Consider the following 144,179-nt stretch of genomic DNA (forward strand, 5'->3'; position numbering starts at 1 on the left):
TACATTTACTACTACATTGTAGTTAGCTGAAGTCATACTGGATTAGAGTGGACTGGTGTTCCTTCAGTGACTCTTGTCCACATAAGAAGGCCATGTGAAGATAGGGAGACACAAGGGAGAAGGATATTAAAGGTGGAAGCAGAATCTGCAGTGATGCAACTACAAGACAAAGAACACCGAGGATTGCAGGGAATGACTAGAAGCTAGGAAAAAGTAAGAAAGAATTCTTCTCTATGGACTTTAGAGGGAGCATGTCTCTGCTGCCATCTTGGTTTCTGATTTTCAGTCTCCATAACTGTACTCTGTGGTCCTTTATTATGGCAACCTTAGCAAAGTAATATAGTTGGGAGTGTCTCTAAAATAGTTAAGCCAACTCACACATCTTCATGAACACCATAAATTTCACCAATGAGGGTCCATTTCTAATATCCATGATATTAACAAACCACTAATGAGTGATAGCTCATTTCTGACCTTCATTATGTTGATTATCAAAGCATCTGGTGTTAACTGAGATAGGGTAACGGAAGTGCTTATACAGGAGCGTCCTCCAGAGTGTGAGCTTCCTGTCAGCATACTACTGCATTTTCGCTAAGCACACGTGTTGTGCTGCATTTTCTATGCTGAAGTTTTCTTGTTATAAAATTTATTTATTTATTTTGAGAGATGCAGAGAAAGTCCAAGTAGGGGAAGGGGAGAGAGAGAGAGAGAGAGGGAGAGAGAATCTTAAGCAGGTACTGCATTGTCAGTGCAGAGCCTGACATGGGGCTCGAACTCATGAAACTGTGAGATCAGGACCTGAACTGAAATCAACAGTTGGACATTTAATGGACCGAACCACCCAGGCACCCCTATACTGGAGTATTTTAAGTTGCAGAAACCACTGGCAAAGGAGATCTGTATTCTAGAATGAGCAAGGTGTGGGCTTAGAGAGGAAATTTCAGGGGTGGAAAGACCTTCAGGGTTCAGAAGAAACTGACAGCAGTAACTGGTATCACCCTCAAACTTTTCCAATTAGTGGAATCACCAGGAGCCTCTTAATGTGTCTTTCTTTTTTTCACTTTTGCTGGAAAATCATCTTCCTTTTCCCTTTTCAATTCAGTTACACATTCTAAAAGATCATAGCCACAACTGATATAATATATGGAGTCAAATTATCCCAGTTTGCCTGGACCTTTCCCAGATTTAGCACTGAAATTCCCACATCTTGGGAACCTCCCCAGTCCCAGGCTAATCAGGACAGTTGGTCGCTATTTCCGTATTTGCTTGAACAGAATTCCCTGCCTCTTTTCTGTCCTACTTTCCATATTTTTAAATTAATAAATAAGATCTTATTAGTTCCTGTCTCCTGAACCAGGGCAGTTTAGTGGTGTTGGGCCCAGGAGAAGTAAGGGTGGGAAGGGGGAGAGTTACCATGTGAGGACATACTGGCAACTAGACAGCCATGATTCTGTCCTGTGGTTTGCTGTTGCATGTAAGTAACAGGTGAGCTTTTGAAAACGTCCCAAAGTCATAGCAGGATGGGGGCCATTGATCGGTTTAATCAGTTTGCTGAATTCCTTACTCTTAGGTCTAAGTTAAAGGACACTGGTTAGAAATTCTTACAATCTGTAATATAGATACATTGATCTATAAACAGATAGGTACCAGGTGAATATAAAAAATTTGCATGTTAGAGTTTTGTTTTCCCTTGGCAGGTATCTTCTCTTGCCCCTGAGTGTTTCAAGAGCAGAGAGGTAATTTATTTCTTCCTTCCTTCCTTCCTTCCTGCCTCCCTCCCTCCCTCCCTCCCTTCCCTTCCTCCCTCCCTCCCTCTCTTTCTTTCTTTCTTTCTTTCTTTCTTGTATTTATTTATTTTTGAGAGAGAGAGAGAGAGAGAGAAAGAAAGAGAAAGAGAGACAGAGAGAGACAGAGTGCGAGCAGGGTAGGGGCAGAGAGAGAGGGAGACACAGAATCTGAAGCAGGTTCCAGGCTCTGAGCTGTCAGCACAGAGCCCAACGTGGGGCTCTAACCCACGAACTATGAGATCATGACCTGAGCCAAAGTTGGATGCTTAACCGATTAAGCCACGCAGGCACCCCGGTAATTTCTAATTTGTATTGAATTTAGCTACTTGGAAAGCAATTGATGACCAGGCAGTAGGACAAAAGACTTTCGAGCAGCCAAAGAGGAGACACCCATTAAATATAGTAAATTCATGGAACTTAAGTGATTGAAGAACGCTTTAGGCCCTCATTCTTTGTCTATAGATTGTTGTTTTACACAAAATTTAAAGATACATGTTATCTCTTTTTAGGCTCTCAGAGATTTGGAAGTGGGCAGCGTGGATGCTGCTAGAAGGCAGTCAGTGGAAGGTAGAGGTGCCCACACCACCCAAGAGCACAAAGGAGACAGAAAAATTGTTATGCACAGTCACAGAATACACAGTGGTTTGGAGGCACATAATGCTATACCGCTTGATACTGAGAGTGTCATGGTGGTAACAATAAGGACGATATTGATCATACAGAAATACAGCACTGACAAGGAGATTCTCATTGAGAAGCAGAAGGCCAGGCCCTGACAAGCTCATGCTGTGAGGTGTCTCCGAGTCAGCTAACTGGTCTTCCCCTGATGGTGCTCTGCCTCCGTGCCTTTTCCCCCTCAAACTTCAGTGGCACCTCCAAATGAACTGATGTGAGTATTGGAGAAGATAGGAGTGGAGCAACTGAGAAAATGGAGTAAAACAATCTCTTAAGTAATTTAGGTACCGACTGTGATCTATAGCAACTAAACCATAGAGGAGAACAAGAATGGCAGGACAACATTAATGCTTTCCAATTTGGAATGTAATAATTTGTGGGTTTTATGACATTTGGAAGCAAGGATGCAGCTGTATCACCAAACTTATTTGGGCAGGAGCATGTGTGACATGATTTGGCCAAGAGCCCTAGGCAAACTACAATAACAGTTTAGAGATATGGATTAAACTGTGGATCTCACTATGTGCAATAATTTCCCCAAAGCCTGATGTCTCATCTGATGGCACTCAACGGGGGCTTTAGAAATCCATGGAGTTGTCGAATGAGGTGGGCACAACTCCAGGCTTTTGGGAGTTTCTCACCAGTTCCCAACCTTTGAACCCTTTCATATCTTCATGATTTTTCCACTTTTGATCCCTCCTCTGTGATATCTTCCTCCACTTTCCATCTGGAAAAGTCTTACTCAACATTAGGACACAGTTCCCATGTCTCTTCTAAGCCTTTTCCAAGTTGGCTTGTAATTTATCTGTGTGCATATCTGTCCCTTTCACTAGATCAGGGTCCGACACATTTTTTTTTTTTTTTTTTTTTGGAAAGCGACAGATAGTAAATATTTTAGCTTTTTGGTTTATCTGGTCTCTGTTGCACCTACTCCACTGTGCCATTGTAGTGCATAAGCAGCTGTAGAGAATACATAGATGAATGGGTGTGGATGTTTTCCAATAAAACTGTATTTATGGACACTGAAGTTTGAATTTCATGTAATTTTCATACATCACAAAATATACTTTTAGAATTTCTTTTAATGTTTATTTATTTTTGAGGGAGGGAGGGAGGGAGAGAGAGAGAGAGAGAGAGAGAGAATCTGAAGCAGACTCCAGGCTCTGAGCTGTCAGCACAGAGCCCGACAAGGGGCTTGAACTCACCAATGGTGAGATCATGACCTGAGCTGAAGTCGGACACCCAACTGACTGAGCCACCCAGGCCCCCCCCCCCCACTTTTTTATATATTTTTAAAAATCACTTAAAAATGTAAAAATCATTCTTAACCTGCAGGGCATCCAAAAACAGGCAGCAGAGGTTTTGGCGAACAAGTTCTGGTTTGCTGTGCTAGTTTTCTATTGCCGTGTAACAAGTACTACAACCTTAGCAGCTGAAAACCATACACATTTATTGTTTCAGTTTGTGTGGGTCAGGAGGTTAGGTACAACTTAGCTGGATCCTCTACTCGGAGTCTTAAAAGGTTACAGTCAATGTTTTGGCAAGGCTGTGTTTTTCATGTGGGGACTTGATTACTTCTGGGCCCATTTAGGTTATTGGCTGAATTCTTTTCCTATGGCTGTATGACTGGGATCCTCGACTTTTTTCCTGACAATCAGCTGTAGTTCCTTGCTATGTGGGCTTCCTGAACATGGCTCTGTAATTCCTCAAATGAGCAAGATGGTGTCTTATAAAATGTAACCTAATTATAGGGAGTGACACCCCAACACCTTTGCCTATTGTATTGATTAGAAGCAAGTCACGGGTCTTGCCTGCACTCAGGCAGGAGATTGTACAAGGTCATGAATATCAGAAGGTGGGAATCATGGGCACTATCACCTTAGGGTATGGCTATTACACCAACCCCTACACTAGATGATGAGTTTTGGAGACAGCAACTGTGGAGGTGACTATAAATCATTTTGATATCCTCAGCATTAGCCCAAGGTCCAGCACATAATGGGTGTCAGTAAATGTTTATTGCAAGAATGAATGGATGGTTGCTTATACACAACCAAAATGGTAGCATAGAATTCTTGTAATTCAAGGCTGTTGATAACACTAAGACATGTTTATGAGAAATAGGGTTTTAAGCAGAAAGCTCAATTTGGCTGACATTCTTGGATTTGGATTTATAGTTAGATCAGGTTCATCAGGTATCAAAAGAACTTTCCATGTGATGAGTAATTAGTTATTCAAACCACATTCCAGTCAATCAGCATAAAAAGAAGACTGAAATAGAGGAATCATTTTAAAGCTCTAAGCATGGTGCTGGTATAATGAAAAATTTCCAGAAACATTTTTCCAAGACCTAGCAAAGGTAGCTTCTCTGGTGTTTATTTCCCTGAATAAATGTAGCTAAAAATAAGGTGAATTTTTATTTAAACAAAGGCTACATACTTTAAGCAATAATAGGAAGTAAGTAAGAGGTAGAATGTGAAGTCAAAAGGCACCCCCCCAAAAGATATATATATATATATATATATATATATATATACACACACTCAAGTAGGTTTCTATGGAGTGAACTTGACTGTGGGCAAAAGCCTCCAAACTGCAAAACTTTCCCCAAAGCCACAGTTACTGAAGATTTTTTAATTGAAACACATGGCATCGCAATCTTCACACCTGTTTCATCTGCCAACTTTTATCAAACACCTATGTCTATTGCCATCTATTGCGATTTCTGTTGCATTATCTATCTAATTACCTATCTATCTCTTCAACTTCTGTTTTATGGTTCACCTGATTATTTCCTTTCCCATTCGGAGAAGGATTTGGGGTAAAAGTTCCTTTTTATGTGGTTTATTTTGCGTCCTGAATGGAACAGATGGTTTCTCTAAATGCACATCTGGTCATGGACTATAAAAGAGCTCAAACTGGGCTTTGCCAATGGAAAGCAAGACTTGGCTTCCCTTTGCTTTTGGGGAAATATCCTCTTTTACTGTGATTAAGAAAAATCTTCTTGGGGCGCCTGGGTGGCTCATCAGTTGGGTGTCCGACTTTGGCTCAGGTCATGATCTCACAGCTCCCCACTTGGGTTCTGTGTTGACAGCTCAGAGCCTGGAACCTGCTTCAGATTCTGTGTCTCCCTCTCTCTCTGCCCCTCCCCTGCTCATGCTCTGTCTCTCTCTCTCCTTCAAAAATAAATAAACATTAAAAACACTAACAAAGAAAGAAAAAGAAAAATCTTCTCTTGATAACCAAGTCATAAAAGTCAGAGCCTCACTGTTTAGATTCAAATAGCCCAATGACTTTCTGTTAGCTTTGACACAAGTTGCTTTGTGTCGCAATGTTGCCAATTCTGCCCTTAGCATCACCTTCCCAACCCACCCAGTGCCAAGGAGGGAGGGTTAGAGATCTGGGTTACAGCTTGGCTTCTGATCTTGGCCACTTCATTTCTCTAGGCCTGTCCCCACATCTGTTGAGATGACTGAACTAGGTCATCTTTAAATCTTCTTCAAACTCAAACTCTAGAATTCAAGGGTTATCATCAAAATTTATACACAAATTTGCTGAGTGTTGATAATGTCTAGATTTGGCTTTGTTCATTTTGGAAAATTAATCGATTATTTTTGCCTTAATAAAATGTATGTGCAACTAAATTATGACTTTATTAATGAAATTCATACAGGGAAAATACCTTTGTTATTATACACCTCTAACTCTTCATCTCCTAACCAAGCACACCAAAACAAGTGTGTTTTTAAGGAAGTTTTTGATAAAATAATGTTGCTTGGAGAATCTCATTGTTATATAATAGTAAACCAGATTGTCCCATGTTGGGCACTGGGCATACAAATGTGGATAAAACATGCACTCTTCCTAACTTAAATCCATCCTCCACATGGCTTTTGATGTGGATGAAACAGGTAAGATGCTTCGTGTCACTTTGAAACTCTTCAATGTTGTCCTTGGTTTTATCTATTTACTCAACAGACATTTATTGTGTGTTTACCATATACCAGACATTGGGCTTGACACGGGGCTACAGAATGAACAAGACAGACATGGTGCTTACATTTCTAGAGGGAGAATTCAGGTAATAAATAAGCAAAGAGCAATAAACTAGATTTTTTTTTCAGATTGCTGTAAGTGCTTGAAAGGAATAGAGTAATTAATATGTGAGATAGCTAATCTTGGTCCAGCTTTACCAATGTGATCAGGACATCCTTACTGGAAAGGTGCCATTTAAACTGACCATTGAGGGGCACCTGGGTGGCTCACTGGGTTAAGTGTCTGACTTCCACTCAGGTCATGATCTCTCAGTTCGTGGGTTTGAGCCCTGTGGGCTCTGTGCTGACAGCTCAGAGCCTGGAACCTGCTTCGGATTCTGTGTCTCCCTCTTTCTTTGCCCCTCCTCCACTCATACTCTGTCTTTCTCTGTCTCTCAAAACTGAATAAATATTATACAATTTTTTTTAACTGACCACTGAATGATGAGAAGGAGGAGACAGAGGATATGCTTAGGCTTTTAGATGTAAAAAGGTCAAAGTGAGAAATCCCTAGATATGTTTAAAGGGGAAAAAAATAGAGAAAGCAACAGAAGCCAATTTCTAAAGCATGGTGAGCAAGAAGGAGAGTAATGTGAGAAAAGTCGGACAGGTAGGCAGGGGCCAGATCATGTAAGGACTTATAGACTGAGGTACTTTCCCCCTAAATGTGATGGGAAGCCATTGTAAGGCTTAAGTGGGTAATGGCACAGCCTACACTGTTCTGAAGGATTATTCTGGCAGCTCTTAGGGTCATAGTTGTATATACACATTGGCTGGAGTAGGGACAAGGGACAGGTTAGGAAGCATGGAAGCAGGGAGAGATGGCTGAGGTAGAACAGGAAGAGATTTTGGTGGTTTGGATTTAGGGTGTGGAGGTAGATAGGCATGGGTAGATTTGATATATCTTTTGTAAATAGAGTTGACAGGACTTGTTGATGTAATGGACGAAGGAACTGAAAGAAAAGAAAAACAATCGAGGACAATTCCAAGTGTGTAGTTTGAAGAATGGTAGATATTGGTATCATTTACAGAGCTGGAGAAGACCAGGGAGAATAGAGGTTTAGGAGACTAAGAGGAATCAAAGAATTCTGGTGGACATGATACATTTGAGATCTCTTTAGCCAATGCAAATGAAGATGTGAAGTTAGTGGTTGGATATATAAGAGAAGAAGATAAATCTGGGGCTTGGGAGAACAGAAATGGTATTATTATCTGGGGGCTGGTTGATGATCATTTAAGAAGAAAGAGAAGATAAATAAGAGGAGAAGGGCCTTGGACAGAGACCTGGAACACACAAACATTTTTGGTCCCAAGTGGCAGAAAACAAGTTAAAACAGCTTGAGCAAATAAGGAAAAAAGGGAATTTATCAGAAAGATTCCAGAGATATTTTAAGCAATGGGAAATAAGAACTGGAAAGGAGCTTCCGTGGATTCCAGACATCTCTTTTTTTCCCCAGCTGATTCTTTGCTGGGCCCATTTGCTTTATTCTTTTCATCCCAAGGACAGCTCTTTAGGCTTCTCTCTGTGCATGGCCACCACATAGCTTTTACATTCAAATCTTTATTCAAGAGAACAATTTGGATTTATCGGTGGATTCTTATATCAAGTCCAAATTTACCAGACAGGATCTGATTGGCCCAACTTTGCTCACATGGGCACCATACTCCGATCAACTATGCCCAGGAGGGTCATGTGATAGAAACATGACTGCTAGAAGCTTAATCCTTTGGGTGAAGGCCACTTTTCACAGAAAGGAGGTTCCTGTCATTTGGGTATTTACTTCATCACCACCTGGGCCATACCTTCTTGCTTATTTCAATTTTGTACATGTATCACTTGCAGTTCTAGTAGCTTCCCTCATACTCTGTGCTGATTCATGCTTCTCATCATTACTTTGAGCTGTTGCCTCTGACAGAAATGCCAAGGCCTATCTTTCTTTGTCTGTTTGTCTTAGTCTGCTGAGGCTACCATAACAAAATGGCATAGACTGGGTGGCTTAAACTACAGAACTGTATCTCTCACAGTTCTAGAGGCTGGAAAATCCAAGGTCAGGGTGCTGGCATAGTTGGTTTCTGGTGAAGACTCTCTTCCTGGTTTTCAGACAGCCTCCTTCTCACTGAATCCTCATATTGTGGGGACAGAGAGCGAGAAAGCTCCGGTGTCTCTTCCTATAAGGGCACTAATCCCACTGTAAGGGCCCCACCCTCATGACCTCATGTAATCCTAACTATCCCAAATCCCCATCCACAAATATCATCACACTGGGGGTTAGGGTTTCAACATATGAATTTGGGGTGGGGGACATAATTCAGTCCATAGCACTGCCTAACTTTTCCCCGTTCAGATTCCCTGATACTTCCTCTAGGAAATGTTTCTAGATTCTCCATGAGGCCAAGGGCTCAGCTACTGTTCTTTCAGATTGAAAGTGCCTGGGACACATATGGATCTGAACATTTACATTATTATGTTCAAGCCCCTTGTTTACAACCTGCCTCTCCTCAGGCAGGATCTGTGTTGGATTTGTTACTAAGTTTCCAGCTTCTGGCACACAGTAGGCTTTTATAGGGCTGGTAGAGCTTGAGAAAAAACTAGTTGAGGAGACAAGACAAAACCAATGGATAGATGATAATACAGTCTGACCAGTGCAATGGTAGGTTCAAGGTGCACAGAGGAAAGATTATTAATTCCAGCACCTGGGGAGGGGAAAGATAATTTTGCAGGGGCTGTGACTTCAGAGCTGGAATTTGGAGGGTGTTTAGGAATTGGTCCGTAAGACATTGGTGTGAGTGTATGTGTGTGTGTGTGGGGGGATGCTGTGATGAGGATAGGAAAGCCATTTTAGTACTTCGTGTGGTATTGAAACCTAAAGAGGGATATGTCACTATCCCTGCCATTGAGAGGTGCATTTTAATTAGGTAGGTGGGAGTGAACTGAATCAAAAAGCAGGGCTGCTAGATCTAAGTGCAGAATTCTTTGCCATTTGCTGATAAGAAAGCCAGCCGGTAATGCCTCCAGTGATTTGTAACAGAGAAACAAATGCATCTGTAAAACGTTCAGTAAGAGGACTCCCTCGGCCTCTTCCCCCTGCCTGCGTGAGAAGGCCTAGGAAGGCCTGGGCAGAGAAAGGGAGGGTCAGCCAGAGAAGGGTAGACTAAAAAGAGAAGAATCTATGGACAGGAAATGCCTGTTCTTATATTTTTTTGACCATTGTGTGCCATCTGGTAATAGTACTTTATTTATAAAATACTGGTGGTGATAACATCCCTGACCAACATTGTTATAACTGGGCTTATGATTTATACCACAGGCCATGTAGAGCACATCATACCTATTGTGGCACATAATCTTCAGAATACCTAACTGTATGTGGTGGGCACTACCTAGAGAAAATCCTCATTTTCCACCTGAGGAAAATGAGGCACAGCTAAGGACAAAGGAATTGTGATTCTATTCACCACTAGGGCTGGGTGGCTTCTGCTTATCTTTCAGGGTCTCTGTTCACAAGTGATTCCTCAGAGGGGCCTACTGTCACCACTTAGTCTTAAGTCATTGCCCTCAGGGCTCTCTCAGAGCAACCTTTGCGCTAGGGCTTTGTATTAGTTCTCTATTGTTGTGTAACAAAGTGCCAGCAAACTTGCTTAGGGCAACACACATTTATTATCTCGTAGTTTCTGTAGGTCAGAGCCAGTTGCCCAATGGAGCCTACTATTTAGTAGGTGCTCAGTAAATGTGTGCTGAGGGAATGAAAGGTTTGTTCAGGGTCACACTGCTAGTCAGCAAGGCATCCTATCTTTCCACTATAGCCATTCCTGCCCAAGAGCATAAAAGGAAGAAGATGAAATATTGTGTAGGAAGGAACCATTTTGCTGCTTGATCAAAGTTATTGGAGACTATTTTTACCAAGATTGTTAAGTTAAAATGTGACCTACTTGGCAGAACTTTGTTACCTGGAGTGTGGGGTGTTGACTTTGATATCCACTAACTGATGTAATGACTTGTCTTCAGCTTCATTTTCTGTTTGTCACCATCATAATTGAAAGAGCTCAAACAGTCCCTTCTAGGATTCGAAAAAAAAAATGGAGGAAAATGCTATTGTTTTCATCCTCATATAAACTTTTAGCCTTGAAAGATATGAAAGCCAGTTAGACTTTGATAAAGAAATACCTACCATGGTCTAGTGGAAAATGTCAGATGGAGTAGACTTGACCGCTAGTTTTAACCATAGCTCTGTGAACTTAGGAAAAGTTCTTAACCTCTCTGGACCTTAATGTGCTCATTTAAAATTCATCCTACAAGGCAGGGTTGTCATGAGTTTTAAGGGAGGTTATGTGGGTGAACTTGCTGATGTTTTCTAGGCTCTAAAAAAATGTTTACCTTCCTTTCTCATTGTAGACTGTGGAAGAATAAAATAACTTTAAAATAATGAGACCGTGAGATGTGCAGAGAGAGCAGGAGCTGTTAACTGCCACTTCCCAGTCCTGGGTTAAGGAGAAATGTGCCCTCCAGTTCTGCTTTAGGCATGGAGAGGAAAGGATGGCCTGAGAAATATCTACCCTCCAAACACGGGGAGTGGGTTACCACTGAGAGGACAGCAGTCCTCCGTTTAGCCAAATTGCCATAGTTGTTCTCTGAGGCATTCTGGAAGCAAGTAGGAAGATCACTCTGTAGCAGAGACCACGGGACCACAGCAGGCTGAACGAGGATGCCCCACTTTTACTACTTCTTCTCTGTTGAACAGCTTGGAGGAGGGTGCCTGCCTGGCAGGATCCAGGTTGAAAGATGAGCTTCTGTTTTGTTCTCTTTGTTTTCTCTTTCTGTTTCAAGCAGGTAATTGAGACTTCACTTTCTCTTGCTCCCAGGGAAAAGTGCTTTGAAGTTGACTGAAGGAAGCATGTTATTTCGGCTTTGGCTTTCAGTGATCTCACCAGGAAACAGGGAGAGAAGTGAGTGCCTTTGGGAGCAGGGAGGCCGAAACTCTAAGAGGAGAGGAGAAGTTGGCCCAGGACGAGGAAGGGACAGGCGTTGGTGATTTTTGTAAACAGGGAGGACCCATGTCTTCACAGTCCCTGGAGTTGGCAGGACCCCAGAGGAGGGAGACCATGAGGGACACAAAGGTTAGATTTGAGGTCCCAGAGCTTCCAGGTCCAACCAATCTCAATGACCAAACCTGGCATGAGAAGCAGATGCTCTTGGTGTTCTGCCCGCATCTCCAGACCTCATCCCTTCTGTGTGTTCCTGTGGATTTTCAACTTCGAGTATGTATACCTCTTTGCCATAGATGTTCCTCAAACGTGCCAGGGAATTAACACCTGTGGGAGGATCTCTCTTCCAGTGACTCCAGGGAGCTGAAGTATAAATGCCTCAGCTCCCTCGCCCCTTAGGATAACTTTGAAGAATGTATTTCGTGATGTTTTCCATAATTTCCCCCATGGAATCAAGCTGCCATTGCCCAATCATCGAATTGCTGTCTTTCCTTCCCTGCCTCACCTCCTCCCTCTCATATCAGTTGTGCCTGCACCTCCCAAACAAACTGCTTGCTCTCAAGTCCTTATCTCAAAGTCAGCTTCTGGAGAACCCCAAATAAAGCATCAAGGAAGCAATAGAGGGCCCCTCCCCTCATGGAACCATGGCAAAGACATTGAACGCACCAGCAGTGACCAGTATAGATCAGAGACCAGAGGAGTCTTCCTGAATTTTCTGCTGTGACACAGATCTCAGCACCTTTAAATGTCTCAGGGGTGAGTAGCGTATAGCAGTCAGGGGTCCCCCACCTGAGTGACTGCTAGAAGAAGCTGTGAAAGACCAAAATGGGTGAAGATGATAGAGTGTGCTGTCTAAACCTACTTATCTTACTATCTGCTTATCTTTATCTTTTGTTGTCTCTGACCTATTTTACAACTTTGTAAGTGGCAGAAAACTGATGCTAGGGAAAGGACTATTGTCTATAGGAATGCAAATTAGTCATGTCTGGTGGGATGCCATTGCTTATTGCTATATGGACAGATCTGTTTTGAATTTTTTTTTAAATTTTTTTTAACGTTTATTTATTTTTGAGACAGAGAGAGACAGAGCATGAACGGGGGAGGGGCAGAGAGAGAGGGAGACACAGAATCGGAAACAGGCTCCAGGCTCTGAGCTGTCAGCACAGAGCCCGACGCGGGGCTCGAACTCACGGACCGCGAGATCATGACCTGAGCTGAAGTCAGCCGCTTAACCGACTGAGCCACCCAGGCGCCCCTGGACAGATCTGTTTTGTGTCCATTTGCAAATTCACTTCGGCATTCCTTACCTGCCTAAATAGGTGTGGTTCTTTGAACTCCTCTAACATTTTCCAGGTTCTCTCATTCTTGAGTGAGTCATATAAAATTTTTGACACATGTTCATGTTATATTTGTATGAAAGTCATGATTGTACCTTTTGAAAAAGTTATCCTTTAGCATGACTAAGGTGAAAGCTGCCCCCAGCCTGGTGAGATGGGGGCAGAGTCAGATTTAAGGAGGCCTCTGGCAGGATGCACAGGAGCTCAGTAACATTGGTTGTTGCCTTCAGGGAGGGAAACTCTGTGATTCAGGAGTGAGGTGGAGGGGGAATTTTTGTTCCTTTTGAATTTGGAATTATTACGTATTCAAATGAGTAAAAAGTATGAAGAAAAAGCTAAATAATTAAAATTAAATTGAATTACAATGAAACTTTAAAAATTAAATTAATAAAAAACCTTACCAAGACCTAAAAAAAGTTTAGTGTCTCCAGTGGCCCCTCTGGGTCATGAGTTTGGCGTGGAGGGAGAGTGGATAAGTCTTTACTTACATTGGCTGTTAAGGTTTCTTTTGTGGAAACTTTTTGGGGGTATTACAAGTGTTGAAAGAAAGAGAGGAAAAAAATAAAAGAGAGAGAGAGAGATTAATCCACATATCTGGACAAAGATAATCTCTGCTGTTGTGCATGTGTGTAGCCGATTGGAATTCTCCACGAATTCAGGTGTGCCCCAAACAGTTATGTTGGTTTTTCTAAATCATTTTTCCATGTTCATTTTTCTAAGAAGTAACACATAAAAATGGCGCAAAATTCAAAAAGCACACAAGTTATAAAGTGAAAAGGAAGGCATTTCAGTATGTAACAGTTTTTTATTTAAAAAAAATCATGCAATTTTGTTTGATTCCTAGTGTGACTGTGCTTGTTTTAGAATAACCATAATGTTCATCTCCTCATGTGGCTAGAAAAGTGGCTTCTCTGGGGAGTGCCACTGTGCCCATCTTGTATTCTCACCCCTCCTGGCCCAGAGCCCCACAGATCAGAGGCTCTGTCCCTTCTCCATCTGCTGAGCATGGTCTGACCTCTTCTCTGAATGTTTATTATTTTACCTTTGCAGGGAACTAAGTGAAATAGTGACAGTCATGTAGGCCTTGTGAGCTGAGTGGAAAGAAAAAAAAAGTGTTAATTTTATTGCAGTTGAACCAAATAACAATATATATATATATTTTTTTTGGTCAAGGTTTAATAGTTGAATAGCTTATGCAGTAGTAGGTTTACATCCATGTTCTGACGATAAAACCAAATCTAATTCTAGGTTCAACTAATTACTTGTCGAATGCTTTAGAAATGTAATGTGCTTATACAAAAGCTTAACAACATAGTGTGGTGTTATTTTGGAGTTTGTTGTCTTATGGGTAGGGATTCCAATTATCCTTTTGACTAATTGGATAAAATAAAGTAATAACATTGATTTTTATTATAGGATGTTAAATGCCAGCTGAAAACGGCATGATACTTCAACTAAAATGGCACACATAGGTTGGATTTTTCTCAATTCTTATTGACATGGAAAGGCAGTTGAAGTGTTTACCAGATTCTGGGGCTTGAGTTTTAATCTAGAATACTCATAATTCGCCTTTGTTTCTAAGTTTTTTATCCAAATAGCTACACCTGAAATTGTAGAGTTCTCTGTAATTGCATCTATAGTTCTTACCTCTGGGTAACAGCATCAGTTTTAAGTGTTTTTGAAAAATAATTTATTCATCGAAACAGGTAGCTAAAGTTATACCTGTAGTTAGACTTCATACATACACATATATTTATTTCGTTTAACATTTTGTGTAAGTCTTCACAGATTCAGAAATTATAACAAACCTGTGTCTAAGTCCCCATTTATCTGGAAAATTGGGATATTGCTAGCTGCCTCAAAGATTAGTTGAAAGGATGAGATGACATATCTATGTAATATGCTTAGAATATTGCCTGGCAAAAAATAAGTGCTTCATGAATGTGATAATAATAATAGTAATTATTAGTGGTAGCAGTATAATTTTAGTTGTACTGGTTGAAAGATCAGGGCAACAGAAGACTTTTAGAAGAAGCTGATATGGAAGTTGAATTTTTTTTTAAAGTTTATTTATTTTAGAGAGAGAATAAGAGTGAGTTGGGGAGGGCCAGAGAGAGAGGGAGAGAATCCCAAGCAGGCTCCCCACTGCCAGCTCAGAGCCTGATGTGGGGCTTGAACTCAGGAATCGTGAGATCATGACCTGAGCTGAAATCAAGAGTCAAACTCTTAAACAACTGAGCCATCCAGACACCCTGGAAGCTAAATTTTGAAGCCGGAGAAAGAAGAGAAAAGGGGTAAATGAAGAAGAAAAAAGGCACAGAAGGGCAAAAACCAGCAGCAAGTTCCAGTGGTATATGTGGGGAATTGGAAAATGGAAGGAGCAGAGGCAGGTAAGACCAAGAATGGGCTCAGCTAATGCATTTGAAACTTATTCTACAAATAAAAATTTATCCCGAAAACCAAGCCATTAGCAATAAATGAGATAATCAGGTATTCATTAGCAGTTATCCTGAAGAAGTAATAAAGCAGGTGCCCAAAGATATGCTTTCAAGAATGATTAAATAAAGTGCTACCGATATATCAAAAATTTAGAAACCACCTAAACATTCAGCAATGGAGAATATATATATTAATATATATATTAAATAGTTTGTGCCAGGGGCACCTGGGTGGCTCAGTTGGTTAAGCCTCTGACTGTTGGTTTCTGCTCAGGTCATGATCTCACAGGTTTGTGAGTTACAGCCTCGCATTGGCTCTGGGCTGTCAGCATGGAGTTTGCTTGGGATTCTCTCTCTCCTTCTCTCTCTCCCTCTGCCCCTCCCCTACTCTTGCTGTCTCTGTCTCTCTCAAATAAATAAATAAACTTAAAAAAAAGCTGTGCCAACGTCACAATGATGTTTATGTGCTTTTATCTGTTAGCCTGGCAAGTTGTGCATATCCTGTCGAGTAAAAAAACCAAACAGGCTTTAAAATAGCTATGGTATTGTTTTATAAAAATACACACATATAGAAGTGTTGGTATGCTGGGAAGAATCTGGAAGGATATACATGGGAATGTTAATAGTAGTTATCGCTACGTTGTGGAATTCTGGGTGATTTAGAGGTTTCATGATTTTAATTTTTCTTATCTATTTTTCCCAGTCATTTTATAATGAATACGAATTAATGACTTGATTGAAATAGCAAAAGGGAAGGAAAGTGGTTATATTGTGTCATACTAATGTTGTTCATAAATTAAGGGCAGAACTCTTTTGTGCAAGAGAGAACAATTTCATAAGTGGTGCTGGAGAAAGCAGATTGCAGGGAGTGGGAGGCGAGGAAACGCAGAGTCAGCATAACTGCCTGGAACTGAAGAAATGAAAGGAAACTCCATAGTATCTAGAGGAAGTCGTGGTTAAGGGAGGATTTTGAGAAGGTGAGGCAGAGCCCTGACCTGCGTACATTTATTCCCAGAACCCACTCGCTTCCCTTCCTTCCTTCCTTCCTTCCTTCCTTCCTTTTTCTTTCTTTCTTTCTTTCTTTCTTTCTTTCTTTCTTTCTTTCTTTCTAGTTTATTTATGTTGAGAGAGAGAGTAAGAACACGAGCAGGGGAGGGGTAGAGAAAGAAGGAGAGAGGGAGAGAATCCCAAGCAGGCTCTGAGCTGTCAGCATGGAGCCCCACATGGGGCTTGAACCCACAAACCGCGAGATCATGACATGAGCTGAAATCAAGTCGGATGCCCAACCGACTGAGCCACCCAGGTGCCCCATCGCCGTTTCCCTTTCTTGACAAATCTCCTTATCGAGACAGCACTCCTCAGGTGGTCTGCCACAGATTTTGCACTTTCTGGGAGACGGCCAAATTTTGGTCGAAGTGTCAATCCGTATTTTTGCTATAAGTGCATATATCATGGGAAGGTCTATCAGGTAGGAGTGGCGGTGACATTCCAACCTAAACAAATCCCAGTCTTGTGTTACCTCTGAATTTTTTATATTGACCGCAACAGCACTGCAAACACTAGCCTTGAATCGAGAGAATGGGTTCTGTTTGTGTCACTTATGAGCTTTATTTTAACATTGGGCGAATCCTGAAACTAAAAGAAACTATGGTTTCAGTTACAGGGAAACGAGTGAGTACAAGTGAAAATGTCTATCGTGAAAGGTAGTATGAGGTTTAAAAGCCACCATGTACGTGAAGGTGCTTAGGAAACACCAAATCTAATAACGTTTACAGAACACTGATACATATTAAGTGCTCCATGGTAAAATTCAAGTGACCTCCAGGAGCAGTGATTGTATGTGGTCCACTGGGCGTTACTGTTGCTAACCAGTATCTCCCCCTACCACACTATACAATAAGATTGCATGCATATGGCTTGTGTCTATTCATGTGTTTTGAGGTTTAAGTCATTGACTTGTCGATACGGGTCACAATTTATAGATCGATTAGACATTGGGTTCCAGGAACTGATTCAATGAGAGCTCGGGAGTGAATTTTACAGTGATTTTTCAGAAACTGAGGATTTTTTGTATCGCTGGCGTGTGGTTTTTTATGAGCTAGACTTTTTTTATGTTTACCCTTAAGAAGGGGGTGTTAGTGAATGATGATGTGTAGATTGGTTGTGACCATTGAAGGGTTAATGCTCATGCGGTGCTTCATATCCTGGAAAATGCTGTTTATTCCGTTACAACACATGGTTCCAGTCACCACCATCCCCAGGAGTGGTAAAGTGGTAGCCCTTTCTGATGCTTTGGGGTGACAGAAAGCAGGGAACGCCGTTATGACTTAGTGATTTCGGCAAGGGATATTTTGAAGTGCCCTGAAAGCAAATTTCCAGGCTCTTGTTAGAAAATTAAGAGAAAGCTTATGGAAAAGGCTCATTCCACAGTGCACCAGCGTCTTTGGATAACAGCCTTGACTTTTCCAGTGCTTTCATGTAATAAAACTACCACTTACATAAGCACTAACTATATGGCAAACACCATTTGAAATGCTTCACGTATATTAACCAACTTAATCTTTACAACAACCTTCTGACTTAGGATCTTTGCTTTGCCCTGTTTCAAATAATGTCACATACCAAATAGGGGACAGAGATGGGGCTTGAACCCAGTCAGTCTGGCTCTTGAGCCCGGACTTTTAATCATGATGCTGAGTTGTCTCTTAAATTTCATCTTCACAATTGACCCTTGAAATAGTCAAGACAGATTTTATTATCGTCATGTTTTGGGGTAAGAAACTCAAGTTTTGGTGATCGTAAGGGACACAACTCAATTAAAATCAGTATTCCAGGGTCTGCACTGGACCCTGATTAATTCTTTTGGTTGCCGGGAGACAGAAGCAAGTCAAAGAGCTTTATGCACACAATTCTAGGCTATACTATTCAGTTATTACCTCTTGTTGTAATCTTCCTGTGTCAAACGTTTCTGAGTCCCAGTGCTGCTCAGTGCAAGGGTGGGGGGCTGGTGACTGGGGAGAGGAACTTCAGTGGGATCTTGCTGAAGCCTATAGCTAAGGCCTTAGAGAGACTGGCCCTACAAGAGTAGGGAATATATAGCTGCTTTTAAAGGTTTTCTCTAGGGGCACCTGTGTGGCTCAGTTGGTTGAGTGTCTGCCTCTTGATTTCAGCCCACTTCGTGATCCAGGGTTGTGGGACTGAGCCCTGCATCAGGCTCTGCATTGACAGCACGGATCCTGATTGAGATTCTCTCTCTCTTTCTCTCTGTGTGCCCTCTCCCCCGCTTTCACACATACTCTCTGAAATGAAAAAAATAAAAATAAAGTTATTTCTTAGGATCATAAATTGTGAGCCCATGTTGGTGTCTGACTGGAACCTACATTTTGTCTTTCTGAGGATATATGCATGCAAGCCAGATTTCTAAACAAAGAGGCTTTTTAGCTAGGAAATTTGCAGATGTCATTTGCTTTCCTCTCTCACTGCAGATGTGAGGTCTATCTTTTAGGAGTGGACACGGGGCCCTTAGCATTCCCTGATGTCAAGGTCAATGGCACCTTTCTAGCAAGTCCTTTTGTGCCTAGGAGAAGAGAAATCACAGTGGTCTTATACCCCATTGTGGGTCTTTGGAGGATTTTCCATAACAGTCACAAGACTAGTAATTAATGGAGTCAGAACTGGTGCCCAGGGCTTTGGACCTCTCATCTGTTGTTGCTTCCAGGACCCCATAGTACCTCTATTAAACCTTTTGAAATGTATTTATTTAAAAACTTTACTGTTTCACCTTTCACATAGACTTTTTAAAAAATTTTTTAAAATATTTATTTATTTTTGAGAGAGAGAGAAAGACAGAGCATGAGCAGGGGAGGGGCAGAGAGAGGGGGAGACACAGAATCCGAAGCAGGCTCCAGGCTCTCAGCTGTCAGCACAGAGCCCGACGCGGGGCTCCAACTCACAAACCATGAGATCATGACCTGAGCCGAAGTCGGACGCTTAACTGACTGAGCCACACAGGTGCCTGGACTTTTTTTTTTTTTCAAGATTTATTTTTGAGAGAGAGAGCGCAAGTGGGGAAAAGGCAGAGAGAGAGGGGGATAGAAAATCCTAAGCAGGCTCCAGGCTCTGCACTGACAGCAGCAAACCTGATGCGGGGCTTGAACTCATAAGCCATGAGATCATGACCTGAGCCGAAGCTGGCTGCTCAACTGACTGAGCCAGCCAGGTGCCCCTTACTTTTTTTTTGTTTTTTTGTTTAAGTGGAATGACATTTTTTAAACTGACGTGCAGTACAATATTATATTAGTTTCAGGTGCACAACATAGTGATACAACATTCTATATACATTGCAAAGTGATCACCACAATAAATCTAATGATGAGAGAGAAAACTCTCTCAAAGCCTGAGATACAGGGGAAGGCATTTTAGATTTCTTTCTAAGTCAGCGTGACTATACATTAACTTTGTTCAAACCAAAAGCCTCATTCCTAGCCCACCGAGCATACATTGTGCACTTGCTTTGTGAATTAGTAGCCTGAAGGAAACCCATCTTGTCCTTAAGACATCCATCAATGCTCCTACTTTCCTGCGTTCTTTGACATTAAAACTTGTGCTTCCTGCTTATGTGCTAATCTATAATCTTTTGAGCTTTTACAAGGTTTAAGAAAGTATATAACCCTGTAAAAGCTGTTCATTCTCCGGAGCACATTTTACCCTGTGAAGTGTGTTTCCCGGGGCAGTGGTCCTAACTTGGGTTTGAATAAAACTCTCCTTCTTGCTTTTAGAGATTCTAAAAGGACACAAGCCATCATCTGTCACCATATAAAGTTGTTAAATGCAATTAACCATGCCATACATTGTATCCATATGTTTTGTTTATTTTATAGCTGGAAGTTTATACCTTTTCATCCCCTTCCCCTAAGTTGCCCATCTTCTTACGTCTGTTTCCTCTGGCAAGCATCAGATCGTTCTTTGTATTTATTTGTTTTGTTTTGTTTGTTCATTTGTTTTGTTTTTGAGATACTATATGTAAAGTGAAATCATACGGTATTTGTCTTTCCCCACCTGACCTATTTCACCTAACATAATACCTTCTAGGTTCATCCATGTGGTTGCAAATGGCAAGATTTCATTTTTCTTTATGGTCGAGGAATATATACCACCTTGAGAGAAATTGAAACATAGCTGACACACAATGTTATATTAGTTTCAGGTGCAGAACGTGGTGATTCAGGCATACAACATAGGGATCCAAACAACTCTATACATGATGCTGTGCTCACCTCAAGTGTAGCTACCCTCTGTCCCCATACAATGCTATTACAGTGCCATTGACTGTATTTCCTATGCTTTACCTTTTATCCCTATGACTTGTTCATTCCATAATCTCCCTACTCCTCCTCACTCATTTTGTCCATCTCCCCATCCCCTGAGAATAATTTTAGTTTAATTGCCGACAGTTCGTCTGTGCAATAGAGTCACCTCAGCTGTTTTGTCACCCTATAGCTTCTTGGTGTGTGGATTTGCTACTCTCAATAATTCCTCCCTCCCTCCCCCCACCAAGTTTCCTTGTAAAATAAAACCTATCTCATGAGGTTACTGTGAAGACTAATGAGTTATTACCTACAAAGCATAGTAAATGCTCAGTAAATACGAGCTCTTATTGTTGTTGGGATGGGGAAGAGAACGGGTATCTTTTGAGTATCTGCTGATATGGACTGGGCTGGGGGGCAATCAGCATTTGTTACACCACTGACTAGTCAGGACAGTCTTTTGAATTTGACACAACTGATATCTTTTAATTGGAACTGAGGAATCTGAAGCTTTGTCAGGTGATAGGTATTTACAGATGTCATGAAGGAAATCAAAATTTGTTACCCCAAAATATCCTTTTTGGCATAAGGATTATGTTAGGATGATTATTTTTGAGAAACAGAAGACACAAGAGAAGCTCTGAAAGCCAAGTAGAAGTTATCCTTTTGTAAGAGGCATCTACATTTTTAAGAAAAAATCTCCATCTTTAAAGGCGTCTTTGTTTTTGTACCAGGAAGAGAAGGGTGACTAAACCTGTAAAAACTTTTATCAATGGAGAAGGCAAGGATTTATTTTTATTTTTATTTTTTTAATTAAAAATTTTTTTGAGAATGAGGTTAGAGTGGGAGAGAGCCAAAGCATAAGAGACTTTTAAAAACTGAGAACAAACTGAGGGTTGATGGGGGTGGTGGGGGGGAGGGAAGGGTAGGTGATGGGCACTGAAGAGGGCATCTTTTGGGATGAGCTCTGGGTGTTGTATGGAAACCAATTTGACAATAAATTTCATATATTAAAATAATAATAATAAAAAAATAAAAAAAATTTTTGAGTTTATTTACTTCTGAGAGAGAGAAAGAGACAGAGCACGAGTAGGGGAGGGGCAGAGAGAGATAGAGAGAGGGAAACCTAGAATCTGAGAAGCAGGCTCCAGGCTCTGAGCTGTCAGCACAGAGCCTGATGTGGGGCTCAGACCCACAAACCGTGAGATCATGATGTGAGCCGAAGTCAGACACTTAACCAAATGAGTCCAGGCGCCCAGAAGGTAAGGATTTAAATCTGCCCAACAACAACCTTACCCTTGTTTGCTGTGTTTTTCTTGGTAACTTCTCATAAGTGTCTTCCCAGTTTGTGTTTAGCTACAAATGGTATTTAAGGTGGTGGCTTGGGCCATTTCAGTTACTCAGTTTTCCTGTGTCTCTCTCATGCAGACAGGAGGTATATATGTTATTATATTTGTTTGTATTTCTCCTGTTAATCTGGCTTTTAATTACAGAGGGGTCTCAGCCAAGAGCCTAGAAGGTTAGATGGGAAATTATTTTCCCCACCGACACAGTGTGCCTTGCCTGCTAGGGTTGTGATTTCCACTGCTCCCTGCCTTCCTTAGACGTACAAAGTTGGAAGGTGGGAACGAGAAGGGTTTTAGTAGGTATCCAGATTATGATCCAGTTTTCCAAGACTTAACTTAAAAAAAGTGGTTCAAGAGTTTGAAGGCAGATATTGATTCTGAAGGCATGGAAGGCAGTACACACATTGACAGGCTATGCAATAAGAAAGACGTTGTGGGATTTGGAAATGTTTTTTAAAGGCCCATTTCAGATGGAAAGTGTTTTGAATTATGACGTGTTGAGGTTTGACAACTGAGAAAAGCTGTTATTTGGGGGTGTGACGGAGGTAAAGATGGTGTGAAACAAAGCAGGAGAGCGGATGGTCTGAGGGGAGGTGGCTATAAAATCCCCTCACTGGGACTTCACTCTAGATTTTCATTTCCACACCTTCTCTCATTTCAGGGCTGCCATCATTCTTGGCTGTGAGAGACCTGTTCTTTGTTGTGGGTCTGCAGTAACACGTGCATGTGAACTTGGTTTGCGGGAGCAGCTCTGAGCAGTGTCCTGAGAAAGTGCTGGATCCACAGAGAAGAACAGACTAGGTTCCACCTAGTCTGGCTTCTGCCAAAGCCAGCTTCTGCAGGGTCCATTTGTCCAGTGACCAGTGTCCTTCAACCCCCTTGCCCACTCTCTCCAAATCAAAAAAAAAATTTGTTAAATGTTTATTAACTTTTGAGAGAGAGAGAGAGAGAGAGAGGCAGAGCATGAACAGAGAGAGAGGGAGACAGAATCCAAAGCAAGCTGCAGGCTCTAAGCTGTCAGCACAGAGCCTGATGCGGGACTCGAACTCACAAACTTCGAGATCGTGACCTGAGTCTTAAGTGACTGAGTCACCCAAGCGCCCCTCTCCAACTTTTTATTTAAAAAAATGTCATCCCTTCCATTCACATTTTTGTCCTTCACTGTGTCATTTGGGGAAAAGTTGCAGATACTGTGACAGCTTAGACTAATATTTGGGTAGGGGTGTCCTGAGAACAGGGACATCCTACGACTCAAACAAAATATCGTCAGCATACCGGGTTTTGTTGTTGTAGTTATTAACATTTTTGCCTCCTTTTGAGAAATTATTTTTTGGTCCTTTCAGGATTTAAAAATCAGTAACAATAAAACAAATGAAAGTAACTAAATAGTTTAAATTATAACCAAATCTGAAGTGTTCCAAAGTAAACAAAAGAGAGCACAACATGCCTAATAAACAACAAAACAATCCCTTCATTTATGAAATGCTGTGACTTGGCACTGAGAGAGATGATCTGGAAATTCAGATGGCTTTGGTGTGGTTAGAGCTCAGGTGCATTTGCTGTCAGAGGAAGGGTGAGCCCAGGGGGCTGTGGGGGGGGGGGGGTCAAGGGGACGCTTGGATGTCCTGCCAGGCAGTTCAGATTTTATCCCCAAGGCGATGGTGAAAGGAACGTTTTAAACAGATCATGACATGTTTAGATACAAACTTTGGGAAGACGGTTTCCTATCTCGGACGGATGGATTGACAGGCTGTGGGAAGGGGCAGGAGGGATGGGCAGGCAAGAGGTTTCAGAAATAGCAGCAGGGAAGAGAACAGGGCCCTGGACCAGGCGCGGGGACTGGCTAGGAAGGACGTTACTGTTGTGAATCAGAGGAAACCAACCATCTGCTTCATGCCCTCTGACCTTCTGGAAAATTACTGAATTGTGTCAAAATTGCAAAAATAAACCCTGGAGTTCTTAACAGTGCCTTTCCTGCATCATGGGGAGAACTGTTAATGTTGCTTCTTGGAGTGTACTTTATTTTCACATAGACACATTCCTAATGATAAAAAGCTCCTGCAGTGATCCAGGAATGTGGAATTCTTCATTTGGTTTGACTTCACTGTATTATTTAAATCTAATTTTTAGGGGGAAGGGGGTTTGGGGACTGGCTGAGTTCAGAAGTAGGAATATTACCTATCTGTGTACAATTAGCAAATAAATTATGGTGAGATTAGATACTGACTTTTGCAAACCACATATGACAAAAGGTACCTTTGTGGAGGTCAGCACACCTTCAGATTTGTTCCAATAACTCTTGAGTTTTGATTGAATTAGCAAATATGAAAATGCTTCAAAGACCAACGGCATCCTTAAAGATAACATGTATGATTTTGAACCTGAAAATGTGTTATAGGTAGACAGGCAAAGACCCTCCTTCTTTAATTAATGCCGCTGTAAATTAGCAATTACCTCCATTATTATTGTTTTGATTGTGCATAGAAAATGTGGGAAATGTGTTTGCTCATCACACGTGCACAGATTCTGTGTTCTGGAGTCTGTACTGTGTGGGGCCCATACTGTAGACAGTGGCAAAGTCAGGGTCCTGACGGGGTGACCTTGACACTTGGGAGAGGCGTGTAGCTGAGAGAAGAAAGCTGGAATGGAAGACTGGGGTAAGAGCTGTCACCGGTGCAGGGATTCCCGAGGTCACAGAGTCCACTGCACTCCACGGCGGGGAGTGGGATGTAACACAGTAGAAGGGAGGTGGGAGAAACAGGGCAGTCAAGAAAACAAATGTGCTTATTTCTACCATCATGGATGGTAGACCCAGCTGGGGAAGGGGGTGCCGAGAAATTAAAGCAGATTAGACATTTATGGAAATTTCCAAAATCAAAGCAGGCACTTTTTTTTTTTTTTTTTTGCTCAAGCATATAGGCATCATACATTTGTTCATATTCCATTTCACAGTAATCCCTTGTATTAGTTTCCTAGAACTGCTGTAACTAATTACCACAAATGCGGTAGCTTAACACAACAGAGGTTAATTCTCTCGCAATTCTGGAAGCTGTTAAGTCCAAAATCAATGGATTGGCTCTGCTCCCTCTGAAGGGTCTGAGGGAGAATCCCTCCTTGTCTCTTCCTACCTTTTGGGAGTTCCCAGCCATCTTTGGTATTCCTTGGCTTTTAGACACATCACTTTAATCTCTGCTCTGGCATCATATGGCCTCTCCTGCCTGCCTATCTCTGTATGTCCTCTCCTCTTCTTATAAAGACACCACTGGATTTAGGATTTTTACCCAAATCCAGGATGATCTCATCCAGAGATCCTTTCATTACATCTGCAAAGATCCTGTTTCCAAATAAAGTCACGTTCATGGAGATAAGGGTGAGCACTTGGACATATCTTTTTGGGTCCCCTATTTAACCCACTAAGGTGCGAAGAGTAAGAATAAGTGGCCTTTCTAGAACATGAATCTAATCCTATCTCTTGTGTTTGTGCTCCACCCCATGGCCTCTGCCCTCTCTCTACTCCCACTTCCCAGCGTTTCTGCTGATACAGCTTGTGATCCAGACACCCCTGACCTCACCCTGTCCTGGGAGAGAGGCCTGTCCCTTTGCATATATATGCCTGTTGCCCATTCCACTGCTGCTGCCAAGGCTCTCCATTCATCTCTAGGACCAGTTCAACTGTCCCCTCCTGCAGGAAGCTGTGCTCTGTCGATGCCATTGTCATCATCTTTGTGCTAGTCACCCCATAGGATGTGTCATCATCACATCTACAGCGTGCTATTGCAACGGTCTATTAATGGTCCATCTCACCCACTGGACAGTGGGCCGCCAGAGGGCCTGACTCCCTTTCCCTCACCTCATCATCCCTGGCCAAACGCCTGACTGAGGATGATGGCTCAGTGAGCAATAAATGAATAAAGAGTGAATACTCACTGTCTAAACAGCGGCCTTTACAATCCCAACTTTACAATATACTACATGAGAATGTCCCAGTCTAAAGCACTCTGGGAGAGACCTCTACTCTCCTGGCATTGTGTTTTTGATGTTAATTTTTCTGTAGCTAGCATCTAGAGCTCTGTTGTCCCTTTCAGGAGCCATGAGTCATGTGCGGCTATTGAGTCCTTGAAATGTGGTCTGAAATAAAGCTAGTGCTCTCAGTGTAAAATACACCCTACATTTTGTTTGAAGACTAGTACTACAGAGAGAATATATAATATCTTACAAATACTGTTTATATTGGGTTCACATTCAAATGATAATATTTTGGTACATTGGGTTAAATAAAATGTATTATTAAAATTAATTTCATCTGGTTTTTTTGCATTTTTAAAATATGGCTGCTAGAAAATTTATTATTTTTTAATGTTTTTATTTATTTTTGATAGAGAGAGACAGTGTGAGTGGGGGAGGGTGGAGAGAGAGACAGAATCTGAAGCAGGCTCCAGGCTCTGAGCTGTCAGCACAGAGCCCAACGGAGGGCTCAAACTTGTGAACTTTGAGATCATGATCTGAGCCGAAGTCAGATGCTCAATGGACTGAACCACCCAGGGGTCCCAAGAAAATTTAAAATTATACATGTATCTTGGTTTCTATTCTGTTGAACATCACCGGTATTCAGCCTGCTCTGGTAAGAGCAAAGATTTAAATTGTTACAGTGACATTTTTTTTAACTTGATATAAATGTTTTTGTATATTATAAAGCAGTTTGAAAGTATAACGATTGAAAATAGGAATCTTCAGAGGTGCCTGGGTGGCTCAGTTGATTGAATGTCTGACTCTTGATTTTAGCTCAGGTCATAATCCCAGGGTTGTGAGATCAAGCAGGGATGGAGCGTGTTTGGGATTCTCTCTCTCTCTCTCTCTCTCTCTCTCTCCCTCTGTCTTTTCCCCCTGCTTGTGCTCTCTGTCTCTCTCTCTCTCTCTAAAATAAAATATAAAAAAAAAGAGAAACCTTTAGTGGTGTCGTCTCTGTGATAAGTAGATAACACATTTTGGGGGTGTTTTCTTCTGTTTTCCTTCTGTATATAAAATAAAACTGAAACCCTACTACATACCTTCTTGAGCACCAAGCTTTGTTCACTTATAATTATGTGTATTTTAACATGTTGTTAAATATTGTTAGAAAAAAATGATTTTGATGGGCTCAGAGTATTCTGGTATGGGTTCAGGATGCCACACATCTCCCCTCTTCTCTGAGTTTCTGACTGGTGAAATATACACATAGGGATCAATACCAATAATGAATGAAGAACTGTTTTATTAAAGGATGCCCATGGAAGCTCCCAAGCACCCATATGAGTGTGAATCTTGAGACCTGTATGGTGTGTGTGTGTGTGTGTGTGTGTGTGTGTGTGAGAGAGAGAGAGAGAGAGAGAGAGAGAGAGAGAAAGCCAAATGACCTTCCCCAAACTTCCACATATGAGAGGATGAAGTACCTTTCCCTGTGGTCTACAATGCAGTAGAGAAGCATAATATTCTACTCCCAACAATCCCAGATAATATTAGTTCAAGCTGAACTGTGCAAATTGTCTGAAGTCAATTTGAAATTTTTTTAATGTTTGTTATATTTGAGAGAGAGATAGAGAGGGTGACAGAGTGCAATCAGGGGAGGGACAGAGAGAGAGGGAGACACAGAATGTGAAGCAGTTTCCAGGCTCTGAGCTGTCAGCACAGAGCCTGACATGAGACTCGAACTCATGAGCCGGGAGATCATGACCTGAGCCTAAGTCAGACGCTTAACCAACTGAGCCACCCAGGCGCCCCATGTCCAAAGTCGGTTTGGCTGATCAGAGTTATGTTGTTTTGGTGGATATTGGTTGCCTCTAAGGATCATAGGTAAGTAAGGGTCATGGTCCCCTCCCCCATGACCTTGCTACCTACCAGGGGATAGGTTACCATGAAGTTTCTATGAATTCTGCCTGTGCAAACATTTATCAGAAGCAGTCAGAGGTCTGATCTTGTACTCTTGGTGAAGCTCTGGCTCTCTACTCTTTGATACTCTTAAAAGCACCTTGCAAGAAGGGTTTACTGCAGGCAGTATTGGGTTTACTGCAGGCAGATGGAGCAGGATTCTAACTAAAGGTAGAACTAGCCAGCTTTCCAATTGGTTCAGGGAACAGAACTCTGTCAAGTCATGCAAAATAGTATTGCCAAGAGACCAAGCTACAATATCCCGCTGAAGTAGACTGTTGGGCTCCTCACATTTTTATTCTCCATTAATGCTGTAGTAGAGATACCTATGTGGTATTTTAGCCAATCTGCATGTTTGAACACTGTTTATTTCAACAGTGAGAAATTATTTCTGAAATATTCCTTATGTTAAATGGATGACCTCTGTATTTTAGATGAAGAATTTGGTATTTGAAGTGATTGTCATGGAGTTTCTGGAGTTGGGACTTCTAATTAGGATCTTTCAAATGTTAATTAACACTCCTGGGGTGCGTATTTCTGATAAGGGTTCTTCAGATGTTAACTAACCTACCCTGTGGGGTAGATTGAAACTAATTTAGACACACACACACACACACACACACACTCACATGCCCCCATTACACTTCCTATACTGTTGCACTTTAAAGTAAATTATAGATATTATAACATGAAAAGTCTGAAAATTTTGGAGGATTGTACAATCCTGAACACACTTTTTAAAGCCTTTAAAATTGAAAAATTGGTCTAGAAACATCATAAGGACAGGTTTATTAACGAGTTTCTTGGTTCCAAACTGGATTTGTTGTCAAAATAAAATAAGTTGAGCTGGAATAGGTTGATGTATGAACTATTTTTTCTAGTATTTCTTTCCCTAGCTCATTTTAGTTTTAGTTTTGTTTTGTTTTAAGTGTCAGATATTTGTGTGTGTGTGTGCGCGTGGGGAGGGGGGCTAAGTTACTCAAAAAATTACACTAAAAGCACAAAACACAACAGAAACATCCCACAAAGAAAAGATGAATTAATAGTGGTAGGAATATGAAAAATAAAGCCTGTAGGTTCTCTTTCCGGATGAATTCACTTTGCTGTTTATAGCTGCCATTGTTCAGACTCTGTGTGTCTTTTTGAAGACACACAAGGAGAGCTCACTGCTGTGTGTTTCTGCTAACACAGCTCGATCCAGGATTCCCGGGGTTAGAGTGGGCATATTCTTTTATGAACTGAGTAATTAGCCCATCTGGTTATAGCCTCAGAAAGGTGCTGGGACTGGAGAATTAACCTCAATACTTACTTCATACGGCTGTTACAGGAGGTAAGAGATAATGTTATGAGAGTGCTTTGTAAACTCTAAAGGGGTATTTATTTACCATTATTATGATGGCAATAACTTCACAAACCCTTTCTCTACACAATCTGGTGTCTGGTGAGCATTTTATTAACAGGTGATATGTATCTGTAGATCATATATTTAAGGTTTGTGTTTCAGTCAATCAATAAATAAGGTTTATGTTTCAATCGGTCAATCAAGCAATCACTTAATCAATAAGTATTGAACACCCGTTAGCAGCTATGGACTCAGTACAAGCACCAGCTATGGCTTTTGCCCTTTCGCCCTCCAAACCATTCATACGATTGGGAACAAGGCACGTGCTGACACATTTAGAGAACAAGGCAGCATATGCTTAGGCGTCAATTTGCTACTTGGTTTAAGAAAGGAGAGAAAGTAAATTCTGGAGGCCAGACTAGTGGGCGACATATTGCAAGGGGTTCATTTTCATTTTAAATATTTTTAGGAAAGCTGGAAGATGCTCTATTCTATTTTGCCTTCCTGTTCCTTGGGAGTTGGAAGTGGACATCTGGGATATATTTGGGGCTAGTTCCATTTTCATTTTCTTGGATTTTCTCTGAAACTTTTCCATGGGCCTGAGAGCCATTGTGGGGGGGGGGCGATGTTGTGTCCTTGATTTATGTCTGTTCTCTTGCTTCCTCCAGCAAGCCCCTCGGCTCATCTGACACTCTGCTCAAACAGCGATTCCTTAGAACTGAACGTCCTGCCTTAATCTGTTACAATCAGCTTCAAACCATTTTCCTCTCTTGTTTGGTGCTTGATGAGTTTTGTGGAGACGGAGTGACAGCTTTTGTTGAAATCCTGTTGAAATCCCTATTTATGTCCAGAAAAAAGTGCTTTGTGACTTGCAGAAAGGTTGGAAAATGTTCTGAATGGATGTTCACAGGGCATCATGGATGATCTGGGAAGGGGGATGGGTGTGAGTATGAGTGTGTGTGTGTGTGTGTGTGTGTGTGTGTGTGTGTGTGAGTGTGTGTTACAATGTGGTGTTGGGAAAGCAGAAGTGAGTGTGAAGTTCTGTGTACTCTTTGGGTTCTCATTGTATCCTGTCTCAGCTTTCTTAAATCTGGTGTACATATGATGTGCTCCCAGGACCTCAGACTCTGAGGTATTTACTGATGAAACTCAATAAAGATAAACCATTATGGCCACTAGTGATTTTAAAGCTTTTGCTATTCTTTTTTAAACATTTTTAAAAATGTTTATTTATTTTTGAGAGAGAGAGAGAGAGAACGGGGGAGGGACAGAGAGAGGAAGACACAGAATCCCTAGCAGGCTCCAAGCTCTGGGCTGTCAGCACAGAGCCCAATGCAGCACTCGAACCCACAAACCATGAGATCATGACCTGAGCCAAAGTCAGATGCTTAACTGACTGAGCCACCCAGGTGCCCCATAAAGCTTTTGTTATTCTTTTGGTAAAGCAACAACGACACACATGAGAAGTTAGCAGCACGCTACCTACAGCCTATCGGTAGGAGTCTCCTTTTTGGCAAGGACATTGAAATAGAAAAAGTCCCTTCACATCCCTCTTCTGGTCTCTCTCCTCTAACCCACACTGCTTGCCAGGGGAGGGAGGGAATATTACTGGGAAGTGGGAGGCAGCTGGCATTGCCTAGTGTGCACGCGTCTGCCTTTCGAAGTATCCTGCAGCTAGCTCTCTTTCTGGGAGTTCTTGGCCAATGCTAACATTCACTGGTAATACACGAGCCCTGGAGATGCTGGGCTTTTCCAGATGTCTTGACATTAACGTGCATCCTTGATATTGCCCCAGGCCTTTGTCATTGCCATCACAGTTCTGAAGAATAACCCTCTCAGGTAGCTGCCCACACACTCCTAGCATGGCTTTATCAGACCTGATAGTCTTCTTGTTCATATGCTTATTTATTATCTGTCCATCTCCTGGAGAGTAGGGACCTTGTTTCTTGTATTCTGCTCTAATAGGGCCTGGCACAGAGCGGACACTCAATAAATACCAGTGGAATCAATTCCAAATTTACATGGATCCTGCCTTTCAACCAGGAGGAAGGAATAAAGCATTCCAAGAGGAACAGGGAATGTGGGTTTCACTGGGTTGCTCTAGTTAATGATAAAGAATTGAGAACATGTACTAGCATGTTGACAAATGTGACTCTGAGGGGCCCCTTGAAGGGTTAACCGTTGGCTAGGTCATGCTTGTGGATCCCAGATGGACAAGCAGAAGACAGGGCAGAGGTGAGGCGGGTGGAGAGGAAGACACCAAAATAGAGGAGCAAGGTGGGGCAGAGCAGAAGTAAGGAGGGTGAGCCTCAGAAAATGCAGCAGCGTTTTAGGCTACAGGCTCAATATCTTGAAAAAATATATTTTATTTTCAGATTAAACATTAAAGCAACATCACTGTAAAACTAAAGCAAAATGTAAGTAGAAAAGAAATCAACATTAATCTTACCACTTAGTCATGGTCATAACCACTGTGAACATTCTGGTGGGTGAACATTTCTTTCTATCTTTTTTCTTCATATACTCACACTTCTCTTATTTTGATTTTAAATATTTGGTCACATAATGTGCACCTGTTTTGCACTCTGCTTTTTTTTTCACTTAATGCCATTTAAAATGCTTTTTTTTTTTCATTTGGTGTCATTAAAAATGGTTTGAAAACATCAGTTTTCTATGGTTACATAGTCATCCAATCTTCTGGTTACATCATAAACCCTACTGTTGCATAATTTGCTTCTGTTTTGTTTTGTTTTTTGTTTTTTTGTAGTTGAACATAAGCTAGTGACAATTATCTTTACGTACACATTGCTGCCTGAACTGTTTCATGATTTCCTTCAGGTGGACTGCTAGAAGGAGAATTCCTGGACCAAAGAGTAGAAATCTTTCCCAGACCTTGAAGCATGTGGCCACATGGTTTCCGTGAGGAGCTGGAACAGCATACATAGAGCGTTTTAAAGCCGAGACCCTTTCTGGAGCAGAGCAGGGTTTACCAGCTCTAGAGAGAATCACTTCTGATAAGATTTGGATCAGACTTTCATGTTCTGTAAATCAGACTGATTTTAGGCTTCTCCCACACTCTGCGTGACTTCACCTCTATTCTTCTGCAGTAATTTTAGGAGCAGCACTGGGGGAGATTCCAGACCGTCTCCATGGTGCTCAGAGCAGATAGAAAAGGGGATTCTGTCCACACATGGGACAGAGACGCCAAGAGGTGGGCAGCGTCCTTCTGGGGGGTCCAGCTTCCTGATGGCAGGAGGAGGCCAAGTGAGACACCTCAAGGGAAAGGTGTCATATGGTGGAAGAGTAGAAACTTGCCCTGGAGCAAACCCTTAGAAATTCTAGTTTTTGTTTTAAGGAGAATGGGATTTCCTGGTGTTCGTTACAACAGTACCCATGTTCTCTTTGATTTACTTTCTTATAGACATTTTTGTCTGTTTTATGTATCGGGGGTTCATTTTGTTTGAAAGTGGGCTCTTCTAAGGGCTCTTTCCAATATCAACATTTTCTGATTCTACAGGCAGACATTATTACCCCATTTGATGGACGGATGAATTGAAACATGTATAAAGTGATGCAGGGAGTTGCTTTTGCGATGTGGTGGCTAACTGATCTTGGGCAAGTCAGTTAGTCTCCCTGAGCTTTGGTTTTCTCGTTTCTAAAATGGGAATGATAATGCCCACTCGACAGTGTTTGTGCAAGTGAGAGCCAAACTCAAGGCCCAGCCTTTGGGAATAAGCATCTAACCTGCATTTGCCAAATGCTGACATCCTTCTTCTCTCCCATGCTGGCCCCACCACGATTCACTTTAACGCATCCTCTTCGGTGGAGGCATAGAAGAGGAAAGAAGTGTGTACCTTAAGGGAACCTTCGGATCTGTTAGAACATGCAGCCTCATTATAGTGATTCTTCTGTAAGAACAATGTTTCTTTTATGGTTTGGGGAAAGATTTTCTTCTTCCATCATGGAACTAAAATCTGGCTGTGTAGAATCTCTTGGAGCCATTGCTTGTACTGCTTCTTTGCTTGACCCTAACATGCTGTGTGATTTTGGGGTTCCATCTTCACCTCTCTGGATCTGGGATTTCTGTAAAATGAGATGGTCAGGAGAGGTGACATTAATGGTCCTTCCAGCTCTGCAGTTTAAACAATTTTTTAAATGTTTATTTATTTTTGAGAGAGAGACAGACAGAGCATGAACAGGGTGGGAGGGGAGGGCAGAAAGAGAGAGAGAGGGAGACGCAGAGTCCGAAGCAGGCTCCAGGCTCCGAGCTGTCAGCACAGAGTCCAAGCCTCGAACCCATGAACTGTGACATCGTGATCTGAGCTAAAGTCAGACGCTTAACCGACTGAACCACCCAGGCGCCCCATTTAAACAATTTATTTTTCAATCCAGCTCTGCAGTTTTTAAACGCTACAAAGATTTGGGAATAAAAAAATCCTTGAAGTATGTTTCTTTTCTGTAGGGAAAAGGATCCAACAAAACCCCCCAAAACTGTCATTTTAAATTGGCCACTTGGGGTCGCCAGCGATCTAAAAGACTGGCTAGGGAAGGAAGGCCCAAACTGTGTGGAGCTTCAGCTAACGGATTCTGGGGGTGGTTTACAAAATTTTCTTTTTGTCTCTCCCTTTAGCTCCAAAATTCACCTGAAGACTTGATTGCATCATTAATATTGAGTGGACCGCAAGCGCGTGCCAGAGACAGTGTTCCCAGCTGGGCCACAGCATCCCGCCCCAAAGGAAAAGACAAAGAAAAAGAAGAAACAGTAATTCTGGAGCTCTGCTGCCTCTCCGTTTGGACTCTAATTCAAGCTGCTACATATCGTGGCTTTGCAATTCCCAGACTTGAAAAGTTAGTTCCACAAAGTGAAACTGCATGGCATAAAACATGCCTTAGGTGATGGAATAAACCTTTGGCTCAAAAATTCTGGGGCACAGAAATATTCTCACTGAAGAGCTTATGAGTGTCTCTGTTGGCAGTTCTCTTGGTGGGCTTTGCTGATGGTCGAGGTGGGGGAAGAGCAGGCTTGGAGGTCCCTGTAGAAATCGGGGAGGGACCACTGAGCAAGAAATAAATGAAATAAAACAAGAATCTAAACAGCTCAGTGTTTGCCCACACCCGGAACAGGGTCCTGGCAGCAGGCTCAGCACAGGCCAGACCCCTCCGTGGAAAGTTGGCTGAACCTTGCCCTCTGGGAGCAAGGAAAAGCGTCTCTCCTGCCAGGAATGCTGTATAAACATCCTTTTCCTACAGGATCCTGTGGCTTGGGGGTCCAGCGGAACGCCGGGAAAGTATCCTAATGGAGACAGATTTCGAACTCCTGCTGTCTTTTTTCAGATCATAAATTACTGTTAATTCTGTTTATACTCTCCCCCTCTCTTCTCTTAATAGTTTTAGAAAAGTAGTTGACGACAAAGTGGAGCCCGCAAAGGGTTTAAGGGAGCCTTGCTCCCCTGGCTGAGAAGCAGCCAAGTATTTCCTCATCCTGCACTTTGCTGCAACAAAAGTTAAATATTTATGGACCACAGGTGCCCTTCCTTGCCTCCTGCATACCCTCTAGTGGCTTAGCTGTTCAGGAGCAGGGCGAGGGCTTTCGGTGCTACCTCACAGGGAAGGGTAAGGTTTGCTTGCTTGCTTTCCTCTCCTCTTCCAAATCCAGGAGGGGTGTGTAAGCCCTGTGTGGGCTTTGGGGGTTGGGGAGGAAGTCGCTCAGAAGAAGACCCCGGGATCTGGTAGTTTCTCCTTGCTCTGGCATCATCTTGCTTCATAGTGCACAGCCCCTGGGGGCATTTGCTGCAGTCAGTTCCAGCGTAAGTGCCCCAGATCAGAATTGGTGGGGTTTGGGTTTAAATCCTACTGAGCCGTTGACTTAATCTCTTAGAGTCTCAGTGTCTCCATTTGTATTTCCCAAGAGGGTGGTGAGGAAAGTTAGATAATGTGTGAAAAGTGACTGCGACCTGGTAAGACCCAGTCCATGCCGGTTCTTTCTTCCCTCTTGACTCTGCCGTCCAAGATGGTAGCCATCAGCTGCGTGTGGCTCTTGAGTGTTTGAAATATGGTTACTTGCAAATGGTAAGTGCTGTAAACGTAAAATACACATCAGATTTCCAAGACTTTTTCTAAGAAAAAATAATTAAAAATATCTTGTTAATAATTTCTTATACTGATTACATGTTGAAATAAGACATTAAATAAATGCTAACTAAATACTCTGTAAAGTTAATTTCACCTACTTCTTTTTCTTTTTAAAAGATGTGGCTGTTATAAAATTAAAAGTTACACACGTGGCTTGTATTCGTGGCTCATATTATATTTCCATCAGACTGCCCTGACCTCGTTCCTAATCCCCCCATCTCTCTGTTCATATTCTTTCCTTTGTTCAAGGCCTTGCTCAAGCTTTATTGTTCTCATGAGGCTTTTTCGTTCGTCTCTTCCTTCTCTGAAATCTCCTGGAGGTTTTGTCATTGGAGAAAGTCATGTAACCTAGGTTTGTAGGCTGACTTGAGCAGGAAAAGCATGTGAAGTGTTTAGCCCAGTGCCTGGCACATTGTAAACACGTGGATACTATGATTGATATTTTTCTTGTTAGTATCACTGGTGTCTGGCCCCCTAGTTCAGCACTGGTTATATGTTATCTTGATGCTTCTTAATTATTTTCTTATGTGTTTAGTCTTGTGTGTTTATATCCTCTAAGATATAGTGTCTTAGAGGATAGAGACCACATCTTCTATTTCTCCTGGGTCTATCCGTAACCTATAGGACAGTGCTGGGCCCTGTCTCCCTCATGACCATTCAGGGACAGAGGCAGAGCCTGCTGACTGACTGACCTGGCATCTTCTTTCTTTTATTCTTTCTGGAATGTCTTCTCTACCTCTCCTTCAATGAGCTCTTTTTTTTTTTTAAATTTAATGTTTATTTGTTTTTGAGTGAGAGAGAGAGAGCAGGGGAGGGGCAAAGAGAGGGAGACAGAGGATCTGAAGTGGGCTCTGCATTGACAGCAGGGAGCCTGATGCCGGGCTTGAACACATGAACAATGAGATCATGACCTGAACTGAACTTGGACACTTAACTGACTGAGCTACCCAGGTGCCCCTTCATTGAGCTAACTTACATCCTGAAAAGTGATAATAATGGTCAACACACGTGCTCATCCTGTTCTAAATAGTTGACATATACTAACTGATTTAACTCCCACAACTATCTTGTAAGGTATTGTCATTACTCTCATTTTACAGATGAGGAAACTGAGGGCACAGAGAGATTAAGTAACTCATCCAAGTCACACAGTTAATAAGTGGTGGGGGTGGGATTCAAACCCAGGCAGTTTGGTCCCAGAAATCTTGATGCTCTGAATCATCAGGGTCAATGTCGCCTTCATCAGAAGCCCTTCCAAAGCCCTTTTCTGCAGTCTTCTATGTATTATCCCTTTACCTCCTCCATTATACAATGGCCCTAGGTAAATATCTTTGTCATTGCCCTTGTAACCATGATTGGAATCCCTGGCTTACTTGTTGGTTCTCCTCACTGGCCTGAAATCTCCCTGAGGGTCTCGGTGTCTGATGCCTAGCAAGCCCTCCATGAGTGTCCCAAGGAAGAACGAATGGGGCTTCAGGTTGCAGGTGACAGATTTCTCCAAGGATCCAAAGAGGTGGGACTAAAAGAAGATTTTCCTTTTCTATGCCATCATCCTGTTAATTATGTCATACCATTTATAACAATCTATAACCGTCTTGTTGGCTTTTCTTTACCTGTATAAAAAAAAAACCCTTTCCTCTTCCCAAGAATAAAGGTGAGGAGCTTTTGTGTCTTATTCTCTGTTCTACTCCACTGCCTGCCATTGAATGTATATTCACTAAATATTTGTTGAGTGAATGAATGAATGAATGTATTGAGTGCCTACTAAGTGTTTCAGGCACTGTATATATGTCATGGTTCTTACCTTCACAGGGTTTCTAAGTTTATGGTGTGATGATGGTGATAAGGAACACAGGGCAAGGACAATGGCAATATAGAGGTAGGGAAAGGATAGGATGTTTGGAGAAGAAAAGGAAAGAGACTCAGTGTGTGGGATGGGGGAGAGTCCAGAAAGGGTTTTTGCAGGAAGAAACTCAAAGCACAAAGCTGAAGGAGAGTCAAGAGAGGAGTGATGGGGGAGATGGAGGGGACTCTAGGCAGAGGGAAGGAGGTGTGGAACAGGCAAGGTGATCTGGTGATTTGTGAGCCCACTGGGTGCAGAGCGGAAGGAAGATCTCTGAGAAATGTGACAGGACACTTGTTGTCTGAGCTCTGCCGTTGCTGTACCTTCTCTTCGCAGATTCCTGTCTCTGCCCTCCAGCTACTCTTGTCCTCCTTTTCATCCTTGTTTCTTTCTGGCTCAAATAGTACGTAAAGTCCTTTCATCTACCAGCATTTTGTCCCTTGGTTGGGAGACTGCCACACTCCCAGCGAATTATGCGATCATAGCTCTTTATGTTTATCTCATGATCTGTGCCTTTGTATCTATTTCTGGAGGAGTCGTCATCTTGGACCCTCATGGTAACTGTCTGAGTTCTCTCGGTTCTCAGTCTAGACCAAAACCTATCAATTATCAGTCCCTTACCTTCATCTTACCACGTGTATTTCCTCTTCTTTGCTCATCCCTACACAGGTGCTTGATCTGCCAATGAATTTCCATCTCTCTCTCTATGTCATTCATTTAAGAACCCCCCCACCCCCCCCAGGCCAAAAGTATCCCATCTGATGAATACTTAAAGGGCAGTAGGATGTAATATTTATACTCAGATCTGTACTGAGAGGCCAAGGGTATTTGGTCTTAGATTTTATACTTTGTGTTTCCTTTGTTGTTGGGACCATCTATTCTGTCTTTGGACAGCTTGAATCATTTGGAAATTTCTTCTCAGGGAGTTTTGATGTGCCTATGCACGGAGTCCATCCATTGGTTCTGGCTCTACAGTTAGGTTCCATGGGGGCCCAATAGCAGAGTAGCTAAGGGCGTCTGAACCTTGGCTGTGCTGCGCACATTGCTGGCTTTGGGACCCTGTGCAGGTTACCTCGCTGTCTGTGCCTGTGTTTCTCCTCTGCAAAATGGGGCTAATGATAGTGTGAGAACGTCCTAAATGTTAGCTGTTATTATATTTTTACTCTTTGTGGTTAGAGTGAGCAAGAGAAGAGTGGGCTTCCAGTGGCCCCATGAAGTGTAATTTGAACTCACACTTTATAAAATGCCACTTTTGACTCATCTCTCAGAAAAAGGAAAGATACGCTTTTAAGTCAAATGCACACTCCTCCAACTTATTTCTCTAAAGAGATTTGATAGTGTCATTCTGACAGTCAAACTTTAATTTATGTGGCATAGTTTCTTTAAGAAGTTACAACTTTCCTCACACTGTTGAAAGTTCTAAGAAATAAGTGGTAATAGTTGTATTTTTTGCAGAGAGGAAGGGATACCAGCCTAGAGCATTATGCCCTGGGCATATCCAGATATAGTCCAGGCTTCCATCTGGATAATGGCCCTGACTGGGAACTGGCCCCTCACCTGTGAGCCATCACTGACACCCAACTGTGAGACCAATGCCACATCCGCCCGTATCAAAGTGTTATTCTTTGGGAAGAACAAAGTGGAGAGGCAGAGGAAGTGGGACCTTTGCCACCAAGAGAATTTAGGGGGGTTGTAATACCCAAGTCACACAACTCTTCCCCTCCCCCAAGTACCATCATTGGGATCCCTTGGAAAGACAGTGGTCAAGCTGGGCTGGGGCACTCAGAAATAGGGAGGTTCTCCTGGAGGGGAAGCCTAGGGGCATCCTGGAGCCTAAGAGACAGGGTCCCACAGCTCCCTAGACTCCTCAACATATGAACTGGGGCGCAGCATAAACATTTTATTGAAATCTGAACCCAGTGCTTTTGTGCCTAACCATTTTGGAACTCAAAGGGGAAACAAATAAAAAGAAGGAAATGAGCGAGAAAAAGGATGGAATTTGCCTCCGTTTCCCAGCAGGACAGACATCTCAAAGCACCCAAATTGAAACAAATGAGTTAATTACATGTCCTTTAAACTATGTTTATTTACACTTGCTGCCTTCTGAATTTGGGCATTGCAGTCTCCTAAGACTCCTTTGTTCTGGAAGGAATCTGAATTCAAGAGGACAGCTGATTTGTGGGGCTTTAGCCAGAGGAAGTTAGGCTGGGCAAGCAAACCTGGGTGCTGCTGCACTATTTGTTAAAAAATTATATTCTGATTCCTGTTTCTATTTGGCTGTTGGGCAAAACAAATGCATAATTAAGAACTTCACCTTTGACTGTTTAGCTCTCCTTAATTTTTTCTTTTAACACCAATAGGAAATTTCCATTTTCATATAGTAGCATCAAGATACCCTGCTCTATTGAATCAAACAGTAGGTTTTGAAAATAAGCATAACAAGCCATATAAAAAATAAGAAAATCCACTTTTAGGGTTTTAGATTCATGCCGTTTAATTGTTCGTCTATTTCCATGATAAGGTGAGACTGGTCCTGTGTCACCGGAGGGACTGTATCCTGCTGTTTTTTCCCATCCTCATTTACAATGATTATGTTATCAGGCTAGCCAGGCAAAAGGGTGGAGCGACTATAATTTCAAAGCAGGATTAGGTTGAAATAACGAGGTCACCAAGTTGTGGTTACCAAGGCAACGTCACATCTAAGAATATGGGATGCTTCTAGGAGATGAGGCAAAGCCTGGAGCCTTTTTTCCCCCCTCTGCACAAAAATCGCTCACTTCCTAGATAAAAATTCCTTGTTAATTGCTTTTAAACACATTTATTCTTTATTTTTAGGAATCAGTTTTTAAAAAAATAAGCTTGATTTAAAAGTTTGTAGTTTTTATTTTTATTTAACTGATAATGAATCTCACAATAGTCGATTGGACCATTGTTTTCCCCTCCCTTTGGGAACTCGTATTTACTTTCTTCTTTCAGTTTTTTTCCTTTCTCTGCATGACCCCTGCCCCCCCCTCCCCCCCCCCCCCCCCCGCCTCCCTCTTTCCCTTTCTCTTTTAATATTGCAGGGAAAAGACATGGAACAAAATGAAAAAATTGAAAGTTAAGTGTTCTGGTCAGATTTTGAGATTACAAAATTGTAATAGGTGCTGAAAACTGTAACCTACAGCCAGAATATTCATGCCTCCCTCCTTCAGAAAAATGCTGAGCTCAAGTGAGAAAACCTTGGTCTTCATTGTCTCCTAAAATTTCAATCCACCTTTAAAATTGTGGACTATGGAGGTAAAGCAACTAAGAGGGAGAAGATCCAGCAGTCAGTGCTTCTGATCAATATCAGCTATCAGTCCGAACAATTCCCACCAATTAACCTCTTTTTCCTCCGAATTCATTTCTGTCCTCTGAGTTTTCAGATAATGGCTTCAAGTTTCTTCATCTTATAAAAAAGCAGGCTTATTTTAATATGGGTTCGTGTTTGTGAAGCACGGATTTTACTTAGGTCTTTTCTTAAAAGAACATTTCTGACCCAGCGTGAATCACTGGACATCGTGCCGTGTGATTGGAACCATCAGATTCCTTCGCGTTACAACACGACTGCTCTTCAGGACATGTTGGCTGTTCACCTTTTGCCCTGGCTTTGCATAAGGAATATGAAGTGTGCTTGCAAACAGAACCTTGTTAGTGGGCAATAGTTTCTTCCTCCTGGAAACCCATGTCAAAGGATTCTCATTCTCATCATTTTGTTTTCAGTTTTGAGCCTGGGGTGATGGAAAGCTTCTGGATTCCAGAGTCTGCAGGGTATGGGTTTGAAGATCTGCTGCGTGATCATGGACAGGTAAAGTCGCCACTCTGAATTTCTTCACATGGCTCTATGAGGACTGAATGAGATATCATGGAAACGGCACTTAGCTCAATGTCTGACATTCAAAATAAACCTCACATTTCCAAAATAATAAAGATGCATATGAAATTAATCTGTCTTCCCAGTCTTGCCCCCTCCCTGTCCCCTAATACCTTCAGGATAGTTTTCCTAAAATTCAAATCAGATTATATCATTTCCTTGCTGCACTAGGTTGGATAGTGTCCTCCCCAAATTCATGTCCACGTGGAGTCTGTGAACGTGGCCTTATTTGGAAATAGAGTCTTGGCAGTTGTGATCAAGTTAAGATAAAGTCAATCTGGATTGAGGTGGACCCTAAATTTAATATGAACAGTGTCCTTATCAGAAGAGTGACATTGGGACACAGGGACACAGGGATACAGACACACAGAGACACAAAGAGGAGAATGCCATGGGACAACAGAAGCAGAGATTGGAGTGATGCGTCTATAAGCTGAGAAACACCAAAGGCTACTGGCAACCACCTGACATTAGGAAGAGGTCTGGAAGGGTCCTTCTTTGGAGCATGCAGAGGGAGCATGGCCCTGTGGACACCCGGGGTTCAGACTTTTGGCCTCCAGTACTATGAGAGAGTACATTTCCAGAACTATGAGAGAATTGTTTTCTTGAGCCGCTTGACTTGTGGTAATTGGTTACAGCAGCCCTGGGAAACTAACACACCCGCTTCAAACCTTGCGGTGGTTCTCATCATCTGAGTGAGGTCCGAGGTCCCACGACCTGCTCCCTGATGGTCTCTGCAGCCTTACTGCTCCTGTCCTTTCTTCTGATGTCTCATCTGCTCTAGATGTCTTTCAGTCTCTCAATGCAGCGCTCTCCTGTGCCCCAGAGCCATGTCCTCCCAGAGACCATCTGCCCATCTCTTCTTAGAACAGCCTTTCTCTCCCCGGTCACCTAGTTAACTCCCACATATCTTTTTTTTTTATATATATGAAATTTATTGACAAATTGGTTTCCATACAACACCCAGTGCTCATCCCAAAAGGTGCCCTCCTCAATACCCATCACCCACCCTCCCCTCCCTCCCACCCCCCATCAACCTTCAGTTTGTTCTCAGTTTTTAAGAGTCTCTTATGCTTTGGCTCTCTCCCACTCTAACCTCTTTTTTTTTTTTTTCTTCCCCTCCCCCATGGGTTCCTGTTAAGTTTCTTAGGATCCACATAAGAGTGAAACCATATGGTATCTGTCTTTCTCTGTATGGCTTATTTCACTTAGCATCACACTCTCCAGTTCCATCCACGTTGCTACAAAAGGCCATATTTCATTTTTTCTCATTGCCACGTAGTATTCCATTGTGTATATAAACCACAATTTCTTTATCCATTCATCAGTTGATGGACATTTAGGCATTCTTCTCGAAACTAGAACAAGCAATCCTAAAATTCATATGGAACCACAAAAGGCCCCGAATAGCCAAAGGAATTTTGAAGAAGACCAAAGCAGGAGGCATCACAATCCCAGACTTTAGCCTCTACTACAAAGCTGTAATCATCAAGACAGCATGGTATTGGCACAAAAACAGACACACAGACCAATGGAATAGAATAGAAACCCCAGAACTAGACCCACAAACGTATGGCCAACTCATCTTTGACAAAGCAGGAAAGAACATCCAATGGAAAAAAGACAGCCTCTTTCACAAATGGTGCTGGGAGAACTGGACAGCAACATGCAGAAGGTTGAAACTAGACCACTTTCTCACACCATTCACAAAAATAAACTCAAAATGGATAAAGGACCTAAATGTGAGACAGGAAACCATCAAAACCCTAGAGGAGAAAGCAGGAAAAGACCTCTCTGACCTCAGCCGTAGCAATCTCTTACTCGACACAACTCCCACATATCTTAAAGGTATCGCCTTAAACATCCTTCCTTAGGGGTCTTCTCAGATGCCTAGACTGGAAGCCCTTTCAAGTGCTCCCCCAGCATCATCCTCATTTCTCCAGTTATTTTCATGGCAGACCATAAGCTCAGAGAGGTCAGGACCTGTCTCTGTTCTTGCTCACTGCTGGGTTTCTGCATCCTGGGATGGGGCCTGGGAGAGCACAGGCCCAATCAGCACAGATGGAATGATTCAGTGAATGAATGACTGAGTACATGATTGTTTGGCATGCGGTTAAAATCTTAGTAAGATCTGGTGAGAGGTAGAAATGCTGCTGATCAGAGATAAATTAGCAGCTAATCTACAATTTGGATTGATTACCATTGGTCCAAATTTATAGGATTTTGATTGTTTTCATGAAATATAGGCCCAAAGTTCCTCCTCCCCTCCATCTGATGTCTACTTTTAACTAAAAACTAATATATGTTCATGGTAAAAAATGAAAACATTTCAATGAAACATAAGCTTTTCTTCCATCTCAAAACCACATCCTACCTGCTTTCCCTAGAAACAGCAATTATTATGAGTTTCTTATTATTATGAATAATCCAGTAGAAATAATCCAAACATACAAAACACACAATATGCACAATGTTTTGCTGTTTATTCACTTAAAATATGTCTTACAATGAATTTTGTATTGGCACATATAGTTATATCTCATTCTTTTTTTTATTGGTTTCAATTTATTTAACTGTCCTCCTAATGTTGAAGATTTACATGTTTCCTGATTTTTGATATTACAGATTATACAATAAACTTTCTTGTACACGAATCTTTGTGAGGTTATAATGGTAGGATATATTTCTTTTTTTTTTTTTTTTTAATTTTTTTTTTTCAACGTTTATTTTTTGGGACAGAGAGAGACAGAGCATGAACGGGGGAGGGGCAGAGAGAGAGGGAGACACAGAATCGGAAACAGGCTCCAGGCTCTGAGCCATCAGCCCAGAGCCCGACGCGGGGCTCGAACTCACGGACCGCGAGATCATGACCTGGCTGAAGTCGGACGCCTAACCTAGACTGCGCCACCCAGGCGCCCCATGGTAGGATATATTTCTAAAGGTAGCATTGTTGTGCCCTAAGCCAACCACAAATACATTAGGCCAAGGGATCAATTGGAGAAAGAGAATAATTTTGATTTAAAAAACCCTTTAAAGTTTTGATACGATATAGATAGAAGACGAAATGGCTATTGAGAAGGTTATTCCAGGTTAATTTTTTTTTTCTTAAAGATGCATTTTCTTTTTCTAATTTAGGTCAACAGAGTCCAAAAAAAATGACTCCTTGAACAATTCTGAAATTATTGTTCTAATTTTTTTTGTGTGTTGTCAGCCATATGGCTAATTACCATATAGGCTATATTTTTAATAACATATAATAAAAAGGAAAATCAAAGTAGGTTGAAAAAAGGAGTACGGGCTAAAAATAACTGTACATTTAAAAAAACTAAACACAAACAAAATCTTACTTGAATGTCAGAAAGATTTAGGTAATCATTGTGAATTTATTATGCTAGTTACAAGTAGGTATGTTAAGATCCTTTAAAAAACAAGTTTTTAACAGAATTGGAAATTTCACACAACCAAGATTCTTGTAAAATACACAACATGATTTTGAAGACTTGAGATATTTATAAGTCAGGGAATGGGGGGACTTATGATCTAAAAAATCAAGACATATTGCAGTCTTCTTAGAAATACAGGGGGAAAAAGTCCATATAAAAATAGCTAGTTTTGAGCACCAGAAGTGCTAGGAATTTAATTCCACAGTCATTTATTAAGGACTTATGGTGTGTGTAGTTTCAAAGAATAGAAGGGAGATGACTTTTACCCAGAAGGAACTGGAATTTGTAATCCAAGACAACCATTTCTAAGAATGCTGCTGCTTTATTCTTTAGAATTTTCTACTGAAAAAAAGTGGGAACATAAATTACTAGAAATAATTTCACCTTAAATGTGTGTTTAACCTTTTATCCAGTCATTCCGGTTTTGGAAATATATTCTAAAAGAGACAATCATCTCTATCTCTATCTATCTATCAACTATCTGTCATCTATCTATCTATCTATCTATCGAGAGAATGCCAAAGGTTTGTTTTCAGAGGTTTTTTTTTTTTCAACCCAAATGTGAGCAGCCTTCTTGACCTTGCCCTTTGGAGAGCAGGGTGAAATTGGGAGATGTTCCGACTGTCTGCCTCCTGCTTCCTGCTTCTTTCACACAGCTTCTTTTATTACATGTCAATCCAGACATGAAATCCAAGCCCTTTGTTAGTTCTGGGGAAAAATCCTCAACAAAAACATTGTTTAAAAGTTAAGATTCATGGGGACAGGTAGACTGCAAACTATGTTCTGTTCTCTAGGGTTTGTTTGGCCACCTTATGATCAGGGACCCTCTCATGGCCTGTCCCCAGTCAGTACCCACCATTAAATCATGGCTCTCCTCTTTTCTCACTTTTACTTTTCCCCTCTAGAACAACAAGAAAAGTCATCTCCCTGTTTTAGAAGAGCAGTTAATTCCCCTTCTTTGAAGTTTTGGGGACCAGTTGCCATATACTTCCTAAAATATCAATCTACCCCAAACTTTAAAAAAAGTATTTATTTTTTGGGGGATATAATTGACACCCAATATTATGTTACTTTTAGGCATACAACATAATGATTCAATATTTTGTGAAATGATCACCATAGTAAGTCTAGTTAACATCCATCACCATACACAGTTACAGACCCCCAAACTCAAATCAAGGATTTTCCCCGAAGAAAGCTTCCCCCTAAGAGAAATTTCAGATGTTTGAATAATATTTTATTTCATTTTTACACCTTCCTCTCTATCTTTACTGTAATAGTAAACATTTGAAAACAATCTAAATGAAAAAAATAAGAGAATGGCTGGATGAATTATAATCATGACCTATACTGGCTTTTATACTGTCCTAAAATTATGTTTACAAAGGTATTGTTCATTCATTCATTTATTCATTTATTCATTCACTAAGTATTTACTGAGGGCCTGTTATGACTTGGGAGCTGTGCTAAGCATTGGGGATATAGTGAGGTAAACAGAGGACACAAAATCTCTGTTACAATCTAACAGGAGGGACAGATATGAAACAAATATTTTCACATTCACTAATGAAGTACATTTGTGGCAAGTGCTATAAAACAGCAGCACTGGGTCCTGGGAAATTGCAAAAGGGGAACCAGAACTGATTTGGAAGAGGTAAATTTTGGAGGTCATATGTGAAGACCTGTTAACTAGGCAGGTGGAGAGGCAGTGATGGTGGGAGAGTTCCAGGCAGAGGGAACAACATGTGTAAAGGTCCTGGAGTGGAAGGAAACAGGCTGAGTTTGAAGAACAGGAAGGGTTAATGAGGCTGAAGTATAGAGAACAAAGCCAGGATGATGTGAAATGCACCTGGAATGAATGCTGGGGTCAGAACATGTAGAACTTTAGGGGCTGTGTTAACAAATTTGGAATTTTGCCTTAAAAATAAGGGGAAGCCATTGAACATGTTAAGCAGCAGGATGACATGAGATTTGGGTTTTTAAAGATACTGACTGCAGTGTAGAATGGATTGTTAGAGGCCAGGAGTAAATATAAAGGGACCCATTAAGGAGTTATTGAAAGTGTTCTGCTAAAGTGTTCTGAAAGAGATGATGGTGGTTTAAGCCAAAGGGGATTTTCCCTCTTAGGATACTTTTGGCAATGCATGGGACATTTTCATCTGAAATTAACTATGGTAGTTTTCTTTCGATTAACGTTAGCATGGTATATCTTTCTGTACCCCTTTGCTTTTAACCTATGTCTTTATACTTAAAGTGGATGTCTTATAAACAACATGTAGTTGGGTTTTTAAATCCACTCTTATAATCTCTGCCGTTCAATCGGTGTATTTAGACCATTCATATTTAAAGTGAATATTGATATAGATGGGTTGATACATACCATGTTTGACACTGGTTTTTCTTTGTTACACTTGTTCTAGAAATAGAAGTTCCAAGAGCACATAGTTTATGTTTTTCACTCTCTCTGCAGACTTGTCAAACTTCCTAAACATTTCAGGAATTAAGTAAGTCATAAGGACCCACTACTGACAATATTTACTAACCAGACTGATATTTCCCACTCTCTATTGGGCATCGGTGTTTGACTTACCTTTGGCATCTCAAAGTCTGTGCAAACCTGATTCCTCTTGATTAATGATGTCAATTTCCATCCAACCATTCAAGATTAAAATCTTGACGTCATCCATTTCTCCTCTCCTTCTTTATTTCTCCTATTTAATTGGACAATGTGTCCTACAATTCTAAATCAGAAATGTCTTTCTGATTTGCTTCTGTTTCTTCCTGCTGTTAATACTTCAAATCAGGCCAGCATCATCTCCTACTTAGAAAATTACAAAAGCTTCAATAAGTGTTTTCCCCTTTCTTGCATCCTCTACATAGCCCCCAGCAATGCAATCTCATTTTATTACTCCCCTTATTTAAAATTTCCATTGCCTTTCCACTTCATCCCTAGGATAGCTCCATACTCTTTACCATGGTAAATAAGATTTTGGGAACCTGTCTTCTACTTTTCTGGTTTCGTCTTCTATTTGTGCTCCCATACTGCTTGCTGTTCAGAGATATGGAGTGCACATTCTGCACTTGAATGTCTCAATGCCTTTGTGATGCTGTTTCTTTACGCTAAAATGCTCTTTCCTTGCTTCTCCAAATGACCAGTTCCTGCTTGTCATTTACAACCCAAGTTGAATGACACCTTTTCATGAAGACTTCCATGACTTCTGTATAGAGGTTTGGATCCCTTTTTCATGTCACATAGCACTTTTCATTTATCTGAGAGGAACACTCAGTATACCTAATTACTTGCTTCCAGATCTTCCTTCCCCATTAAGCTGTGTGCGGTCTTCTTATTCTTTTAGGGAGGCACTTATTCTAGTGCCTTTATATAGATCTTACATACAATTCTTTATTGTCCTTATTGGTGAGGGATGAATACATTCTTTTGGTTTGATATTATTGGTGAGAAGAAAGAAAGATGCTCACTCTGTGGATTTCTCTTAAGGCTTTCTAGTTGCTGGGCATATTTCAGAGCCATGGACAAAGACAGTTCAGTTCTTCAATGCTTTCCTCTGCTCTCAGAAGCAGAATCAGACTTGTGTCCCCTACCAACAAGCACAAGACTGAGAAAGGCTTGACTAGAGTGTTCCAGATAGCTACACCCCCAGAATGACAGAAGCTTCAGGCGGCAGTCAGAAATCTTTGATGTACAGTTTCCATGCACCTGTTGTAACTTTCTTTGGTACAAGAAGTAAGGTGGTCACAAAGGAAATTATATATTCTGGGCTTCTTCCTTCCTCCATAGTTTTTTAATTCCTTCTAAAAGTAGGGTTTCCTGCAGTTATTTGATCATCCACCCCTTAGTAAAAAAGTCTATTTTACATATTAATATATCTCGTTTGCCAAGTGTTGACTATGCATGGCTTGGATAATTCAGACATGGAATGATATCTCAACTGAAAAATAAACACACACACACACACACACACACACAGGTTAGAAGATTATTTCACTTAGATGAGCCTAGTTTATTTTTATTTTTATTTTTTTAATTTTTTTTTCAACGTTTATTTATTTTGGGGACAGAGAAAGACAGAGCATGAATGGGGGAGGGGCAGAGAGAGGGAGACACAGAATCGGAAACAGGCTCCAGGCTCTGAGCCATCAGCCCAGAGCCTGACACGGGGCTCGAACTCACAGACCGCAAGATCGTGACCTGGCTGAAGTTGGACGCTTAACCGACTGCGCCACTCAGGCGCCCCAGATGAGCCTAGTTTAGAATTTCTTGGGCTATTAAGTGAGAACAGTTCATCACCTAGACTAATGGCTGAACTTCTGTGTTGGTTCATGATGATTTTCCTTTCAAATCAGTTTACACATGAATATAACACAGACAATCCAGTTTGATCTTGTATCCAAATTCCATTGCTCAAATCAGAAGTGTAGTCATGGCCCAAGACTCCAGCCTACCTCCCCAGTTGGGGATTCACTAGGAAATGCTGGTGTTGCCTCTTCTGTATACATTACTGTCTGTTGCTTCTCTAATCAAATTGATTTTTCCTCAGGATGAATCTTTCCCTGGTACTCACTCAGGATCTTGTTGATGGAACATGGAGGAAAAATACATTATGCATTTCATGTGGAAAAAAGCTCTAACCAGGTGAAGTTTCATTAAAAAATATACAACTGTTTTTGATAGAATTTTAAGATAGAAAAGGTGTTGTCCTTTGCGATTGAGCCTCCAAAAGCATTCAGTCGGCTCTGGTGGTTATCTCTCCTAAAGGCAGCCGAGTCCTCTGTCCTTCTTCCCTTTCTTCCATTTCCTCCTCGCTTGTCCAGATTTTCCAGGGTCTGTGTCTCAGCTCAGCTCCAGAAGCAAGGTGGATCGAGTGGAGGATATAAACCTAGGGACAAACACGCTCAGCAAAGTGTCAGCAAGAAATACAGTATCAATAGCTGTTAAAAATATACCAGTAATATGCTATATAAATATATATTCTTTATAGTTATGTCTATAGTAGGAAAACAAAGTCTTATTTAGTAAGAAGATATTTTATCAGTTTCTCTAGACCTAATTTAAAAAAAAAAAACAACCAGCAGTATAGCTGAGGAATATGTAAAATTTTTACATTAATGGCTAGTCTCTGGGTACTTTAAATAATTCCAAAGATAAGTGTAGACCCTTTCTTTATGAACTTTTGTGACATGACATTATTATGTTACTGCAGAATAGATTAAAAACAGCACCTAATTTCTGTTCAGCCACAATTAGAGGTGAGGTTCCAACCTGGTTCATTAATCTTTCAGATAAGAAATAAACTTGTTTTTCCTAAACTGTTAGGAGATTGATACTCTCCCTTCCGTGGCGTTTTGTTTACTTGGCATGTAAACTGTCTGGGCTTGTGGGCACTGTACTTGATTTGTCACCTCAGGACAAGATAATTTGGGATCTTTCACATTTCCAAATCATGTCGTGCCTAAGCAGTTGAACCAGCTGACAAATGAGATGTGCCTGCAGTGCGGCTCCGGGGGTTGGGGGTGGGGGCGCTGGGCGGGGGGCTGACGAGTGTGAGCGGCATGTTGGTTTATTAACAGACACATTTGATTCCAGAGGTTAATGTTTTTGTGCACAAGACAGATTACACAGTGCATGATCTGCATCCCAGAGAGATACAGAGCTGCAGCCATGGGTTGGGCCACCATCCCTTTGGTCCCTGAGCTGTTGTAGCTGCAAGGTTCCTTCGTGAGAAGTGGCCTGGTCATGGTTCTTGGAAGGCCAGGCTCCTGGTTTCCTGCAGTTGATTCTTTCTAACTGTTGTGATTTTTTTCCCATTTCTCTGTTGTTTATTCAAGTTCAACTTTTTTTTTTTCTCTGCTAGGAATTTGGGAGCACTGGTGGCCTGTGCTACCTGTTGCGTGTTCACTAACCCAGCATTAAGTCATGTCATTGTGTCAGTTAATGAACAATTGTATGTCAGACAATAATAGTAAGGATAACTGCCATTCGTTGAGTGATTGTCTTATGCCAGACACTGTTTCAAAGCTTCTCATGAATTAACTTATATCATCCTCACCTCAGGGTGAGGAGAGGACTGGTACTCTTGCCATTTTATAGAGGAGGAAATGGAAGCCCAGAGTCACTTGCCCAAGGTCATTACTAGAGACAGAACCTCAACAGGTGTCCTTTCAACTCAAATAAAGGCAGCTACAGAGCGGCATGGGGTGTTGGCGTCACTTTGAGTTGTGGTGATGTGGCGCTCACCCAGGTAGGGATAACCTCATTCAGGGATCACTTGGATTTCTTTGTTTGTCTTACTGGGCCCTAGAGTCTGGCATTCAACATGATCACCTGTTGAGAGAGGCTCATTTGACCGTACAAGAAATGGTTCCCCGACCCAGAGCAGAAAGGAGTGTGCTCTGAATTGAGGTTTTCATACCAGTGGTTGAGTTCTTCATCTCTTTCTCTGCAATGGCTCCAAACATCCTTACTTGCTGAATTCTATAGCTCTGGGTTCCTCTGATAGCTATTACGTAGGTCCGTGTGGTGAGACAGCAATGAGATCCCTTCCCTGCCCCTTCCCCTCCTGCCCTTCTCCTCCTCCCCTTTCTTCTCCTTCAGGATGCTTTCTGTTAAAGGACAAGTCACTTCTGAATTAGGTTCTTGGACCGAATTTCCACATGTGTACGTGTGTAGGGGGCCTTTCCATACAACACCAAGCACTTCTTGGATGCCAGCTGGTGTCCTACAATGCAACTCAATTATCTACCCAGATACAGCATCAGATTCCACAGGTTAAGGGTTCAGTCCTACAAGACTGCCCCCAGCCCCCTGCCAACTTCAGATGCAAATTGCAAGCCCAGGTTCTTACCTGTGCTTCTGACCGACTGCTACAATTTGGAGTTTCCCATGACCTCCTTTTTTGGACTTCAGACACTAGTTGCAAGCCCAAGTTGTTACCTGTACTTCTGCCGACTGGCTAGAAATCAGAGGTTCCTATGACCCACTCCTCAGGTTCAGTTAATTTGCCAGAGTGGCTCACAGAACTCAAAGAAACATTTTACTTACTAAATCACTGGTTTATTATAGAAGGATGTAATGCAGGAATAGCTAGATGGAAAGGATGCATAAGGCAGGGTACGGGGCAAGGAGTTCCCATGACCTCTCTGAGTATGCCACTCTTTCCACATCTCCATGTGTTCACCAACCTGGAAGTTCTCTGAATCTGTCCTCTTGGGTTTTTATGGAGGCTCTACTACATACTCATTGGTGATTAAATCAATGGCCATTGGCGATTGATTCAAAGTCTGGGTCTTCTCCAACAGAGGTGAGGTGTGAGGGATGGGGAGGTGGGACTGAAAGTTAACCCTCTAGTCACATGGTTGGCTCCCTTGGCAACCAGGGTGGGGTCCAAAAGTCATCTTATGAACACAACAAGAGTCACCTTTATCACTGTCCACACCGAGGAAATTCCGAGGGTTTTGGAACTGTGAGTCTATGAAACTGTAGACAAAGACGAAATATATATGACAAATGTGTTTGGGTCATCTGAATGACCACATGTATATTTTTCTTTTAAATCACAATGCCGCAGCCTCTGAGCAGTGTCTTATGGATTTTGCCCTTCACTTGGTCCATGCTTTTTGCTGTGAAGCCAGGAGTCCACCAATGCTTTTCCTGAGGGAAGATGGCTGCCAACTTGATTACAATCTGAGAAAGATTGCCACCTGCCCCCAAGTTGCTGAATCTACGATATTCTCTGTTATAAAGAAACATCTCCCTGTCCTTATTTGTTTCTTTTCCTCCCTCAAGTTATCTTCACCACCCCAAAGTTTTGCTATTAACCATTTTCTGTCTGCACTGTGTGGGTGACTCCATAGGAGAGCAAAGCCACTACAATTTCTCGATTCTGAAGTGCACGTCCCCCCCCCCCATTTTAATATCTTTGAAATTGAGTGGTATCTTCCAATCAATGGCACACAAGGCTTAAATGGTAGCATTTTCCCCCTTAGAGATACATAAACTAGTACTGTATAATTGATGGACACTTAGATTCAATGAAATGCAATATTATGTATTAGGAGACCAGGGGAAAAATCTCTTTTCTAATAAGTATTTGTCAAATACCTGCTAGATGCCAGGCTTTTGCCAAATGTTGGGGATACATACATGAAGAAGGCATAGCTCCTATGCCGAAGGAGAGCATAACCTCCAATTTGATGAAAGTTTAAGAAGTGAGGGCTGGGATGCATTCATATAACCAAAAGGGCTTGTGAAGTCTAAAACAATTGATTGGTATAAGGTATTATTATGATTTCCTGAGTTTTATAATATTAAAAATGTCTTCAGAATTTTACAGTCAGGACTATCACTCTTGAAGGCTGTCAGTGTGCTTCCTTGAAGGAACATTTTTCTGACAGGAATCTGACAGAAGTCAATGTGTCCTCAGAGCTTTTACTCTTAGAGTTTCTCTCATCCTAACGAGGAATCCTTTATCTTAATTAGGTTTAAACATATCTTCTTTTGACCCTAATCAACCTCTAGTGGAGAGCTGTGAATTTCTTAGACTATTTTTTGGTCCTCTTTTGATTGGTTTTTCTTAGCAACTTCTTTCAAAAATGCATAAGTGGTAGGGTAGAGGAGAGAGAGAAAAACAAACTTGCATGGAATGTGCTTTGCATTAGCCATTCTCCTCAGTGTCTTAAATTCTTGCTACTCTCAAGTGTGGTCCAGGGACCAGCAGCTTCAGCATTGCCTGGGAGCTTTGTCGAAATGCTGCATCTCAGGCCCTGCCCTGGACTTACCGAGGCAGAAGCTGCATTGGAACAAGAATCCCAAGGAAATTCACATACACATTTAAGCTTGAAAATCACAACCCTACATCATTATTATGTTTAATTTGAACAGCTACCTGATGATGGAGATTTTGCTATTCCAGTTTTGGGCTGAGGAAACAGATGCTTGGAAAGGTTAAGTGACTTGTTTAACATACAAAGTTGAAAAGTAGAGGAGGCAGGATTCATATTCTAGTTTTTTCGGACCCACATTATGTCTTTCTACACTGATTCTTCTGTGTCCCCTAGTTCGATGAACAGCAAGTGATATATTATTATCTTTACCTTTTTATAAGTTTTGTACACCCCCAGACATAACAAAGAGCTTATTAAACTCAAATAGTAAAGATAAGCATTTATATCCTGATGATTGCCTTAAAGCACCATATCTCATGTGCTCAAAGGTCCAGAGGGCTCAGGATTATTCCAGAAACTGGACTGGGATGAAGCATGTCAGTTAGGTGGACAAGACCTAATTATGACCGTGATTGTCAAAACAGCTCTGTTTAGAGCTTTGAACTTCATGTTCTGCCCTTCCAATTGTAGGAGGTGATAAAGAGGATGGAAAGGACTGAATGGGAAGGGGGAGGAGGCCAGGAAGAGAGACATTCCCATGCTGGCTGGCCAGCTGGTGAGTGCACTGGAGAGAATTGTGATGGAGAGAAGGGAAAATTTAGTATTATGACAATATTATTTATTATTAATCTACAGTCTTAATTCTAATTTCACCTATTGTCTCCCAAATTATTCATGTGGAATTTTTAAAGATTCCAATCAAGATCTATACAATGCATGCATTACATTAGGTTTCTGTGTCTCTTTCATCTGCATTCACATGCAACATTTCCTCAGCCTTTTTCTGCTTCTCTGGGCATTGATATGTTTGAAGAGCACAGGTTCCTTATTTGGTGGAACACACATCAATTTTGGTTTGTCTGATGTTACCTCACGGTTTGATTTAGGATATGCATTTTTGGCAGGAACGCCATAGCAGTGATTCTGGGTCCTTCTCAATGCAGCAGTTTCTTTTCAAATACCGACCCTCATGAAGAGGAGTGAGGCCTCCTTAGAGAAAGTCTGATTCTAAGGAAGATTCAGATGATCCTGGAGCATGTTGTTGCCCAGAAAACAAGGAAATGCTTACAAGGTTTCAGGATCCAGCTCTGAAAGCTACCTCTGGTCAAACATGGGACAAGGTGATCATTAAAAGTCAAGGATAGTGATCAACTGGTCACCTGTTGAATGACATCAATATCAATTATCAATGGGAGAATGGTTACAGTAAAATCCCCATAAATATATAGAGAAAGCAACAAGGAAGAAATTACATATCCCAACTTATAGATATAGAAGAAGGAAATAAATGCCAACTAATAAAAATGTAGAAGTTAGAAAACCACCATTTTGCAACCATGAGTATGATCACTGTTTCAGACAAGGCTCATCCACATGGATGCGAAATCATCCACGTGGATGATAAATCATCCACATGGATGATAAAAAGGTTAATGAGGAACAGGTATTTACATAATCTCAAAGTATCTCCCCACATTGTTTATTGTAACCAAATATGTTTTTTATTAGAAATGACTTTAAGACTAAAATGTGCTAGCTAAAAATGAATATTTCAAGACTGCCATGCCAGACTCAGACTCATCAAATCAGAATGTCTGCTGGGATTAGATCCTGAGAATCAGCTTTTTTTTTTTTTTTTTTTTTTAAGTGGGCTTCACACACAGCACAGAGCCCAGCCTGGGGCCTGAACTCAGGACCCTGAGATCAGGACCTGCGCTGAGATCAAGAGTTGGACACGTAACTGAGCCACCCAGACACCCTAGAGAACCAGCTTTTTAATAAGCCCATTTAAATGTTGTCACCACTGACTAAGGACTTCCAATCTCTGCGTTGATGGAAATTCCACTCTTTTCCTCTTATTCCGTCCTGGTGGCTTGAAGGGTGATGACAGGTAGCAGAATCACCCATCTCATTTCCTTTTGATTCTGATTTTGATCTGATCGTTTCAGACCAGAGTGAAACGCTCTTTATTGACTCAGAGCCCTTGTGTCCACTGCAAAGCATCGTCTTCCTTTTTTTTGCCAATCCAGCAACAAAGAATTCACATTACTAAACATACAGTGCTCTTTTTGTTATCCATGTGGTTTTAATTAAGTTTTAACTAATTTCCTTTATCTTGTCATAATTATTATGATCTTCCAAGTCATGTCACATTAATATGTGAAAACAGCTCCCTGGCATGTCTGGCCAAGGAACAAAGCCATTATGACCTGTCTTACTAAATTAAAGTGGGGAGACCAATCAACTTGCATTTTGTTGCTTTCTTTGATAATTTATGTTAAACGTAAGTGAAGGTTCAAAGGAGACAACACATTGTAGCCTATCGTCCCCATCACATATACAGCAAATAAAAGTATTGCAGACTTTAAAAATGTACATACATCACCAGAGAAATGAAAAACAAGACAGCATATATCAAGGAAGCTACTGGTAGTGATCAAATTGATCTGTTGCAACCCAGACTTTCAGGTTTATAGAAGTCTCTGTAATGACCATATTTTTGCTAATATCAAGTTGGCAACATATCATTAGACAATGGATTTTATTTTTCTGATTCATGAATTTGTTTAAAAGGAAGGTTTGCAAAGGCAAATGCATGCAATCCCATTTATCAGAATGCTATTTATTGAAAAGAATGAAATGGAAACTCATCTGGGAAAATCTGGGAATAGAGTCACTGCAGGTGGAAACTACATTTTGGGTAAAACAAGACAAGGTAGGTTGGAAAGGATAGTACCTGTTCCCTCTGCTGGTGCAAACAGATGCTGACTACTCTGGGTGTGTTTAATGCAAGCACTTTTGAAGGCTCTTGCTGTGAAAACTCTCAAGTTACTGCACAGGACAGGACTGCTAAGCCTCATTAAATCTTTTTGCTGATAGATATTTTGGCACTTACTCACCAAGTGGCCTGTGTGTGTGCAGTTTAAGAGATCCTTATTTTTTTAAATACAATTCTCATTGATTAATCTTTATATAGCTATCATTTCTTGAGCACCTGCCATAGGCCATGTACCATTCTGAGTCCTATTCCCCACACTAATTTAATTCAAATAGTAGGCCTGGAAGGTAAGCATTACTGTCCCTATACACGTCTAAGGCGCTGAGCTCCCCAAGGTTAAGTAACTTGCTCAGCTTGTCTGTTAATAGAACCAGATTTGAACCCAGGAATCTGACCTCCAAACCCATAGTGTCTGACTGGCCCTCTCTAGTGCACTTATGAGATGCTTGCAGGAATGATGAGTTCTGGTCATGCTCTCAACCTATCTGTTCTGGGTTCCTGCTAGTTTGCCTTTTTGCTCTGTGAGCAGGACTTTATTTTCTGGTCCCCAGACTAGGTCAGCCATGGTTCTTCCCTGTTATGTTCCCATGGCCCATTTATTGTCTTTATCATAACAAAGAAACATCACACCTTTTTCTACTACACATTTAATGTTTCTATTCGCCACTAGATTGTAAGCTCCATGAGGGCAGGAACCGAGTCTCTGTTGGTCACGACTATATCTAGCATATCTCATGGCACATGATGGGTGCCCAGAGAATATTGAAAATACAAGTGAGTGAGTGTTGTACTAAAATCATCACAGCGGAGTCTTTTCTCCTTCGGACCTGAGATTGCTCCCTTATATTCATTACACCTTTTCCTTCTCTTTTACCTTTTTGTCTCATCAGAATATGTAGCAAGTGGAGCAGCCAAGGCCCAGATGTGGGTCTTTCTTATTTCCTTCACCTTATACCACATTTAAAAGTGGAAAGGAGGCTTCTGGCTGCGGGTCCTATCAAACCACCAGCCGATTCTTCTTTTGTTTCTTATTTGCTATCCCTAACACTAATTTTTAACTGGCTGAAGCATCAGAGCCAGAAAGCGCCACCCTTGAATGTCTTGCTTGCTCAGCTGAAAGCAGCAGCTGTTCCAATAAGCAATTTGAGGTTCGGCACCTGAGATTGGCTCCCTCTTTTAAGCAAGACTGCAAGCTCAACAGAATGTAGGAAAGCATGAAAAAGTTTCCTAGCCTGTTTCTCTTAATGTAGCAAGGAAAGCAGCACAGGTTGAGGAAGGATATTTGCATTCTGGACAAGGAGAACTGGCTCCAACATGTACAATTTCAGCTGAACTTCTTTTGATGGGGTCCTGGGAATCACGAATGATTTGTTCATCAAGGGTTATGAAGAAATGACTGTCTGAAAGATGGTTTTGTTATTATCCCTATTGTGTGTCCTAAGTGGTGTACTGGTAAACGTGGCTTTCCCTTCAGCAAAGCCCTGACGTGTGGTGTTTGCCAATTTCTATAGTGTAAATAGTCCCTTTGTGGCTATTTCAAACTAGTAACACGATGTCATTAAATGTATAATAGAGAGGTACTGTACATGACCTGTTCGCATATAGTGCTCTAAGTAGATCTAGCACACCCCTGTCTTAATCCCATCAGCTCCTACTTGGAAACAGAATGGTGGTTTAGGGCCTGAGCCCACCATGGGAGACAATGATGGGTGGTGAGGCAAAGGGCCAAGCTGGTGCTTGAAGCTGACAGACAAGGCCCATGAGCTAGAGAGGACACAGGCAAACATCCCATCTGGTGGGTAGGGGTGAGGGCGTAGAGAGAGTCAAGGTGAGGGTATCAAACCCAAAAGTTTAGCACCAGAGGCTGATAGATTTAGAGTGGAAACATCGATGACATCAGTGACATCTGGTTGACCTTGATTATGTTGCTGAAAGTCTCCACGCTTCAGTTTCTTTAGCTATAAAATAGGGATATATAATAATAGTTCTCATCTTAAAGAGTTTTTGCTGGATGACGGATTATTATAATAGATGTAAAGTGCTTAGCATGGTGCCTGGTGCAGAACAAGGGCTCAATGCATAGTTGCTACTACAGGTAGGCAGGAATGCATGTGAGCAGGTGGGGCTTCCAGAGAAATGGAACACGAGGAGGAACATTTAAGGAACCTTAAACACGAGGAGGTGTTTGCTGCTTATCTTCATGGGCTGGCGGTAGGTTGGCGTGGGTTAGCTGTCCTATAGGGTCAGGCCGGAGGTGGGTTGCTCAGCCTAACTGTTGGTGAGACAAAGAATCAAAACCCTCTTAAAATTTTTTTTTTTTACTGTTTATTTTTGAGAGCGAGAGAGACAGAACGCAAGTGGGGGAAGGGCAGAGAGAAAGGGAGACACAGAATTTGAAGAAAGCTCGAGGCTCCGAGCTGTCAGCACAAAGCCCAATGCAGAGACTGAGCTCACAAACTGTGAGATCATGACCTGAGCTGAAGTTGGATGGAGTTGGAGCCAAAGTCTGACTGAGCCATCCACACTCCCCAAAAGCCTCTTTGATAATTGGTGGTGTGTGTGTGTGTGTTTTAATTAATTAATTTTTTTGTGCCTGTTTTCTAAACCGTTGAAAGAAAAATCTCATTCTTCTCTTTGTGGCAGGTTGTGCAAAAAATCCTTACATTGAATTTTGGCTCACAAAGAACCCAAGAGTGCATTCTCACATTGGAATCCTGTCAAAGAAGAGATCGGGAGCTCTATGTATAGAGAGGCAGAAGAGGTGAGAGAATTATTGTTCCTGGAACACATGCTTCCCAGTGGGTAAGAAGGAAATATGTGGACATATATGGATGGAACGTGTTACATAGCCCTCACCACACATGGCAGCTCCTTATGAGAATGCTGTCCTCTCTGTTCTGCTGTTGTTGCTGTTTTTGTTGCTAAATTCCAATAGATTGCCACATGAAGTACCCATGGCCGTCAGTCTTTCTGATTTTCCAAAGCCTGTAAACTTGAGAAAATCAACCACTGGGAATGTATTGTGCCTTTTCTAAGAAGTGCATCATGCCCTTCTAACAGGACTGGACTTTGACTTCTGCTCTCATTCTTTCTCCAAACAGCAGCAAAAGTGATCTTAACATGTACGTTGGAACGCTTTGGGAGTTGAACCAAACTCTATGGTGGACTACCTCGAACAGTCTGATTCCAACATCAACTCCAGGCTCTGCCCTGCTTCTGTTGTCTTAGTTCAGCTGCTTCTTCTTTTCTGCCTTTTGCACATGACCTTCCCTTGGCCTGGGTTGATCTCTCCCCCTCTTTCCAGAGATGGCTCCTTCTCTCACTACCCGTTGCTTCCTCAGCCTTCCCAGGTGGCAATTTCTAAAGCAGATTTCATCCCTGTTTGTCTCTCTCTCAGTTTCTTTTTTTGCTTCTCTAACTGGCATTGGAACAAGCTATATTTGGTAAGATAAGATGAGGAAATAACTTTATTTTTCACCTACCACAGTTTCAAACCTGCTTGGGAAGGATTTGCCAAGGATGATATTACAAGCAAATCCCATGGCTTTTATGGTGAATTTTGAGTATTAAGATCATCTTGTTTTTAGATATGAAATAGTCCAGTCCAATTTAATGTCAAAACTTCAGTTCCTTGTCCAGTTTAAGGTGTCTTCCATTCTTTGAGGCTGAAGTTTGACTTAAGGCCCTGTTGACCAGTGTCCCAGTGACCAGAGGCCAGAAGAAAAAGTAGTCAGGGTCTTAATCTTCCATTTTTCACCTTCTTCTACTCCACACTGGACTCCCACTACCATTTTCAGAGTCAGACCGAGAGAGGAATGACAGGCACAAGAAGATCTTTTTAGGTAGCTGGTACCATTTGTAGTTCTTCCTTGATGGTTAAGGGTCTGATGTCAAGGTGGATAAGCAGCTGTTGTTTCTTTCTTGGGACAAGACTCCACTGGTGGCCTCCCTCCTGCCATCCTTACCCCAGAGGATGTTCTCCCGTTCCCCTTTCAGGAATTCCCATCCCTTCAGTCCCTTCTCAGCGATTTACCTCACACCACCTCTGCCTGCTGGGGTGGGCACTCCTCTGGGCTGTCCTCTCGAGACAACTTGGACCAGGAGGCTTTCCATGGTGTCCACTCTGCCCACCAGAAGCATTAGGCACCTTGCCCTGTGGCACTCCAGAAGTCCAGGCCACCCCCAAGGCAGCCAGCCTCTCCTTTTGCACTTTTTCCCTGGTCTTTGGGCACTGGGATACTTGAGAGCTCCCCCCACACTCTGTTATCATGCTCTGTTCTGGTGCCACGGCAGCTCTGGGGACCAGACAGCTCCCTCACTACCTACCTGCAGCTCTATTCCTTAATCTCTAGGTTTCCCTCATACACCCAGTTTGGGGAAAACAAGTGGACTGTGGGTCACAGGACCAAAGACTGGTTTTAGCTTCCTTTTAGAAAATCCTGAATGGCTGGTCTATACCTTTATACCATTCAGTAGAATTTGCTGGGGGAGTGGAGTGGGTTTTCTTTATCATCCATTGTTCACAGTTTGGCACTTTGGCCGAAATCCTGAGAAAACACCAAAAATTCTATCTGATATTTTATTATATTCTATGTAATTATTTTATTTATTTATTTTTGTCAGGAGCTCAGCCTAAGGAGGGAGTGCTAAACTGCCACATATAGGAGCAGCTGATTAAAGAATCAAAGAACCAAAATGAAAGCAACAGTGAAGCCTTAGAGATGACATCTGCAAGAGGCTAAGCCAGAGCAGGTGCTGCCCCCCTTAATCCACTCCCCCCCATGGAATGGCGTCCTGGTGGAGGGTCGGCTGAATCGGCACTGATGGGGAGGTGGTCTGGTCCTGGAGGGAGCCCTTAACAAAAAAGGTTCTTGCAGTTTTATGAATGCTGGTGGAAGAAGAGGGATGCTGAGGGGGAGGGGGAGGAGTAGAAAACTCCTGGGTACTCCGTCAGAGTAGAAAAACTTGTTTTCAGGCTTTTCCCTTTTCTCCCCACCATGAGGAAGGCGTGGCAGAAGTACTTGAAGACCTTGGATAAAGAGACCTAGGAATGAAGATGCATAGCTAGGAAAGTAAATATACGGAGTATGGCCAGAACAGCCAGAGTCCTTGACTATGTCTCCTTTCAGAGGCTGCCCGGTGGCGTTGGCTGTACCCAGGCAGGTGTGGGGAGGACAGCTTTCCTCCATGAGGCCTGCCAGGTAGGGCTGTTGTAATTGCCTGTGGTTGGTTCTGAAAAATCACAGACACTTTTTTAGCCAGGAGCCAGACTCCTCAATTTTATTTATATAGTTATTATCTTTTTTCTCTAGAACGATGCTGGTTTCCCTAGTGCAAAACACAGTGCCTAGCACACGGTACGTATTGATAAGTGCCGGATGAGTAAGTGGAGGAATGAAGGGTCTGTGGCCTACAGAGAGAAGACCCCTGGTGGTCTTCTGGGCGTGACACCTGTCAAAGTCACAGTGCCTCACCGGGCAGCCCATTCTTAACCTCCAAGAGTCATTGATTATTATTAGAGGAAAGGAAGATGGCAGTGATGGGGGCCCGGGGAGGGGGGCTTCAAAGGTGGGACATGGCTTGAGTTACTGGGTCTGTTATGGATGGGATTTGGAGAGGGGGAACTCGGAAAACGCCATTTGGCTCATAAACTTGACGTCAGACTCGCCCACACTTACTAGAGCCATCTGTCTCGATATCTCCCACTTCCCCAGCGGAACACTTAGAGCATGCAAATATCTGCTGGCAGCACACTGCTCCCCACCAGCACCAAACAGGGAGGGAAGCGGGAGGGTGGTATTTCGGGACCCAAATCCTGAATCTCATTTAGTCCACTCCTTTTTCTGGCGTGGACATTTCATTTCCTTGGGCTGTAGATCAGTGCTTGTATATTTTTTTCCCCCTCTAAATCATTTTTACTCTCTTTCATCCTCTGTCATTGCTTCATGCTTCTACTGGATTTTAAGCTTGTGTTTATTGAATGGGGATGAGCATATATTTGGGTTTGTACAAATGCACAAAGAAAGGAGATTTGCAAATGCGTGACAGTCATCATTGTGTTCTAGGAAACTTTGATCCACACAACCTCTGAACTCTAGCCTTCCTGTCCTTGACTGTGGGGGTGGCTAGTGCTCCTTGTTTCTTAAGCATTTAGCCATTTGAAAAGAAATCAAGTAAAGCCACAGAATTATAGAATCCTGGCTGCAAAGAACCTTTAAAGTCTACCACATGTTAAAGGCAAAATTTATCTCTTGGGTAGAAAGGATGATGCCTTTGTGGGCCTTTCAGTTGAAGAAGGCAAGCCCCCTCCTACAGCTCCCCCCACCCCACCCCACCCCCACCCTAGGCAGGCACTGGATGGCTAAGGATGAGGTCAGTAGACACGGGAACATACTTGTATAGTAAAATAAGACAGCATTTTGATTATCCAATTGCAGACAAGATAAGAAGTTGTCAGGGACCCAAGAAACTCGTGCGGGGGCAGGGAGAAGCCTGAGTGACTCTGTAGACTGCTGAACCACAGGGAGGAGCCCCAAAGTCAGGAGGCATTCTCTGTGGCAGGGAAAGGAAAATTTATTTCTAGGGTTTAGTGCCTGATTTATAATTTGAAGTTGTTTTCTGCTCTACAAAATGCAGAGCAGAGTTCTGTGAGCCAGAGGGTCCAGGGGGTGCAGGCGACAATTCAGGCTTTAGGGTGAAGAGACTCAGAGGCAGATGCGAATGGAGAAGAAAACCACAGTGATGCTTCATCTTTAGGAGGAAGGTGGCATTCAAAGGAGTAAGACGAACCTGATTTTGAGTTCACCTTACCTGTGAAGTCCATCTTCAAAACACCCATACACTTGATGAGATGCTTTCTTGATTGTCATCCAAATCATTGATACAGAGCAGCAACAGGCCTGAAGAGGCTGGTGTTGCCTGGGGTTACGACATCAAAGGCAGACTTGGGAGACCTCCAGCCATGTGCCAATCAGAACTCTTAGGGTCTTGGCAATCACCTAGCTACAAACTGCCCGAGCTGTGCCTTCACCAGGCCACACTTGTCCAGTTTCCCCAGAGGGACATTTTGATGTCTTTTTTCAGATGTACCTGGAAGCCAGAAAGTCCAGGTCTGATGAGTTTCCTCTACTTTCTCAATTAGGAACCTCATTTGAAATGAAATAGATCAATCAGATATGACCGATTTCTCGTCAACATGTTATGTCCCTTTGGCTGTATTTGGTGTTCTAAATGATCACAAACCTGATATCTAATAGACTTCTCATCTGTCAGGGCTGGAAGTGAGTGCGATGATGGATTGTCTAATCCCACAGCCTCATTTTGTAGAATGCCCTGAACTTCGACTTGGCTAAGGTCACACAGCTGGTAAAAAGTAGGGGATTGAACTGAGATTGTAATAAACATGTTCTTCCCCAGTTTTCTACTACCTGCTTTTTTGAGGGAGAAGATATGCATGTACTTTGCAGCTCAACTGAAATATTTTTATTTTAGCTTTTGAAATGTGCATGTGCTGTTAAACCAATTGGAGAGTAAATTTGTCTAAGGACAGGTACTTCTACTGTTCGTACCAGAGGCTGGGGGTGCTGCTGACCATCCCATAATGCACAGGGTTGGGCCCCAAAGCAAAGAGTTATCCAGCCCCAAACTCCTCGAAGAACAGATCTCTTATCATTTGTATCATGTTCCTTCTTTGTGAGCCTGTACTAGAGAACTTTGAAGAGAACATTCAGTTCTATGTATCTATATTCAACTGAAATTATTTAAGATTTTGCTTCCAACTGATTATAATTCTTCAGATCTACAGTGATGAAATAAGTCATTTTAGACACGCTGTTCGGGCTGAGAACTAGAAAAGCAAACAAATACCTGTAAAAAGGTCCTGGAGGAGCTCTCAGGGAGGGAGAAAGTGTGGGTCCAGGGTTTGTGAGAGGAGGGCCAGGAGAGGTAAGAGACCTGTTGAGAGCAGCTTTCTTCCTCATCCCAGAGAGGCAACAAACGGGCAGAGAAGTGAGTGGACTTTGAAAGTCTCAGGGGCTGGGACTTTTGGTGGGGATCCTGTAGGGTTACATCCTAGGACAATGGCTTTCAGTGGGGGCACTTTTGCTCCTTCAGGGGGCATTAGACTATGTTTAGAGACGTTTTTGGTTGTCACGACTGAAAGAATGCTACTTGCTTCTAGTGGGTAGAATCCCACAATAAAGAAAGATCTGGTCTAAAATAGTGCTGAGGTGGGGAAGCCCCAGGAAGAAGCCCTTGCTAGAAGTAAAGAAGAACTAGAAACAAACCAGTCCTCATAAAGACTGAAGACTGAGCACAGCTGGACCTCTGAGAATCTCTGGTTGGATTTTCAGCCTAGGTTCCTGATGGAAGCCAATATGAATCCTCCCTGGAGGAGGACAACGCTACCCAGAGCTTCAAATACACACCAATAACTGAACATAAGGTGTGTGTGGGGGGGTGGGGGGGACAGGAACCAAGGTAAAAGGGGTTTACGTTCCTGGTATTGTCCACTGGTGACATGTTCATTTAGTTAGACTTCAACAAGTTAGGGATGTGTGCGGTAGTCTTTAGAGTAACCCCTGAAAGAATGGTGCTATGTATGCTAGAAATTTTATGCGTATGATATAGATTATAAATTATGTATACAAATTAGATATATTTAAAAGATATATTATAAATCATGTATGTAAAAATACATTTAATAAAGAAGGAAATTGAGTACTTACAATATCCAAAAAAGAGGCAGGAATTCAAAAGAAATAGAAAAAAAGTAACAATAGGTAGGATCAAGCCCAACTGTATCAGTAGTATATTAAGTAATATCTACTATTCCCAGTAGAATGTAAAGATAATCAAACGGAGTAAAGGAAATAAAAGACTGCGATGTTTTTCAAGCTTCCTGACTCTGAACAGCAAATTGTCATGGAAGAATAATATTTATAATGGCTAACATCATACGGAGTAATTTCTGTTTAAACGCTTTACATGTCATCTAACCCTTGGGGTTGGTTCCATTATTTTCATCTTTTTATAGTAGAGGAAACCGTGGCACATTTGCTCAGTGTCACATGGCCAGTATGTGGCAGAATGAGGATTTAAATCAGGCTCTCTGGACTCATGTTCTTATCAACGCTGCTAAATCAATTGAGATGTTAGTTAGGACTATCCTGTATTTTATGGCATTTCTGGGAGAGTTTCAACTGATGGTATTTTGTCCCATAAGTAATTAAATGGTATTTTTCATAACATATTCCCTTATTATTTTGTTCAGATAATATGACACCTCTCACCATCTCTATTTTTTTTTAAACACAGTAATATTGCATGTATTTTTCTCACAAGTCTACAGGCCACCTGGGTCGTCCTGCTGCTATGGGAGGGACCTAGTTGATCTTGGCTGGACTCACTCCTTGGATCTGCAGTCACAGGAAGTTTAGCCAGGGGTTGTTTGGTCTAGCATGGCGTCAGGATATGTCTTGTCTGATTCATGTAGTTCTCCAATCGAACAGACAATCCTAGATGTGTTCTTGTAGAGCAGACTGGGATTCAAGAGAGTTGAGTAGAAGCACCCAAGGCCTTGGGGCCCAGGCTCAGAATGGCCACATATTAATTTGTTTTTTTAAATGTGTATTTATTTATTTTGAGAGACAGATAGGGCATGAGTGGGTGGAGGGACAGAGAGAGACAGAGAGAGGGAGAGAGAGAAACCCAAGCAGGCCCCACATTGTCAGCACAGAGCCTGACACAGGGTTCAGACTCACCAACATGAGGTCATGACCTGAGCCCAAATCAGGAGTTGGGCACTTAACTGACTGAGCCACCCAGATGTCCCCATCTTCATTTCTGCTGCATTTTATCGGCCAAAGCAAGTCTCAAGGCCAGCCTAATTCAAGCATGGGGAAATAGACTCTCTCTCCTTAGAGGAGGTGCTAAAATGTCACATTGCCAGTGGCATGCTTACATGGAAGTGTGAAAAATCAAGGCCTTTAGGACAACCAATTTACTGTATCAGTGTCCTGGCATAAGAGACTGGTTCTGAGACTAAATTAAAGGAACTTGGTGAACAAGGGTGTGGTATCCTGGGAGGACAGCAATGCTCACTAAGTGATAGCTGGCCAGTTGGCAGATTTTTCCCTGTATCCTGGTTCCTATGCTCTTTTTGGCCACATTTTCATAGGGGGTTCTTTGGCTGCAAACAGCAGAAATGGATTCTTCTTGCTTGAAGCAAAAAGTAAATTTGCTGAAAGGGCACGGGGTCATGCCCTTCTAGTCCTAGCATTGACTAGAAGTTTGGAGAAGGGGGTTGAGGTATAGAAGTGGCAAGAACAACAGAAAAAGTCTTATTTGGAAATTGCACTGTGATGCGTGAGTTTCAACCTTTTTCATTTTTTTTCCCCCACTTTAGTCAAGGTTCAAATTTCAGCAAGGCAGCATCTGATTGGCCTAACTTGGGTCAGATTCCCTCCTCATGGTTAGGGGCAAACAGGACATTCCAAGTGACATTCCCACCAGGTATAGTCAGTGGAAAAGTAATACCCAAAAGATATGGGCACAGTTATCAAAGGAAGGCAAAACAGATGTTCGGCAGCCAAAAATAGCATCCATCTACTACATCCTTTTAAAAAGAATTGCAAGTAGCTGTACTCTGATAGTTCTTCAGGAAAGAAATTTAAAAATGGAAGAGTACATATGTAGGGACAAAAGGACTGGGAAGAATTATAAAAAGATATAAATAATTTTCTGTGAGTTGTGGGACTAAGGTTAGTTCCTCTTTTCTTTTGTTTTTTGTTCCAGTACAGTGTGTATTTATTACTTAATTTTTTTAAAGTTTATTTATTTATTTTGAGAGAGGAAAGCACACGGGAGGGGCAGAGAGAGAGGGAGAGGGAGAGAGAGGGAAAATCCCAGGCAGACTCCACTCTGTCATAGTGTGGAGCCTGACGTGGGGCTTAAACTCACAAACTGTGAAATCATGACCTGAGCCGAAATCAAAAGTCAGTCGCTTAACTGACTGAGCCACCCAGGCACCCCTTATTACTTTTTAAATAAAAAAGAAACTTTATTTTTTAAGATAAATGGAATGAAGAAGGGGAGTCCCTTTTGATGGTCTGAGGACACAATCACTAGCTACTCTATATTAATAATAGGACCATACGTCTCACATAAAATGCAACAACCAACTTATATTAAACTCTAAACAGAAACAAAAAGACAAAAACGAAACAAAACAAAACACCCAAAAAGCTCAACACCAAAAGAGCACCCAATTTGGAAAAGACTTTGCGTGTGGGTCAGGTACAGAAGGAAGAGATTTCCCTCCATTTCCTGCCTGAGCAGTCCTTTTGCACTTTGATATTTGTTTTGCCAATAAGGTGTTTCATTATTCCTCCTACCCAAAAGCCCGTGCTGTTATGAGATGCTGTTGAAGCCTCTGGTTTGCCCAGACGCGTCTCAGTGAATGGGACCTCTGGGGAGACAGGATCCTTTCTCAGGGTTGGAAAAGAGAACAAAAAAGTACAGCCTTTGCCCTGCGGGGATGTTAGAACACACTCTTTCCTAATCAGAGGGGCACTCACCTCGGTGCTGTGTTGGGGAGAATCATCATCTAATTCCAAGCCTAAGGCTGGGTCATCAGACACACTGTCTTCTCCCGGCCCGTCTTCTAGCTTCCTGCACCAGTTTTCGTGATCCAATTTCTCTGCTCCCTCAGACAGGCTGAGAAGGAAGTTATGAGCTCTCTCCATCATTTGCCACTCTCCTAGGCCCTTCCTCCTTGGCGGTTTTCCCAGTTGGGGTCTTTTTTCTCTTCTTCTCACTGTTTCTCCTCCTCTCCCCACAACCTCTGTATCTCTGGGGGGGGAGTCCTGTCTGTGCCTCTGGGCCTTTCTCTTTCTATTTAGTTCTCAGAACCCATTCTGGGATTCTATTTTAGTCCATCCATCCATCCAACTGATCAGGGTTGAAACCAGAAGTGCAATCAGTCCAAGCCGCTGGAGGCACCGGCTGCGGTTCTGCCCCATGTTGCCTTGTTTGTGGGCTATTTTCTGTTTCCCGTCATGCTCTAGGAGAACTGCCTGTCAGAGCGAGGTTGTGCTTTTTTCTCCTCCTGCCAGTGGGCCCTGCCTCTGAAACCCAGATTAGAAAAGATGGGACATTAAAAAAAAAAAAAAAGGATTCTGCCCGATCTTGGCATTTCCTTTTTCAATAGCAGATTTCTTATGCTTTGATAATTCCAGAGTGAGAACACAAATTGGTAAGTGGGCTGTGGGGGGAGGGTTCTAGTCAGAGATAAAGTTTTCTCCTTTGGGCCTCTTCCTGTGCTCTGAATCCCGTTCCTGGCTTTTTTCACTTAGTACTCATATGGTGCATGTATACACCACCTTCTACCTCCAGCCAGGGAGGTCCTGGAGGCCAGGGACTCTGTCTCCCAGGCTTTTGTGCCCAGTAGGTGATCAGCCCCAATATGGATTAAAGAAATTTTTCTCCTCCTGGAGATTTTCTTCAAGCCAGCCACCCATCGAATATGTCCTGATATCCTGGGTGGTTGCAACTGAGTCCAGCTGAGAAGACAATGATGGAGGGGCAGGGAGGGAAGAAGAGGTGCAGGCTAGAAGGAGGAGAGCAATGCAGGGCCCCAGAGGTCAGGGCCTGAGTTAACGCTGCTGAAGCAGAAAGAGTAAAAGAGACCATTGGTCCTCTCATCTCAGAGGACCTGACCCATTCCTTCAAATCTCACCACATTCAGGGACAATGAAAAGGAAATAATACTGTTAATAGTCGCTCATAATTGATGCTAATACCACCATGCAGGGCCTGTTCTAAAGGCTTTACATTTACTTCTTTTTGTCCTCATCACAATCCTAAAATGTGTGTTCTGTTCTTGCCATCTCCACTGCACACGAGGCAACAGAGACCGAGAAGTTTGCCCGCGGTCACATGGTTGGCACATGTAGGATGGAAATCGTGAGTCCAGGCAGGTGCTCCAGAGCTCAGTCTTGGTAACCATCAAACCTCTAGTGATTCCCAAGTGTTCATCTCCAGAACCGGCTTGTCTCCTGAGGGTCCACTGACTGCAGCCTTCCTGGGATGACTGTAGACCTGGACACTTGGTCCTATCTCTGTGCTCCCCATGGTCATCTAGAACTGCCCAGGGAGGAACTTGAAGAAGGGTCTGGTGAGCCCGCAGGAGGGAAAGAAGGAATAGGGAGGCCCCACACATGAGCCTATTTCTTCTCCTTCCCACCTGCCCCAACAGCACTTCATTCCAAACAACCTGGAACCCAAAGACCCTATGAATTTCCTTGTGCTTCTGTCTCCTGTGCTCTCACTTCCTCTGTTACCATAACTTGCTCCTCAATCTCAGGCTCCACACTCAGCATGGAGCCCAACGCGGGGCTTGAACTCACCACCCTGAGATCATGACCTCAGCCGAGATCAAGAGTCGGATGCTCAACTGACTGAGCCACCCAGGCACCCTGGTCCTCTGGCTTCTTAATGCTGTTCATGTCCTCCTCTAGCAGGGACGACCACTGCCCAAATTTCTGGTCCCTTCCTCACTTTCTGGGCCCACTGAGGCAGTGTCCTTTGGGTGTCTCCATCAACTAGAGCAGTATCTAACCCACGCTAGATAAAACACAGACTGCTGGGCCCCTGCCCAGATTCTGACTCACTGGGCCTGGAGCAGGGACTGGGAACGTGCCTAATGCCACGGCACAGTGTCTGCATCACTTACCTCACTTCATCTCATCACATGGGCATTTGTTATCTCAAATCATCAGCATCAGCATCATCGGAATGGTGAGTAAGGTACAATGTGGTATTTTGAGGGAGACAGAGACCTCATTCATCTAAGTTATGTTACAGTATATTGTTATAATTGTTCTATTTATTATTGGTTATTGTTATTCATCTCTTACTGTTCCTTATTATAAATTAAGCATTACCATTGGTGTGTATGCATAGGAAAAAACATAGTATGCATAGAATTTGGTACTATTCATGATTTCAAGCATCCCTGGGGATCCTGGAACGTGTCCCCTTCAGATTAGCAGGGGGACAGCTGTATGTGGTAGCATTGTTATTGTAGGGTCAGCACTGATGTCTGCAGGGGTCCTCTTGGGGGCAAGGTCTGACTTTTCTTTAGGTTACAGCCTTGAGAGCCTGTGCAGGGCCTGGCTGCTGCGAGTCCCTCCCACGAACAGAGCTTGCTCCTTGGTCTCATCCTCCCTCTTGCCCAGGCTGGGCCAGCCTCTCTCTTTCCCTCTGGATCTAGCTTCTTTAGAAGTGCATGGGGCCATCTGAGACATGAAACACCAGTGTCATACTGGGCAGCTTCTTTCATGGACTCCCACTAACAATGCTGTTGATCCAACAGTAATCTTGGCTAGACAGGATCTGTGTCTCTCGTCCCTGCAGCTTGTGTCCCGGTGCCTTCTAGGGGGACACTTCCTGCTAGTTGCCCAAATAATTATTACTGTCACTGTCTGTGTGCTTTTTTTTCCTGCCAAACCAGTAGGAGAAGGGAGTGCAGAACTGTGAGAAAGAACTCACGGTGCATTCAAAGAAACTGCAGTTGCAGAATTGTTTCCTGACTTGCTCTTATCTGAATATTCAGGTAAATATTCCACACTTTCGAATGGAATTCAAGTTTCCGAAGAAGCCTGCATGTGGTCACTGATTAAATCCCCCACCACCACTGTAAGCTAGTGGACAAGTCCTTGGGTGTCCCCTGAGGCTCCTGCTCCCTCTTCCATGGAATAAGAACTTTAGAGTACATGAACTCTGAGGATTTGTCCTTAGAAGTCCTGAATCCTGTCATTATGGGAATTTTGGCTGTTCCTAATTAACCTTGACCTTGTTCTTTCTGTAGCCTCAGGCTAAGCCTGCCTGCAAGAGAGCTGAAAAAACCTCAGGATACATTACTGCTGGGTAAGAGGGAGAGGAGTCAGCTCTTAGGAAAATCAATTTGGATTCAGCAAATATTTGTTGAGCTTCCTACTCTTATGCCATTTCCTGTGCTAGATTTACCTGCAGATACACAGAGTCTTCAGGAAGGCCTGTCTTGCATCAAGATGGCCCTGTAAATAAGTAAATAAGTAAAGCGACCAGATAGACAACTAGACTCCATTTGTCCACGTGACCATCTGTGACCAGTTGCTTTCTTTGCTGTATTTAGATTGAATTTGCATGTTTGATTTAGTTTCTTGAGCCTTTGGTTTCCTCTGATCTCGCAATTTAAACATTTGCTTTTAGATTGAAGACATTTCACAAAATGGTCTCTTATTTAAGTATCTTGATATGACGTAGGGAAGAGGCCCAAATAACAGAAAATCCAGACTCTACCCGCAGAGCCTCAGCTCAAGTCCATTGTAAAGCCAGTTGTATGCAGGACTTTCTGCAGCACAGTAGGGCTCCCTGGGGAAGAAAGGAGATCCTGTAGTCTTTGGTGGATCATTGCTGGGCAGAAGGTCAATGCTCTGTAAAGTCTGTTGAATTTAGGGTCTTTCTTTTCCACCCAGAGCATCTCTTGGAGAATATAACACTGAGGGGTGAGGTGTTCCCCCACCTCACTTCTCAGAGCACCAGGTTCCTCCCTCCCTCCCTCCCCATCCTATACAGCAGCCTTGCTGTCCTTCCCACTGTGGGTTTGGTGGGGCAACTGCCCTTGTTATTGGCCCTCTGTTTTGTGTGCCAAGCACCTGTTCAATGTCTCTAGCTTTTAAAACATAGACGATTAGGGCTTGAAGAAAGATCATAAACTTGGAATTCTTGATTGCGACTTTTGGATTCTGATGGTAGTCAACCATAGGAATTTAGGAGTGAATTGTTTAGTAGAATTTAACCTTGACAGAGGATAGCTGTTTGGGCTGTTATTTAATGTTATTAATATGGCCCCAATTCAACAGAGGAGCCTCTTTTCCCAACCTTATCTTATTATCACTCTCAATGTCCTCTAGGGAGGGTAAATGGAAAAGTGGGTTTATAATGAACATGATATTTTATATTACAGTTCATGGTACATAGTAGGCACTTAACAAATGTTAGTTCTCTTGTCTAGCTAAAATGGCATTATCCTGAAATACGGTCTTTCTATAGAGTTTCTGAAACTGAGGTTCCAACCTTTGTTCATGAGTGTGGATGAAAAAGAACAGCACTATTATTTTCACTTATTGCTAACTGAAATTCAGGATGTCTTTTGGTGATGAATGTGAATAACAAACCATAGTAGTATCAGCTTTCATATTCTACTACAGTTGTGGAAGATATGCTGAAATATAATTTGTGCTTATTTGTTATTATTATACTATTTATTATGACTTATTTATTATTAGGCCCACCACTTACTATTTCAGGCATCAATAAAGAAGCAGACATATCACTTATTCTCGAATTTGTGTGCTTTAACATTTTGTTAGCTTTATTTCAATATAATTTGTTTCTTTTGTAAGCATATGCATTTATTTTGTATACTCAGAACTTTATTCTGAGAAGGGCTCCAGAGGACTCACCAGATGGCCTTAATATTGGCACAAAGATCAAGGACTTGTTTTCTTACGATATTCTCCTGGTCTTTATATGGCTTATATGTTTCTTGTTCCATCCCTTCCTCTTTAATGTTGCTTAGGATACTTAAATACCTCCTTCTTTTTCCTGATTACCCCCTCCTTCTCTTTCTTGGTAGAAATAATACATGTACTTTAAAGTTTCAGGGAATAGAGAAAAATGACCATTACCTAACTATATTCACTGTCAACATCTTGGTAAATTCTGAGAAATATTTATTTTTTTAACGTATTTGTAATTAAATGGTTAATCCCAATTTTGCAATATGCTTCATCTATTTAAAAAAAAAAACTAGTGAAATACCCTGTGTCATTTTAGTTTGTGCTTGCCCCCTACACCCCCGCCCTGTTAACAAGGTTAAGGATTATACTGTTGCTTATTTTTTCTGAGTTATAGATGGCTCTTCTTTGCTTTTTGAAAGTAGGTAGGTATGCTGTCCTCGGAATGTATTTGGCCTCCTTTGGATCAATCTATTCTTGGTTTACATGTATTTTTGGATCTTGCATATTTAACACCACTTTTAGTAATGTCTTCATCATTCTAATGGGATAGACTTTGGGAGAATTATAGTGGGAAATTTAAATACCTAACAGTTTAATTGGTGGAGTCAATAGTTTTTTAAATATGCTATCTGATGCCTTCTCTCAGATAACCAGGCTCCAGGGTTCTGATATTGTGGGAATTTATATCAGCCATTGGGGGGATATGAGGCATCTCCCTCCTGAAGCTGCACTACACAGAGCTTAGGGATAGAGGTGGAAGACAGCATTTGAGGGAGATGGCAAATCAAAACCAGATAAACTGCTGGCATGAAAGGCCAGTCCCCAAGAAGCTAGGCCAAGAGGGGGTAGGGGTGGAAAACTCACATACTTTTGAACCCAAAGACTTTCACTTAAATCCATTCACTCACATAGTGACCCTGAGAGAGCCAAAGATTATGGAGCTCAATTTTTCCATCTGTAAAAATAGAGCAATGTTAACACCCATATTTCAGAGCTGGTTGTGTGGATCAAATGGAATAGTATACATACTAGTAATGTGTTGGTGTTATTTTATGACTATTCCTGGTTGATATACCAAAAGAATGTGATGGTATTTGGATGAGATATTACAGACTATTCAAATAACTCCCCTTTCCATGAAGACTTTCAAATCCCCCCAGTGGTTAGTTGTTCCTTGTCTTTGTCCTCAAACTACTTTGTTCATGTCACTGTAGTAGTACTTGCCACTGTATTGTCATATCTGATCCGTGTCTTTCTCTCCCTCCACCAGACTCTGGGGATAGACATCTGTGTCATTTATTATTCTGACCTTAGCACCTAGCACAGTACCTGGCACATAAAGGTCCTCAATAAGTCCATGAGTATGGGCACCTGGTGGCTCAGTCAGTTGAGCATCTGACTCTTGATTTCAGTCAGGTCATGATCCCAGAGTCATGGGTTTGAGCCCCACATCGGGCCCCACACTGAGTGTGGAATCTGCTTAAGAATCTCTCTCTCTCTCCTTCTGCTCCTCTCCCCTGCTCTCACCCTCTCTCTCTCTCTCTCTCAAAAAAATAAGCCAATGAGTGAAGAGACATCAGTGTATAAACTGGCAGAAGAGAGAAGTTGTACACAGATGCCTATCCAGGAAAGTGAAGGACACTTAGGGAGACCGATTGCATAACAAGGCTGCACAAAGAGACTGGTTAGTATTGTAGGAAGAGTTCAGGGAAGACTTCTTGGGGAAGGCAGATTTTGGGCTAAAACATGAATGTCATTTGCATATCAACTGTGCTATAACAGATAGATATATAGATATAATTTGTATATATTTTCATAAGAGCCTCAAAATGCATCTAAATTCAATGTGCATGAAATTCAACATGTGTGCCTTTGCCTGGTTAAGTGAGTCCCAAGGGAGCACTGTTAGGATTACTATATGGTATTAAGAGAAAACACACATTCTGGAAGTTCCTTGTTGCTTTACACATCCAATGATTTGAAAACCCAGCTCTACACATTTGATGTGGAAAACAAAGAAACAAGCCCGAAATCTGTTAATTGGGATAATGGCTAACCTGCTGTAACAAAGATACCCTCAATACCATGACTTAAGGAAGAAGAGTTTATTGTACTCTCATGAAACATCCCTGAGGTGAATAATAAGGGTTGATGTGCTGCTCTACTTCATGTGGCCATTCATGGACCCAGTTTCCTTTCTTTCATGTTATTGGTGTGCATTCCTTAAGGCTTTGTCCTCATTTGCATGGTCCCCCTGTGATGCTGTTCATGGTAAAGGAATTAGAAACTCTCTAGAACCAGTGACTTGGCGATGGTGCAGAAGGTCCAGATGTCACTGCCATTCACATCCCATTGGTCTAAACTTAGTCGTGCACTTAGCATGCATAGCTAGCTGTAAGGAGGTCTGGGAAATGTGGGCATAACCTAGAAATGCCCATGCTTAAATTTTATTCCTATGGAAGAAAGAATACATGGATTCTGGTGGATAGCCACTAGTGTTTGCCAAAGGAGGACTACAAACAAAATGATCAGCCCTTTATGAGCATATACAGGGAATTTGGGCAAACATTTAGATCAGTCTTTTATTGCAGGCCTAAGCAATACAAATATTCTAAACCATCCAGAATCCACAGGGGGGTAGATGTTCTGATGGTTTCTCTAGTCCAATTCTAGATGGGGGATTTAGTTGGAGTCTCTTAGGACACACCCAGAACTTCTTCCTTTCCCTCTCTTCCCACACGAAACTTTGCCCGTTTTCATCCATTACTCTTTTCTTAAATCTGCCTGCTTCCAGTGTCTTACCTTAAACTTGTGTCATTCCCTGCTCCACATGGTCCCACTGCTGGGAAGGGGCATGGGGCAGACTGAGGATTTCACATGTTGCCATTAAAAGGAAGGGAAAAGGTAGAGAAGTCCTCACCAAGGTCTGGCTTCAAGACCTTAAAGACATTTAACCTCTTACACTTTAAGGGTCGACTTCTGGTAGGTGATACTCTCAAAGAGTCTGTGAGTCTTTCTCCTCTCTGAGTTCAAGGCACAGTCCTTTCTTGTAGGCAGTAGCAGAGAGCAGGTGATGGAAAGAGGAGAGCAATGCCCACTCTACCACAATGGAAAGAACTGATGAATGAATGAGTGAGTGAGTGGATGAACAAATGGGATTCCTGCCTTGCCTCTGATTCCTCACTGTGTAGGGATATAGCAGGATGCAAGTGAGAGGTGGTCCCCTCTCCCATGGGGGTTCAGTCTGGAGGTGAAGAGAGCCCTGAATGAGTCATTCAGAGTGTCCTGAATTTTACAAGGGGATTTGACACCCATAATTGGGTGACCTTGGTTGGCATATAAGGTAAGGACAGACTCATCCTCAAGGCGAGATTCAGACTAAGATTTAAATGGCCTGAAAGAGTTAACCAGATGAGGAATGAGTGAGTGAGTGAGTGGGGTGGAGGATGGGCAGGAGAGAAGAACATTCCAGGAACAGAGAAAAATATCATGAGAACCCTGAGGCAAGGGTGAGTGTGGCCCCTTAATGGAACCAAGAGACGTTCACTCTGGCTGGAGAGCAGGAAATGATGGGGTGAGGGCACCCTGGCTGTGTAATTCTCTCCAAGGAGTTTGAACTGATTCTGAGGGCAAGAGGAAACGACTGGAGAATTTTAAGTAGGCAAGTGATATGAATAGATTTGCACTTTAAAAGAAATCCATCTGGAATCCGAGTGGAGAATAAATTGGTGGAGGGAAGGGAGAAGGGCAAAGCAGAAGGCCATTGCCATGAACTCAGAATGAGAGGGTGACCAGGAAAGATGGTGGAGAGATTGGAGGGAGGGAGGTTCAAGAGTCTTTGGGTTCTAGCCAGAGGATGCATTGGAAACCAGGGAGAGGACAGAGGATTTGCCCCAGGGAATCTCGTTCATGGGCAGGGGAGCCCCAAGACCCTAAGCTTTAACTGCACTGTCCCTGTCAACCAGTGGCTGGTGAGAACAAGTCTTCTGACCAAGTGGCAATGGGTGGTTATTGATGAGGAAACCGAGGCTGTGAACGGCTACCTAATTAGCCTAACATCAAATAGGCAGAAGTGGTTGATCGGGACTTAAACCCACACAGGTGGACTCACAAAGCCCATGTCCTTCTCCATTGTAGCTGCATCTGGGGAGAAACCCCAGTGCTGCTCTGCTTCTGAGTCTGCTTTCTCTGCACACATCCTCTCTTGCACCATGAATATTAACTCCTGCCATGTGTTATACTCAACAACATTGTGGCTCCTTCTGAGTTATAGAGCACAGTACTCTCTTACAGCTTTAGTCTCCTAAGGTAGCAGAAAAAGAGTGATGGAAAGAGGAGAGATGTGACCACTTCACCAAAATTGAAACTGTGGCCATCCTGGGGTTTGGGAGTGGAGAAAGAAATTAGAAATAGAGGGAATGTAACAAAAGAGCTAAGAGTGGGAGAAATCTCACCCTGAGTCTAGAGAACCATGATCTTTCTCATTTCCTAATCTTCCCCATGATCCAACCACATGGCAGCATAGAAAGTGCAGGGCTTTGGATTCAGGCAGTCTGGGATATGAGTCTGGTTTTACTTATTAGTGGCTCTGAGGTTTTCAGCCATTTGTATCAACTTACAGAGCTTCAATTCCTTTATCTGGACAATGGGGATAATAACATTCATATTAAGGGTTCTGAGGTAGATTGAAAAAGAACATGCATGGAGAATGGCTGATCCAGGCATCTGGTGCATGGTCAGTACTGAAAACACTAAGTTCCCTCATTCCTGGGTGACCGTTTAACTTATCATCCAATGGGGACCCTTGTAAGGAAAAAAGGGGATGCTATAATAATTTCACTAGGACAATAGACAAAAACGGAACTGTCCCAGCAAACTGGGAAATATGGGCAGCCTGTTCACATCTAACTCTGTCACCAGGAGCCATAAAATCACTGCTATACCAATTCTTCCTGGGTCCAGATTTCTGCTCTGGGGTTGCTGGAACTCTTCATTCCTTCAGATCATTCATTCATACATTCAGCAAAATAATGCTGAGTAAAAAGGAGGCAGTAGCCAACAAGATCCACTGCACGATACATCTCTTGCAGCAGCTCAGAGTTTCATGGAGGAGCCAGGCAGTGACACCACACTATGATCATTGCAAGCTTATGTGTGATGGCAGTGTGTCTGGAGGTGGGGCATGGATGCATGGAATTCAGTCTTGGAAGAGTCCCTTGAGACTTAGTGCATTTCTTTCATTTTACAATTAAAGATACAAGGCCCAGAGAGGTAAACTGACTTGATTAAAATCACCCAGCTAATTAGTATCCACATGGCTGACTAGAGCCCACAAGGTTTATTTTAATGCATGATACCCAGGATATTGGTGACACAACAGCTCTGGCCAGCCAGACATCCTCTCTGGGCTCTGCCCAGCATCTGTCCTATCTTATCCCCCATTGGGCTCATCTCTGGACCATCTCTTCTCTGCTCACTCCCTCTCTTCCTTTTCTCTCTTCTATGTATTCAGCTAGATATTGTGGGAGATGCAGACGTGAACGAATGAGGTTGTAGCCCTTTGGGAGATAAATGAATGAAAAGTAAATGAAAAAAATTGTTCACTGGAGATAAAAGTGATGTGCACTGGTAATTTAAGATGATTAATTCTGGTGGTGGGATTGGAGAAAGCTTCTTTTGAAAGGTGGCATTGACACTGAGTTGGACATTTATTAGGAACTTTTTCCATAGGTAGAGAGATGGGAAAGGCAGACTGAGACCAATGTGATCAGGAGCATGAAAATGGAAACACATTTCCTATTTATGTGATTGTTGATAGGGGCCCAGGAAGACATTAAGTTTGAGGAACAATAAAGTAAATAGGTCATAAGGAATCTGAAATGCCTTTTGAAGTTTTTTTTTGAAATGACAATAACAAGTAACACCACCACCACCACCAATAATAATTCAGTGACTGCCAAAGGCAGCCATGCTCGTGACTGTATTTAGATGTATACCTCATGGCAAATACTTGCATTGGATGTTGTAGCCCCATTGTACAGATGAGGAAATATAAGCTCACAGAAGCTCCCTGTTCCTCTGAGTTCATGGGGTTGGTAAATGACAAATAGATGAGCTATTTGAATGCAGGCCCCGTTGGAATAGGCAGAGGCCTCAGAGATATGTGGAGTGAGGTGTGGGGATGGGCTTTGCCACCAAAGTGACCTGGGTTTGAATCTTGCTGATGCTACTTCCCAACCATGTGGCCTTGGCTGTGTCACCTTACTTCTCTCAGCCTCACCTTTCCCATCTCGTAGGCAGGCATAATTATAGTGTGCATTCCAGGAGTGATACTAAAAGTATATAGGAACTGGTTGGCATGAATGGCACTGACCCATCAGGATGGATACAATTCATATATGAGCACCAGCTCCGCCCACTTCATCAGGCTGTTGTGGAAATTAAGTGATTTTAAATCATTGGGAACAGTACTTAGCACATTGTGAGCACTCAAATCTTGGCAAGTTAGAGAGCTTAGGGTAGAAAGAGCAGAGTTTGGAAAGGAGAGGTCGGATGGGGAGACACTGTGGAGTGGATTCTGAAGGACCCGCACTGGGACATATCTCTATACAGGAACAAGAGGTTAGGAGTTAGGCTTTAACAAAGCCAAGTTTGAATTTCTGCTTCTTGCTTGGTAACTAATTTGTGATATGACTCTAGGCATATCACTTAACTGCTTTGAGCTGAAGAGTCCTCACATATAAACAAGATGAAAACAACCTTCCTTATAGAGTGATTGCAAAGACCACATGTTATGGACTGAGTATATGTGTCTGCTCCAAATTCACATGTTAAAATCCTAACTGGATGGGATAGTATTAAGAAGCGGGGTCTTTGGGAGGTGCTAGATCTGTGAGTGGTGTCCTCATGGATGAGAATTTGGTCTCTTTCTCTCTGCTCTCTGCTCTATGAGGCTACCCCAGAATATGACTATCTGCAAACCAGGGAGAGGGCTGTCATCAGACACAGGACCTGCCAGCACCCTGATCTTGGACTTACCAATCTCCACAACTGTGAGAAATAAACGTTGTTGTTTAAGCCAGCCACTCTGTGGTAATTTGTTACAGCAGCCTGAGCTAAGATACCATGTTAATGAAACCTGGAAAGGGCTGACTTCATGGCTTTACACATAGTCACAGAAGGTGACTTCTCTCACTATGCAGTAGCCCATCACTCATTGGCAAGGGGGGTGTTCACTTTCTCTTCCCTGCCATGGGAGGAAATATTTCCCAAATGGTGGTTGAATATATCTTGATGTATCATAGTAACGTAGGTCATTGTGATATTAATTTTTTTTTCTTGTTTTACTGGGTTCAAGATGTTGAATGTTCGGTTCAGTTGGCATTTTCCATATGTTATTATAAATTGACACAGATGAGAAGTTTAGGTGGAGGCAATGCATGGGGTGGCTACTTATTTGTTTGTGACTTAAAATTGCACCAAGAAGTAGAAAGAACAAAGGCCAATTGGCAGAATGAAGCTTGAGCTTCTTCTTTTTTCCCAGAGCTGCTGGTTGCCTAGCAAGGTGTGGGTGGGATGCGTGGATGCTGGGCTCCCAGGATAGTTAAAAGTCAAGAAGACAGATTCTAGTGGGGGAGGCAAGGGGATGTGGGAAGCTTGATCTTGGCTGAGTGGAGACTTTGAAATGATAGAGATTTCAGTTTGAATCCAGGCTCTGAAACATGGATGCCCTTGGGCAGGTGGCTTTGTATGTGTCAGTAACTAAGCATAAACATAGCACAGGGTGGGAGGGAAAGAATGAGGCAGTGTGGGATAAAACATGCTGCCTCAACATGCAGAAGTCATGTCTGCATCCCAACGTCATGTTTCAACATCCCGGAGGAAAGAGTCCTTTGTGCCTTCTAAGAAGATGTTTGAATTGGCTTAATCAGCTAGGGTTTGAAACTGAGTCTTTCAGTTTGCAAAGCCCAAGTTCTGGGTTTCATTTTCTGAACTATTTTGTGCTTTATCATTTTGGCATGTTTATTCATGAGTTCCCTTTCTAGGGATGCCTTCATCTTTGCAAGTCTAAATCTTACCAATATTTCAAAACCAGCTCAAATGCTACCTTCTCAAAAAAAAAAAAAACTTATCTTTTTCTCTCTTTAAGTACTTGTATATTTTTACATTTTGTTAGATTACAGGAATTAGCTCCCCTGATACACTATAAACTCCCAGATAAGCTCAGCTCTGGATCTTACATAGCACCTAGGACAGTGTAATGTCCATGATAGGTGTTTTATGCTTGTTTGTTGTATTGCTGAATATTTCCAGAGAGACAGGCTATTTGTTGAAAGGACTCAGGAAGCAAAGAAATGCAAGACATAGGAAGGCAGTGGAATTCTGGAAAAGTAGGTTTTATGGTGCTTCCCATCCAAATATTTGCCCATTAAGGCTTCTTAGATTTCTCATTCTCGTAATGTTTGAAAGGGAGATCATGCTTCTGCACAAGGATTCTATTTGTCTCAATATTTGTTTTTCTCACTGCCAAGGCAAAGTAGATCTCCATTAGATGTATTTCCTCATAACAAGCTCCTACACTGTTATTGGCTTCTTATTGTGGTAATCAGAAATTCTCTATACTTGAATAATTTGAAATGAAACAAGAAGGAAAGGAGAATAGGACCAGTGTTAGAGATATTTGCCATGAATTTCTGAAGCTTTTTTTCTTGATTTGTTAGAGTGATTAAAATTCTTAGCTAAAACAAAGGCCAGAATTAAGAATTAAAGAAAGCAGATTTGGATCGAAACCAACCTTATGAGATGGATATTGAAAGTAAAACTACAACCAAAAGAAGAGATATGTTGTATATTGTAGATGATGAGAATATTCAAGATGCATTGCTGGAGGCAGCCATTAACTCATGAGTTTAATGAAAACACTTTTGGTTTTGCAAATAGTCTTCTGGTTTGTACACACATACGCATTGCTAAAAAACATGTATGTGTTAACCTTAAATGTGTGAAAGATACAGACATTCGTGTCGTGGTGAGAGCCCCATTCCAGAGAGCTTGAAATATCATAAAATCCCTAATTACATCTTTAGTTTTAGTCATAATCTTCAACAATACATTGTTGATGATATTTTGTACGTTAATCTTTCACTTCTTTCCCTTCACAATTAATCACATGTCTGGTTGGCCCATGATACGTTCATTAAACATTGAGTTGAAATGAAGCTCGGCTGCTCTGGGTGATCTTAAAGATTTCCATCTTAATTTTGATTGTAATATGTTTATGAGGCTTATGTTTTCTCTCACTTGTGTCAAGACCGTTTTCCAATTTCCCATTTTTATTAAGAAAAGGACAAAATGTAATAACACAGTGGTTTGGTGGAAAAACACAAGCAAACAAACAATGGAATTCTCTTCAGATAAAGTCTTCCCAGGATCCCAGTCTGCAAAACATACAGAAATGGAGTGATCTCGATTGGAAAGGGGAGAAGAACACAGGATCTCAGAGGCCCCCCTGGGGGCTCTCCAGAACCCGTTTGAAGATATTTGCAATATTGTACTCATATTTATGCATAAAACACTACTGTACAGCCCAAGGTGGTGACATTGTTAGAATGGACCTTGGCAAGTGCTAGTATTAAATAGTTCAAAGTGTTCATTTGTCAGCTCATGGAGGAAAGTCTTTCCTGGGTAGATCAAAGGCAGTTATGTTGTTGGTGTGTGCTGTATGAACAGGAAGGTTGTCTGAAAATACAACTTTTAGAAGTGGATGACTGTCTGCATTTCACTGGTCTAGAACCACCTGTCTAGCTGTAGTCCTGGACAGCTCTGCCCTCTTCTCTCCTCTGATGGGTGAGCCCTTGCCCTGAGCTCCATCCTTGTACTCACCTGTCCTTCAACCCAAGACCATGTCCCTCTGCTCTGTACTCTCTGGGCAACCATGCTGCTTCACAGGTATAGAATGAGGAGGCTGACTTTTCAAGGCTTTGAAGTTCTTAAGGCCTGTGCAGTATGTGGCCAGTTTGACCTTCGACACCAACCCTACACAATTTTTTGTGTTGGAATTGCTGTGATGTCAGGTGTTTCCCTAAGTCTTCACTCTGCTCATTTGGAAAATTAGTTCTTTGTTCACGTGTGTTAGCTTTTTATTCAACACACATTTGCTAGTGCCCGATGTAGGTAAAGCACTGTGCTAAACATTGTGGGTCCCCTTCCTCTTTCAAAAGCCTATGCAGACAGCACCTCCTCTGTGAACTTTTCCCATCTTCAGTCTGTAAAATTAGTGTTCCTGGCTCTGGATGGTGCTTTGTATATAACTACATGCAGACATTTATTACAAGCTACAATTTAGCCATTCACAAGACTGTGTTTTCCACTTGTATATGACCTTCTTGAGGATAGGGGCTTGCCTTAATCGTTTTTGTTTCACTCATCATGGTGTGATTTATACATATCAGGCCATCTACATATTGAAGGAAGGAGGGAAGCCTACGTACAGTGGACATGCCCAAAGGGGGCCCCCAATGAATACACCTTTGTATATCCCCTCCCCTGGAGTGTGGGTGGCACCTGTGACTTCTTCAGACAACAGAATATGGTAAAGCTGGTATATGCAGAATATGGTAATCATTTCCACCATTGTGTTAAGTTATATAAAACTCTGAGCAGATTGGAGTGAGAGATACTTCTGCTGGTTTTGAAGAAGCGATCTGCAGTTTGTGGGAGGGCCTATAGAGGACCCATGTGGCAAGGAACTGAGGGTGGCTGAGGACTAGTCCCGGCCTCTGGATGACAGAAAGCAAGAAAACATGGACCTGAATCATACACCTGCAAGGAAATGAATTTTTGTGAAAACTTGAGTAGGTTTGCAAGGAGATTCTTCCCCAGTCAAGCCTCCAGATACAATAGAGCTGAGCTGATGGCTTTATTGTAGCCTTCTGAAAGCCTGAGTGGAGGTCCAAGATAAACTGTGTCCGGACTCCTGACCCATGGAAACTGTGAGATGGTGGATGTATGTTATTTCAAGCCTAGGATTTGTAACAATCTGTTATGCAGTAGTAGAAGATTTATACTGTGGGAGAGGATATTGAGCAGGACTTCATCCTGTGGCTGTAGAAGAACTACCTCAAGTCCAGAGTAGAGGGCAAAGAGGCAGCGGTTCCATCAACCTAAAAAGAGCTGCTAGCACTCCTCACAGGGGACAAGACAGACCTCACCAAAACCCCTCCCTGGTTCCTCACCCAGACTATAAAGGAGAGGATGGGGAGGTAGAAGGGAGAGAGCCTATGAGTTGTGCTGATGGAGAGTGTTCAGGTGAGAAGTGACTATCCCCACCTTCCCCCTCAAAGTCAAATGATAGGAATCACCAGAGTCCCTTGTAGGATTGGAGCTAGCCATAAGAAGTGGTAATGGTCATCTTGGTCCTTAGTTAGATCTGTTCTTTGGTAGTGGGTCTGCCTCTTGAGTAGAAGAAAAAGGAATGGGAATGAGTTGGCAAGGCTTAGGAAAGGCTGACAACCAGGCAATCAGCACTCTCATCATTGGCATGCCCCATGTTGTAGTTTTCCTGGAGATTGAGAAGATGCTGCACAGCAAGCTGGGATGGATCAACTCAGGCTGTTTACTGATAGGGAGACTGCAACACCAGTGGGAGCTGAGTGGGGGGCCAGAGAGGCAATCCATGTTTCCCATGGAAGAGATCTCTGCTTCACAGAAGGGGAGACTTCACAGGGCCCTGGAGGGAGCCACTTAGGAGAGTCAGCACATAAACACCCACCACATAAAGGGTGGTTTTCTGGTTAAAAGCAGCAAATCAAATGAGAGGATTCAACCATGTTAGTTGAGTAAGGAAACCTTTACCCCTTTCCTGTTCCCCCCGTCTCTTCTCTAGTCCCAACTATTGAAGAGCTAAGGGTCTGTCTTGAGGGAGAAGAGAGAGGAAGTGAAAAATTAGATCAAACACCCTCTCCCTCAATTTCTTTCAAACCGTGTGTCCATCCCCTAGGACGGAGGAGGGTAGTTTTGTATCCAAGATGAAAATGAAATTTTAAAATAGAAAGGACTTTTAATTACTGAAAGTAACCACGAAGTGATGTATTCTACCCAATCGTCATCAAGGGATGGAAGACAGGGCTTCAACAGAGTATGGCTGAAAGCAGTGATTGGAAAAGAGAATGATCATTTCATGTATGTGACCCCAATGAGTTAAGACTCCCTAATACACTTAGGCTTTGCCTTCAGTGAGCTCACAGGTGAGTAGGGGAGATTTAATAAAGTTAGAAATAATTTAACACGTACTAGAGAGGATGAGAATGAATGTACCATATCAAGTGTTCTGGGAATTCAGAGGATAGATGGAATTTTCTGATTGGGAGACCAAAGGAGGTATCACATGTTGTCCATAAATTTTCTTTTAACATCATCTCAATAATTATGATATATGTTTGAAAGCAAAAAGTTCTCCATGGCTAACATCCCCAAATCATAAAAGATGTTGGACTCTCTTTGTTTCATTTATTTTATATATTGATGGATTTTTTACAGGATTGGACTCTGCACAATTGGCTGAGTATCAAGCTAAAAAACCCTGAGCTATGTTCTACCTTTTCTTCCACTGCTAAGAAATGGCCAATTAAAGTAACAGCTTAAACTGTCTTTTCTTCCTCCTTGTCCTCTCAAATGTAACCTTAGTGAGGATCGAAAAAGCAGAAATGAAGTATGTTCTTGATATTATGGTAATTCAAAATGATAATGAACTCAATCCCTTTCTGATAGCTGTGTTTTAATGCTGAGTCCTGGAAAATAAGGAAATAGGAGTCAAAGCATCATATAAAGTTGAGTTGGCAAGGATATTAGAGTTTATTTCACATGACCTAACTGAGAGAGTGACAGTGAGAATTGAGAGGAGGGATGGATTTTCAAGTTCTTCAGGGCTTGGTTGTTGGATGTGGGGGTGGATAAGGGAGAAGGAGAAATGGGGAAGATACCAAAGATTCTTCCTTGGGCTTCTGGATGGGGAATGGTATCATCATGGAATCAGAAAATCCTGGAGAAAGTGAAAAATGTAGGAGAAATATGTTGCACCCTGTTTTGAGTTCCTGTGAAGGTTTGTTGAAATCAGGAAAGACGGGTTCTATGAGCTCAGTGACCATCTCCCAAGGTCATGGTTATCAAAGTGCTTTAGTTTTAGTGGGTTTTTCTGATTGTCAAGTTGAATACCAAACTACCACAAAGGGTACAAAAGCAGAACAGGTACGTACATGGGTACATTCATACATGAGCTCATTCAATAATATTCTTTGTGTGCCACTATGTGTCAGGCATTTTTTTGGTGCCAGGAATAGCCTTGTGAGGCAATGGTCAACACCTTTGTCCTCCTGCAGCTTACATTTGCATGGGTGTATCAGATAATAAATGAATAAGTGGACAAGAGAAATATGAGATTGAACTCAGTTCCATATAGAAATGAAAAGCTTCCTTGTGCTAAAGAGTGAGTGCCTGGGGCTATGTAACATTGGATGTTATAGTCACTACTGAATGTCCTTTATTTATTTATTTATTTATTTATTTATTTATTTATATTTTTAAATTAATTAATTAATTAATTAATTAATTTTTAAATCTACATCCAAGTTAGTATATAGTGCAACAATGATTTCAGGAGTAGATTCCAGTGATTCATCCCCTCTGATTGTCTTTTAACAGCCATTCCTGCTCCAACCCCAGCCTTCCTCCTTGTTCTTGCTGGCACAACTTTGATTTTCTCTGGGTGCTTACCCTCTGGTCATCATAAGAATATGACCTTGCCCCAGAGCCCTCCCAATGTCCGTCATGGTCGTCTTTTCCTTCTTGCCAGTGATTAGTTTGAGTAAAACTAAGTCCTGGCCAGTGTGGTCAGAGAGTTGGCAGCTGGGAGGCCTCCAATATAGATTTTTCTTGCTCATCAGAACTGCATAGAGAAAAATGTCTATCTTCTTCAGTGAACACAATTGTGTCCTCATGATGTATAGAACTTGTGACCCCAAAGGGAGCGTTTTTGGCATCTTGAAGTCTCATAGTGGAAAGTTGGAAAGGACCTAGGTCTTTGATGAAGTCCCAATGCCAATGACTTATCCAACCACAGAACTATCCTTCCCTTGTGCTATATGTTGTGTGAAGCTTTGTTTTCACTATTTCTGGCTGGGTCTTCTTTGTTACTTGTTGCTGAAAATATCTTAAATGATACATGTGGGTCAAGGAAGGACTTGTTGAGAAGGTGAATTTCAATCTGATATATGAGTTCATGAAGGAATGAAGTTTTGTGAAGACCTTGGGGTAGGGGAGGGGGGAAGAGAGCATTCTAAGCAGTGGGAACAGCAAATGCAGAGTCCTAGAGTTGGAAGCAGGCATGATGGGTTCGAAACAATGAGAGCTGACCACTAAGGCGGTATGTTGAGTGATGGGAACACACATGGAAATAAGGTCAGAGAGGTAGGACATCGCCCACCCACACAAGGAGCTTGGTCTCCCCCCTCTCCCCCCAAACTTTTCTTATTGTAGTAAAATAGAGGAGCATTAATCTACATGCAGTGGAAGCCACTGGAAGGGCAGTTCCATTTCTTTCATTTCTCTATCCTCTGCACCCAGCACGTAGTTGAACTAAATTCTAGCTTACAGGTTTTTAGTTTGATCAAAATAATTCCAATAACAGAAAGATCACTTGAAAGTGAATATTTTTCTCTAATGCTCCAGTGTAAAGAGATAAGACCTTTTCCTTGACAACAGGCAAAGGGGTTTCTCACAATTCTTTGATCAGACACAACTTCAGAAACTAAGTTTACAGGTAAAGAAAGTCAGGAGCACGTGCAAAACTGCAGATATGATGACTGCTAATTAGCTGCATCAAATGACTCTTGGCATTCCTAATTTTCACCTTTTTGTAACAATTCAATTCATTCCAAGGTTTTACCAGAGTAGACAGGCATGAAATGAATTCTCCACGGTAGGTTACCAATGGCAGAGAAATTGCGAGCTCTGAAATGGCTGGAAGAAATCATATGAGCTCTGGCTTTTGCTTTTCCCTAAACTCTGTGGATTCTGTCAACATTAATTCTGTGAAATATGTAGGCTGCACTATTTGGGAGAAATGAACAGTTTTTATTTTCTCTAAGCCTTATCTGTATTCCATCTTTTCCCCAAGCGCCCCTGTCTTGGGGAAGGTATTCACTAGTGGACATGTAGAGTAGTGGATGAGAACTAGGAATCAGGATGGGTGGGTGCTAGTTGGGTCTGGATGTGGGGAAAAGATAACGAGACAGGGGGTTTCAGCTGACAGTGTGCTCTCTGGAAATCAGTAGTGTGATGGGGCTGCCATCATCTGACCTGCTGAGTTTTTCCTCTGCTCTCATTCTCTGATACTTCCCCATATGCCAGCCGCATGTTACTGTTTGCACTCCATTAAAAAAGTCATACTATTTCCTCCCATTGGGTCTTAAAAAATTTTTTTAATTATTTATTTCTGAGAGAGAGAGAGAGAAGAGAAAAAGAGAGAGAGAGAGAGTCAGAGAGAGAGGGGGACAGAGAATTCCAAGCAGGCTCCACGCTGACAGCAGAGAGCCCCATGTGGAGCTCCAACTCAGGAACTGTGAGAGCATGACCTGAGCCAAAGTTGGTTGCTTAACTGACTGAGCCACCCAGTTTATCATGTTTAACTCCCTCCTCCTCCCATTGGGTCTTTTAAAATGCACCATTCCTTCTACCTGGAACATCCTTACTTCGATTCTCTGTCCTTTAAAATGGAAAGCGTTCTCTGCCAAGCTTCCTGTGTTGGGCATAAACCTTCTGTGCCTTCTCAGATTCTCTTGAGCACCCCCTTCTTTCCCATGTGGTTGCACACTTTCTGGATAATGTCATCCCCTCCTTTGCTGGCATCCTTATGAGATCCCTGAGCTGGTTGGAGTCTGAACTGAAGCCCTGGACTTGCATTACCTTTATGCATCACATGCTAAGCCCCTCCCCTTTCAAACTTCTGAGGCTGAGGCTGAAAAGTTCTACTGTTTGGATATGGGATCTGGTTTCTTGATTGGATGCTGAGGGGCTGGAAGATGCACTTGAGGTATAGAGGAATCAACTCAATGTGGGGTGACCCTGCACTAGTGGAAGCCAGCAGATTAGAGAGAGGAGCAGGGTCAATAAATTTCAACTCCTTTTGCCCTTTTTTGGGTTGTCCAGAGATGTAGTTTGTCTTCGCGAACTTTTCAGAGAAATCTTGCAAGGTGAGTAAACCTGCCTCTTGAGTTGCCAGCTATGTGCTGCACTGTACTGTGATGTTCAGTATCTTTCTTTATTTCACACCCCCTTTCTCCCCTAACCCTTAATACCCTGGGCTTGCACCTCCTAAGTGGCAAGACTTTAATTCTTTTGGGACATCCTTCTTCTTCTTCTTTTTTTTTTTAGAAAGAATCTTAAGGATTTTTTTTTCATGTTTATTTATTTGAGAGAGAGAGAAAGAGAGAGAGAGAGAAGGGAAGGGGCAGAGAGAGGACGATGAGGATCCAAAGCAGGTTCCGTGCTGACAACAGTGAGCTCATTACAGGGCTTGAACTCACGAGTTGTGAGATCAGGACCTGAGCCGAAGTTGGTCGCTCAACCGACTGAACCACACAGGTGCCCCTTGTCTTAGGATCTTCTTGACCTCTTCCCACATGGCTTTGTTCCTTTACTGTGGGACAGAGAAGCTCTCTTAACCCATATCTTCTTAACCTACTCTTGGATTGCCCAATGCTTTCCATTTCTTCTGCAAACCACACTCTGAATGCTCATTGCCAGTAGACCTCTTGCTGAGTCTAGATGCACTAATTCTCCCACCTGAGTTGTATGCTTATCAAGAGTCAGTTGGGAGCACTTGGGTGGCTCAGTTGGTTACGTGTCCAACTCTTAGTTTTGGCTCAGGTCATGATCTCATGACTCCTGAGTTTGAACCCTGCATTGAGCTCTGTGCTGACAGCGGGGAGCCTGCTTGGGATTCTCTGTCACCCTCTCCTTCTACCCTTCCCCCACCTCACACTCTCTGTCTCAAAAATAAATAAGTAAACATTGAAAAAAGGAGTCAGTTATACATTCTCTAATTTTGTGTACACGATGTCCACTTATTATTATCATTGTATGATGTAATTAAATGTTACATAAGCCAATACATTATGGGTGTGAAAATAATAAAAAGGGTTGTTTCTATGAAAATCCAGTTGAATAATTTAGATTTTAGGGAATGCTGCTTAAGAAGGAACTAGAATCAAATGACATGTGGTAAGATAATTGTAAAAGTTTAGGGGAACTCTGTAGCATCTAGAAGGACTCTAATCATATGGCTTTCCAAGTATGTTTAAATTCTTATTCTACTTTAAAAACAAATCCTAAAACTAATTATCAGAGCTGATATATTATTGGTGTTTTCTCATGCAAGAAAAAATACACAGAATGCCGATTTGTGGACCAATAGTTACAGAAAAGGCCTTGGCCCTGCACCAAAAGATTGGCCTCTCTGAAAGCTTTACAGCAGTTGATGGATGACTTTTACATAGGAAAAAGCCGTGCTACCCAGGCATTGGGCCCTGGAGTGCACAAATTACCTGTGGATCAATCTGCTGCTTGAAAATTTACAGAGGAGTTAAAGTCACTTATCAATAGGGAAAATTTTCTTAGGGAAAAACTCTCCAATAGAGTTGAAACAGTTCTAAATTATAAGGTGTTTTCCAGAAACCATGGTAGAAAAGGTGAAGCAAGTGCCAGTATGTATGAAGTCCCAGCAAAGATGCTCAGCAGCTGCCCATGGCAATGCTTCTGGAATTCCAAATTCTGACTTTTTATTAGTGGCAAAAGTAAAAGTCTCCAAGATTTAAGAGATATAAATTGTTTTTTTCGAGATAGGAACTCTTCACAAAAATCAGTGTTGACAGACCCTGAATTATTCTATAAATTGATATTTTTTTGCCCCATGAATTTATTCATTCTGTGAGGAAACACTTGAAGAAAATAGACATCTGGGGGTGCCTGGGTGGCGTCCGACGTCAGCTCAGATCATAATCTCACCGTTCGTGAGTTCGAGTCCTGTACCAGGCTGTCAGTATAAGGCCCACTTCGGATTCTGTGTCTCCCTCTCTCTATGCCCCTCCCCTGCTTGTGCTCTCTCTCTCTCTCTCTCTCTCTCTCTCTCTTTCAAAAATAAATAAACATTAAAAAGTTAAAAAAAAAAGACAATAGACATCTGGAAACCTAATTCTTTATCAATGTTTTTCAAATTGTTGTCTTGATTCTGGTGGGGGAGGATCATAAAATTTACTGGGAGAAAGATTTTAAAAAATGAAATAGAATAAAGCAGAATGGAAAATATCAGTGTGCATTGTGTGCTGTGAAGGCATTTCATGAGAATTGTTCTTATATGTATGTATGTGTGAGTGTGGCATGTATGTTATACGTGATAGGAAATTTCTAACTGTTGTAAAATTTCTCTTGCCTCGTATTACTGGCAAAAACTTTGAAAGCCTGTGTTATAGAATGTTTTGGTTATGAATAAAGAAAGTGATTTAAATAAGCGCCAGGTTTTTATAACAGAATGCATTCCTTTGTTCTAAGGTAGGGATCAAGGGGCTATGAAATGTTTTTAAAAATAATATTGGAGTTTCATTTTAGGAGAAACAAAAGACAAGAATAGAGGTTACATACAATCATTAAAAATTGTTAACGTTAAAGGAGATTTTTTTCTTTTTTCCCCCAAAGTAGCAGTTAGTGGGGAGTGAAACTCCCAGTTCGACATTTACTAAATCTCAGAGAAGGGAAAAATGTTGCCTGAGGTTGACAGTATTGGAAAAACTCTGAACTACAAGACAATAATTAAGAACATGGTTTAGTAACCTATCCCAGACAAATTGGCGGTTCCAATGATTTACAGACAGATGATATATAACAATGAACTAATGATTCCTATTTATTGCAGTATAAACTTAGCATCAGGGAAGAAGTCCTTCAGGCTGTGACAGAAACAGACAAGTCAAAAAACGAAGAATACAGGGAAAAGGACGTGTGATATCAAATCTAGAGGCCAAATCTCATCATTCAGAAGCCAAAGTGGCCCTGGGAGGAGTTTGTTATATTGAATTGCTAGTCAACTATGTTATGACATACAAAAACGTACATGCTTCAAAAATATGCCCCAAAACCTGTGTTTCTTTTTCTAATCAACTTTCAAACAGTGATTTTATTAAATGAATTAATATTATGTATATTAAATGAAAGTAAAAATATGTACAGTTTACATGTATCATTTTGACGATTCTCCATTTTAATTGACTTTCCATTGATATGATCAATACAAGGTTTTCCATTGGCCTTGTTGATCTTTCTGCCTTTCATGCTAGGGCCTGATGTCACTGAAATGGGCAGATTCTGGATTCAGACCTCCTGGTGGGACCCTACCTCCCCAAACCACCCACTGATGAGACCTTGGACATGCAACTCAGTCTCTCTGAGCCCGAGTTCTCCTTTTGGAAGGATGGGGCTGGGATATCATTCAACTTCATTGGATTAAAGCCCAGGTAATGTATGTATGTCAAGCTCTAAGCAGAGGGTCAGGTACACAGTAGATACTCAATCAATGATAGTTTTCCCCACTATGATGTCTTAAATTTACCATAAATGTAATCAGTATTATCTTTTATAATTTCAAAACATTTTTTCCGGCATAAGTTTTAGAGTGCCTGGCATGGGCTAAACATCATTCTCATTGCTCCCAGAATCTCAGGATTTTTCTCAGAATAGTAACAGTCAAAAATGATAGCATTAGCTTATGTTTTCATGGCATTTTATAACTTTTAAATTCCACATGAGTGACACAATAGGCCCGATTTTCTGGGTTTCATAATTCAGGATGACAAGACTCAGAGAGGTTAATTTACTCACCCAAGGTCACCCAGCTCGTGGATGGGGAGAGAGGACTGACCCCAGATCCCCTGACACCAAGGCTGGTTCCTTCCAACCAATGTTGTCCTGTGTATAGTCCCGTGTGTGAGCCAACGATGCGCCGCATGGAAAAAGCAGCCTTCCCTGAGAACCTGGAAACTGGTCCAACTTGGAGAAATCTCATTATCACTTTTTGAAGCTTTACCCTGACGGCATGTTAAGTTGTATAATTTTTCTGGATTTGGATCTCGGTTGGGACGCTGGTGATTGGCACGTACTGTGTCTCATTCGGGAAAAATTTCCCTCAACCTATATTAAAAGACTGGAAAAGAAAAACAAAACAAAACCCCTTTGAATAAAAGGCATTTAGGGACTGTACCGCTATTTGACCTACAAAGAGAATGACAATGATTCAGTAAGTTTATTATCTAATTTTTTGTTTTTAAGACCTAAGGATTTATGCCATCTGGACCCCTTGATTGGTCTCTGTTCAGTTTCTCCATGAAGCCCCTTACTCCTTTTAGCCATAGCGGAAATAAAGCCCACAGCTGGGCTTCTCTTACTGTCCACATATACAACAGTTGCTGACTTTTTTTATTATTATTATTATTTCGGTTTATTATTTCGGATTTGGGTTGCTTGGAAATTTGTGACGTTAGCGATGTTTGCTACTTTTTATCTTGATATATGTTTTTTAATCCCATCTAAATTTTCTACATTGTTGGCTGGGGTCAAATCATCCTGCATTTTTGCTGCTTTGTTTGCTTTCCCAGGCCTTCCTAGATTTGGAAAGCTTAATTTATTCTTTTCTCTGTTTTTATTATGCTCACTTTCACCCTTAAAAGAATCAAAATCTCATCCAGAAACAACTTGCCGGCTCCCTCCTAGAATTTATATGGTTTTAGGAGAGCAGCAAACTGATTTAATAAAACGGAAGTTCTTTTATGAAAGCGTTTTTGCCATTGTCTGTGTTCATTTCTCTTCTGGTGTTTTCACCCCGTCACCCTACAGCATGAACCCAGCTAGACCCGGGTTTGAGTCCCCAGCTCCTTTTCCATTCTCGTGTGTTTTTAGGGGCCTGGAAGGAATGTTTCTAGGAAGGAATTTCCCATGTCCTCTCCATTGTTTAGGGTGGCCTGCTCTCTTCACTCATGTTCTAGAATGATCCCTTGCATATGGCCATTTAGGGAGTGGTGAGGGAAAGTCAGGGTCAAGATAAACACAAGGAGGAAGGAGTAGGAGCGTTTAGGAAAGACTGTTTCCCTCAACAGCACACAATCAGGTTAAACACAGGCAAGTGGGGAGGATTTGGGTGAGCCTCAAGTCCACAAGAGAGGTGGCTAGAGCTTAAAGTTAAAAGCTGTGGTTTTCCAGGATAAAGACTCCCCCAGATCTTAAGGACCCAAACCATTTGGGGTCCACCTATCTTCACTTGTAACTTAGAATTAACATTTGTCTTGAAAATGCACAACGCAGCCTTTTCTGGAGGATGAGATGTTTAGGAATTTTTCTGCAGTGGTAGACATTAGTGACTCTTTTTGTATATATAGAGCCTTTGAACACCCTTCATCTATTTTGAAGATTCCACTCTGTACAGTTTATTCCTCCTAAGGTAGAAACCAGAAGTCTCTTCCCCAGACTCCCTTATAGCTTTGGTACATTCACGTTAGCAAAAATCTCTCTGCAGGGGTGCCTGGATGGCTCTGTCAGTTAAGTTTCTGACTCTTGGTTTTGGCTCAGGCCATGATTTCATGGTTCGTGAGTTCAAGCCCCACATTGGTGCAGAGCCTGCTTGGGGTTCTCCCTCTCCTTCTTTCTCTGTCCCTCCCCTGCTCGCTCTCTCTGTCTCTCAAAATAAATAAATAAACTTCAAAAAAAAATTCATAAAATCTATCTGCAGACGGCCTGTCAATTAGAAGCCAGTGATACCCAAAATGTGGGGTCCCAAAGAATCCGTGCTGTGAGGATGGCACAGATGTATCCAGGATCCAGGGGCCGCAGGGGCCGCAGGGGCAGAGTTCCCGGTGGTGTTAGAGGCTGGGGGCCAGTATTGCAAATTATAGTGCTCTTTCTGTGGGTTTCCAGCTGCAGTGGGGTTACAAAGTGATTTGGGTTTATTCCTGGGGGTGTCACCTTTACTTGGTTTCCACAGTGATAAGAACAGAGCTGCTCATGGAAACTCCTAGAATCAGTAGCTAGTTGTCCCATGAATTTAAGTCCTGAGCTGATCAGACAAGATTCTCCCAGATGTAAGTCCCCAGTTCTATGGCAACACAAAGTAGGGGCATTCTAGCAGCCAAAGGGGTAAAGACAAAAGGGCAGGGAAAGAGGCTTCTAGGTGGAGGCGTGGGGGGGGGGGCGGCAACAAGAGTGAAGAGTAAGCTCCAAACCATCTGGCCAGGAGAAAGGTGAGAACCAGTAATGCAAGCTGGTGGCCTAGAGGGCTTCGCATGGGCTTCGGGCTGTGCTCTTGAGGTCTGTTGTGGTGTTGCATAATTACTGACATGGAAAGTTGTTTACAGTATGTTCTTAAATGATAAAAGTAGGTTACAGAGCAGTAAATGCAATATGAAATGGTTTTTGTGTAGTATAGATGTACATACACATGCGTGCATAAATGTGTGTATTATGTGTATGTATGGATAGTTATGGTATATACACACATAAAAATACTTAATATTAGGTTGTTATATCACAGGCGACATTTAAAAAGAATCTTTTTAATTACCTAGAGTTGATGATTTGCCTTAAATGAATCTAGATTATTTGTGTAACAAAAATAAAAGTTAAAAGAGAGAAAAATATCATGTTCCTAAGTTGTCCTCAAACACATGACACTTTATTTCACTGAGATCTGTTGTTGGATATTGGGTGGTGTTCAGTTTTCCCTATTCTAAAAAAATGTTGGCTTTAATCAAGTGGCATTTTGTTGGTTTATTCTCTCTCTTTTTTTTTGGAAGTATCTTTGAGGGGCCCCTGAGTGTCTCAGTCGCTTAAGTGTCCGGCTTTGGCTCAGGTCATGATCTCATGGTTCGTAGGTTCGAGCCCTGAATTGGGCTCTGTGCTGACAGCTCAGCGCCTGGAGCCTGATTCGGATTCTGGGTCTCCCTCTCTCTCTCTGCCTCTCCCCACTCACACTCTGTCTCTCACTCTCTCTCTCTCAAAAATAAATAAACAACAAAAAAAAGAAAGGTATCTTTGATTACTTAAGTAACTTGGTTTGGCTGTTCTATATCTTTTTCAATATATTTTGAAGGAAGGAATTTTTTTTTTTTTTTTTTTTTACATTCCCTCTCTCCTGCTTCGTTATAAAATGTCCTTGAATTTCCAGAATAGATGAAGCTCCAAGGTAAACTGGAACTCTAATTTTCTGGACATTCATGAAACGAGATAATACATGCCAAATTGCAAACGGAGCATAAGTGTTGCAAGGTGCTCTCTCCATCCTTAAGAAAAGAGAACACTTAACACAGAAACTAAAGATGAAATACCCAAACTGAAAAGGCTCTTTAAAATAGCAGACATTCTACATTTTCTCACTTGATCATCAAAACAAAACCAAACTAAACCAGAAAGAATATTTCTTTACTACACGTTCGTTTTGCCAACACATTCCTTTATATTAAAAATGAAAAGACCTTAAAATACCCTAACAGATAGCAAAGCCTTGGAGAGCAAGTTTACATGCAGGGCTGGAGATATTCATTAAAATTGTAATTAGACTCACAATTAAATTCATTCACAGTAGAAACTTTGCTTGTAAGTGTTGCTACAGGAAGAAACCTCCGTCTGAAAATTAGTTCAGCAGTCTGAGCGATTTTAATTATGCAGAGTTGATTATCGCTAGAGAAGGAAACCTTTATTGCAGCCACAGAATGAAGACCTTCCCCCCCCACATTTTTTTTTTTTTTTTTGGTTTCCTGAGCTAATATGAGGTCCATATTTTGATATCCAAATGTTTCTCTAGGCAGATAAAATGTGAGAAAATTTCCACAGCAGGACAGCAGAAATTCCAACATGGTCCCCGGCTAAATAAGATACGCAATACTACACCCTGCATCTTTTTTTCATTATACGCCTCGATCCTCGTCATTTGGTTAAGGGAAAGGCAAGGAGACAGAAATAGCATTTATTTGACATTTACTATGTGCCATCCTCTGTGACCGGCAGTTTCTTTTCCCAGGTCCCCCCTTTGGATCATTGTTCCATTTCACAGACGGAGAAACTGGTGAAGGGGAGGTGAAGTGAGTGTCCTAGAAGGGGAGCTGCATTTCAGCATTTCTCTTCCTCATTCGGTGCCCGCTCTCACACGCTGTGTTACCCTTCCCGCCATCACACGCTATCTTAGCAAGTGCTTGCACGCCAGCCCGGCTTTGAGCCGTGAGTCCGGGTGAGGTTGAGGGCAGCACTTCTACAGGCCCAGCCCCACTCCTCACTTTGGCCCAAACCTCAGAGGCTGCAGGACTGTGCTGGGTAGAGTGGAAATGGGGTGCAGGAGGCAGCGGGGAGATTGCCCACGTGATTTGGGAAAGTCACTTTGTCTCTCTGGAGTTCCATTTCTCCTCTGTAAAATGCTAGCTTGGTATGGGAGGCCCTCAGGGCAGCGAGATTCCAGGATTCCCTGATGTAGGAGTGTTGGCAACACTGACTCCATCTTTGGCCTTCCATCTTGTTCGTGCCAGAGCCGTGACCTCCCTTGGGGCTACACGTTCCAGACCCCTTGGAGGTAAATGTGTGCCTTGACCGGAATGCAGGGAGGCTTGTTCTCATCTTTCCTACAGTTATTCAGATATCTAGTAGAGATGACATAGTTTCTGCCCCTCCCCCGCTCTGGCACACGGATGGCACCATGAGGTCTGTTAAATAGTAAACTCTTTGACCTCACTACAGTGACTTCTGCACCTGCCCTTGTTCTACAGAATCTGTGGACTAAGTTCCTGACTTTGTGGAGAATAGCTGGATTGTCACCTGCCCCACCCCCTCGGTCCGTAAGTGAACTTGAAAAACTTTTTGAATGTTTTATTTATTTTTAAGAGAAAGGGTGCAAGTGGGGGAAGAAGAGAGTGGAGAGAGAGGGACGGAAGATCTGAAGTGGGCTCTGTGCCGACAGCAGCAAGCTGGATGCGGGGCTCAAATTCACGAACCTTGAGATCGTGACCTGAGCCGAAGGCGGACACTCAACCGACTGAGCCACCAGGTGCCCCAGTAAGTTATCTTAAGTAAAACTCTGTAAATGGAATGGAGTTGCCTGCTTCGTTTTCAGGTCTCAAAGTGACTTCTCAGTTTGGAAGATACTTTATGGTCCCTCCTTCACCTTCTAATATGTGTCCGTTGAACTTTCAAAGCAACCGCAGGCAGAATCTTGCTGAAACTCGAGTGCCTCTCCTCCAGAGCCCAAAGCCCTGCGGAGTGCTCCTATTTCTAAAAATAGGCTGGTTCAGTCTGTAGAGCATGCAATTCCTGATCTCAGGGTCCTGAGTTCAAGCCTCACTTTGGGCATAGAGCTTACTTAAAAAAAAATATTTATGAAAGTGTGAAGCAGTAGAGAGGAAGAAGTTTAATGAACCCTCATTTACCCATTATGTGGATTTAACAACTGTTTACATTTTCCACATATACCCACCACATTGGTTGTAAGTATAACGTTGTGCTGAAATCTAAAGGAAATTACAGACACAGTATCATTTCAACCACAAATACTTCAGCATACATCTCTAAAAAGCAAAGGTGAGTTTTCTACATAATAGTCACAGAATTTTCACACCTAATATAATTAATAATAATTTCTTCAGATCATCAAATAGCCAGTTCACTCTCAGATTTCTCTAATTGCCCCCAGATATTACAGCTGGTTTGTTTCAAGGAGGATCCCATCAATGCCCCTACATAACATTGTTTCTCGTGTTTCTTAAGTCGTTTTTAATCTCCTATAGTCTCCCTCTATTTTTTTTTTTCCCCAGGACGTTGACTTGTGGAGGAGTTTCAGGAAACTGGGGCTCATTGTCCGGTTGAAAGTTTCTCTTTCTGAATTGTCTGATTGCTTCCTCATGGTGTTAGCTTTCTTGTTCTGCTCTAAGTCCTGCCTAAGCTGAAAATTAGAACTAAACACTGAGTGGATCCAAGATCAACATTTTGTCGAGAACATGTCATGGACGATGCTGTGTCCTGCATATTTAATCACTTCAGGAGACAAGTGAGGCAGTGGTAGCTTGGCCCCACCTCTGGAAAGTTACATTCCCTTTGTCACCAGCTTGTAGCCTGTGAGTGATACTTTGCCATCAGGTCAATATCTAATTCCCCATCAATCTTTCGGCTACACGTTTTAGCATCATTGATAATCCTTGCCCTTATCAGCTGACCAATGGTGATTATCCAATTCTGTATTTCCTTTTGATTTATTAGCTGACATTCTTCCACGCAAAAGTGTTTTCTGGAAACTCATCTTGACAAAAGCATGGTCTAGAACCCCAAGGCTGGGCTCCTTGGCTTCTTGCATTAAGTCTTAAGCCGGGTTTTAACTTAATTGGCCTTAATTTGGATTTGAGAAGAATGTTTCTCAGGATTGCTGGATTCAGGATCCCTGTTTCAATAAGCTTGGCTTCCAAGGAAACAAAGGTAAGCCTGGCTCATATAATTGGAAGAATTTCCTTTTTCTCTTGAAAACCAAAGAAACACTAGGACACAGGCAATGCAGTGCCTGCAGAATATTTTGAAAGTATACATTGTCAACGAAGCTCACATAGAATTGTAAAAAATTGTCTTCCCCAGAACAACTTTCTTCTTCAAGTGGAACTGTTAACTTCTGACATACCACATGCAGATGTGTTAGCCATATTCTTAGGAGACACAGACTAAATCAGCTTGTCTCTGCCATCTTTGATGTTAGCTGGAGGCTGTCTTCTTGTCTGTTCCCTGTGAGTTATAGGCATCTTGCCTCACTCTGCCCCAAAGCTCCAAAAGATGTGAAAATTTATAGGCAACCAGGGCTTGAGTCTGTGGCCCATGATGATATGAATTCCAACCTTTCGGAGCTTCCATGAAACAACCAGTGGGAAAGACAAAAACTTCTGTAAAGTGGTGCATATGTAGGACATCAATTCAGTGGATGCCTCCGCTTGGTTGATGATGTGCAAGCAAGAAATCAGTGAGAACATGTATTCCTGAATTATCTGGGCTTCAGACCTCCAAATCTTGAATGGAGAGCCTAGATTGAACTCTGAGATATACTCTGAAGGCCAGAAGGAAAATAGAACTTTGATACAACCAAAGAATCTTTGAAGGGGTGCCGCATAAACTGTTCAGTGCATTCTCTGAGATGGTGTGGCTTGAAGTTAGGCAGACCTGAGGTTCCAATTTCCAACCTTTACCAGCTGGGTCAATTTATTAGCCTTTAAAAGGTGAGTTGCTTCATTTGTCTGTAGCTGGAGCCCCATGTGAGCGAAAGTTGGAACTCAGAGATGTCTTTGTGTATCTGATGAAATCATGGGCCTGTCATGCTAGGAATCACTTGGCATGAGGCATTTTGGCCCAAGGGAAATGAGAGCAGAGGGTTTTACAGATGCTTGAGTATGGAGAAGGGAAAGTGAGGTTTATAAGGAGTCTGGGTCAGATGAGTCTTTAAGCTTAGCCTCAAGGCTGTGTCTAATCTCAAGGTGGCAGTGGTCACAAATTGAAGGGATGCTTGCACTGTGGCTCTGAAGGTTAATTTTGGTGCCCAGGAGTCAAAGTGAGACACACAGGGGGTGGACCTCCGTGGTCCTTACCCACACTCTGCATGGAGCTCAGCACGCTCACAATATAATGAGGACAACAGAAAACAAGTCCTTTTCTTTTCTTTTCTTTTCTTTTCTTTTCTTTTCTTTTCTTTTCTTTTTCTTTTCCTTTCCCTTTCCTTTATTTTCCTTTCCTTTCCTTTCTTTTCTTTGCTTTTTTTTTTTTTTTTGCAATTTAAGGTCTGATGACTTTGGGAGCCTCATAGGGTGAGATGCTTGTTAGGACTACCAGTTTTCTTGTGGAGAGAACCAGTAGACGGGAACTGAGGTGAGTTCCCAACTTCAAGGGTTTTCATGGGCAACAGGCCTCATGGAGTAAGTGTCCAGAGCTTGAGAAGGGTGGCTGTGAGTCAGGTGAAGCAGATCCTGTAGAAAGGATGCAGGGAGCCTGCAAGATTTATATTTCAAGTGTTAATGTTGGTTTGAACCTACTGCACTTACAGACTTGTGCGATAATCTTGCTAAGGCTAGATTTAGAGGAGTTAGCCCTACTGCAAAGAATTGCCTTCGGGCTGAAATAAAGAAAGTGTGTAACACAATACTTGGCACAAAGCAGCAGTTTCAGAACTGTTAGCTCCCTCATGTTTTATTTTTATCCCCATCTCCATGGAGATACATAAGGTCTTCTTTTGAGGTCTAACTTCTGGGTAAGTATTGTCATTGTTATGTTCATTGGTTTATTTATTTTGCTGAGTTTTCTATACAAGAACACATTTTCTCCTTGCCCTTTTGATTCCTTTCCACTGTTCTTAGAAACAATGGCAATAACAACCAAACATGGGTGGCCTTCCATTAAAATCCCACAACTGTAAATGGAACTGGTAAAAAAAGAAAAAAAAAAGGATAGGTCCAAATTAAAGCGATAAATGTATTCCCGTATTCTTGTTAATGCACAGATATCCAACCTGCATAACTTTTTCTTCTAGTCATGCAAGAGGCAAAGGTAATTTAGAAACACTCATGCTCTCTTTGTCACGCTATTGACAAAAAGGCTCAGAGAAAACATAATACACCCTTGTTGAAAATAAACATGAAAAAGCCCTTAAGACATGCAAAGGAAGGTCTATAATTTAGAGCAAATTTTTTAGCCTGAATAAATCACATCTGTTATTTCCTTAGTGCCAAAGAAAGGCTAGGCTGTTCCCGGAACAGGGCGATTCCTTCTACATATGTTTCCCAAAGGGCCTTGATGATGTCAGGAGGTAGTGCCCTCTGTGATACGGTCAGGCAGAAACTGGCCAGTAATATTAATTATGGAAAAGGATCATTTCTTTTTTTTTTTTTTTAAAATTTTTTTTTTTTAACGTTTATTTATTTTTGAGACAGAGAGAGACAGAGCATGAACAGGGGAGGGTCAGAGAGAGAGGGAGACGCAGAATCTGAAACAGGCTCCGGGCTCTGAGCGGTCAGCACAGAGCCCGACGCGGGGCTCGAACTCACGGACCGCGAGATCGTGACCTGAGCCGAAGTCGGATGCTTAACCGACTGAGCCACCCAGGCGCCCCATGGAAAAGGATCATTTCTTATGGATCCGAGTCCAGTCATTTGGCTTGAATGATCCAACTGAATCTCCTGAAAGCACATTACAAATATAGTTTCAAAATTTTAGTAAGTTCTCTCTTATTTAGAATCTCTCATGCCTTCTTCCCATTCCCTGCTGTCCTTTAGAGGCAGATTCCATCACCTCCCACCATCTCCAGTGGACTTTACCACCCATTTTCCATGATGCTTCTGCACTCTGTATTTACTTCTGTTGGGGCATCTGTCAGGCATGTTACAGATGCACCCCAACTTACCATGGTTCGACTTGTAATTTTTAAAAATATTTTTTTGTTTTCAGACAGGTGCAAGCAGGGGAGGGGCAGACAGAGGGGGACAGAGGATCCAAAGTGGGCTCTGCGCTGACAGGCTGTCAGCAGCAAGCCCCACGTGGGGCTTGAACTCATGAACTGAGAGATCAGGACCTGAGCCAAAGTCAGACGCTCAAATGACTGAGCCACCCAGGTGCCCCTTGACTTATAATTTTTTGACTTTATCATGGTGTGAAAGCTACGCCCAGTGGAAACCATACTTCAGATTTTGAATTTGATCTTTTCCTGGGCTAGTGACATGCAGTGCATGCTCTCTTGTGATGCTGGGCAGAGGCAGCCACACGATCACGAGGGTCAGCTGGATCCTACACTGACAACCATTCTGTGCCCATGCAACCATTCTGTTTTTCACTTTCATACAGTATTCAATAAATTATATGAACTGTTCAACACGGTGTTATCAAATAGGCTTTGTGTTAGATGATTTTGCCTACCTATGGGCTAATGTAAGTGCTCTGAGCATGTTTGAGGTAGGCTAGGCTAAGCTATGATGTTCAGTAGGTTAGATGTAGTAAACGCATTGTCGACTTAGGATATTTTCAACTTACAGTAGGTTTATCAGAATATAACCCCATCATAAGTCAAAGAAGAGCTGCATGGATTTTTGTTTTTATGACTGTGTCTCTCACTAAAGAGTTATTTCCTTGAGGGACATCTGGGTGGCTCAGTTGGTTAGGAGTCCAACTCAGGCTCAGATCACGATCTCGTGGTTTGTGGGTTCAAGCCCCGTGTCAGACTCTGTGCTGACAGCTCAGAGCCTGGAGCCTTGTTTCAGATTCTGTGTCTCCCTCTCCCTGCCCCTCCCTCACTTGCACTCTGTCTCTCTCTCCCTCTAAAAAAATAAAGAAACATTAAAAAAAAGAGTTATTTCCTTGAGGGGAGGGCCTCATTTTTCTATTATTTTGCCCCCAGAAATGAACTCAGTTCCTACCTGCAGCATAATGTTCAATGAATATTTGCTGGAGGGGTTCATAGAGTCTTGGGTTTAGAAGGAAACCTTTTGGTCATTTTAGGAAACAGAATAGTGGAGCAGATAACATCTGAGCCATGCCCTCCCCTCATTTAGCAGAGGGAGCCGTGGGACTTGATCAGGATCGCACAGTGAGCTAGAGACAAGCAGAAGCCAGAATTCAGAAGTCCCGTATCAGTTCACGGACATAACGTTCTGTGGGACATTTGGATGTTATCAGTGACTTTGAGAAAAAAAATGGGCTGTATATTCCAGTTAGTTGGCCAGCTTTATTCATTGTAAAACTTCCTTGTGATGTTTCTAGACTGAACTATGGTTTATAGCGTTTCATAAACATATTTCCTCATGAACCTTTTCCTCATGTACCGTCTCACTGATGTTCCCCAAAATGCACTTTGGAAAACACAGTTGTGGTAGGCAGAATAATGCCCCCTCCCAAATGTTCAAGTTATAGAACCTATATATATGTTAGGTTACAAGGTTATAGAACCTGTAGGCATGTTAGGTTACAAAACGAAGGGGAATTTAAGGTATTGGATGGAATTAAATTTACAAATCAGCTGATCTTCAGCCAGGGAGATTATCCTGGGTTATTGGGGCAGATCCAACATAATCAGATCCTTAAAAGTGGAAGAGGGAGACAGAAGAGGAGGTCAGAGTGATGCATTGTGGGAAGTAGTCACTGAGCCATTGCTGGCTTTGAAGTTTCAGGAAGGGACCAGGAGCCAAGGAATGCTGGTGGCCTGTAGAAGCTGGAAAGCATGGAATGGATTATCCCTTAGAATCTTGAGAATGAAAATGTAGTGCTACTACGTAGTGGCTATCATCATTGTAGCCAAGTCTATAGCTGAACTATGCCAGACTTCTGACCTCCAGAACTATTAGGTAATAAATTTGTGTTCTTTCAAGCCACTAAGAGTGTGGTAATCTGTTATAGCATCAATAGAAGTTTAATGCAATTTTGCTGATGTCGTAAACTGCATGTTTAACATGCTCCCAGATAAGCTTGGAAATTGTTTATATTCATGAGTATATTGTTTGCATTGATGTCTCTATGGTGAGTTGGAATGATTCGCCTAATTGGCTGCAAACTGATCCCAAAAAAACATATTTTATTCAATTTTTATAACTTTTGCTAAATTCAATTTTTTAGAAGAAAGGAACTAGGTCCAGCTACACTCTAAGTGAGGAAATGACCAACCACCTGAGTACCAAGAGACAGGGATCATTGGGAGTCATTCTAGAAGCTGCCTACTGTAGACAGAAAGGGATTAGTGGATTTGTTTTTCAAGTTTATATTTCTATTCTTACCAGTGAGTTTGAAAGTTTCTTAAAGTTCTACTACAGGTGAGGTGACCATATAAGTTATCATCCAAGCCAGAAATCTTTTGAGATAATGGAATGCACAGTGCTGTAAACAACCACACTGGGATAGTCAGTATAGACTGTCCCCAGAACTGCAGATGTACGGTCCCACCAGTTGAAGGTCACCTTTCTGGGCCTCTTTCTTAGCCGTTAGCATAATACCAACACATAACAAATATTTAGCACATTCCTGCTTATGGAATGGCAAAATGATTCGAAGATACACAAGGGCACTAGGGCCACTAAATGTACGGTTCTTAGTGTCAGTCTTATTAGGGAGGCTAAGAAACCCTCCTACCCTATTTAATCTTACTTTATTTTTTATCTTTTAATGTTATTTATTTATTTATATATTTATTTTAATGTGTATTTATTTATTTATTTATTTGAGAGAGAGAGAGAGAGACAGAGTGTGAGCAGGGGAGGGGCAGAGAGAGGGAGACGCAGAGAATTCAAAGCAGCTCCGGGCTCAGAGCTGTCAGCTCAGAGCCCAAAGTGGGGCTCGAACCCACAAACCATGAGATCATGACCTGAGCCGAAGTTGGACGCTCAACTGACTGAGCCACCCAGGGGCCCTTAATCCTACTTTTTAGTTAAAAAATAAATCTATGACAACAGAGATTACACTCTAGGAATAAATACCGAGAGAAGGGTGAGTGTTGGATTACAGAGGTATTGGCTTTAGCATTTGCTCTCATGAATACAAGGACATACAGTGTATGGTGAGGACCAGCTGGGTCTTTAGCATCATAGACTTGGGAGTTAGGACAAAAAAAAAAAAAAAAGGAAAACATTGGTTTTTTTTTGTCTTGTGATGAGAGCTTCTAGGATTTCCTCTGTTAGCAACCTTCACGAAATATGCCATACGGCAGGGTTAACTATAGTCGTCATGCTGGACATTACATTTCCAGTACTTACTTACCTTGTAACTGGAAGTTTGTGTCTTTTGATCACCTTCATTTAATTCTCCCAGCCCTATCTGTTCTAGAATATATTTAAGATATGTATGTCGCTACACAATCGGAGGTTTACCAGAGTCCTTAACAAAGTCTATTAGAATTCCTAAACTTACAGTAATTTATCATTTTAACTGTCAGAGATAGTAGAAACTGAAAGCCATAACCAATTTAAGACAATGCTGATACGCCACGGATGAAAACAGTTGGTCCTTTCAAATTACAGGAATTTCAATTATTTACATAAGTTCTTTCAGAGAACTTTCTTTCTCTGAAAGAACTTATAAGTTTTGTACCCAGATGGCATGAGAGAGTAATAAATTCAAGTTTTCGGTACAAAAATGTTGCCATTTCTGGTTTATAAAAAACAAGTTTTTGTAATCCTTAAATAACTCATAGTTACTAATAATTAGTTCTTAATTATACATGAACATGGGGTTTTAAACAATTTTGCCTCTTAGAGAAGAAATCTGAATTTCAAATAAACATGGAATAATTTTTTAGTGTCAGTATGCCCCATGCAATATTTGGGACACACTTAAACTAAAAACTATTCTGTATTTATCTGAAATATAATTTTAACTGGAAGATCTCTTGGTTAATTTTATTCCTAGGAATTTTATTCTTTTTGATGCTATTATAAATGGAATTGTTTTCTCAATTTCCTTTCCAGATTATCCATTGTTAGTAGATAGAAACATAACTGATTTTTGTATGTTTACTTTGCATCCAGCAATTTTTTTGTGGAACCTTTGGGGTTTTCTAATTGTAAGATCATGTCATCTGAAAACAGAGGCTATTTTACTTCTTCCTTTCCAGTTTGCATATCTTTTATTCCTTTTTTTTGCTTAACGGTGCTGGCTGAGACTTCCCGTAGTATGTTGAATAGCAGGGACAAAATACTCTTCTGTATCTTATTCCTGATCTTGGAGGAAAAGATTTTACGACTGTGATGTTAGCTATGGGTTTTCATACATGGCTTTTATAATTTTGAAGTAGTTTCTTTCTGTGCCTAGTTTACTGAGTGTTTTTTTTCTTTTTTATCATGAAAAGGTGTTGAATTTTGTCAAATGCTTTTTCCTCCCCCCTTTTCTGTTAATGTGGTGTATTACATTTATTGGTTTTCATACATTGAACCATTCTTGCATTCCAGGAATAAATCCCATTTGGTTATGGTCTATAGTCTTTTAAATGTCTGTTAACTTCTATTTGCTAGTATTTTGTTGAGGAATTTTGCATTAATATTCATCAGGGATATTGGTTTATAGTTTTTTTTTTCTTTCAGGGAGTATCTTTGGCTCTGGTACAGGGTAATGCTGGCCTTATAAGAGAGTTTGGAAGCATTCCTTCCTCTTTAATTTTTTGGGAGAGTTTGAAGAGGATTGGTGTTAATTTTTCTTTAGATGTTTGGCTAGAATTGATCAGTGAAGCCATCTGGTCCTGAGCTTTTCTTTGTTGGAAGGTATTTGGTTACTAGTTCAATTTCCTTACTCATTATAAGTCTGTTCAGGTTTTCTATTTCTTCATGATTTAGTCTGGTAGGTTGTGTGTTTCTAGGACATTGTCCATTTCATCTAGGTTATCAAAACTGTTGGTATACAATTGTTCATGGTATTCTCTGATAATTTTTTATTTCTATAAAATTGGTTGAAAGGGCCTGTCCTTCATTTCTGATTTGAGTCTTCTATTTTTCTTAAACTAGCTAAAGTTTTGTAATTTTGTCAATCATTTTGAAGAATCCACTATTCATTCTGTTGTCTTTTCCCTTTGTTTTTCTATTCTTTTATTCCACTGATTTCTGCTCTAACCATTATTATTTTCTTCCTTCTGCTAGTTTTGGGTTTAGTTCTTCTTTTCCTAGTTCTGAGATCATTCCTCTATTTTAATGCACACATATACAGCTATAAATTTCCCTCTTAGCACTGCTTTGGGTGTCATGTATTTTTATTTGCTAAATATGGCAACTCTACCTATAAAGAACTGTGGCTTCTGTCTTATGTGTACTCCCTCTTACACCCACTTCCTCACTCTGGTAAAACCAGCTGCCTGGCCGTGAGCTGCACTCTAGAAGTCAAACAAGGACTAAGGGAGGTCCCAGTGCAACAACTAATGAGAAACCAACTCTTGTCAACAACTACCTGAATGAGCTTAAAAACAGATCAGGGTGCATATGTCCCTTCAAAACAGCACACTTGTATCTCTTGGATAAATGCCTAGTAGTGCAATTGCTGGGTCGTAGGGTAGTTCGATTTTTAGTTTTTTGAGGAACCTCCATACTGTTTTCCAGAGTGGCTGCACCAGCTTGCATTCCCACCAACAATGCAAAAGAGATCCTCTTTCTCCGCATCCTTGCCAACATCTGTTGTTGCCTGAGTTGTTAATGTTAGCCATTCTGACAGGTGTAAGGTGGTATCTCATTGTGGTTTTGATTTGTATTTCCCTGATGATGAGTGATGTTGAGCATTTTTTTCATGTGTCAGTTGGCCATCTGGATGTTTTCATTGGAGAAGTGTCTATTCATGTCTTTTGCCCATTTCTTCACCCAATGTTTATAGCCAAAGTATGGAAAGAGCCCAGATGTACATCGATGGATGAATGGATAAAGAAGATGTGGTATATATACACACAATGGAGTATTACTCGGTAATCAAAAAGAATGAAATCTTGCCATTTGCAACTATGTGGATGGAACTGGAGGGTATTAAGCTAAGCAAAATTAGTCAGTCAGAGAAAGACAAATATCATATGACTTCACTCATATGAGGACTTTAAGAGACAAAACAGATGAACATAAGGGAAGGGAAGCAAAAATAATATAAAAACAAGGAGGGGGACAAAACGTAACAGACCCTTAAATATGGAGAACAAACAGAGGGTTCCTGGAGGGGGTGTGGGAGGGGGGATGGGCTAAATGGTAAAAGATATTAAGGAATCTACTCCTGAAATCATTGCTGTACTATACACTAACTAATTTGGGTGTAAATTAAAAAAAAAACAAATACGGATTGGCCTCTCAGTTGAGTTTTGAGATGACTTCAAACCTGGCCCACACCTTAACTACAGCCTTGTAAGGGATCCGAGCCAGAGGAACTTGCTGAGCCAAGGGTGATTCCTGACCCGCAGAAATTATGCGGTAATAAATGTTTGTTGCATTAAGCCACTAAATTTTAGGATAATTTGTTATGTGGCAGTAGGTAACTAACTGACACAGTGTCTTAACATTTTCTTAAGGTTTACCAAGATAGTCTACAAGACTTTACTTTCCTATATATATTTTTACAACCTTGAGAAATGTACCTTGCACATACATCTGGTAGGTGGGTTACTCAGGGACACAATTAGAGAATCTGGCATAAAAATAGGTCATTTAAATGACAGTCTAGATACAATAAAAATGCCTTGTGAGGAGGCATTTTATTGGTAATAAAACAAATAAAGCTATGCGTTTTGTTGGAACTGCTGGAGAGGGTACTCCTGAGAGATTCAGTAAGCAGAAAATAAAAGTAAAACAGACAGTATTTATGGTGTCTGTTTAGTTTGCTCTTTTCATTTTAGTGAACATAATACAGAGCTTATGTAACATAATTTTTAAATCCTGTGTATATTGATTAAACTAATTATGGTGCATTCATCAATGGAAGACTCTAGTCCTTCAAGATAAGGGTCCAGAGATATATCAATAGGATGGAGATTTGTTCACAGTAAAACATCAGGTAAAAAGGTGGGTTGCTTGCAAATGTTTGCTATTATAAACAATACTGTGGGGGTGCCTGGGTGGTTCAGTTGGTTAAGTGTCCGACTTCAGCTCAGGTCATGATCTCATGGCTGGTGGGTTTGAGCCCCTCACCAGGCTCTGTGCTGACAGCTCAGAGCCTGGAGCCTGCTTCGGATTCTGTGTCTCCCTATCTCTTTGTCCCTCCCCCACTGATGCTCTGTCCCTCTCTCTCTCACTTGAAAATAAATAAATAAACATAAAAAATTAATAAACAATACTGTGATGAACATCTCTGTAGGAAAATCTCTGCACACATCCACGATTTTATTAGTCTTGGTTGTCTAGAGAAACAGAACCAACAGGAAATACACATATATCTATTGTAAGCAATTCTCTCCTGTGGTCATGGGGGCTGGGAAGTCCAAGATCTGCAGGGTAGTAAACTGAGGACTAGGAGACTGATACAGTTCCAGTCTAGGTCCAAAGGCCTGAGAACCAGGACAGCCAAAGGTGTTCTAGAGTCTGAGTCTGAAGGCAGGTGGAGACTGATGTCCCAGCTCAGAGTCAGACAGACAGAGAGAAAGAATTCTTCTTTTTTTTTTTTTTTAAATTTTAACATTTAGTTGAGAGAGAGAGAGAGACTTAGCACGAGTCGGGGAGGGACAGAGAGAGGGAGACAGAGGATCTGAAGCAGGCCCTGTGTTGTGAGTGGAGAGCCTGATGTGGGGCTCAAACCCCCGAACCATGAGATCATGACCTGAGCTGAAATCAAGAGTTGGACGTTTAACCGACTGAGCCGCCCAAAGAATGAATTCTTTCTTATTCAGCCTTGTATTCTATTCAGGTCTTCAACTGATTGAATAAGGCTCACCCAACTGGGGAGAACAACCTACTCTACTTAGTCTAAGAATTCAGAAGTTAATCTCATCCAGAAGCACCCTCACAGACACACTCCGAAATAAAGTTTCAGCTAATATCTGGGCACCCTGTGGTTCAGTCAGGTTGACACCCCCAAATGCAGCCATCACAGTGGTTATTCACTTAGAATGAATCCTTAGGAGTAAAATTGCCAGGTTCAGTGTATGCCACTTTTTAAGGGTTGTGTTTTGGTTCAATCCGTTTCTGATCATTCCAGGTGACCATGCTAACGGGTTTCATCCTTGTCTCCAGTGTCTACTTGAACGTTTGCACATTGCTAATGTGGGACACATAGGAGGGACTCATCAACCCTCTTGCCTTCAACCTCCCTACTCACTCCTCTCATGGAGTGGTTTACTGGCTAAGTCTCCATCATTCTACTGCTCTGTTAAATCTATTTCTAGGTGCTAGGCGGTCTTTTTTTTTATTTTTTTAAAGATATTATGTTACTGACAGGTTCTGCATGAAATATATGTTTACCAGATACTCTTCTTTGGCTAAAAATCTGCCAATTTTTCCTTGTGCGTGTGTAAAAACAGAACGTAACTGTTTATCTTCAGAGGGAAACTAACCTGACTTTATCTGTAACTTAATTACCATGAAGTCCCACGTGTGGTCTGCAGAGCTGCATAAATTAATAACGCTGTAATTGTGGAGTTCACATACCAGGAATCCTTACTGCCCTCTCTAGAGAGCCAGGCTAGCAAACAGGCTTTGCATTCACATGTATTCTCTGAGCGGACTTTTTTTTTCCCCTCCCTGAACATTTCCACCCCTTCCCTGCCCCCCTCCCCCCTTTTTTTATGTCCCTTTTACTCTCCTTGGAAGCAGTCTGTGGCATGCTTATAGCCACTGCCTCTCCTCTGGGTGGCTATTGAAATATCCCCCTAATATTTCTCCATTATAATGCGAGCCGTCAATAGCACAATGCCTTGTTGGCCTGCCTTTCCAGGACAAAGTACGGAGCGATTCCATTACTCTGGCATCCATCAGGACAATAAGCCACAAATCTTTTTCAGTGCAGCTCCAGACGTGGCTGCCTTTGGGCTGGAAGGCAGGGAGAGGCAGGAATGTTTCCCCAGCGTGGAGAGAAATCAAACGCGTGTATTCTGGTTTCTTCTGCATGTGCTCTTTGGAATGAGTCACCGCGTACTTTTAACGAGATTGGAAGGAGGGAAAAGTTTTCTTTGGTGAAATGATTTAGTCAGAGAGATTGCAGGAGTCCACTGGGGACAAGATTCCAATATGTGCTTAATTTTCTTTGGAGGATTTGCTAATGATTGGTGGGAGCCCCAGTTCCTATTTATTACTTACTTTTCTTAATAATGAAAAAGAGACCATATGCTGGGTGTGCAGCTTGCTGATAAACTCACTTAGAGCAATGACTGGCAAGTGTGTGTATTTCGTACGCTGTGCTATTAAGGGGGGAAATCCTAAACTCTATTAAGAAATTTGCTGCCTTTGAAGCTGGTACCACTTGGCCTTCAAGGTTTATGCTAATATCAGCTAAACATGTGAGGCGTTAAGTGTTTTATTTTTTAGAAGAATTTTGAACATTTCTTACCTCACTAGGAACATCAGAATAAATTCCAGATGGATTAAAGAGTTAAATATTTAAAAACCTTAACTGTTAGAAAATCTGGAAGAAAATAGATGTGAATATTTATCAAACCTCCTAAGGGGGAGAGTTTTCTAAGCTTAGAATTGATGGAATAAATCACTAAGGATGTGATTGATAGATGTGACTACATAAAAATTTAAAACTTTTATACATCAAAAAAAAAATCACCAAGATTAAAAAGCAATCAACAAGACTAGAGATGATGCTGTAGGAAGTTTGACAAAGGGTAACTTCTTGTAATAAATGTAAAACTCATATAAATTCAATAACACAAATACCAGGACCCCAGGAAATACACGGAGAAAGGATATAAATAGGCAAAACACAAATATCAAGTATGTTGGTAAATGACGGCACACATTTTTTTTTTAAAACTTCCCTGAGTAACCAAATAAATGCAAATGAAAACAATAGTGAGGGCTTATTTTCCCCTTTCAAAAATTCCCCATCCAAACAGCTGGTGTTTAAAACAAAATAATGGTCCCTAATGTTGATAAGGTGTAGTAAAATAATCACTTTCATTCATTGATTAAGAGAAAGTTAACAGATAACATCCAGCTTTAAAAAAAATTCCTTAAAATAAAAATTTATATTGCAAATAATTGGTGGGCTGACTTTACGTGATGAGACTTCAGAGTGGTTTAAAAAAATGTGTTTTTCAATTTTTTTCCTACTTTAATTTTTTTTTAATGTTTATTTTTTGAGAGAGAGAAAGAGTGTGTGGGAGCGAACATGAGTGGGGGAAGGGCAGAGACAGAGGGAGACACAGAATCCGAAGCAGGCTCCAGGCTTTGAGCTGTCAGCACGGAGCCCCATGTGGGGCTCAAACCCATGAACTGCGAGATCATGACCTGAGCCGAAGTCAGACACTTAACTGACTGAGCCACCCAGGTGCCCCTACATTTTATAGAACATCGTCATATATTGCTTTTACTCTAAAGGAAGTCATAGTCTCATCAACTTCAGCTCTGTGATGCCATGGAACCCTCAACCAGCTTTTTTTTTTTTTTTTTTTTTTTTTTTTTTTTTTTTTTTTTGTGAATGCCAGTTCTAATGCAGTTATATCATTTTTTCTTTCTTAGAATCAAAGCTCTAGATCCTTCTATGCATTGTACTATAACCCTCCTTTCTTGCCACCACTATGGACAGTGTTTGCTGACAATTAATAGTCACACCCAAGAAAGAAAGAACACAAAGAGCCTTATGTTAGTTTAGATCAACTTGTGCTGCCAAATATATAGGAGGAAACTGGGTTTTAGAGATGATTGAATTTTGAAATCAAGGGTAAGAAATCTTGTGTAAGAAGGGTAGTCAGTTTTTTTGTTTCGTTTTGTTTTAATAGTGAAGGCAATAGGTAGTCATTGAGAGATTCTGTTCGAGGAAGTGATACCATCTTACTGGGTGGTAGAAAAAATTTTGTGCCACCTTTGTAGAGGGTGAATTAGGGGAAGGAGCCAAAAGCTTCTTTGATTTTCCCTGAACCCTCCTCCTGACCCTATTGCTGTCTTTGAACCTCCTTTTGACAGTTTTTACTCTTTTTATCACCATCTGGAGCTCTCCTTCCTGATCTGTACCTTGCTCTCTTTGTAGGCACACTGGTCCTCCTTCCCAGGGGAATGAGTTTCCCTTCATCTTAAGTCCCATTTGCCCCAGAGACTTTCCCTGCGTGCATTGAGAAGCCCCTGCCTTTCTTCCTCAGTGTCCACCCTTCTTGTTCATCCTGCCGGCCATCTGCCTGTGGCACTCAGAGCTTTAGTTTTCTCTAAGAGAAAGAAGAGGTCGTCCGCAGGTGAGGAAATGATGGCCCAGAGAGGGGTGTGAAAGAGCAAGTTGGCATCCAAGATGGTTCTAGAACCCAGCTGCTATGGATTGAATTCTTGTGTTCCTCCACAACCCACACATTGAAGCCTAGTCCCCAGTGTGACATTATTTGGAAGCAGGGCCTTTGGGGCCTAATTAGGTCATGCGGGTGGAGGCCTCATGAAAGAGATTAGTGCCCTTAAAAGTCAGAAGAGACATGGTTACTCTCTGTGCCTTGTGAGGAAGATGGCCATTTGCAAACCAGGAAGAGTTCTTACCAGAACCTGCCCATGCTGGCACACTGATCTCAGACTTCCAGCTTCTAGAACTGTTATAAATCCATGTCTGTTGTTTAAGCCTGTGGTCTGCAGTATTTATTGTAGCAGCCTGAACTGACCAAAACACCAGGTCTCCTGGACCCTCCTTTGGAATCCTTTCCCCTGCCCTGCTGTTGGTGGGCTATGGCATTCTAAGAGTTTGGTGTGTATCTTGGCTGTCTTTTCTTTTTGAGGGACAATTTGAAGGCAGAATTTGGTGGTTTCTTTTTTATACTATTCTTTACAATGCTTGACAAGATGCCAAAGAAATGATGATTTAGATTCTAGGTTAGCCTTTTATACTGGATCAGTATTTAAGAGCTAGAGTCACTATTTCGTTCTTAACCAAAGATGTTTTTGATAGACAATAGTATGGTTATTGTATTTTGGGTTAATTATTTTACAACTTGCAATTGCATTTTACCAGCCGAAGAGAAGATGGCTGGCATAATAGGAACTGACCGCCGAGGAAATGCAACCTAGCTCTTTATTATTTTTCAAACTATGATCCTGAATCTTCCTTTCCTTTAACCATGCGAAGAAGACAGTAGGAAGAAAGCTTGTGTGATGCTTACAAAACAGCATATTACCTAAAGAGCATTATTTAAATAAGATATTCCCTTTTGCCAAGCGTTTTAATAAACATTCAGCGACTTGATGGAGATGTTAAAAAGAGGAAAGAGAAAAATGCCAATCTATAAACAGATTTCAAACACCCTAAGCAGAATACTTCTTTCCCCCCACCTCCCCAACTATTTTATTCTCTTTTACCCCCTCAATTTTCCCTGGGCATTGAAAAAGGAATTACTCCCACAATACTTTGCAACGGATACATATGAGCTATTCTGAAGTATATTTCAGGTGGTCTATAAATAGCCCACTGGAGCAGCATGGTGCTGCTGCTGGGAGACAGGACAGGAAGGCAAAATCCAGAAATCAGCAAAGCCTGTCAGAATGTTTCAGGGGGAGAAGTTTGATCCATTTAGGCCTTGTGATCTTTCATGTTGGATCTGACTGTTGGGGTTTGCTGGTGTGGCTGTTGGGGCTCGCTGGATGCCTGACTTATGATCACAGATGGTTTCTCTGGATGTGGAAGACTGGATCTTAGTGCTGCATGTAAGCCACAGTTTCTTCACGTGGCAAACGTATACACTTGCATCAAAAGATTGTTCCAAAGTCTAAACCAGATGAAATGGAACTATATAGTGATACACCCAGCACATAGAAAGAAATTCTCAACAGATCTTGGCCTAATGAGGCCTCATACCTAGTGGGAAAGCGTGGTCTTTGGACTCAAGAGTCTTGGATGCAAATCCCGCTCCCTCTCATTTACTCAAGGGGTAAACCAGAGTAAGTTACTTAATATTTTTCTGGACTCAGTTTCCTCATCTATAAAATAATGATAGCAAGTTGATGACATAATGATGCTAAGGGTTCAACTTTATTTATTAAAGAAATGTTAAGTTCATAGTGTCAACTAAGTACTATTCTGGGCTCTGGGGATAAAATAGTGTGTACAACTTATTCCTTGACCTTAAGGTGCTCAGATACTCACTCTGGGGGCAGATAATTGCAATATAGATATTGCACCAACTATAATTATATTATATATATAATTATATAATTATATTATATATAAATATATAATTATATATATATTTATATTATAATTATATAAATATATTATATATAATTATATAATCATAATTATAATATATAATATATAATATTATATAATAATTATATTGATTATATATTAATATATATTAATAATTAATATATATTAATTATTATAATTATATTATAATATATAATATAATATATATTATATTATATTATATATATAATATATATTATATATATAATATATATAATATAATATAATATAATATATTAATTAATATATATAATTAATATATATAATATATTTATTATAATATAAATAATTAATGTTATATATTAATAATTGATAATATATAATTATATTAGAGTGTGATAAGCACCCTGTTGGGTAAGGACAAGATTCAAATGGGAACACCCATTGAGGAAACTAATCTAGAGTTTGGGAGTTATAGAGAGCTTTTTAAAAGAAGTGGTGTCTCAGAACCTTCACTGAAAAAAAGAGTGAGCTGGTCGACATGTGCCTGGAAAGAGCTGATTATGCATAATCGTTATCTAAAATATTTTATATTTCTCACTTCATCCTCACGGCGATCCTAAGAAGAAGGTCCTACTATTACCCCAATTTTACAGAGGAGGAAACTAAGGACTAGAGAGCCATGTACAGATTTACTCTAGAAGGCACTTTTTGGAGTCTTTGTAGAGTTCACCATATTCTCTTTCCTCTAGAAATGCCCTCTCTTCACTCCCTGTGCACACAGAGGTGTCTCTAGCAATGCGTCTCCACCATCTATACCCATTCTGATCCACAGTCTATTAGACCAAAGATGAATCTGACCAAAGGTTGGCCACATACATTACCTTACGATTCTATGATGCCGATACTATTATTATGCTTAATAAGATAAGTGAGGCAATATACATATTAGCTTGAAACATAACCTCAAAAAAATAATGCGTTTAAAATATGTGCAATAGCTGGCACATAATAGATAAAATGAAAGCCAGTTCTTTTTTGCTCATATCCTTTGTTCAGTAGAGTCACAAATGACGTGCTGACCTCAGTCTAACACCAATATGCTCAACATGCTAGGGTCATGTTTTTCCTCACTCATGCTCCCCATTCAGATTTAAGCTCTTTACATTCCAAAATATCTCCCCCCAAAGCAATTCCTCCTTTATTCAATAAGCCACTCACATGGAACTAGTTGATTAAATAATAGCTTCTAGAATTTTCCATGGATGGCAATGGAAGTTCCAGATGACCATCTCTTGTCTATTTCTGTGTACAGTTAGAGAAGAGTGAGAAGGAAAATTTATTTTACCAAGAAAATAATAACTTGGTAATGCAAATTCAAAAAAGCCCTAAATTATACCTGAACTAAATTAATCTATATGAATTAGACAGATAGTTAAATTGTTTCCTTTGTATGAATTTCATTATAGTCACCCTAAACATCCTGCTGTGTGGGGTGTCAAGTGGTTCATGAATAAAGCCGAAATGCCAAAATTAATAGCACAGCTGTGTGTAGAGCAGAATCTGAGCTTTAACTTCTTTATGATTTTCCTTCTTGCAGATGAATATTGTCACACATATTTTACATTTGAGCAAAGGATTTGAGGAAGATGAACCTTCAGATATACAGCAAGTGGTGCAGTAGGTGCCAAGGTAAGATTAGCACAGGTGGGAGAACGTTATCAGCTTCCAGATTGAATGGAGACCATCTTTCCTTCACAGCCCGCTCAGCCCCACTGCTCTGAGCATGCTCTGTTGTATCTTGTTATTGGCAAAGCTGCATGTGAACTTCAAGCTCCAACAGTCAGCCATGGAGCTAGAGACCGCTTGGCTCCATGCAGTGTCTAGATTCTTTGACAGTACAAAGACATCTGGGTTAGTCCACACGAGGGTATCAAAACCCCGCCCCAAATGAAGGCCTCAGTGGGCCTGATACAGTGAAAGTCCCTGAGTGGACTTTCAATCCCTGGGGAGCTGTGTACAAAGCCCATAGTATCATTTCTTCCAGGCCTATGTCCTTGTAGCTTCCTCAGAACAATAATACAATGTCTTTCCCCTACGGGGTGCGGGAGCTGGCATAAGGCTTCTATCACTTTGGTTTTTAAGATTAAAGCTCTCTATAGCACCCACATATCCAGATTAATAGAACAGCCAATACCCCCTCATTTACTACCCTGAATTATCCAAGAATTTTAGGGTTTACATAGTTCAAAAGATCCCATCCTGCCCCAAAATGGTTCTTGAAGGGGAAACTTGGCAATCTCATAAACCCATCCTCAGCCCCTGTTTTCTCTTCTCATTGCTTTTGTAGCTGTCATGTAGCTTTGATCTTGAAAACAGAAGACTATGCCCAGTTATGTGCCCTCTAGGGGTCATACTTTTCTTCCTGAATCTCCTGTGCCGCTCTGGGCATCAGGCCATTTCATCCGGTGATAGGGCATCTCCAGGAGGAAAGGGGGAATCTCTCCCCAAAATGCTGTCTCTGGGCTCCCGAGTTCCCAGGAGTGTAACAGAATGTGGACAAGATGCTCCAGCAGTGAGTGGGAAAGGACCTTTCAGCCACCTCAGAGTTGCATCAGCCAAGGATTCTCTGAGTCAGCACTGGCCTGGACTCTGACACTATAACTCTCGATTGTCTCCAATCTGACACCAGCCCATCCCCAGGATGGCTGTGTAAGACACTGGTTCTGGAGCCCGTGACCTCAGGGGCCCTGACACTATTCCCCTTCTACCTTCACACTTCTGTCTTGGAAGCAATGCCTTGAAGTCCTTCCTCCTTTCTTTCCAAGCCTCCATCCATTTCCTGTCACAGAAGGAATGACAACTGCTTTCAAGAGTCCAACACCGTTCAGTCACATGCCAATAGCAATGGAAAGAATGATCCTGAACATAGTGGTCCATGCATACAGTAGGTTTTCTTAGTGTAATTTTATAGATGAGGACACTGAGGCTTAGAGAGGCTAAGTGACTTGCTCAAGGACACACAGCTGAGCCAGAGATAGATCCCAGGTCTGTCTGATTCCCAACTAATGAATCTGTAAGTATGAGCATTATTTTGGGAATCATCAGCTGGAACAGAAAGGACGGGAAGGAATGCATTTGGGTGCACAGGTTGTGATACTAGTGACTCCATCAGGGACGACCCAGAACCCAGGCAAAAATCCATCCAGAACAATTTATGGAACTGCATTTTCTAGGAACCCTCTGTCTGTCTAGGTCCTTCTATTTACTTCCTCCCTTGGTTCCCTTCCTGTCACGCATAAGGCCAAGATATCAGGTCCCTGTGATACATTAGATGGGGTCTCTGTCCTTGTAGATGCTGCCACTGATTTGACCCTGAGGGGCAGAAATGGGAACTTCCTGGGGTCCAGAGCTTAGTAGGTACCAGCCCATTATAGTCTCTTAATTACTGTTTTTTACATGGATGTTCACTAGACATGTTCAACATGACACCTGCTATTCACCACTACCTTTGAAGGCTATCAGTCCCACCCACAACAGGTCACTCTGACATAGTTCCTTAAATAAAGAGTTGCTACTTACTAGATTGGTAGTAAATATTTGACTTGAAGGCAGCCAATTCGTAGGCTGGCCACTGAGCCATAATGAAGATTGGCCTGAAAAGTAAGGGCAATGGTAATCAGCTAGAATAGCCAGATTTTCTTCTTTTGGAATGTCACTCAGAAAATACAGAAAGCAAGCCAGTTTGTCAGAGAACAAGAAGACATAAATAGAAGGAAAGAACAAACGGAAAAATCCCAGCGTTGGTGATGCCTTGAATTGAAGACAACAAACTGGCTTCTTTTGTGATCCAGTCTCTTTTGTTGACTGTGCGTCCTGACAATAAGTGTTTATTTTTTGAGACAGCTTAAAAGAGTCTCTGTTTCTAGCAAACCCCAAAGAACTCTTTCTGAGGTGGGTAAGAGACAGTTCTGTTTTGGGGGTGCTGGCTTCTCACTAACACATAATTTACTGCTCCTACCTTGGCCTCGCCTGACTCTGTGCTTGGTTCTGGGTCAGGTTGGTATATTTTCTTTCCAGATCCCCTTGTGCTGTTCTTGGCCTCTTCCCAAGGTAAGGCAGGTAGCTCCATGGCCTCCTTCAGCATGGAGGCCTGCCAGGTCCTAACGTGGGGGCACCACGCTCCAGGGATGGATGCTGCATCACCGGACAGTGGAGAATGTTAATAAGAGCCACCTCCTACTACCTGCTCCGTCATGGTTTTCTCTTTACAACGCTTCCTCTGACAGCCTGAGTTTGTTTCTTCCTCTGGGGCTGCTGCTCTGGAAGCCACCTATCTGTCTCAGGTCTGGGGCCCTCTTGTTTTTTTGGGTTTCTCTCTGGGTCTCACCTGGCTTCCAGTTTCCTGTGTCATCCTTTGGTCCATCCAAGATCTCCCTGGGGAGACCAGCCACATCAGCAAAAAGAAAATGAAGTGAGCAGGGAGACTGACCCCCTAAAACTGCATGATGAAGGGATTTGCAAGCCTTGTGCATTTTGGAAGATTCCATTCCTAGAGACTGGCGTAACTCTCTGGTTAATTTAAAACCAAAGTAGGGGGTGAAGATTATTTTCTAGAGCATTCTGTTCTTCATGGATGAGGAAACTGAGGATCATAAAAGCCAAACCCCTTGCCTAAAGTCATACAGGAGGGTAGTTTCAGATCCTCTAAAGAACCCTGAAATCCTGACCCCTGCTGCATTGCCTCTCTATCACAGACCTTTCCTGACGTGTTTTATTGAAGGTGTAAGCCACAAAAAGAATCAGTTTAGTGAGGTTGTTAAGGAGGGAGGAAGGAGAGGTGTGTTTGTACAAACTGTGTGCCACATGTGTTATTGATACTTCCTCATGTAATCACCCCATGATATGCTTATTATTGTGCCCACTTAATAAAAAATAAAACTGAGGCTCAGGGAGGTTGGGTAATGACAACGATCACGGCTATCACTTACTGAGCACCTGCTATATGCTAGTTCCCAGTGAGGTGCAGATACCACTCAATCCTGCTCACAGCAGCCCTTTCAGGTAAATACTATCACTAAGTGAATTCCCTAAGGACACACAGCTTGGATTTGAATCAGGTCCTATCACCCTGACAGCTGCCTTTGAGCTGAAGCAGATGTTCTTAGAGAAAATCAAACTTTTATGTAAAAATGTGTGGGAAACTTTACTGAACTAGCATCAAGTATGCAAACATGTTAACTGCATTTGTATCTTAGGAAAACAAACAAAAATCTCTGATAGGTGGATTGGCAAGGTTTATTTCATGTTTGTTTCCCTGGTCCAGTTAGCTGGTAGGGTTTAGCAAGTGTTATTGAACGGATAAATGAATGAATATCAGGTATTTCTATTGCACTGTCATGAACTGAGTTTGTGACTTTGAGCAATGACTTGGTTTCTCTGAGCCTTTACTTCCTACTTGCAAAATGCAGGGGAGAAAAAGAAAGAGGCATGAAGTCCTAACCAGTCAGCTTAACTTCTGTGCTGAATTTTTGGGAGGGCCTTGAACCACCACCTTGGGGCTTTCAGAGTGCTGGGGGAAGAGTGCAAGGTCTGAGCCCACTCTTTCAGAGTAATATTCCCTTTACACCAGGTCTTGTCAGGAATCATTCCTTAGGAGTCAAGCTGGTCTTAACTAGGTGGGACCATGATCTTTATTCCCTGGTAATTGGCCTACAAATATGTTATGGCACATTGCAAAACGAACTTTGTAGTTGGAGTTAAAGTTGCTAATCAGCTGATCCTAAAATTGAAAGATTGTTCTGGATTCTTCAAGTGGCCCAGATATAGTCCCATGGGTCTTTATAGTCAGAGGAATAAAATGAAACAGTTAGTTATAACTTGTAAAAGATAAGGAGGCAGAAGAGATAGAAAGGATACACCTTGATGAGGACCACACCCACTGTTGCTGGCTTTCAAGATGGAAGATGGGGCCATGGGCCAAGGCATACAGGCAGTCTCTAGAAGTTGTGAGCAGCTCCTGGAAGGTAGCCAGCAGGGAAATGGAAAGCTCAGGTCTACAACTGCACAGAACTAAATTCTGCCAATAACTGAATATCCTAAGATACAGATTCTCCCTTGGCCTCCAGAAGGGAATACAGGTCAGCAAGATGACCAAATGGGACATCCCTCACAGCTATCTTACCCTTAACAAGAGCAATTTGGCCTCCACCTATGGACAAAAGTGCCTTTGTGGGAGGTTTGGGATTCAGGTAAGAGACGGTGAAACTCTGGTGCAGTCCAAGACCGAGAAGAGCCACTTTGGGAAGGCAGGCCTGCACCCAGGTGGCTAACTCACTGATTATGGTCTGGGCTGCAGATCCAGAAATAGCTTCATACCCCTGAGGACTCAGTTACAACCCTATTTGGCTTTGGTTCTGTCATCAGCACCATTTGTCAAGGGAAAAGTCATGCCATGCATTGGGTGATAGACACATAGACCTCAGTCTCAGCTGTGGACTCTCAAGTGACCCATAAACCAGTTGTACCCCTCTTGGTCACAGTCTGGGAGTCCCTGAAGGTATGCCTGCTAAACTTGGTCAGGATATGGATTCTGAAAGGGTCCTATAACTGAACTCCCACCCATCCCAGTCACAGTTCATGAATAGTCCTGCTGGCACAGAGATCCTGCAGGTGACACTCCTATCTGCACCCCCAGAGATGCTGAAGAGGCCCTCTACTTGACTCCAATCCCCTTAGAGCTGCAGTATATGAGCAGGACTAGCACTAGTCCTGAAGGCCCTGAAAAGACCCTAAACTTGACTCTAGCCCTTTTTGCCACAGTCAGGGACAGGTCCGGTCCACTCAGTGGACCTGGCAAGAGACATGGTCATCCATTCTGCCAGATGAGATGAAAGCAGTAATCAAAACCCTTCCAACAAAGAAAAGCCCAGGACCAGATGGTTTCATGGGTGAATTCCACCAACCATTTAAAGAAGAATTAATGCCAACCCTTCTTAAACTCTTCCAAAAAATTGAAGAAACACTTCCAAATTCATTTTACAAGGCCAGTTCACCCTAATACAAAGTCAGATAAGGACACGACAAGAAAAGGAAACTACAGGCCAATGTTCCTGATGAATACAGAGGCCAAAATTCTCAGCACGATACCAGAAAACTGAATTCAATAACGCATTAAAAGGACCATACACCACAACAGTGGGATTTATCCCTTGTATCATATGCAGGGATGGTCCGACATATGCAAATCAATAGACGTGATACGCACATTAATAGGATGAAGGGTAAAAATTGTAAGATCCTCTCAATAAATGCAGACAAAGCATTTGACAAAATTTAACACCACTTTATGATAATTCAATAAATTGGGTATAAAGTAACATACCTCAACATAATAAAGCCTATGAACAACCCACAGCTAACATCATTCCCCATGGTAGAAAACTGGAAGCTTTTCCTTTAGAATCAAGAATAAGACAGGGGTGATCACTCTCACCATTCTTGTTCAACAGAAGACTGGAAATCCAAGCTAGAGCCAATTCAATGGCAAAAAACAAATAATCTGAAGTAAAACAAACAATCCAATTTATGGACAGAGGATCTAAATAGACATTTTTGCAAAGAAGAACTACAAATGAGTAACAGGTACATGGAAAGGTGCTCAACATCACTAATTGTTAGGGAATGCAAATGAAAAATATCTCCTCACACTTGTTAGAATAAGCATTATAAAAAAGACAAGATATAATAAGTGCTGGTGAGGATATGGAACAAAGGGAATCCTTGTGTGTTCTTGATGGGAATGTATATTGTTATAACCACTGTGGAAAACAGTATGGAGATTTCTCAAGAAATTAAAAATAGAGCTACTGTATGATCCAGCAATCCCACCCCTGGGTATATATTCAAAAGAAATGAAATCACTATCTCAAAGAGATATCTGTACTCCAATACTTATTTCAGCATTATTCACAATAGTCAGTACATGGAAACAACCTAAGTATCCATCAACAGGTGAACACACACACACACACACACACACACACACACACACAATGGAATATTACACATGTGTGGATCTTGGTGGCATTGTGCTAAGTGATGTAAGTCAGAAAGGAAAAGACAATGACTACACGATCGCACTTACATGTAGAACCTTAAAAAAAAAAGAAGCTAAATCCATATAAACAGCAAATAGAGTGGTGGTTTGCCATGGACTGGGGGGTAGAGGAAATGGGAAGATGTTGATGGACTGGGGGGTAGGGGAAACGGAAGATGTTGGTCAAAGGCCACAAACGTCTAGTTATAAGATGAATAAGTTTTGGGGATCTAATATACATCGTGATGACTATAATTAACACCACCGTACTGTATACTTGAAAGTTGCTAGGAGAGTAAACCATATATTTCTCACTACAGGAAAGTTGTAATTATGTGAAGTGATGGATGTGTTAACTAACCTTTTTGTGGTAATCATTTTCACAGTATATACGTGTATCAGATCATCACATTGTGCACCTTAAACTTACACAGTGTTATATGTCAATTATATCTCCATAAAGCTGGAAAAAATGAGAAAGGAAACGGCCCTACTGACACCTGGATTTCAGCCCTTATGAAACTCAGAGCAGAGGCACCAGCCAAGCCCACTGGGTTACTGACCCATACAACCATGAGATAATAAATCCGTGTGGTTTTAAGCCGCTTAATTTGTGGCAATTTGCTATGGAAACAATAGAATACTAATGACGAGGCTAACCATGAAAACAGGAACCATTCTGAGTATTTGCAACAAGATAAACTGTAAGCATATACTTGGTTACCCTTGTGGCGGAAGAGCCAAAAAGCAGAAGAGGAAACGAGGAAAATTTAGACACTGGGAATAGCAGGAATAAAGGGAGGCTAGATGACTGGAACGTTGGGCACGATAAGCAGGTGGGATCTGGACAGGAGTGCAGATGCTGCTGTTGCCACGGAAACGACGCTTGGTAAAGAAAGAGAGAAGTGCGTTCCCATTGGCCAATCCAGCCGGAATCCAGCTACGGGGGTGGGCGGAGCTGGAGCTCAGGTAATAGGTCTAATATTGACAGAACAGGTTTCTGAAGGTGAGATGGGACGTAGCTTTGATCTTTATCATGGATTGGGTGGTTTTTTGTTTTTTTTGTTTTTTTTTTTTTGTTTTTGGTATATTTTGAGGCCATACTATTAGGTCATAGTAGTTTATAGTTATATTTTTGAAGTAAACTAAAACATTGCTGTGATGTAGTGCTTTTCTTTAACTGTAATGTTTTTGGCCTTAAAGTATATTTTCTCCCTGATGTCATGAAAGCGATTTTTTTTGTTGTTTAATATATTCTGGGTGTATAGTGTTTTTTTTTTCCCTTTTACTTTGAACCTGTGTTCTTTTATTTAAGATGTGCTCATACACAGCATTCAGCTGGTTTTTTTTTGTTTGTTTGTTTTGTTTTGTTTTGTTTTGTTTTGTTTTGTTTTTATTCTTACCTAATGGTCTTTATCTTTTTTTTTTAAAGGTTTGTTTTACTTACTTTTATTTTTGAGAGAGAGAGAGAGAGGGAGGGAGAGAGAGAGTATGAGCAGGGGAGGGGGCAGAGGGAGGCAAAATCTTAAGCAGGCTCCACACTCAGTGTAGAACCTGATGAGGGGATTGATCCCATGACTTTGGGATCATGACCTGAGCTAAAATCAAGAGTTGGCCGCTCAACCGAGTCAACCAGTGCCCCCTAATGGTCTTTATATTTTAATGAGTGAGTATAGTCACTTATATTCGTTGTGCTTGCTGATTATTTGGCTTAATTTCTACATCTTACTTGGTATTTTTTATCAGTTCTACTATTTTTATGTTTTATTTTTCTTTCCTGACTTCTGGTTTGAATGTCTTTCTGTTGTTTCATTTATTCTTAATTGTTACCCACGCTATTTTAACATGCTTATCAAGCTTAAAGTCTCATAGTAATCAAACTTGCTCTGTGCATTATAAGGATCCTAGCAATACCTTAATTCAGGTAACCTACTTCCAACCTTACTTATTATTTTCTAGTATTTTATATCTATCTCGCTTTGTCTTCTTGTAATCTATTTTAAATATTTGATACATATAAAATAATATATGCAAACTATAAAGCAGAATAATATAATGGAGACTACAACCCCATCACCAAATGTTTGGCTTAAACATTAACCATAACTCAGTTCCAGCTTCTCCTCTATTTCATCCCCCTTCATTCCCTCCGCAGAGGGAACCACTGTTCTGATTTTGCATTTATTATGTAACTGTATTTTAAAAAATCTGTTTAGTTGCAATAACAAGAGAAAACATTTAAAATAAGCTAAATTTGTTAAACACATTTGTGGAGCAAATTTGGGGTGTTTAATATGTACATTTTCTAGGTTGTGCCCATAAAAGGAAAGTATCTTGTTCTTCTCACTCCCTTCTCCATGATTCCATTGGATGAAATGTGGTCATGGTGACAAGCCATCTTGGATCAGGTGAATAAAGGTCTTTCTAACTTGATGCTTATTTATAAGAGGAAAATAAGCTTCTAATTTTAAGGCATTACCATTTCTGTCATGGTATCCAAACCTATATCCTAACTCAGAAATCAAAAGGTAACGTCTGAAGTTGAACCGAGAATGAGTGCTATAAGGATGTTATTTAGAAATATTGAATCATATGCAAGAAGAAATAGCTAAAAGACTTGAAAAATGTTGCCACTGGGAGTCTTGATTTTCTAGAGAGGAATGGAGTAGGCGACCACTATTTGTCCTTTTAAATTGTGTACATGCATTATTTCCGTTAAAATTACTTTAAAATAAGTCTTTCTCACACACAAATTTGTAATTTGTGGTTGCTGTCACTTTGAATGAAATATGTTTTTGCACAGGAGATTGAGATTTAAGGTATTAGACAAAACACTTAGTTATCACGCATCTTATTTGAAACTGTACCACTGCCGACAAAAGCTTGATCAACGACATCACTCTCATATTTGAAATCCCGCAGTATAAATATATTATAAGACTAAAGGATTGTTTCAAAACAGCCAAACTATTACATGACAGTCAAGAAATTTGAAAAGAAAAAAGAAATGATTCGATGAGACCATGGGTCACCGTTTCAGGGGTAACTGAAACAGTGACTGCTGAGGACGCTGTCAAGCTGCAAACCTACTTTCCTGAAGTATGACCATGATTTAAGAAAAATATATGTGGTCTGCTTGTGACGTGGACTGAAGGTGCTGTCCTGGTCTCAGCAATGGTGTAAGAATGTGAACAAGACAGTTTGCTGATGGTACCGTTTGGAGATCCAGGGGTAGGGCCGTGTCTCATCGTGTTTTGGTCTCACTTGAAAACATTACTAAAGGATCCATAGTTCTTTTATGAGCTTGTAGATAGAGAAGACATTTAAGAATTCAAAAATTATCACGGCCCTGTGGACAAACGAATTGGTGTTTGCCTCAGAGAAAGGAAATCTGAGATCTTGCAGTAGTAGATATGGAGGTCACTTACTGCAACAGTCTCACTTTTTGTGAGGAAAATGAGGCCCAGTGAGCTTTGTTAATGGTCCATACACATTCTGGGTTAAAGGCACTTCTCTCAGATGAAGGGAGTGAAACACAGAAGCCACAGAGTGAGGGTCAAGTAGAGAGAGTGAGAAGACCCTATTGTCTCCCAACCTTGGCATAGGTCCCTGGTTCATGGGGCAGGCCTGATCTTAAGCCGGTTAGGAGGAAGAGGTGGGGTGGGAGAAAGAAGATTTACGTTGGGTGAGAAATTGAAGTTGTGACTTAAAAAACACTGAACTTGAAAGTGAGTTACAGAGAGCTCAGTGTGATTGCTCTTGTATTTGAAAAAGGTGCAAAAAATGGTCACGGTGCTTGAAATGTGCTCTGAGGAAGGGCAAAGAAAGGAGGCGTAAGCAGGAGTGGTTGATTTCAATGATGGAGCAAAAATGAAACAATGGTCTCATTGTATCTGACTTAGCCCTGTTCAGCAAGTTATATTTGTCTACACCCCATCTCATCTGTAGGCCTCTTGGAGAACACTGGGTGGTCTATCCTGGCTTTTATGGAACAAAGAAGAACAAGAGGAGGAGACAGTAGTAGAGACAGTTGAGTTGAATTTGCTGTTGTCGAGTTGGAGGGACTTCAGAAATGCCCCTGTGCAAATGATGAGTAGAGGGTATCCTCTTTTTTTTTTTTTCATAAGACTGTAGCTTAGGAGAAAGATCTGGAATGGAGATGGAATTTGGGAGACATTAGATTTTAGATGGTGGTTGAAATAATGGAAGGTAATGCCATTATCTACTGAGAGGTGAAAGAGAAGAGTCTGAAGGTAAGGCGTAGGAGACCCAGACATTTGAAAGTATAGCTGAGGAACAGGAGTCCACAAAGGGAAATTAAGGAAAACCAGAAAGACAAACATCATGGAGGATATGGCAAGAGTTTTAAGGAGTTGTTAAGGAGTCAACAGTCAAATGAAGCAAAGAAGTCAAAATGAAAGGCTACTTTTGTCCTTTGGATTTAGTAAAATGAAAGTCATTTGTGATCTTGGTAAGAGAATTTGGGAGAAATGATGAGGGTAGAACACGATACTGGAAAGAGAGAGAGAGAGAGAGGGAGAGAGAGAGAGAGAGAGAGAGAGACAGTGTGTGTGTGTGTGTGTGTGTGTGTGTGTGTGTGTGTGTGATAAGAGACTGAGCATGTTTAAAGCTACTGGGAAGGGACTTTAGGCAGGAAGAAGTTGCATAGAAAGTAAGCGAGGTTGTAGGTGATGGTATAAAATCCTTGGAAAGGCAGAATGAGATAGGGTTAAAAGTCCAAGGGGGAGGAATTGATTTTAATAATGTGAGGAATGACTCTTCTTCAGATAGGAAATTGGGAAAGAGTGGGTATGGGGATGTCAGTTGAGTGGCTACTGAAAAAGCTGATACACTTTGGCCTCATTAGCAGAGGTATGGCATCAAAATCAAAGGAGGTGACAACCTCCCTGAACTGTGGTCTGGACAGACATTCCAGGCAATGCTGTGTGCATTCCCTGGGGGGCACAGCTTAAGTGGGAGATTGAGCACCTGTAGAGTGTGCTTATAAGAGTTAAGCCCTAATGAATGTCTGAAAATGATTGAAGAACAGGGAAGTATTAGCCCAAAGACATGAAGATTTGCCAGAGAAATAATCACAGTCCTCAAATATCTGGAAGAGAGACCAGGGTTATTCTGCTTGGTATTAGAGGGCCGATGTAGGCAATGAAGGGAATTATAGGAGACAAACTTTTTTGGCAATATATTGCGTCTTGGATTTAAGTGTAGACTGACTTTTTGGTAAGGGATATAGGAAAAGTAGTTCACAGGGAAATATCCACTTAGCCAAGGTTTCACAGAGAGCTTAGGACTACATAAATGTTTCATTCCAAAAGTATTGAGTTTTTATACTGTGCCAGATACTATGCTGGCTCTGGCCACACAATCTGAATCAGACAATTAGCCTGGAATGAAGTGTGGGAAACAGACATATAAAAAGATACTTATAATACAACCAGCTGCACTTGGCATAGGACACACCATTCTAGAAGACACTCGTAGCTATTAATACAGTATTAATGTGTTCCATCTATTTATTCATATATTTCATTGCAAACACAATTAAGAACCTTATTCTTCTCAGATACAACATTTTGTGAGTCCAGTGACCGAACTCCTTAAAGAAAACACACACTTGTCCATAACTAACATGAGGTTTTCAAAGGTAGAAGCAAAATTATGTCAAGAGTTCCTGTTCTCCTGTGAGAGGATCAGAAAGATCACAGGTGCACTGTATTCAAAATAATCCACTGAGTTAAAAAAGAGATAGAGTAATTGGTGCCTAGAAACGTACAAATGTTGTCTAAATATCCCTAACTACCTGTCACTTGCCTGTGTCAATATTTATAAGTTAATATAGTTTTCACATGATACCTGCATGTCCATTGGTTCAATGATTGGGAGAAACCAGGTCCAGCGGAATCTGGGAAACCCATGCAAGGGTTTTAGGTAACGTGCCCGAGTTTAGTGCAGAGATAACAGATATGTGGAAACACGAGATCTGAGATTAGAGGATCCTAACCCAAGACTGGGTGTGGGGTGTGGAAGGAAGGGGAGTAGTCATGGGAGGTAACAATGGCATAGAATGGAACCAGCCAGATGGATGGGAAGAAGAATCCAGCTGAGGCGGACCGCAAAACTAAAGTCCTGCTGAGTGAACCAGCATGAGGTGTGTGCACATGTGTGCATGCCTGACTGTTAGTGGTACAGCAAAGAGGTCAGGTGGGTGCCATTGATGGGATAGAGAAGAAAGCCTTTGAGCAGGGCTGAAAAATCGGAGAGGAGTGTGGAGACATCCAAGTGACCACACTGGAATCCCCGAGACCAGCAGATCCTGCAGCTGGTGTCCAGAAAGAGGTGATACGTGTCTGGACCCTGCAGTGGCTCAGAGTCAGGGAAGGAGATGCCCTGAGACATCCCTAAGACTTGATTTTGAGAATGATGTAGGATTTTGTCATCTGAAGTAGAGGAGAGAGCCTTGATCAGAGATTGGGGAAATAAATACAGATGCCTATGCCTTATGTGACCAAGTATGTACCTTCAAGAAACCCATCAGTTTTTAGGCATCAGTTTCTACATCTGCAAAATGGAGCTGAAGGAGATAACGGCAAAGGTAACTTCAGGCACAACAGCTTATGATTCTTTTGTTTTTAGCCCAGGATGAGCAGAGCATGATGATACTGTCATTCATACATTCAAGAAATGTTTGCGACTGAAGAGGAGGAAGACATTGTTTCCTTCCTTCACAGGGAAGGATTAGGTCCCGGTCCCCAGAGCAAGTGTATTCTCCTCCCTGCTCAAGAGGTTTTCACCTTCATTGTTATTCTCTTGGGAACCAGGCCCATTAAGCATGATTAAAAACAGGTCTCATCTAGAGTCAGAGCTGTGCTCTGAGATGAAAATCCTGGGTGCCGTGAACTAAATTTCCTGTAAGAATAAAAGAACCTGCCGAATACTGGCCTTGCTCTAGCTAGTTGTCTATGCTCAAAGCGTAGTATTAAGACTCATCATTTATCTTCATTGTGGGAATTTGTCCTTATGAAAGAATTTTTTTTGGATGTGCATTTTACCACTCTTAGAAAGCTGGTAGTTTTGACAAATCCACAAAATATGTTTCTAATTCCATTCTGTTCCTATTGCGTCCCGGTAATTCTCACATTATTTCTGGAAGATTAGCAGACATGCAGTGGTAGTGACATAATTAGTATTCGGAGGAGATAATAATGTCAAGGGATTTTGTTGTTCTTGGAACCTACATGGAAATAGAAGGAGAGCAAAAGTTGGATTTGTGATAATTTTTTGGCATATATTGGTGTTTGTTCAGGAAAATTTTAATGTCATAAATGAGATTGTTTAATGAAAACATGTTGAATAAGACACTTAGAAGAAAGTAGATTTTGTATTCTTTGTTTTACCCACAGCTTCCTCTCTGTAAGGAAAAAGCATTTCTCTTTCTGCAGAATTCCCTTTCTGATATGAAATGGTTAATCCTGAGAATTGTTTCAGGCAATAAAACACTGACTGGAATCTTTCCGACAATACTTTCCTTCTTGATCTTTTTTTATGACTAATTGAAATGAAAGCCCAGGGAAGCTTAATGCTAAGGAAACACTGTGTGTTCTGTGATGTGATTCTGCAAAGGGGGTGTCTGTGTGGTGGGGAGCTCTCTGCTCTGGAATTTTAAGTTAGAGACCTAACTGAAGAATCAATATTTCAATTAGATGCTGTAGTGGGTTTGGGATTACTGCTACTGTAGCTGGAAGATTGCTGGGTCTTTTCTTGGGAGGGGTCATTACTGTGAGCTGTTTTTTATTTTCTTTTTAATCCCAGCTCTCAGAGTTTGTCTGCTTTGTCTGCACTTGAACCACCGGGGTGACCAACTAGAAAAGAACAAAAAATGTGAATTATTCGTACTTCCCTAAAGGCTACTAATGGCATGCTCTTCAGTAGCCATCCGAGATGAAACAACCAGTATTTCTTATTTTGTAGACTCCTAGGAGCAGTGGCCCTTTGAATTGACAGGACCAGTTTTCAGATCGTGCTTCTGATATGCCCCGATTCGAGAGACCCCCCAAAAACAAACCACCAGAGTCCAGAGTCAAAGCCAAGGGGCAAGGGTCGTTTATTGCAGGTTGGAACCGGTCCTCCGCCCACTCGTTGCCGGTGACGGTAAGAGGCCCCGAGCAAGGATCTTACAGCTTCTTTTATAGACAGGCACAAACAAGTTAGGGATTTTTTTGAGGTTACAGAGCTGTTATTGGTTGACATTTAAATTTGAACGCTCAGCAGAACTTGATTGGTTCCCGCCTTTATTTCAAACCACTCAGCAGAACTTGATTAGTTCCCGCCTTTAGGTCAGACTACAACCGGGCACGCCCTGGCTGGTTTCGGGAATGGCGGGGAGGTGGGGGTCTTTTCTTTGCAGTTGTGAGTACACCTGGTAATTTTTCTCTTAGTCTCTCACTTCAGTGATCAATCACCTGGAGGCATAGTCAGTAAAGAGGTCCTGGGGACACAATGTGCATGGGCCTCCTGTCCCCCACCCTGGATTTAGTCAACTAAAGTTGTTCTACTTTGATCTATTTTATATACCAGCATGCCTCATTTCATGGCGCTTTGCTTTATTGTGCTTTGCAGATACTGTATTTTTGCAAATTAAAGTTGTATGGCAACCTTGCATCAAACAAGTCTACTGACACCATTTATTCCAAAATCATTTGCTCCCATCATGTCTTTGTGTCATATTTTGGTAATTATTGCATATTTCAAAGTCTTCCATTATTATTATATTTGAATGGCTGCAATCTCATGATAAAGTTTTAATGGATGAGGAGTTGCTTCTTATGGTCGAACAAAGGAGGTGGTCTCTTGATACGGAATATATTCCTGGCGAAGATGCTGTGAAGATCGATCAAATGACACCAAAGAATGTAGATGATCACATCAACTTAGTTGATAAAGCAACAGAAGGGTTTCGAAGAATTGACTCCGATTTTGAAAGAAGTTCTACTGTGGGTAAAATTCTATCAGACAGCATCCCATGCTACAGAGAAATTGTTCATGAAATGAAGAGTCCATTGGTGTGGCAACCTTCACTGTTGTCTATTTTAAGAATAGACACAGCTGCCCCCAACTGTCAGCAGCCACCATCCTGATCAGTCAGTAGCCATCCACATTGAGGCAAGACCCTCCTGCAGCAAAAAGATTCTGAGTCACTGAAAGCTTAAATGATGTCTAGCATCTTTTAGTAATAATGTGTTTTTATTTTTCATTTTTTAAAGCGTATTTATTTTGAGAGAGAGAGAGAGAGAGAGAGAGAGAGGCACGTGTGAGTGGGCAGAGAGAGAGGGAGAGGGAGAATCCCAAGCAGACTTTGCCCTGACAGCACAGAGCCCCATGCGAGGCTTGATCCCACAACCGTGAGATCATGACCTGAGCCAAAATCAAGAGTGGGTCGCTCAACTGACCAAGCCACCCAGGTGCCCCAGCAAAAAAGTATTATTAATTTAAGGAATGCACATTGGTTTTTTTAGACACAATGCTGTTGCACACTTAAGAGACTACTGTGTAGTATAAAACACAAATTTTATATGCACTGGGAAAACAAAAAATTCATTTGGCTTGCTTTATTGTGGTGGTCTGGAACCAAACCTGCAGTATCTTCAAGGTAATACCTATATTGAGTTTCATGTGAAGTTTGATTTGAAAAATGGTTTTGTTATTTACAAACCATGAGTGAAAGTGACTGATCATAGATCAAACATCCTGGACTTCCTCGCAGTCATGTTTTCCATTGAACCATTTCTAGGGCGGAGCAGTCATGACTTCGTCATTTTACATAAAATTATCACCAGCGCCAGTATGGATTGAAAATATTTGGGCCACGATATTCCCACCTGCTTTTGAAATCTTTCTTCATCAGGATGACATTTTGTCACCAAATGCTGTTTCACAGTATGGCCAAGAATAGTTATTGTAATCCTGGGAATAAATGGAATACCTTTCCCTCTTCCTTCTGGTTTTTCCAAAAGAGGCACAGCAGCTCTATGAAGTGATTATTTCTCCAGTCCTTTTTGTTTGTGTTTCTGTCAACACTTGTAGCATCTTTATTTAAAATCATGTCATATAATATAGAACACGATCTGGAAGAGACATCAGAAATATTTAGTCTTATCCAACAGTCTTATATTCCCCAACTATCTCCTCCACACCTACTGCATTGCACCAGTATAATGAAAGCAAAGAGTGATGGCTAAGTTAGAGAAAATTACGTGTTATCTGTTTTTCCAACTTTTTGAGAACAGGGATTACATTTTATTCCACTATCCTCAGGCCCAAGAGCACTGCCTAGCACCCAACAGATACTTAACAAATGCATTTTGTTAATCTGGAATCAGAACACCTGTGTTTGAGTTCCTTCCAAGTCATTTACTGGCTGACCTTCAGCAAAACATTTCACTCCTCTGAGCTTCCACTTCTTCAAATGTAATTTGTGGGAATTAGAACATTATCTCAGGTTGTTGAAAGAATTGAATGAAAGACTATGAAACACTATCAAAAGCCCGAGTGAAGAAATAAACAGATTATTTGAAGGATTTACAGTCTAAGCATTTATCAAGACACTTAAAACTTTGTCTTAGGATCAAATTAAATCCTAAGACTGATCACATACTGTCTTATTTGGCACCTCATAGAATCTCCATCAAATTACTTTTAATTATGGTTTTTCAATTATTTCAATGTGTATGAACTATACGAAACAGTTACAAGGATCTTACAGTTCTATTCCCTATAAAATGTTGACAAGGAAGACATTTTACCACAGTGCTCAGAACTCCCTATATACTCATTTAACATTTAGTACCATGAAGAGATTTAATTCTTTTAAAGGACTGGTATATTTTGATATTAGAGAATAATGTAACTGACTATGTTACCATTTTTCCTTTGGCTGTTGGGAAGCTCAGAGCAAAATTTGAGGCTAAATTAGAGGCAATTAAATTACCAAAAACAGCAGCTAGAGTAACTGACCTCGTCATTCTTTTTGGTTTGTATTACATAGTCTTGATTTGTTTTTTAACCTATACATATATCTATCCAGCAGCCGATTCACATTCATGATTTAAATTTTAAAATTGTTTTATTGACTGTGTTTCTCAAGTTACTTATGGAATAATTAACTACACAGGTAAATAAAATACCTGCATATAAAAGAATATTTTGTGAAATTTAAACATCTATTGTTTAAGTGGCTAGTACTTAGTTCATCTTTGGAAAACTTCAGAACAATATTGAAATGGACCCTAACAGATATTGTACTGTTAGAATCTGGGGTGAATTTTTCCTTAGCAATAAGATTTATTGAGTTGGATTAAGGAAAACAGAGACATAATCATGGATTGTTAAGGAAAACAATTAGAGACATAATCCCTACCTGCCTGATGAATTTAAATCCACCATTGCATTCTTAGAGATTAGTTTCCCCAAATAAGGTGCTGAGTTTGGGAGCAGAGGCTGGAAGAACTTGTATTTCATTGGCTCAGAGTACCAGAGGTTCAGGTGTGGATAACTTCCTTGAAGTGAGCATTGTGGGAGGGAAGAGAGGTGATATTCAGTATCCATCCTTTCTTCCTCTTAAGGGATATTTCTCATTATGTATGTAGATTTGGTGGGATGCAGAACCCACTTAACACAATGTGAAGGAGGAAATCTGGGAGATTCTTATGATAGTCCCTAGCAGCCTGGGGCATGAGTATGTAACTGAAGTTGATCCAAAATAAGTGCAGTCTGGGACCTTAGTTTCATAATTTTGAGGGAAAAAAACCTCTCAGAGCTTTTCAGTATAGTGAAGTGTATAGAACTTTCAAACCCGCAAACAGAATCCAGCTGAAGATAAAGTCGATACAGAGAAGTGGGAAGTGTGGAGAGAAAGGCAGAAAATGAGTCTAGAGCTGTGATCCTACTACATCTGAAACCTGATCATCTTTGAAATTTCCAATTATTGTTTAAATTAATTTAAATTAGATTTTGTATTCCTTGCAACCAAAACACTGTAACTAGTATAACACTCCCCCCCCCCAAGTCTAATAATTAATGTATATATCTACGTTTGTGAAGGTCTAATAGATGCTGGGAATAGCTCAGAAGCTATATAATATTAACTGTGCTCCATCAGGAAATCCAAAAGCACCAATTCCAGAAAATCCATTATAAGGGGGGAAAAAGTGGAAAGTGGAAACAACACAGGTCCTGTGAAAATTTATTGTAAACTAAATAGCACTCAAAACTCAGAGGAAATACGGTTGTTGGAAAACGACTTACACTGGATCCAAAAGAACATTTTACGAATTTTTTTTTTGTAACCTCAATAATGTCAGAAGAACATAGCCTCTACGGGAGAAGAAAAACTAATACATGAAAGCTAATTGAATAAGAAATAATGTGACAGTATAAATTCAAAAGTCAAAAGGATAAGATGTAAAGGCAACAAAATAAAGTGAGGAGGGATCTGGGTGAGGAAAAGGATGATTAAAAGGAAGTGATTATTGCAATCAGAGAATTAAAATCTGTATTTGAGGAAGTAAAGAGTAAATTTGACCTTAGAAAATCAAATTACATGAAAATTAAACTTCAGAAGCATTCTGAGAGAGACAGAGGTTATATATAAACAGACAAAAATCATCACCTCTAATTAGTTAGGTGATAGGTGATTTCTTTTCCCTTTGTTTATTAGTTTTTAAGAACGTTTCTTCTATAATTTTTAAAGAAAAAGCTTTGTTTTCAAATTGTGTTTTTAATTTGTATTCCACTCCTGGATATCTACCCAACCTGAAATTCCTCAGGATACAAAAAAAAAAAAAAATCATAATCCTAATTTTCATAGGAAAGAACAATAAAAAGATCCATACATTGTGGTGATACAGATGTTGGAATTATCTAATAGCATTTTAACACAGTTATTGTAAAAATGTTTCAAGAATGAATGCGACACCACTAAAATGAATAGAATAGCAGTCTTGGCAAAGTATAAGGTAAAAAGAAGAACAAATGAAAATTTAGAATGGGGAGGTACAAAAAAAATTAACTGGATGGATTCATAGCAGAATATGACAGAAGAGAAAGTCAATGAACTTGAAGATAGCTCAATAGAAAACATCCAATATAAACAGTATAGGCAGACTATACCAAGAAGTCTAACATTTGTATTTCTAAGAGTTCAAGAAGAGAAAGTGCAGTGCTCATAAAATACTTGAAGAAATGTGACTGAAAATGTGGCAGAGTTGACAAAAGAAACAAAGTATAGTGAATCCTGAACAGTATAAACCCAAAGAAATTGATACCTAGATACATTATAATAAAATTGATGAAAACTAAAAACAGAAAAAAATTTGAGAGCAGTTGGAGAAAATTGATACATTACTTAGAAGGGACCAATGATTCAAAACTTTATGGAAAACCATAAAGTTGAGAAGGAAGTGACACAACACTTTTAAACTGCTGAAGAAAAAAAAAAGAAATTCTATATTCAGTGAAAACATCCTTCAGTGATTAAAATGAAATAAAGACATGCTTGGATCAAGGATATCTGAGAGAAGTCATTCCCAGTGGACCTGCTCTAAAAGAATTGCTAAAGGGAATTTCTATAGACAGAAAGATAAATGATAGCAGAAGGAAATTTGGAACTTCAAGAATAAAGGAGGTACAACAGAAATGGGAATTATCTGGGTAAATACAATAGACTATCCTTCTCCTGTTGGGTTATTTGAAATGTTTGTTGGTTAAAGTAAAAATTATAACTATCTGATGGGATATTCAATGAAAGGACATGTAGAAATTAGTCAACAGCATTATAAAAAGGAGAGGGTGAAGGCATTTATAGAGTAATGAAGTTTCTACATTCCACATGAAATGATAAAATATTGATTTTAAGTGAAGTGTTCAAAGTTAAGTATGGATATTGTAATCCTTAGAGAAACCATTAAAAATATACAAAGAGGTATATGAAAACACATTAGATAAATTAAAATAGAGTACTAAAAATGCTTATATAATCTAAAAAAAGGTAGGAACTGGGAAATAGAGAAAAAGAAAAATTGAGGAAAGAAACAGAAAACAAATACTAAAATGGACATATTAAATCCAAACATATAAATACTTATTACAATTGTAAATGGTCTAAACACACCAACTAAAAGGCAGAGATTGTCAGAATGGATTCAAAAGCAATATTTAACTGTATGAGGTCTATAAGAAACTCACTTTAACATACTTATATAGGCTTGCTAAAGAGTATAACGATGGAAATATATATACCATGGAAAACACTAATCAAAAGAAAACTAGAGAGGCTGTATTGATATCAGACAAAGTAGACTTCAGAGCAAAGAAAATTGCTGGGGATGAAAAAGGACTATATATTGATAAAAGTGTCAGTTTCCAAGAAGATATAAAAATTCTAAATATGTGTGACTAAAGAATAGAGCTTTACAATATTGCAAAGCAACAACCATCAGAACTGAAAGGGGATATAGATACTTCTATAATTATAATTATAGACTTAAAAACCCCTTTGTCAGTGCCTGATAAAGTAAGTAGAGAGAAAAACTTTCAAGTATAAAGGACTAAACACTATCAGCAACCAATTAGATCTAATGGATGTTTATGAAACACTTCACTGAACAACAGCAGCACACACCCTTCTTTCCAATTTCACATGGAATATTCCTCAAGATAGATCATAAGAGGTAAAAGAATTTAAATCATATATAGTACATTCTTGGACTTTGACATAATTAAAATAGAAATGAATAACCCAAAGGTAATGGGAAAAAATCCAAACACCATGGGGCAAAGAGGAAGTTTTTAAGAAAATTATAAAATATATTGAACTAAATGAAAATGAAAACACAACATATCAAAATTTCTGGGAGGCAGATAAGCAGTGCTGAGAGGGAAATTTATAGCATTCAATGCTTTTGTTAAAAAAGTCTTAAGTTTTTAATCTAAGTTAATGATATAAGTTTCCTTATATCATTAAGGAATGATATAAGGAGCAGATTTAATACAAACAAAGCAGAAGGAAGGAAATTATAAGGATAAGAGCAGAAATCAGTGAAATCCAAAAGATGAAGACAAAAAAAAGGGAGTAAAAATCATAGAGAAAATTGATTATGCCAGAAATGACTCTTTAAAACCATCAGTAAAGTTGAGATATCTCTAGCAAGTTTGACAGAAAAAAAGAGGAGGAGGGGTAAGAGAGACCCAAATTACCAATATTAAAAATGAAAGATAGGATATCATTACAGACTCTGTAGACATTAAAACCACAAACAACTCTATACATATACATTTGATAATTTAAATAAAATGGATCAATTCTTTGAAAACCACAAACTACTGAAATTCATCCTAATTGAAATAACTAATCTGAATAACCTTGTAACTATTACAGAAATTGAATTCATAGTTAAACATCTTCTGAAATGAAATATCCAGGCGTGGATAGTTTTACTGGCCAATTCTACCAAACATTTACAGAACAAATAACACCAATTTTACATAATCTCTTCCAGAAAACAAAAGATGAGGGAATAATTTCCAACTTGTTTTACAAGGCCGCCATTACCCTAATATTAAAACCAGACAAATACAGTACAAGAAAAGAAAACTACAGACTAAGACCTTCAGCAAAAACCTTCAGCAAAAACCTTCAGCAAAAATATTAGACAATGGAATCCATGACCAGAGTATATCCTGAGAATGTAAAGCTGTTTCAATATTCGAAATCAATCATTGTAGTTGTGATGATTAATTTCATGTGTCAATTTAACTGGGCCACAGTGTGCCCAGACATTTGGCTTAACATTATTCTAAGTATTTCCGTGAAGGTGTTTTGGATAAGATTAACATTTGAATCATTAGAATAAGGAAGGAGATTACCATCCATTATGTAAGTGGGCCTCATCCAATAACTTGAAGACCTGAAAAAACAAACAGTTAACCTTTTCCTGGATGAGAGAATTCTTCTGTCTCATAGTCTTTGATCTGGAACTTCAGCTTTTCCTAGTTTTTCAGCAGCCTGCCAGCCTTCAGACTCAAACTGGGGCATTGGCTTTCAAATGATGGACTTGCCAGCTTCTCTAATCACATGAGCCAGTTACTTATAATAAATATATTTATTTATTATTTTTGGTTCTATTTCTCTGAAAACCCCTGGCTAATGCAGTAGTGCATCATATTAACCCTCTATAGGAGGAAAAACATAATTTAACATCAATTGATACAGAAAAATCATTTGACAAAATTTAGAATTCATTCAGGACAAAATCTCTCAATAAAGACAGAACTTCCTCAATAATAATAACTTCCTGATAATGACCAACTACAGAAAACCTACTGGTAACATTATTAGTGGTGAAACACTGAATGCTTCTTGCTAAACTGAGGAACAGGCACTAACCACTTGTGTTCAACATCAGATTGAAAATTGTATCCAGTGCAATAAGGCAAGAAAAAGACATAAAAACCATGTAAACTAGGAAGGAAGAGGTGAGACTATTCTTATTTGTAGATGACATGATTGCCTATGTTGAAAATCCTAAGGCATAAACAAAAACACTCTCTGGACTAATAAATGAGTTCAGCAAAGTTGCAAGATACAAGATCAACACAAAAGAAACCAGTTTCACATCTATACACTAACAATAAACCTATGGAAACCAAAAGACAATTGCAAAGACAATAAAAAATGAAATACTTAGTAATACACTTAACAAAACATGTATGGAATCTGTATGCTAAAAACTACAAAACACTAATGAAAGAAACAAAAACTATGTAAATAAATGGATATATCATGTTCCTGAATTGGAAGACTCAACAAAGATATCAGTTCTCCCCAAAGTGATCTATAAAATGAATGCAATCCCAATCAAAATCCAAGCAAAATATTCAATATATATATACATATATACATATATACATATATATATATCCACACACACACACACATACACAAACTGGTTTTAAAATTTATATGAAAACTTTCTATGAAAAAGCAAATGACTTATGATAGTCAAAACAACTTTGAAAAGAAAAAAAACAATGTTGTGGGAATCACACTACTTGATTTTAAGAATTACTATAAACCTATATAGTAGTCAATGGGAATCATAGGGTAGAGAGAAATGAACATCAGTAAGATGTTAGAAAATTCTGAAGGGGTAGGAAACCTAAGTTGGCAATGCAATGAGCTGAAAGGAACCTCCCATTTAGATTTTTAATAATAAAATAATACATCTTTGTAGGAGATGGGCTCAGTAAGCCAGAAGACTTGGGGACACCCAGGGGCTCTGTAAGTTACTATCATGTTTCTTTCTTCATACTTAAAATATTATCTAAAACAAACATACATTTAATATTTTACACATCAGCTTAAAATGATTACTAAGCCCAATTGGTAACTTTTCTCCATCTATCCTAGTCTTACTGAAATAACAGAAGAAGTGTAAAAATAGGGTGAACTTTAAGAGTACTGGAAAGCCAGGAGCAATGACTTCAGCAGACCAGCAACACAGAAATTTCTGGGAGATATACAGAAAAAGGACCAAATCTATGATGAAACAGTTAAGGGGCAATGGATGACACAATGCAGGTTATAAAAAGAAGACCTCTGAAAGAGTAAAGTTCCCTAAAAGAACCCTGGAAAAACCACAATATCTGCCAATAGCTGGAAGTGAGAAGAGGTCTTGAGAGAACTGGCAGGGTTACTAATTAAAATGCTGCCCCATAACTGAGCCTGTCCAGTGCTTTCAGAGTGGTTAGCTTTAGAATTTGCCCTCAGCATAAATCTATGAGAACCATTCCTCATACAATGGTTGATTTGCCTGGGTTTCCTTAACTTGTGCCTTAGAGATGGAGAGAAGTACAGGATCACACCCCATATGAAGTCTGCCGGCTGCCAGTGGCAGGGCCCCCACACCCCAAAGGCACACACACTCTTCATGTACTGCAAAATGAGGCCCCAGCCTCTTTCACGTGAACCCTCGCAATTACCATCCACTGTCAGTTGTGCTGAGAACAACCTCCCCTCCTACCAGGATCAATTTCTCCATTAGGTGCAATAGGCATGTGCCTGGGCCCATGACGTTGTGAGGAGCCCAAGAAAATATTCTAATTATTTTTTAAGACCAGAATTTATAAAAATGAGTATAATCCATCCTGGATTATGTTTATTTTAGAGCAATGAAGAAATAAACTATAATTTAAAATATTTTTTTACAGAGGAAGTGGCCCATGAAAGTTATAATGTTGCTGTGCTCAGTACTAATATTAATCATTATGTATGCTCTTTCGTAGCATAAACAGGAAGTCAAGAGTCACCAAATATTTGAAAAAATGCACAAATAAAATAGCAAACCAATCTGAAAAAATAGAGGGAAAATTCCAAGGAAATAGAGTTAATGGAGAAAAGGCATATAAAATTTTGAAAATTCTAATCACTATTTTCAAAGAGGGTTGAGAGCACTTCACAGATGAAAAAATAAAAAGAAGACTCTCTGGAAGCTAATTACTATTGAGCATTTCATTTTAAGCCTTTTCCATGTACTGCCTTTTTTATGCCTGACCTTATTTAATTCTCTAAAAATCCTATGGGCTAGGTACTATTAAGAGGTGTATTTTATCGAAAAGGAAACAAAGGCACAGAGAGGCTAAATAACTTGCCCTAGGTCACAGAGGCTGTAAGTGGCAGAAGACTGAATTTGAAGTCGTTTCTTAGAATTTCAAAATAGGATTGCTGAAATAAAAGACTCCATAGACAAACCTAATAATAAAATAATCACGTATATGGCTGAAGATCATGAAAGACTGAGTGAAGGGATTCTTCCAGAATGAATGGAAAAGGACAGTGGTATAAAAATTTTAAGATTGAAGTTAGGAAACAGAGGGAGTGGAGCCGACCAGCCAAGAGTGATTCAACAGGAAAGAATAGGGAAGAAGACCAAGGCACTCACCAAACAGTTTCCCTGGGCCAGAGATAGACAGTTATTTGTGACAGAAAGAACTTCCTCTGAGAAAGTCATTTGTCATAGACATGGTGAAATTTTGGAGTACCAAACAGGAGGAAAAAGGGTTATGACCTTCTTGAAAGAAAAAAAAGTTTGCTGTATTAATCAGGGTTTTCCAGAGAGATAGAACTAACAGGATGTGTTTGTTTCTTTGTTTATTTGTTGGTTGGTTGGCTGGTTGGTTGGTTGGTCGGTTGGTTGGTTGTCAGTCAGTTGGTTGGTTGATTTTAAGGATTGGCAGGTCCAAAATCTGCAAGGTAGGTGGGCAGGTTGGATACCCAGAGAAGCAGTCCACTGACAGAACCACTACTTGGTTCAAACAAACGAACAAAGACAAAAGAGACAACAAAAAAACAGACTCAATATAGAGAACAAACTGGTGATCGTCAGAGGAGAGGTGGGTGGGGGGGAGGGGAAAATAGGTGAAGGAGATCAAGAGTACATTTCTGTGGTGAGCACTGAGTAATGTATAGAATTGTTAAATCATTATAATGTATACTTGAAACCAATATAACACTGTATATTAATTATATTTGAATAAAAAAATAAATAAGAATTAAAAAAAGGAATTCCTCCTTGTTTGCAGGAGGTCAGTCTTTGTTCTATTCAGGAATTCAACGGGTTGGATAAAGCCCATCACGTAAGGCAGGGTGATTCGCTTTACTAAAAGTCTGATATTAAATGTTAGTCTCATCCAAAAAAACCAGCCTCACAGAAACATCCAGAATAGTGTTTGACCAAATATCTGGGCATAGTAAGTTGACATGTAAAACTAACCATCATGGTTGCTTGCCAAGAAACTGTAATCCAACTGGAGTTAGACTTGTTATTAAAATATAATTAAATAAAAATAAATTTAGAAAACACACAAAAACCTTCTTGTGGGGAATTTCAAGCCTGTGTATAACATTGGTGGAAGAGTGTTACTGCCCATCAAACACCCATCATCACCCAGTTTAAACAACTACTGCCACCCTTATTCCATCTAGCTCCTCCTGACTTTCTTCTCACCAACTTATTTTGAAACAAATCTCAGGCATGGTATCATTTCAGCTATAAATGTTTCATCATATATCTTGGAAATATAAAGATTCACTTTAAAAGAAACACCCTTAACTTTAAAAATCAACAATTCCTTAATATCATTAAATATCCAATCAATGTTCAAATTTCCCTGATTGTCTCATAATGTATTTTGTAGTTTATTTGTTTGAATAAGAATCAAATAAGGTCTGTATTCCGCAATTTGCTCAGTGTTTCTGAAGTCTTAATTTACCACTTCTTTCTTTCTCTTCTTTCATTCACTGCCATCTATTTGTAGAAGAAACTGCATTGTCTGTTTCATGGAGCTTCCCACTACCTGTATTTTGCTGATTATTGTCCCATGGTACCATTTACCTTGTTCCTTTGTTCCCTGTGTTTCCTGTAAATTGGTAGTTTGACTAATTTTAGAAGGTTGATTAAATTCAAGTATAAGTT

Source organism: Prionailurus viverrinus, chromosome B1 (genome assembly GCF_022837055.1).
Source record: "Prionailurus viverrinus isolate Anna chromosome B1, UM_Priviv_1.0, whole genome shotgun sequence".
Taxonomy (NCBI): Eukaryota; Metazoa; Chordata; class Mammalia; order Carnivora; family Felidae; genus Prionailurus; species Prionailurus viverrinus.